The sequence below is a fragment of the Brassica napus genome, chromosome C3 (assembly GCF_020379485.1).
Source record: "Brassica napus cultivar Da-Ae chromosome C3, Da-Ae, whole genome shotgun sequence".
In the NCBI taxonomy this organism is placed as follows: domain Eukaryota; kingdom Viridiplantae; phylum Streptophyta; class Magnoliopsida; order Brassicales; family Brassicaceae; genus Brassica; species Brassica napus.
In genome coordinates, this window is record NC_063446.1 from 32,494,240 (window position 1) to 32,638,418 (window position 144,179).

The 144,179-nt window shown below is 33.3% G+C and overlaps 12 protein-coding genes, 2 long non-coding RNA genes, 1 other non-coding gene and 1 pseudogene across 17 annotated transcripts; 9 read left to right on the forward strand and 7 right to left on the reverse strand.

The window, feature by feature from the left end:
- The first annotated feature begins 14,197 nt into the window (after positions 1 to 14,197).
- LOC111213245 (UDP-glucuronate 4-epimerase 6) lies at positions 14,198 to 16,089 on the forward strand. The gene has a single exon (XM_022714948.2). The coding sequence runs from the start codon at positions 14,417 to 14,419 to the stop codon at positions 15,782 to 15,784; it is 1,368 nt and encodes a 455-aa protein (XP_022570669.1). The 5' UTR covers positions 14,198 to 14,416; the 3' UTR covers positions 15,785 to 16,089.
- A 486-nt stretch (positions 16,090 to 16,575) lies between these two features.
- LOC111207911 (U-box domain-containing protein 27-like) lies at positions 16,576 to 17,076 on the forward strand. Its single transcript, XM_048749550.1, has one exon. The coding sequence runs from the start codon at positions 16,576 to 16,578 to the stop codon at positions 17,074 to 17,076; it is 501 nt and encodes a 166-aa protein (XP_048605507.1).
- A 6,211-nt stretch (positions 17,077 to 23,287) lies between these two features.
- LOC111203072 lies at positions 23,288 to 25,528 on the forward strand. The gene is made up of 3 exons (XM_048749551.1): positions 23,288 to 23,386; positions 23,561 to 24,178; positions 24,299 to 25,528. The coding sequence occupies exons 1-3, from the start codon at positions 23,288 to 23,290 to the stop codon at positions 25,526 to 25,528; spliced, it is 1,947 nt and encodes a 648-aa protein (XP_048605508.1).
- Positions 23,753 to 23,859, reverse strand: LOC125584583. Its single transcript, XR_007321496.1, has one exon. It is a non-coding gene; the product is annotated as a small nucleolar RNA R71 (small nucleolar RNA).
- A 9,828-nt stretch (positions 25,529 to 35,356) lies between the features above and the next one.
- On the forward strand, positions 35,357 to 38,892 carry LOC106386043 (probable magnesium transporter NIPA1). 2 transcript variants are annotated; one of them, XM_022717679.2, is made up of 9 exons: positions 35,357 to 36,281; positions 36,920 to 37,163; positions 37,253 to 37,309; positions 37,412 to 37,502; positions 37,603 to 37,763; positions 37,841 to 37,968; positions 38,042 to 38,179; positions 38,252 to 38,344; positions 38,449 to 38,892. In XM_022717679.2, exons 2-9 carry the CDS (start codon positions 37,034 to 37,036, stop codon positions 38,653 to 38,655), a joined length of 1,005 nt encoding a protein of 334 aa, XP_022573400.1. In that variant the 5' UTR covers positions 35,357 to 36,281; positions 36,920 to 37,033; the 3' UTR covers positions 38,656 to 38,892. The 2 variants fall into 2 exon arrangements, with proteins under 2 accessions (XP_022573400.1, XP_013681393.1); XM_013825939.3 differs by lacking the exon at positions 35,357 to 36,281 and adding an exon at positions 36,367 to 36,828.
- Positions 38,893 to 42,812: 3,920 nt separating this feature from the next.
- On the forward strand, positions 42,813 to 44,096 carry LOC106413427. Its single transcript, XM_013854209.1, has one exon. It carries the CDS (start codon positions 42,813 to 42,815, stop codon positions 44,094 to 44,096), a length of 1,284 nt encoding a protein of 427 aa, XP_013709663.1.
- Positions 44,097 to 44,954: 858 nt separating this feature from the next.
- LOC125583940 lies at positions 44,955 to 45,564 on the reverse strand. Its single transcript, XR_007320949.1, has 2 exons — positions 45,431 to 45,564; positions 44,955 to 45,292 (listed from the first exon to the last, which is right to left on the reverse strand). It is a non-coding gene; the product is annotated as an uncharacterized LOC125583940 (long non-coding RNA).
- On the forward strand, positions 45,409 to 47,013 carry LOC106415968 (GATA transcription factor 1-like). The gene is made up of 2 exons (XM_013856781.3): positions 45,409 to 45,709; positions 46,193 to 47,013. Exons 1-2 carry the CDS (start codon positions 45,560 to 45,562, stop codon positions 46,856 to 46,858), a joined length of 816 nt encoding a protein of 271 aa, XP_013712235.1. The 5' UTR covers positions 45,409 to 45,559; the 3' UTR covers positions 46,859 to 47,013.
- Positions 47,014 to 53,078: 6,065 nt separating this feature from the next.
- On the reverse strand, positions 53,079 to 56,854 carry LOC106416280 (glutamine--fructose-6-phosphate aminotransferase [isomerizing] 1). Its single transcript, XM_013857138.3, has 10 exons — positions 56,512 to 56,854; positions 56,260 to 56,432; positions 56,071 to 56,179; positions 55,839 to 55,984; positions 55,412 to 55,576; positions 54,876 to 55,224; positions 54,048 to 54,298; positions 53,859 to 53,973; positions 53,361 to 53,785; positions 53,079 to 53,287 (listed from the first exon to the last, which is right to left on the reverse strand). The coding sequence occupies exons 1-10, from the start codon at positions 56,738 to 56,740 to the stop codon at positions 53,204 to 53,206; spliced, it is 2,046 nt and encodes a 681-aa protein (XP_013712592.1). The 5' UTR covers positions 56,741 to 56,854; the 3' UTR covers positions 53,079 to 53,203.
- Positions 56,855 to 57,442: 588 nt separating this feature from the next.
- On the reverse strand, positions 57,443 to 59,522 carry BNAC03G43430D (protein PHR1-LIKE 2). Of its 2 annotated transcripts, none has more exons than XM_013856821.3 (6): positions 59,263 to 59,522; positions 59,026 to 59,102; positions 58,761 to 58,818; positions 58,430 to 58,508; positions 58,265 to 58,334; positions 57,443 to 58,068 (listed from the first exon to the last, which is right to left on the reverse strand). In XM_013856821.3, exons 1-6 carry the CDS (start codon positions 59,444 to 59,446, stop codon positions 57,652 to 57,654), a joined length of 885 nt encoding a protein of 294 aa, XP_013712275.1. In that variant the 5' UTR covers positions 59,447 to 59,522; the 3' UTR covers positions 57,443 to 57,651. The 2 variants fall into 2 exon arrangements, with proteins under 2 accessions (XP_013712275.1, XP_013712274.1); XM_013856820.3 differs by having other exon boundaries at positions 57,443 to 58,077.
- A 6,842-nt stretch (positions 59,523 to 66,364) lies between these two features.
- Positions 66,365 to 67,750, forward strand: LOC125583022. Its single transcript, XM_048749552.1, has 2 exons — positions 66,365 to 67,003; positions 67,106 to 67,750. Exons 1-2 carry the CDS (start codon positions 66,365 to 66,367, stop codon positions 67,748 to 67,750), a joined length of 1,284 nt encoding a protein of 427 aa, XP_048605509.1.
- Positions 67,751 to 73,977: 6,227 nt separating this feature from the next.
- LOC125583023 lies at positions 73,978 to 74,654 on the reverse strand (annotated as a pseudogene).
- Positions 74,655 to 82,597: 7,943 nt separating this feature from the next.
- LOC106414782 (probable pectinesterase 29) lies at positions 82,598 to 86,799 on the reverse strand. Its single transcript, XM_013855363.3, has 4 exons — positions 85,881 to 86,799; positions 85,642 to 85,801; positions 85,322 to 85,540; positions 82,598 to 85,027 (listed from the first exon to the last, which is right to left on the reverse strand). The coding sequence occupies exons 1-4, from the start codon at positions 86,072 to 86,074 to the stop codon at positions 84,614 to 84,616; spliced, it is 987 nt and encodes a 328-aa protein (XP_013710817.1). The 5' UTR covers positions 86,075 to 86,799; the 3' UTR covers positions 82,598 to 84,613.
- Positions 86,800 to 102,058: 15,259 nt separating this feature from the next.
- LOC125583941 lies at positions 102,059 to 108,113 on the forward strand. The gene is made up of 4 exons (XR_007320950.1): positions 102,059 to 102,088; positions 102,164 to 102,262; positions 102,331 to 102,447; positions 102,551 to 108,113. It is a non-coding gene; the product is annotated as an uncharacterized LOC125583941 (long non-coding RNA).
- A 3,466-nt stretch (positions 108,114 to 111,579) lies between these two features.
- LOC106416142 (transcription factor FAMA) lies at positions 111,580 to 114,129 on the reverse strand. The gene is made up of 5 exons (XM_013856976.3): positions 113,889 to 114,129; positions 113,608 to 113,646; positions 112,860 to 113,516; positions 112,319 to 112,756; positions 111,580 to 111,832 (listed from the first exon to the last, which is right to left on the reverse strand). The coding sequence occupies exons 2-5, from the start codon at positions 113,623 to 113,625 to the stop codon at positions 111,743 to 111,745; spliced, it is 1,203 nt and encodes a 400-aa protein (XP_013712430.1). The 5' UTR covers positions 113,626 to 113,646; positions 113,889 to 114,129; the 3' UTR covers positions 111,580 to 111,742.
- Positions 114,130 to 137,003: 22,874 nt separating this feature from the next.
- On the forward strand, positions 137,004 to 142,927 carry LOC125583024. The gene is made up of 2 exons (XM_048749553.1): positions 137,004 to 137,808; positions 142,653 to 142,927. The coding sequence occupies exons 1-2, from the start codon at positions 137,004 to 137,006 to the stop codon at positions 142,925 to 142,927; spliced, it is 1,080 nt and encodes a 359-aa protein (XP_048605510.1).
- Positions 142,928 to 144,179: the final 1,252 nt, after the last annotated feature.

Sequence of the window (144,179 nt, forward strand, 5' to 3'; positions counted from 1 at the left end):
CATCTACCTGGTATATTCGGAATTATCGATGATACCGATAATCGGGTATGATCCATTCCTTGAGTCGGGGGGTTTTGTGCTTCCGCCCAAAGTATTGATTATGTTTCTGCCAATTTGAGCGTATCTCTCGGATTCATATCCAAATTACTAAAAACTTTATTGTTTCTTCATTTCCGTATATACCAGAGAATCCATGCAAAATTATGATCCTACGTATCCGGGGAGACTCTCCAAAACAAATAATCCATATTAGTAATAATTGATTGAATTAATTATTCTACATTGTTTTATTCTAAAAATGGTTAATCTAATTACAGCCAAAAACTATACTAAAAAGTAAAGTCTACGACGATGGCAAAGAAAAAAACAGTTACATAGAGGTAAGATGTTATCCACCTATGTACATAAACTACATATTATATATAAATATATAACTAAATTAAAAACAAACTAAAAATAAATTGTCAATTAATTTTTGTAAAACTCTCAATTTTCTTGTTAGGCACTAGGCCCAGTCAAAATGTATAAAAAGAGCAAAAAACAAACGAAAACAAAAAAAAAACATTTTTCCTCTTTACCAACTTCTGACCAAAAGAAGAACGTAACCCTAGATCTGCGGCGCCCCCGATGTCCGGTGCCCACTCCCGGAGTCGGAGGTCTCTCTCCTCCCTGCCTATGTTTTCCTCTTTGCCCTCTTGGGAGGATCCTCTTTTGCCGGCGAGATGCGCGGCGCTTCTGGTGTACGGCGAAATCCACTACCTCAGATCTGACTGCGGCGGAGACGAGGAAGGTCGGAGTAAGCCGGAAAGCTGGAATGACGGCGAGCCGTACGAAGGGGAATCTCCAAGAGGTTTGGCTTTTAGGGTTCATTTTGTGGAAGGCCGAAAATCGTTTTCTCCTTTTGATTTTTCGCTTTCAACAACGAGATGGTGGAACATGGCTTCGTCTTTGTCATCCATTCTTGTAGATCTGGACGTCGATGGTTCAGAGTTGAAAGGAATGTGGTGAGGTCTGGGTGCAGGGAACAACTCGGCGCGTGGGTGGTCCTCTCGCATAAAACCTCGCCATGTGAACGTTTGAAGGATCTTCACTTTGACGGCGTGACCGGAGTTCATAAGGCTAATGTGTGTTGGCTGGTTTGGCTTCAGTTTTCACGTGTTGCTGAGCTTCTCGCAATCGTATAGGGTCGTCTATGTCCCTGACGGAGGTTCAGAAGGAAAGCGCTTCATCTTGGACAAGCGAGGTCTCGACTAATGGCGTGAAGGCATCCTTCAGATGAAGTTGTACTCCGGTTCTCGGAAGAAGAACGTGTAAAGACTCAGGCTTTCTTCGCTTGGTCAACGAGGGAGTTCTGGTCTTGGCTGTGAACACGTTATGAAGTACATCATTCACAGTACCGATGTGATTGTCATATCTGGTAGATGTGCTTCTTCTTCAGTTTGAAGGTTCTCTGGATCGTGATTGAAGCCTCACTCTCAACCCGAGTTTCATTTGGGATTGGTGAGCTGGTAAAGCAGAACCCGAAAGCCTTGGTTACGGGTACCTTGCTTTGTTTGTCCGATCCCGAGCAAAATTGCAAAGCCTTAGTTTCTGGCCATCAGGAAACAACTGAGTGGGATATGCGCCAATTGGTGTTTTAGCGGTTGGTCTTGCACAACATTCTGATCATTCGGCATCAATCTCTCCGGGCTAATTTGGAGTCTCATATTCAGTTTATCTTGGTGGTTTAGAGATAGCTTTGTAATCTTGCTTTTTAATGGTAGAATTAGGTGGTTCAAGAGACGGTTCACTCTGAGTTTGTAGAGTGAATTTGTTCTCATTCTGGTTACAAGAGTACAATGGAGAGTTTGATTAGGTAGCGTAGGATCCATAGACGTGTTTCTAGGTGGTACTAAATCACTACATTGTCTTGTGGTTGAATCTCTGATGAGGTCTAATTTCATTGCAAGACTTTTTTGGATAATGAAAGTTGTAGTTGAGCCAAAAAAAAAGCGTATAAAAAGAGCTCTAGCGTAGACGAGTTTTTCTCTCGTCCATAGGTTAATTAATTGTTTTTCGTATCTAAGCCCGGCTATTCCATCTGGAAGCAGCTAGTCCACCTGGAAGGTTCCATCTGAAAGTGGCTAGTCCACTTTTGTAACGGTACTATTAAAAAATAATCAATGGCATAAATATTTTCTGAGTATATTATAGACCCAGTTGGTTACTTTTTTCGCTTTTTCCCACAGCTCGTAAAAAGATAAATATGTTAGAGCATCATTAACCCTGTCTCTTAAGTGGGTTTTTCAGAAGTGGGTCTTACAATTTTAATAAAAACCGCCTCTTAATGCTCTTCGGTAAGGGCGCCTCTAACTCGGTTTTTGCACTGTTCACGGGTCCCACTGACACGTGGCGGTTCGCGATTGGTTCATTTTTTTTGTCAAAAAAAAAAATCACCTAAGAACTCGTGTAAGGGTTAATCATGCTCTAAATTGGGGAGTTCTTAGGGTAGAATTCTTAGCGGAATATAAGAATCCGTCTCATAACTTTTAACTAAAAAAAACTAAAAACCGGTTCTTAAATAAGAGTTTTAAAAACCAGTTCTTAACTTTTATAGTTAAAAGTTAAAAAGCAGATTTTTATATTTCGAAAAGAACCTCGCTCTAAAAATCCTGGATAATCACGGTCTTATCTTCTTATAGATGGATACTTTCACTTTCTTTATGAAACTATGATTGGACGTGAATTCCCAAAACCTTCCAGCTTTTCTTCCTGACAAAGCATTAATTATATCATGTCTGCTTTTAATCCAGTCATTTTTTTCAAAAATGTTGTATCTAGAACTTACTAGCATCATATTTTCAAAAATAGATTTATAACAAATAAATAAATATTAAAATCGAATTTTAAAAAATCAAAAAAAATTTAAAAAGATTTTGAATTTTATTTAAATATTGTTTTATATATCCATAGAAAAAATAAATTATCATTTATCTTTTTAACGAATGTTAGTTAATCACTTTGGTATGTGCTATTTTAAGAATAATACATGTTATAGGGTGAATTGAAGTTATTTCTCAGTTTTATTTAAGTTTATAATAAGAATAAATATGTTTTGGTCTTGAAACATAGATATTGAAGTTTTTACTAAGAATTTATATTTCTCCTTTCTTGTATTTATCACTAGTTTGATAATTCATGTGTCAAATTTATTTGGAAAATATGACACTACTCCTTCTGTTTCTTTTAAATTTCGTTGTAGAGAAAAAAATTAGTTTCAAAATAAATATTATTTTAATGCAAATTTTATTAATTTTATACGTTATATAGTTTTTTATATTCTCCAGTATAGTTGAAATGTGTGGTTATGTGTATAGATAATACTAATATTTTATTTAAAAAGTATACAAAATTAAATATTTTTTTATTCTATATGCACAAATTAAATGAATGGAGTATTATCTAAGAGACTAACAATTTGTTTGTTTTTTATGTTCTTGTCATTTAGAATATTCTTCGAAGACAGTTGGGGTTTCTCAGGATATTTAATATAGTTTTGGTTGGATAAAATTCACATGCCGTATTCAATACTTCTAAAATCATATGAAAACGATGCAAAACATTCACACTGAATAACTGTACCGACAAGGAGTTCCGTTTTCAACTAAAAGCCTTGGAAGGGACAAAGATAGGCGACTCTACGGCTTTCCCAGATCGCTTTCAATTTTAACTATTGACTGAGACGACCGACACTTTTTTTACAACCAGTTTAGTACTTGGCTAAGCTAGAAGTGTAAGCGAACTATCACAGTTAAACCATGACATCTCTAAAAGGGTAGAAACATGTCCCCACTAACCTCTAACTGATCGTTCAGCCCGTCTGATACTTAGAAATATGTCTTCTACACACTCAAAAACCAATCGTTTCAACCAAACATTCATGAGTTTATTGAAGACCGATGTCCATTATAACTTTATAAGTATACTCTAGTAACTAAGCGAAATTAAGTTTTCAAGTTCTTTGAGAGACACATCCCATGCACAAACATAAATTCTACACATGCAGCTTATATAATTAATTAGCTTGAAATAAAGTTTATTTGAGCTGATCTTGGAGAATATATACACATAATTCTGGAAGCTTTGTCCGTGACATGCCACTAATATATGTTATTAAAAGAGAAGTACCCATTTGAAAATGCTCTTACTTCATTAATTAAACTTTCTATTTTTTTTGTTTGTCTTTTTCAGTTACATTAATGAAATATCCTTAAGTGAATTTAAATTACCTATTTTATTTCTTGTCTTTTTAGTTACATTAATGAAATATCTTTAAATGAATTTAAACTACCTATTTTATTGATTGTCTTTTTCAGTTACATTAATGAAATATCTTCAAATGAATTTGGACGTAATGTCATTTAATCAACAAAAAAACTCATAAGTTATCTTTACGTGCATAATTTTAATAATGGAGATTTTTCAAAACGTGCATCATTAAAATGTTATCTAAAACTTGCAGCACTAATATATAACATGCATCAATAAAACTAGATTTTAACCCACATAATCGTACAGGTATTATTTTTCACTTGATTAAATTTAAAAATTATTATTTATTCAAAAAATATTTAAGAATGGATATATTTTTTTATAAATTATATGGTATTTGCTCCTATTGGTAGTATAAATTTAAACAAAATTTTAGCATAATATAACTCATTTGCCGCTTGCTAAATTTATGGCTTTTATTTATAATTTTTATTATTTAATTATAATATTTTCATTTTATATTTGAAAGATGAATGAATATTTCTTTCTAACAATATTTTTTGTATATATATATATTTTTTTTTTAAATTCAATTAAATTGTTATTATCGTTGAATATAATTATTTTTGACATAGTTTTAGTTTTCGTTTACATCAAAACTAATCATATTTTAGGATAATTATAATTTAAAATGTTAATTTTCAGATTTTTCAAAAAACGTCTAAAAATATTGAGTTGCATTTCAAATAAAAAGGTAAATATATTTAAAAATATTCTAATTAAAATATGTACAATTTAATATATTTTTTACGAAATGATTCAAATAAAAAAAAATCACGCATGAAAGAAATCATGATTTCTGTTAACTGGACGGGTCATTGTTTATATGATATCGCACACGAAAGAAAAAATTATGTTTTTACAATTTTCTAACTAACTCTATATACTTAATTTTTTATATGATATCGCACATTCGTCAAAAAATAGATAGTTTAAGATGCAAAAAAATATTTATTTAGTGAACATAATATATGATCAAATATTACAAATAGATCATTTAATAAATTAAATAATCAAAAACCGAAAATTCATAACCGCGCTGGCGCGCGGATCAGGGTCTAGTCTATATTATAATGATTGAGTTTTTGCTCTCTCCTCAGCGTGCCACGTCAGTATTTTGTGGGTTCCACTTTTAAAAAGTGTGAAAAAGTGTCAAGTCCATGGCTCGAACCCGGGTAATTGAGATATAAACACCAACATTTATACCACTAAACTAAAGGATACTTTGTACATTGATGGCCGAAACTCTATATTATAATGATTGAGTTTTTGCTCTCTCCTCAGCGTGCCACGTCAGCATTTTGTGGGTCCCACTTTTAAAAAGTGTGAAAAAGTGTCAAGTCCATAACTCGAATCCGGGTTATTGAGATATAAACACCAACATTTATACCACTAAACTAAAGGATAATTTATACATTGATGGCCGAAACTAATATATATTTATGAAGGTCGGAAACCCTTGCTTCTTCGGTTTTCTCTGTGGGCCGGGCCTAGGGAAGGAAAATAATATAGATTGTTTTTAATTGATTTCCTGATTCTTTGTTAAATAATTTTATTTACAGATTTTGTGATTCATGAGTTTATTTCCGCCGGACGTGCTAATCATTACATGCCATCTTTGAAAGCCGGTTCCATTGTGTAAGTCGATCGTTTTGAGGTTGATAGGTGCTCAAGCATGTACAAGATAACTGATCATTCATTCCTCATTCGTTTCATCTCACCAACTATTATTGATGAAGTCATCACGGATGCTCCTAAGATCAATCTCCAGTCATAATTAGATTGTTTGACAATTTTCAAGTGATTGCGAACACAAACCTAGAACTCCCAGGTATATTATCATATTGCATCTGGGTTTATATTATGTTTCGATATCATAACTGATATTTAAACTCGCAGATGTGGTTGGGCAAATCCGTTCTGTCTAGGGCTCTGGCCTTACCAAAGAAACAACCCGAGTCGTTATCCGTCTCCTCATTGATCCGTAAGAAACAATCTACACACAATTCATTTTATATTATTATCTATATTGTGCTAACATAATAATCAAAATATTTTCTACCCAAAATATGTGGTCGCCTATTTATCTCCCTTACTTATCAAACTAATGTTACACAAACCTTTATTTTACAGCTTAAAAGAAACCACAACATCCCAAACAATTAAAACACCAAAAACTAGAATTCCAAAAAAGACAAATCATTAATGATCACCTCTCTTTTTTGTCTAATCTTAGAAATAAACTTCAAAACAAATATACCAAATCAATCACCTCAACTAAAACTCAACGACACATACATCGAGTCAGCTAAACAAATACAAACTACACGGCCAACTATTTTACAATTTACAAACTTACTTTCGCAAAGAAGAAGACGAAGACGACAACCAAGATCAGTGAAATTACCTAAACAAAAAAACAGAGTAAATTACGAACTCTGATAAATACAACTAACAATGATTTTTGTTTACATATTACCCATCAAATAAAAGAGAAACAAACACAACCAAACCAGAATATACAAGATAAAATCCCGACAGACACAAAGGCGGCAACAACATCTCAACCTGTTCACTCCTCTTATCTTATAAAAACAGCTTACATGCCCAATGTCAATAGGTCAATGTTATTGCCTTCTTATGAGAAATACATAAATTCGTTTAAAACCCATTAAGGCCCAAATACTCAGAACTGTTATAGTTATTTCTACAAGTCTTCATGTATTTGTTTTAAAAGTCCGTTAAGAGCAACAAGTTTAAAAATAAAAAAAGAAACATATAACAAACATAATAAGGATAATAAAAATTATTACTTAATACACAAAACTTACACAACTAAACTGGAGAAAAAATATCCAGAAACAAAAGGTACTCTCAACAACTTTAATATAATTTATGTACTCTTAATAGTACAAAAAACAAATTAAAAAGACAAACAAACAATAAGTCTCAGTGACACAGCAAACAACATCACGAACTATATCAATCACATTACTAACACTACAGTTTAGTACTCCATAAGTGGAGAACAATGCATACACAATTCATCATCACAACTCTAACCCTATAAAAATAAAAAAACCTTGAAAACAACTCAAAACGCAAAATTCACAACTACAATAACCCTAACAAATATTGAGATGAAACAAAAAATTTGTCCACAACTCCGCGCTTACGCGGGGTCAATGCTCCTAGTTGCTACAAATAGAATAGTACACTACATACCGATCTTTAACGTCCAAGAAATAACTTAGAACAAATAAAGTGATAAAAATACACTACAAGAAAACATCGGTATTCTGACGGACATTCCGACGGAAAATGAAATCCTCGGAATTTCCCGAGGAATTTCCGAGGAAATTCCGAGGAAACCCAAAATTTGGGTGTCCTCGGAATTTCCTCGGAATATACCGACGGAATTCCGAGGAAACATCAATCCGTCGGAATATTCCGAGGAAATTCCGACGAACTAGTGATCGATCGATGCGTTTTTGGACATATACCCATCGATCGATCACATTGTTACGCTTTGGTCCATCATAGTGATCGATCGATGCGTTTTTGGACATAAATACATCGATCGATCCGTTTATAAAAAAACATTCGAGATTTTGAAACCCCAAACACTAGTTCCTCAGAATTTCCTCGGAATATTCCGAGGAAATTCCGAGGAACACTTGATATCCTTGATCGATCGATGGGATAATCTCATCGATCGATCACATTGTTACGCTTTGGTCCATCATAGTGATCGATCGATGCGTTTTTGGACATAAATACATCGATCGATCCGTTTATAAAAAAACATTCGAGATTTTGAAACCCCAAACACTAGTTCCTCAGAATTTCCTCGGAATATTCCGAGGAAATTCCGAGGAACACTTGATATCCTTGATCGATCGATCACATTGTTACGCTTTGGTCCATCATAGTGATCGATCGATGCGTTTTTGGACATAAATACATCGATCGATCCGTTTATAAAAAAACATTCGAGATTTTGAAACCCCAAACACTAGTTCCTCAGAATTTCCTCGGAATATTCCGAGGAAATTCCGAGGAACACTTGAGATCCTTGATCGATCGATGGGATAATCTCATCGATCGATCACATTGTTACGCTTTGGTCCATCTTAGTGATCGATCAATGCGTTTTTGGACATAAATACATCGATCGATCCGTTTATAAAAAAACATTCAAGATTTTGAAACCCCAAACACTAGTTCCTCAGAATTTCCTCGGAATATTCCGAGGAAATTCTGAGGAAGAAAAGGGTTTCCTCAGAATTCCCTCGGAATATTCCGAGGAAATTCCGAGGAAATAGGGTTTTTAAACCGAAAACAACGTTTTGCGGTTTGAATAACACCTATATAACCCTTATTAAGTGTCTTACGTTCATTATAAAGTCAAAAATTTGTTCATTACCCTATAATAAACACTTTTCCGATTGTATGAACGAAATTCCCACAACATAAGAGAAACACTTATACACTTTAATGAACGGTAAAGGGAATACTTACAATTCGTTTTGAAATTTGTTATTTCATGGTTTATGCTCATCTATACAAAGAATCTTCAATGGTATGCATTACAATTGTATAAGAAATGAAATACGGCAAAAAAAATTGATGTTTTGAAACCCCAAACACTAGTTCCTCGGTATTTCCTCGAAATATTCCGAGGAAATTCCGAGGAACAATATAAATTAATAGAAATACATGCACATGATATTCTTTTTCCTCGAATTAATGAAAATATTCCGAGGAAATTCCGACGGATATTTAAGTGGCCGTCGGAATTTCCTCGGAATATTTTCATTTAACCGGGCAAACAAGCCGCCAAATATTTCGCGAAAATTGAAATTGAAAATACTGAGGGAATTCCGACGGAAAATATCCGTCAGAACCAAGGTTTTATAAACTCGAACCGCATCTTCTTCCCCATTTCTCTCTTCTTCCCCATTTCTCTCTTCTTCCTCTCCGGCGATCTCTCTCTCCTTCCGGCGTTCTCCACCTTCTCTCGCGACGATCTCTCCGGCGAATCCTTTCCATTCCTTTACAAATCATGTAAGGACCTTATCCCATTCTCTTAGGTCCTATTTGTTAGGTTTTTAAGTAGATTAGATGATTTTAGAAGTTTTTTGATAGATTTTTGTTAGGGTGATTGGGTAGGATTGTGATTTGTTGTGTAACAGGTTTAGAATTGTGATTTGGTTGTGTTGAATTGATTTAGAATTTTTTTTATAAATTGTTTATTATTTTTGTATTTACAAAACGTTTATATAAATTCGATTTTACAAAACTTTTTTGTATATAAATTCGATTTTTGGATTTATAAAAGATGATTTCATATTTATAAAAATATTTATATTTATTAAAACTAATTTTGTATTAATAAAACATTTTTTTGATTTATAAACACTATTTTTTTATTTTTGTATTTATAAAAACTATTTTTAAATATACAAAACGTTCTTTGTATATAAATTCGTTTTTTGGATTTATAAAAGATGATTTCATATTTTAAAATTAATTTTGTATTTATAAAACATTTTTTGATTTATAAACACTATTTTATTATTTTTTGTATTTATAAATACTATTTTGTATTTATAAAAATATGATTTCATATCTATAAAAATATTTATATTTATTAAAACTAATTTTGTATTTATAAAACATTTTTTTTATTTATAAACACTATTTTATTATTTTTTGTATTTATAAAAACTATTTTGTATTTATAAAAAGATGATTTATAAAAAGATGATTTCATATTTATAAAAATATTTATATTTATTAAAACTAATTTTGTATTTATAAAACATTTTTTTATTTATAAAAACTATTTTATTATTTTTTGTTTTTTAAATATGTTTTCTATTTCAATTTTAATTTATATTTTTGAATTTCAATTTAAAAAAATAAATTTATAATTTTTTTTTTGAATTTTGGAAATATTCCGAGGAAGTGTATCCCTCGGAATATTCCGACGACATATTCCTCGGAATATTCCGAGGAATTTCCGACGAAAAAAGTCCTCGGAATATTCCGAGGAAATTCATTTCCTCGGAATTCCGTCGGAAATTTCCGAGGAATTTCCGAGGAAAGATGAATTTCCGAGGAGTTATTTCCGAGGACTTTTTTCGTCGGTATATCGTCGGAATAGCGTTATTCCGACGACATACCGACGATTTTTTCCCTCAGTATGCCGCTGTTTTCTTGTAGTGATATACTTTATGGCTGCCCTTCCAAACAAAATAAAATTAACTAGCATGAGCTTCTGCAATAAATGAAGAACATGGTGAATCTACTAAGCAACAAACGAGGTTTTGAGCTTACTTTGAGAGACCAGTGCAAATCGAAGTCAGATTAAATTAAAACATCTTGCTTGACAATAACCTTAGAATCTCGAGAGATATACACATTTCCACGAATTTGTAGTTTATTAAGTACTAGTATTGCAAAGACTTGTTATCTAATTTATCAGCAAGTAGTATGCATCGTAATCAGAGAGAATATTGGCACTCAACCAAAATAAACGAAAATAAAAAGAAGTAATAACGGGGGACCTATACGATATCGCATCCAATGAAAGAAGTTTCAAATTAGACATTTTAAAGCAATTGATATGATTACAATAAAGAAACTACATGTTTATTCGCTAATAACTTTTTACAAGCCAAAAAGTTATCTTCTGATTTGAAATCTGACCCAGGTTTCTTCCAAGTTCCAACTTGTCCATACAACTCTTTTGTTTTCTTGTCTTTCATTCTATCTGTATGATCACATATAATCAAAATTATTTTACTTGGTTGGGGGATATCATCAGTCAAAGCGAACCACTGATCTGATTTTTGTTTTTGTTTTCCTGGATAGATTTCTACTTCTAAAGCACAGAGTTATCTATTTAATAGGACTGGACACGGATCCGATATCCGGATTTGTAAAGGTATTTGTGATTTGCTTCGTATATGTTACATATATCTAATTTTTTTATTTGTTTTGCTTCGGAAAAATACGGATATCCGGAAAAACGGATATCCGAAAAATAAATAGATATTTGCGGATATTTACGAATACTTACGGATATCTCATCCACTTTGATTAATACAAATAATCTTGAAAAAATAATACAAATTTTTTTTTAATATATTTTTTTTGCATGATATACAAAATAAAAACTAAAAGAAATAGTGAAACTACATATTTTGTAAATTTTAAACTTAGTTAACAATTATAATAACACAAAACTTAAGAAAAAAGTTATAATTGTTTTATAAATTTTTTTCTCTTATTTTTTATGTAATACTTTTATACAAGTAATAATGTGAATAGAATTTGTCAAATCGTATGTTATAATAATAATTATATAAACTTATACATTTAAAACATTAAGTATAATCAAAATGTATATATATTTATATATTTCTGGATCGGAGCAGATATCCGCTTCTCAAAATTTTGATATTTGTGATTTGCTTCGATTTTAACGGATATTGATTTTTAGTATTTGCTTTGCTTCGAAAGTTTACGGATATCTGGAAATTTCGGATCGAATCGAGACGAATAACGAATCGAATCAAATTTAACGGATAAAATGTCCAGCCCTACTATTTAATACATGTATTTTAATCTTGCAGTAGAATATTGGATAAAGAAAAGGTAAGTTTTGGCTCTACTGTTTTGTAATATGTTTAGAAGTTAGAACTAAAGCGGAGGTGTAGCTATATAACTTAATTTATCTTTTTTACTTAGATTATGATGTTTAACTTGTTCGATATTGTCCATTTCTCTCACCACTAAGTCTGGATCATACCTATATACTATGGTATATATCACCGAATAAATATTTTTAATAAAAGCTGCACTCTAGATTTTTGGATGAATTGCAAGTACCTGATTGCAATGATAGCAGACTCACAAACGTGGTCAAATTTCTCAGCCGAACAGGAAGTCATTCAAATTCTCCAAATATGTTTTTCGGATTTCAAAATCAACTACTTCCCAAAGTTGCAAAATGGAATTGCTGATTCGCTAACTAGGAATGCCCGTTCTTTTCATAAATCTTTTTGTTTTATTGGTTGTTCTATTCCGATCTGGTTATCCAAACCAAGTAATAGAATAGCCGTTTGCCGCAAAAAATAAAATAAATAAAAGCTGTACATTTTTTAATCTCGGGTAAAAGACTAAATAAACTTTATAAAAAGATTTAAATCTCAGGTTTTATAGAAAAACCTTTGCTAGGGAGTAGGGCCGGGATGAATATTGGTTCATGTATTCAAGACTGATATTGCATATCTTTAGTTTTGCTACATATATACGATCAACGAGTAGATATCTTTAGGAAATGTTTAAAATGACTTCAAAATAATATAAGCTAAGGGTACAATATTACTTGAAACGAATTGATTCTTTCGTACTCGTTTATATATACATATCTACTTGAAACTTTGCAAGTCCAGAAACAAGCTGCAGAAATAACTATGCCAGTCTTTAAATTTGATTTGAATTCATCGCTTTATTCATGTTACTGCAATAAGTCGATACTCATGGTGATCTGATCTGATACTCATGGTGATCTGATCAGATCTAGCTGTGACAAAAAAAAAGGTATACTATATACTTTTGATTTTTATTTTTTTGCGCAGAATTCAATCATCTTGTGAAAACGCGTGGACTAACTATTTTATAGCTTTTGTCCTAAAAGGGCTTCATTTATTTTCAACCTGTACTGTTTTAATATTTTTATAATAAGTTGATCACACCCCAATCTCACAATATATGATAATTTAGAACACAATGTAAAATTCAGCAAATAAAATTGCCTCGAATGTTCACAATACGAACATGCAGAGGGACTCACATGGGCACATTTTCCTGTCCCTTACACCACAAGACAAACAGAAGTGGGGTTGTCCTCTTGCTTAACCAGTTAACCAATGTGTTAAACTACCTTAATTATTTGAACCATTTGGTTATATACTTTGACAACGAAGGTCCATTACTTATTATTATTCTTCTTCTTATTAACAAAAAATAAAGTATGCACACTTACTGTTAAGTCTTAGAACAGCCGCTACTATTCTATTAAAAATCCAGTCGGTTAAGTTTTTTTTTTTTTTTTTTTTGAAAAAAAGGCTTTCTCCAGTTGGTTAAGTTCATGTTTTACAATCTCAAATGTTATCTTCGCTTATTTTTTACGTACCTCACATGCTTCTTCTTTTATTATATCGAAGAGTGCTGTTGATATACTCAACTTGACTAAGAAAACATTAAGTATAGTAAAATCTATTTACTTTAATATACCATTTATTAAAAAAGCTTAAACTTACATGTTATTAGATTTGACTAAGGTTGTTTATATATATATCTCTATATCTATCAATAAATTGTTTCAATTATAGTTAATATTTATATTTATCTATACCTCTTCTAATTTGTTATCTTTAAATATAAAATTGAGCAAAAATTTTAAAATGAGAATTTGATTGAATACAATTTGAAATCATCACCATAATGTATCTATAAAGATAAAGAACCCGACTTTAATATCTAGTGATAATGAAAAAACTAATAAACAGATATTGACTATAAATATAAGTAAATAACACAAAGACTTTTTGAAGATAACAAAAGAAAACTCTGTAAGAAATGGAGAACAATCTAACTTTATCCAATGTGGCATAAGCCTAACTAGCAAATCCTTCTTGTATTTCGGGTAAATTTACACTCGTGTTTACGAACCAAAGTCACACCATACACAAGTACAGCAATATTCTTTGTTTTTCTTGTGGGGTAAAATACAACCAAACTTATTTATTTATTTATTTTATTTTATATATTAACTCGTTATGTATATTATATATTTATATTTATTACAGAGAAAATGGGTTCCGACCAGCAAAATCTCTCTCTTTCTCTTTATAAAATCATCAGATCGTTCCTTCACTTTGGTTTTCAGGTCTCAAAAACTCTCTCAAACCCTCTAAGTCCTCCCTTAAAATAATAATTGTAACATTTTTCTTCTAGCCCCTTCTTGGATCCAGGGATAAGAATCCACATACAAATCTAGATCAGTAAGAGTTCCTATAAAAAGACGAAAATGCCCCCATCGGCGACGGCGGATACAAGCAAGACGGTGAAGCTGGAGAGGTACAACAGCTACCTCCGCAAGATCCACAGCACCAAAGTCCTCAATGCTTCTTCCAAAGTCCTCTTCCGAGCAACACTGCTCGTCGCTCTCTTCCTCCTCCTCCTCTTCGCATTCAACTACCACCCACTCTCCGACAGCCGCGCCGCCGCATCGCACCACCTCCACCGACGCAGCTTCTTATCCACCGGAATCTTCTCCTCCTCCTCCTCCTCTTCCGCTTGGGAGAAGCGCGTGAGGCAATCCTCGACAGCAAAACGACAGCACGGTCTCTCCGTCCTAGTCACCGGAGCAGCCGGGTTCGTCGGGTCCCACTGCTCCATCGCCCTAAGAAAACGCGGCGACGGAGTCTTAGGGTTCGACAACTTCAACGACTACTACGACACGTCACTCAAAAGAGCAAGACAAAACCTCTTAGAGAAGCAACAAGTGTTCATCGTCGAAGGCGACCTCAACGACGGGCCCCTCTTGCGCAAGCTCTTCGACATCGTCCCTTTCACTCACGTCCTCCACTTAGCGGCTCAAGCCGGAGTTCGCTACGCCATGAAGAACCCTCAGTCCTACATTAGCTCGAACATCGCCGGTCTCGTGAACCTCCTCGAAGTAGCCAAAGCGGCTAACCCTCAGCCCGCGATCGTATGGGCCTCGTCGAGCTCCGTGTACGGGCTCAACACCGAGAACCCCTTCTCCGAAGAGCACAGGACGGACCAGCCGGCGAGTCTTTACGCGGCCACGAAGAAAGCAGGGGAGGAGATTGCGCATACTTACAATCACATCTACGGTCTTTCGTTAACCGGACTCCGGTTCTTTACGGTTTACGGTCCTTGGGGAAGACCGGACATGGCTTACTTCTTCTTCACTAAAGCCATACTCCACGGGAAGTCGATAGATATTTATAGAACTCAGGACAATCAAGAAGTGGCGCGTGACTTCACCTACATCGACGATATCGTTAAAGGATGCGTCGGTGCGTTGGACACGGCGGAGAAAAGCACCGGAAGCGGCAGAAAGAAGCGAGGGCCGGCTCAGTTGCGTGTTTACAACCTCGGGAACACTTCTCCGGTTCCTGTCGGGAGATTGGTTTCGATATTGGAAGGTTTGTTGGGCACGAAAGCGAAGAAGCATCTGATCAAAATGCCTAGAAACGGTGACGTGCCGTACACGCATGCGAATGTGAGCTTAGCGTATAGAGACTTTGGGTATAAACCAACGACGGATCTTGCGACGGGGTTGAGGAAGTTCGTCAAGTGGTACGTTGGTTATTACGGGATACAGCCGAGGGTAAAAAAGGAAAACTCTCACGCCGATGATTCCGCTTAATAATCTCTCTCTCTCTGCTTCATTATCATCAACATGCTTGATTTTTCGTTTTACAAAAAAAAGATATTTACAGGGACAGATTTCTTTCTTTTTTTTCCTTTTTTTTTATTTTAAAATGCCAAAACTCATTAATGTGTGGGAATTTAATTGCCACAGGCTGTATGTTATAATAGACAGATATGTGGAAGGAGAAATGAAAAAAAGAGAAAGAAAAAGGGGTATAGTTGGATATATAATTAAGTGGGGTTTGTTATGTAATAAATGATGGGTTAATGATCTTGCTGGAAAGTGTTTATTAGAGAGCAGATCTTACCTGTTGGATCTATACTATACTAAAAGCAAGATATAGAGAGCAAAGAAGCTGTCCACATCACTAAAAATATTCCTCCAATCAGAACATTTCATTTGGACATGTCAGATGGGCTTCAGTCTATTGAGATACGTTTGGGCCTCAGGTGCATATGTTTTTTCGCTGGACTTTGTTTAGTAAAATCCACAAATAACAATCGTTCTTCCTGCCAAATTATATTATTCTGGTCATCTGCGGCCCAATTAAGTAAAAAAAACCCTATCGATTCTCTTTTTTTTTGACTCCATCTTCTCTGTTTCTTCTTCATTCAATCTCTGTTACTGAACCTCAACTGTTATCCATGTTCTTCAATACCCTCTTAAGGAATTCCTTCCACCTCTTCTCGAAAAAACGAAAAAGAAAATCCCTTTCCTCCACCTTATGGCCAGATGGTGAGTCAAAGGTCTTAATCGCCGAGAGAGACGGTTTAGTCGGCGAGCTAATGAAATCAATTAGAAGAGACTCCGATTCGAGCTTAATCAAAGCGACGCTATTCTGCTTGATCGCAATCAGCTCACCGAGGCGCGTGAAACTCAATCTAATCCGAGAGAAGCTCATCAAGGGTCTTACGAAGCTGTTAACGGATCCAACGACGGCGAGCGTTTCGATGACGGAGAAATCTTTGAAGCTTCTCGAGGGTTTAGCATCCACAAAGGAAGGCAGATCGGAAATCTGCGGAGGAGACGGCGAGTGTTTGAAGACGGTGGTTAAGAAGCTGATGAAAGTATCGACGGCGGCGACGGAGCACGCCGTGACGGTGCTTTGGAGCGTCTCTTATCTTTCACGGATCCAACGAGCGAGTGTTTCGGTGACGGAGAAATCTTTGAAGCTTCTCAAGAGTTTAGCATCCACAAAGGAAGGCAGATCGGAAATCTGCGGAGGAGACGGCGAGTGTTTGAAGACGGTGGTTAAGAAGCTGATGAAAGTATCGACAGCGCCGTGACGGTGCTTTGGAGCGTCTCTTATATTTTCAAAGAAGAGAAGGCGCTTGAAGCGGTTACGAGTACTAACGGCGTTACGAAGATCCTGTTACTATATATGAGTACTAGAACTATAAATTTTTTCTACTTGATGCTTTTTACCGTTTTGAGTTCTTGGTTTTAAGATTCATAAAATAACCGAAGGTATATGTTTTTTTGGTTCCCTTCTCTCTCTTTTGTTGTTGAGAATTCATGAATTACATATATTTCTGATGAGGACACAATGTTTCGTTTGGATTTTTTTTTTCACCCAGGTTTGGTGCAGAAGGATGTTTTAACCATCTAGGCGTTTTGCATGTTCAAGGTATAAGTTTCAGTTATGTGTAAAAAATTGTAATTTTCTTTTCAGCTGAATGATTGCATAGATAATTGTAATACTGTTCTAAGTTGTTAATGTAGTGATTTCATGCTTTTTTTTGTTCATTTCATGCTCTCTTTACAGGGATGATGATACTTGGAAAGCTTGGCTTAATGTTGATAACTCTATGCTCCAGCTCCACAACTACTATATTCTAATGCTGAAGTCACACATTTATATCATTATGCTTACGAGTTGAGAGCTGCTCTTCACTTTCTCTAAGGTGAAAAAAAAAGGATTGATTGTGGAGCACCAAAAGTTTTAATGTCTTTTAGTTTCCCAGAAAATAATTAACTATGCAGCCATTAAAAGTAGTAATTTGGACTAATCTTTGGAAACTAAATATAACAATTTATCTAACAGAAAAAAACATTTGAATATTAAAGTTTCGATTTTTGTCTATTAATGTTAGAACCAATACAAAATCACTGGCAAAAAAACAAGAAAAATCAACTTGATTAAAATATTAATTCCATGAAAAATTTAAAGACAATGGAAATCATGTAAATATTTCAACTAACAGAACAAGATGATGTCTTAAAAATAAAATTAATATCAATATAATGTGTATATAAATCATTATAAGAAGTAACTTGAAGGAGATGAACATTTTTTAGACACTATAAAAAATTATATCATTTAAAAAAAACAATCATAGAACAAAATGGAAAATAACAATAACTAAACAGTGAGTACATAACTGAACATATAAAAAAGGACTAGAAAAACATATAAATAGAAAAAATAACTGAAGACATAAATAACTAACAAACTTAATATAATTAAAACATATTGAAAAAATGTCTGAGAACATATAAATGGAAAATACATATAACACAAGAACCAAACCAAAAATGAATGAACGTTTTTTATCATAGGTCCACATTTGAACAACCAACTATTTAAGATGAAATATATATATATATTCACAAAACTATCGAACATCAAAGAGCGAAAAAATTATTTTGGTACGAAACGTTAGTCTTAAAATATATAATGATAAAAACCACATTAACTAACTATATATAATATATTATAAATTAATCAACACAATGCATGAAAATTAATACTCGCCATAAGATTTTTAACAATATTTTACTTTAACAATTCCATAATAAATATTTGAAGCTTCAAATGATAATTAACAAAAAAAAAACTAAAATACATAAACATCATACCACATATAAAGTCAATAAATATTAACGACTGAGAACAAGAAAATAACATCAAACTAATTTATTATACTCATTTGTAAATTTCATGAATTATAAATCTATTGTATAGTGTCAAAAATATGTGGTACAAAATAAAAAAGTTAAACAAGTCATACTCCGAATTTATTAAAAATAAAACAAAATAATGAAAATTATCTAACATATAAAAATTTATAAAATACAAACTTAAACAAACATCTTTCTTAATAAAAAATGATAAATTAATAAACTTAAAAATATAATTATAATTTTATGATTGTAAATTGTTAGTTATGAATTTCAATTACCATCTCAAAATAAAAAAACGCAAGTTTAATTTAATTTAATAATATTATAGGAAAAAATCCGGGCGTAGCCCGGAAAACCCTCTAGTTTTTATAATCAAGGAATGAAACATGTGATCTGTTATCAACTGTAATATAAAATATTTATTCTCCTTTTCTTTTTCTTTTTTTGCTTTTTCTCTCCTTCACTTCTATAGATTTGATTTTTTATTTCTTTACTATTTCATGCCAAAAAGGAGTATAAATGAATTGAACTAAACCGGAAGTAACCGGATTTGACTCGACAAAAAAAACTTTATTGTGCAATAACGAATTGCAATAAACCAAAAAGAGAAAGGAAGAGGACCATTGGCATTGGACCCATCAATCCATATTCCAGTTTTCGGTGTTGTTATCTTTCTTTTCTTTTTCTTATTGATTCATTTTGTGTTTACCAATTTTAGCCTTTATTTTCTGTATAATAAATCGATACAATATCTTACCATTTTTTATTTAACTCGAAGGAGAGCCTACAACTGGTTGATCGTTTACAACCAACATGCGTAAGGTACCAGTCCACACCTAGTTGCAATAGTAGTCCAAACAGAAAAATTGAAACCACATTCAAAAAATTAAATGGTTTCTTGATTCAGTAGTAGCATTGCATAAGATATAAGCCTAAGATTGTATAAGATCTCAATATAAAGAACTCTCTTTATTAATCTCTTTTAAGGAAACACTCAAAAATCTCAAGTTTCTCATACACAATCTTTAAGACTTTCAAATGTATGCAACACTCTTGCAACTCTTTATATAGAGATTATATTTTCTAAATTCATTCGGAAACTAACCATCCTAATCCTAACTCAATTATGATCGGTGTAACTTGGATCCCAAGTTAACTTTATGTTTATCTCCAACATAAGAAACAAGCCGGGCTCACTTACATACCTCAAGCAGTCATTATATCCCTTGCTGGGCACCTATTCAACATAAAAACCAAGTCAAAAAGTTGACTTGGAATTACATAGGAGGTCCAAACTAGTAATGACCAAGGCACCGTTGGCATAGATCCCCTGAGTTTGCTGTAAATTACCCATGTGGAGTAGCAGTTGCAGATTTTTCCATCCACCTCCCATTCATAATAATCGGGCTATTGAGTTATATAGTCAATGTTGTCAAGTGTATTTTTTATGGATAGTTGATTCTCTGATATATCAGGTGGAAGGCGTCACTGTCCTTCGCTAGATAGAAGAAAAGTGTTGGTGTGGATGCGATTCCTAGTGTTACCGAACCATTTGAAAGGAAACATTGAAGACTACCAAAATATGACCAATGGTCAGTCCAAAACCTACTGCCGACCCCTTAGTTTTATCCATGGAAACATCTCATGCCGCAACAAAAGTTTTATCCATGGAAACATCTCATGCCGCAACTAAAGTAACTTGTTCGCTAGCCAAGAATGAGACTTGTTTCCTTTCATGATCCAAAAGTTGTTGAGTCTACCTTGGTGATATCTTCTCAATTTGCATTGTTTTAACCATTCATTCTTGCACATGTTTATCATTTAGGATATCATTTAGATATGTTTAGGTTGCATTGCATTACATATGTCCTTATTAGGTGATGGAGATTTCAAAAGGTGACTTTGGAGCATCTAGAGATGGTTTGGAAGCAAAATTGGTGATTCTCGAAGAAGAGACGCAGAGGTTAAGTGTCCCAGCGGCCTCGTGACGTCCCAGCGGCCTTTTGGCCCATCGAGAAGCAGCTGCAAGCGCTTGAGAAACGGAGACAAAGTGTGGCAGCAGCCTTGTGCAGCGGTGTCCTGGAGCCGCTGGAGACGCTCGAGAGATGAAGACTCGAGAAATGGAGAGAAGTACGGGAGCGACCTAACGCAGCGGTGAACCGAAGCCGCTGGAAAAATAGCTCATCCCTTGCCGCATTTGTACTTGTCGCAGCGGTGTGATGCAAGGAAGTGAAGAAGCCGCTGCGAGTGCCCCAGCGGCTAGGTGGAGCGGTTTCATGTGGCCGCTGCGAGTCAAGAAAGTTAACATATTTCGTGTTTGATCAGATAATTACCAATTTGTGTTTTGGTTAACCTAGGTTTGTTGGGTTAAACCAGGTTCGACTTTAAGCTACTATAAAGGTCCTTCAGACCTAATTGTAGGATCTTATCTTGTTTTCTATCTAATCACAAAAGAACTTTTAGGTGAAAGATCCTATCTTGATCATTTCTCTCTTGTGATTGCTTGATTATCTTGATCACTAATCATGATTAGCAACAAATCATCTTTGATTCTTGGGCTCATCATGGAGAGTAGTGAGTAGTCATCTTTGGATTCATAGGTTAGGGAGATTAAGGGTGATTAAGCTAGATCTAAGGTGTTTAGGTATAGATCAATCTTATTCCTTGCTAGTAGAGGGATTTTAATGCAACTTTAGAGTTGGCCTCTCTAAAGTTGAGCTCTAGGCATTTCATACCCGGAAGGTGTTTGATGAAATGCCTGAACCAACTCTCCTAAGCTTTTAACATCCTTTACCAAAGGGATTTGTTGTTAAAGGTGTTAAGATGGCTAGTAGACTTGAGATTAATGATTACGTAGATAACATTCAACCAAAGGAATTTGATGCTTGAGTTATCTAGGTAAATGAGCATTCATCTAGGGATAGAGTTTGCTTAGGATTGTGTCTAGGCCTAAGGTAGATATAGATTGGTTAAAAGTTGACACCTTTAGATTGAATCTTGATCACCCAAGATCAATTCCCATAGCCCATGAGTTCTCCCTTCTTATAAGAAAGAAAGCTTTGTCCTTTATTGCATTTTATGTAGTAATCTAGTTTCAAATCATCTCAAAAACTGGTAGCACTTAGATTAAGCATGGTCTTGCATTCCCTTTGCATCATAATCACTTAGGACTGGTTTGACATCCTATATATTACAACAATTGATTTGGGGCCTTGAAACCCCTATCATCAAATTGATGGGAGCGGCCTAACGCAGCGGTGAACCGAAGCCGCTGGAAAATAGCTCATCCCTGCCGCATTTGTACTTGTCGCAGCGGTGTGATGCAAGGAAGTGAAGAAGCCGCTGCGAGTGCCCCAGCGGCTAGGTGGAGCGGTTTCATGTGGCCGCTGCGAGTCAAGAAAGTCAACATATTTCGTGTTTGACCAGATAATTACCAATTTGTGTTTTGATTAACCCATGTTTGTTGGGTTAAACCAGGTTCGAATTTAAGCTACTATAAAAGTCCTTCAGACCTAATTGTAGGATCTGATCTTGTTTTCTATCTAATCACAAAAGAACTTTTAGGTGAAAGATCCTATCTTGATCATTTCTCTCTTGTGATTGCTTGATTATCTTGATCACTAATCATGATTAGCACCAAATCATCTTTGATTCTTGGGCTCATCATGGAGAGTAGTGAGTAGTCATCTTTGGATTCATGGATTAGGGAGATTAAGGGTGATTAAGCTAGATCTAAGGTGTTTAGGTATAGATCAATCTTATTCCTTGCTAGTAGAGGGCTTTTAATGCAACTTTAGAGTTGGCATCTCTAGAGTTGAGCTCTAGGCATTTCATACCCGGAAGGTGTTTGATGAAATGCCTGAACCAACTCTCCTAAGCTTTTAACATCCTTTACCAAAGGGATTTGTTGTTAAAGGTGTTAAGATGGCTAGTAGACTTGAGATTAATGATTACTTAGATAACATTCAACCAAAGGAATTTGATGCTTGAGTTATCTAGGTAAATGAGCATTCATCTAGGGATAGAGTTTGCTTAGGATTGTGTCTAGGCCTAAGGTAGATATAGATTGGTTAAAAGTTGACACCTTTAGGTTGAATCTTGATCACCCAAGATCAATTCCCATAGCCCATGAGTTCTCCCTTCTTATAAGAAAGAAAGCTTTGTCCTTTATTGCATTTTAGGTAGTAATCTAGTTTCAAATCATCTCAAAAACTGGTAGCACTTAGATTAAGCATGGTCTTGCATTCCCTTTGCATCATAATCACTTAGGACTGGTTTGACATCCTATATATTACAACATTTGATTAGGGGCCTTGAAACCCCTATCATCAAATTGGCGCCGTTGCCAAATTCTAAGTTGATTGTGACATTGGGATTTAGTCATTTGCTTGAGACTAAGTCAATTTTTATTTAATTGTGTTATTGCTTCTCTTTGTTCTTCTCTCTTTGCATTTCAGGTGTATGAACACAAGGAGTAGAGGTCCAACAAACCTAGTTCCAAGAGTTGAAGACATTAGAGCACTTGAGAGGGAGATAGCAAGACAAAGAAGAGAAGTAGAGCAACAGGCTCACTTGCAAGGGTTGGGGTTTGATATGGAGAATCTGCCTCAAGATGGTGAAGCCCAAGGAGGCAATGGTCCAAGAGCTGATCCTTTTAGACCACAGCGCCAGCCACAACATCCACAGCGCCAAGTTCGTGCCATTGGAGCCTATGATCAACCTCACATTCATGGTCATAGGTTGGGAATCAGAGCACCAGCTGTGGAGAACAACAACTTCGAGATCAAGTCAGGGCTGCTCAACACTATAGAGAACAACAAGTATCATGGTCTTGCTGCTGAAGACCCTTTTGATCACTTGTACAAGTTTGATCAGTACTATGGCTTGTCTAAGACAAATGGTGTTTCTGAAGATGCTTTCAAGCTGAAGCTATTTCCTTTCTCTTTGGGAGACAAGGCACACCAATGGGAGAAGACTCAGCCAAGTGACACTGTCACTACTTGGGAAGATTGCAAGAGAGCTTTCCTAGAAAAGTTCTTCTATACTTCAAGGACAGCTAAGATCAGGAACGAAATCTCCGGGTTTCAACAAAAAGGTCTAGAGAGCTTCAGTGAAGCATGGGAGAGGTTCAAGGGTTATTGGTCTCAATGCCCTCATCATGGTTTCAGCAAGGAGAGCTTGCTTAGCACCTTCTATAGAGGAGCCTTACCACAGTGCAGAAATAGGCTTGATACTGCCATCAATGGTTTCTTCTTGGGGAGAACTGAAAAAGAAGCAAAGGAACTGGTGGAGAACATGGCTAAGAGCGACTCAGTCTACAGCGAGGAGCATGATAGGGTCAACAGAAATGATGATCAACAGACAAAGAAAGAGATCAAGTCCTTGCAGGAGAAGATGGACTTGCTTCTTTCTAACCAAGCTAAACAAGAGCAAGTCAACTTTGTGGGTGTTCCTATTCAAGAGATTCCTCCCAAGATTAATGAGGTTGATGGTTTGGAAGGACAAGAAGAGCTGTGCCTCATCAACAACAATGGTTCTTGGTACAGGAAGGAACCTAACTTTCAGTACAACAACTACCAGCAAAATTTCTACTTAAACAACCAGCAAGGAGGATACCAGCAGAGGCAAAACACTCAGCAAGGGAGCTATCAGCCTAGGCAAAACACCCTTCCTGGTTTCAACAATAACAACAATCAGTCTACTCAAGCTCAAGGAAGTTCTTCACAAGCTCCAGCTTCAGATACAAGTGTGGATGCAATGTTCAAGAAACTTTTGGATTTTCAGGCCAAGAATGAGAAGACAATGAGTGATGAGTTCACGAAAATTCACTCCAAGATTGATGGAAGTTACAATGAGCTCAACAACAAGATCCGCCATTTGGAGAATCAGTTTGCTTCAATGAACTCTCAGCCAAGTCGCCAACAAGGGGCATTACCTGGAAAGCCAGAGCAAAATCCCAAGGAGACCATGAAAGCCATCACCCTTAGGAGTGGAAAACAGCTACCACCAAGAACTCTCATTAGGGATAATGAGAAGCAAGATGGGGAGGTGGTCATCAATGTGGATGATGATGTGGTTATTATGGATGAGAAGACCAATGAAGAGATCTTGGAGAAAATAGTTGAAGCAAAAGGAAAGGGTAAAATTGGAGAAGAAAAGAAGGGGGAGAACAAGAATGAAGTTGCTACTTCATCAAAAGGAGCTCTATTCAATCCTCCTCCCTATGAACCAAAACTTCCTTTTCCCGGTAGATTCAAGAGACAGCTTTTGGAGCAATCCAAGGCTTTATTTGAGAAGCAAATGAGTGAAGTTCAGATTACTATGCCCATAATTGATGCCTTCATGCTAGTGCCTCAATACAGCAAGTTCCTCAAGGATGCTGTAACTAAGAAGAAGAAGGAGATGGAAGGCATGGTGGTTCTTACTCATGAGTGTAGTTATATTATCCAAAGGCTAACCATCCCTAAGAAACGTGAAGATCCAGGAAGCTTTACTTTACCTTGTGCCATTGGGCAATTTACTTTTGAGAGGTGTCTATGCGATTTGGGAGCAAGTGTGAGCCTTATGCCTCTCTCCATTGCTAAAAGGCTTGACTTTACACAATACAAGAAGTGTAGACTCTCTCTTGTGCTAGCTGATCGCTTAGTGAAGATTCTCATTGGTATCCTAGAAGATCTCCCTGTTATGGTTGGAAATTGTGAGATTCCTACAGATTTTGTGGTGTTAGAGATGGATGAAGAACCAACAGATCCTTTGATATTGGGGAGACCTTTCTTCCCTACAGCAGGAGCAGTTGTGAATGTTAAGAAAGGGAAGATTGATCTTCACCTTTGAAAGGGAAACATTCTTCAATTTGACATCAAGGAGGTGATGAAGAAGCCTATTACTCAAAGCCAAGCATTCTACATTGAGGAGATGGAGGTTTTAGCTGATGAACTTCTAGAGGAGTTGGCACTTGAAGACTCTCTACAACATGCCTTAACAATTGAGAGAGAGATCCAAATGGTTGAGAACAAGGAAAGTGATGCTTATGTGAAGATGATGGACTCTCACACGGAGATTAGTGATGAAGAACAGAATGAGGAGCTTTCATATGAGGATCACCATGCTTCCTCAGCTACTCAACAAGAGAATCTCCAAGAGGATGATTGGAGTGAACTCAAAGCACCAAAAGTGGAGTTTAAACCTCTTCCCCATGGTGTAAGGTATGCTTTCCTTGGCCCTAATGAGACTTACACTGTCATAGTGAGTAGTGAGCTTAGTGAAGATGAATTGTCTAAACTTTTGAATGAACTTAAAAAGTATAGAAAGGCAATAGGCTACTCACTAGATGATATTAAAGGGCTATCACCTTCTTTATGCATGCATAGGATACATCTAGAGGATGAATCTATGACTTCTATAGAACATCAAAGAAGGTTGAACCCCAACTTGAAGGATGTTGTTAAGAAAGAGATTCTAAAACTCTTAGATGCAGGAGTCATCTATCCTATTTCGGATAGCAAATGGGTGTCTCCTGTGCATGTTGTTCCAAAGAAAGGAGGAATGACTGTGGTTAAAAATGATAAGGATGAACTAATACCAACAAGAACAATAACAGGACATAGGATGTGCATAGATTATCGAAAACTTAACAAAGCATCTAGAAAGGATCATTTTCCATTGCCATTCATTGATCAAATGCTTGAGAGACTTGCAAATCATCCATATTATTGTTTTCTTGATGGGTATTCAGGGTTCTTCCAAATCCCCATACATCCAAATGATCAAGAGAAAACGACTTTCACATGCCCCTATGGTACCTTTGCTTATCGAAGGATGCCATTTGGGCTATGTAATGCTCCAGCCACTTTCCAAAGATGCATGATGTCTATTTTCTCTGATCTTATAGAGGATGTTGTGGAGGTGTTTATGGATGATTTCTCTGTCTACGGATCTTCGTTTTCTGCTTGTTTGTCAAATCTTAGCAGGGTCCTCAAGAGATGTGAAGAGACCAACCTTGTGCTGAACTGGGAGAAGTGTCACTTCATGGTTAAGGAAGGGATTGTGCTTGGACACAAGATTTCAGAGAGGGGGATTGAGGTAGACAAGGCCAAGATTGAAGTGATGGTTGGGTTAGCTGCACCAAAGACGGTTAAAGACATTAGAAGCTTCCTCGGTCATGCTGGATTCTATAGAAGATTCATCCAAGACTTCTCGATGATAGCAAGGCCAATGACTAAGCTTCTATGCAAGGAGGCTGCATTCGTCTTTGATTGGGAATGTCTACAAGCCTTCAAGAAGTTGAAGGAGAAGCTGGTTAGCGCCCCCATTGTGCAGCCACCAGATTGGGATCTCCCCTTTGAGATCATGTGTGATGCTAGTGACTATGCTGTGGGAGCTGTTCTTGGTCAAAAGAAGGACAAGAAGACTCATGTGATCTACTATGCGAGTAAAACTCTTGATGAAGCCCAAATGAAGTATGCTACAACTGAGAAGGAGTTGCTAGCCATTGTCTATGCCTTTGAGAAGTTCAGAAGCTACTTAGTTGGGTCAAAGGTCATAGTCTACACTGATCATGCTGCATTGAGACACCTCATGGCCAAGAAGGATGCTAAGCCAAGGCTGTTGAGGTGGATCTTGCTGCTACAAGAGTTTGACCTTGAGATTAGAGACAAGCCAGGAGTTGAGAATGGTGTAGCTGATCACTTATCTAGACTGAAGATTGAGAGTGGGATCCCTATTGATGAAGGGCTTCCAGAAGAGCAGATCATGGCAATTGGAGCGGTGGTAGCAGTTTGTGAAACTGGAAAGAAGCTTGAAGAAGTGAAGGCAACTGAAGAGAAAGGGCATTGGTATGCTGATTTGGTGAACTACTTAGCTTGTGGAAGAGAGCCACTTGATCTTGAGGGATATGTCAAGAAGAAGTTCTACAAATATGTGAAGAGATACTATTGGGATGAACCTTACCTCTACATCCTTTGTAGAGATCAACTCTATAGAAGAGCAGTAGCTGATGAAGAAGTTGAAGGGATCCTCACACACTGTCATGGATCATCCTATGGAGGGCACTTTGCTACTTTCAAGACTGTCTCAAAGGTGTTACAAGCTGGGTTTTGGTGGCCTCATATGTTCAAAGACACTCAAGACTTTGTCTCTAGGTGTGATTCATGCCAAAGGAGAGGGAACATCACCAAAAGGAATGAGATGCCTCAAAACCCAATTATGGAAGTGGAGGTGTTTGATGTGTGGGGTATTGACTTCATGGGACCATTTCCATCATCTTTTGGCAACAAATACATCCTTGTAGCTGTTGACTATGTCTCCAAGTGGGTAGAAGCTGTGGCAAGTCCCACCAATGATTCTAGAGTGGTGATAAAGATGTTCAAAAGCACCATCTTTCCAAGGTTTGGAGTTCCAAGAGTTGTCATCAGTGATGGAGGTTCTCACTTCATCAACAAGCTTTTTGAAAGTCTTCTCAAGAAGAATGGTGTGAAGCATAAGGTTGCAACTCCCTACCATCCTCAGACAAGTGGACAAGTTGAGATCTCCAACAGAGAAATCAAGTCTATTTTGGAGAAAACAGTGGGGACTACAAGGAAAGATTGGTCCATCAAGCTAGATGACGCACTATGGGCTTATAGGACTGCTTACAAGACTCCTTTAGGAACCACACCTTTCAACCTTGTGTATGGGAAGGCTTGTCATCTACCGGTTGAACTTGAGTACAAAGCATTGTGGGCTGTTAAGTTGCTGAACTTTGACATCAAGAGTGCCAAGGAGAAGAGACTTCTCCAACTCAATGAACTGGAGGAGATCCGACTTGATGCTTTTGAGAACTCAAGGATTTACAAGGAGAAAACCAAAGCTTTTCATGACAAGAAGATCTTGAAGAGAGAATTCAGTGCTGGAGATCAAGTGCTTCTCTACAACTCTAGACTGAAGTTGTTCCCCGGGAAGCTCAAGTCAAGATGGTCCGGTCCTTTCAAGATCAAGGAAGTTAGGCCATATGGGGCAATTGTGTTATGGAACAAGGATGGTGGAGACTTTACAGTCAATGGACAGAGGGTTAAGCTCTACATGGGAGCCACAACAGAGGATGAGAGAACCTCGGTTCCTCTCTCCGACCCCATTCCCGCCTAACCAAAAAGAAAGGAAGTCAAGCTAGAGACTTAAAACAAGCTCACTTGGGAGGAAGTCCCATGTCTATCCTTGTACATATTTTTATCTTTCAGTTTTTCTATTTCTAGTATGTCTTTGGCTATTTTTCTGTGTCTATCAGATCATCAGGTCCAAGAGGAGAGTTGTGGACATGAACAAGGTGTGGTGAGGTTCAAAACGCTCACAGCGGCCACGCACAGCGGCCCTCACACACCGCTGCGACCAAACGAGAAGATGAGAAATATGCTTCAAGTGTCACAGCGGTCTCTCGGAGCGGTCTACTCAAGCCGCTGTGAAAATACTCTACTCCCTGCCCGATTCGTACTTGTCGCAGTGGTCTGTGAGGTTTCGTGGCAAGAAGCCGTTGTGGGAGTTGCAGCGGCCTATTGGAGCGGTGTCGAGTGACCGCTGCGGGTTTAAATCACGCGAACCGACGTTGATTTCCGGTTCAATTCAACTGAAACGGATCAAAATCATCAACCAGTCGCGAGCTACTCCTTCTTCTTCTCCAAAATCGTATCTCTCTTTCTCCCTTATCACAAAACTTCATACTTTCATTCTCCAAAGCTTAAGAACTCATAACTCTCTCAATTCTACACCAAATTCGTTGATTCAAGTTGCTATCTCCGTGATTTCACTTCGACTTTTCATTTCTCTACCTTGTTTATCTGAAACAAGCTAAGGTATAGAGAAATCGCCATCTAATTTTCGCATTCAAAATTTCCAACTTTTTTCAAAGTGGTTGCATGGTTGATTTCTTGTTCAATACTCGTTAATTATGTCCTTTTAAGCTTGATTGATGAGTTGGGTAGGTGAAAAACGAGTCTAATTGAGCTGAATTAGGATTTGAAAAAGTTAGGGTTCATATTGGGGGTTTTCGAAAATTGACATGGGAGTGATTGTTTGATGTTAAAATTGGGTCTATTGAGTTATATAAGATTAATATGAACGCCCCATGTTGCTTCTGAAATTATTAACTCTTCACAAGCTTTAGTTTGTTTCTTATTGATCGTATCACTTATACATTTTCGAGCTTGTTGATAGCAGGACATGGGGAAAGATCGCGGACCCGGAACTGATCGCATTGTGGATGTAGGCACTTCGTCTCGAGCTGGGACAAGAACCAACCCACCACGAGCAGGCCGACCAACGCCAAACCCACCAGCTCAGGTTTACCGGCGCAAAGCTCCACAGCAAAAGAAAAGTCGCCAGCTGAAAGAGCGACATTGGAGGCAGAGATCGAAGAGATGATAGAAGAGGGTCTTAGAGCTGAGACTGAAGATGAGGAGGAGGAAACACCTGCTCCCAAGCCAGCTAAGAAGCGGAAGAGAGTACCCCCAACCAGCAAACCGACTTCAGCACAACTCTATGAGCGCCTTTGTGATGATGTCAAATGGAGCCCATGAGATTTCCAGATGTTGAGGCTCTTCGTGCGCTTGGGATCTATGAAGATGTAAGAATGATTCTCCGGAACATGGGCATGGAGTCACTACTTGGCATGAGCTACGGAGTTCATAAGGAGGTCTCTTGTGAGTTCATGTCTACATTCTCGTTCGATACCATTGCGATGCACATAGGACCGAGGGGTTTGGGCGCATCAGCTTTGAGATCAATGAGAAAACCTACAAGGTGGGTTTCAAGAAGCTAAGCTCCATTCTCGGTTTCTCGGACAACCGTGGGTCGTTTCTACCTGCTAGGTCGGCAATTGTGGATGACATATGGGCAGTGATTACGGGGTGGTCGCGTACAGCGGGAGAGGACAAGAGCAATGACATCTCTAACCCGGGAGTGAGATATGCCCACAAGGTTCTTACTCACACCTTTTACTCACGGAGGGAACTGGGCGGAGCAAACGATGATGAGCTCAAACTTCTGGCTCTTGGACTTCTCCCGATTCTTGAGGAAGGAACGCTACTCCACACCGATCCGGAAGATTTTGAGGACTTGGGACTTGTGGGATTGTTGATGAAGCGGTTTGAGTACTATCGAGATTGGGCTTGGACAACTCCGAATGAAAAACCGACGCTGTTTATCGGGAGCTTCATTACTCCGATCTTGGAAGCATTTGGGATAGATTTGGGACCTCGGGATCATGCTCCAGCCTCCATTGATCTTGCTTACTTGAAGAAAACCCATTTCCTTACCGGCCAATCTGGCGATCGGTATGGTTACCCCTTTTGGTCCACTGATCTCGAGCCTGAGCAGCTACAGATATTCCTCCCTTGTGAGAGGTTGACGACGCTATCTGATCCTCGGCATGTACTCTTCGCTCCAGCTGCTCATGAGCTCATTCCCGCAGATTTTGGTGTACTTGAGACCATCACCAAAGCGCGCAAGAAGAAGACCAAGGCCAGTTCTTCTCGGGCAGCTCGTCCTAGTGATGCTGATGACGAAGGACCGACCACACCAGCCCCGGTGTATGGGACAGAGAGATACCACTTTCAGCCTTATGGTGGAGTTACACCGAACGTTGCATTGCGCCAAGCTCTCTCTCAAAACGCCAAGTTGCTTCGGTGGAACAAGATGCAAGATTCCACCATCTACAAGCTGAAGAACTCAGTGAAAGCGCTTAAGAGACAGATGAAAAAGGTCACTGCACTTCTCTCTCAAGTGTCTATCGGTTCTGGTTGTCAACGGGATGACGTGTTGGCTGGTGCTGGTCCATCTACTCTCCCATACCCTGTCTTCTATGGACCTCCTCGTTCCCCGGAGTACCGACTCCGTCGTAGACGCAGGAACACAGCTCCTCCACCCCGAGCCTCCTCCAACGAGTCTCCTTCAGTCGCTACCGACGACGACGACGACACGGAGGGAGCATCCTCCTTTGCTTAGCCAGGTTTCATCATCACCCTTCCATTGTATATACCAGTTTTTCTTTGCATTTATTTCTCTTTTCGGTATCTCCTCCTACTTTCTAACACAGAGACTGTGTGAACAAAGTTTGGGGGAGGTATCAAGTATTTGATCATGTTTTCTTTGATGATTTGAGTCTCATGCATCGCATTGTACATATATATATGCATAGAAAAAACCAAAAAAAAAATTAATTAAAAAATTTGAAAAACACAAAAAGAAACATGTAGTTGCATCACTTGCACTTTTAAGATTGAGTCTAAAGCATATAGGTTGCATTCACTTGCATTGGGAACAATGATTTAAAATGCCTTGCAAAGAACCCTTGTCTAGAACTCAAAATGACACCCTAGTTAAACATATCAAGTAGCTTAAGCATCTCTTGAAAATCTTGTACGCTTCGAGCCTTGTAAACTCTTCTTGAAACTTGTTTGCTTGCTTGATGTTAGCATTGTTCTTAAGATCAGCTCCAATCTAAACTTGGCTTGAATGAACTTAATCTCTCTTGCATATGGGCATTTGCATACTTGATCATGGATCTCATACACATTTGGGTTATCTTATTCCTTCATACCTATCTTTGTTAACCCAAATGGCACTCCTTACCCTAAAACCCTAACCATTCTTTGAGACCAAACATTTAATTGCATGAGTGAGGCCTCTTTTGATAGCTTGTCATGTGCAAAATCTTGAGAGTATTGGAGGCGACATAGGTTTATTCTCATCTCTTGCTAGCACAATGAGTTAGCATTTGGGGATGGTGAGAGGGGTTTGTGTGTTTTAAATTTCAATATCTTGGGTTTGGAGAGTGAGAAAGATGAGAGATATGAAAATAAAGCTCCTAGGGATATATAAAAAAAAAAATAAAAAAAATAATAAGAAGCTCTTGATTATGTAACAAAGAACCTTCCCCCTAATAAAAAAAAAAGAGATCAAAAAGAAGTTGGGGAAGGAAATGAAAAAAGGTTAGAGCTTGTGGAAAGTGGATTAAAATCCCTAGTGAGTGGGTCAAATGAAAAAAAAAAGAGTTGTACATTGGGTGAGTGATGTGGGGGTTTAGATTGATTTTGAGATGATGATAAAGAGGGTAGAACTTGTGATCATTTATAACAAAATGGGGTAGAATGATGAGAATGAATCTATGTATGCATGAGTTGCTTCTAATCTTAGATAAATTTTGCATAATGATCAAGCTCCTTGTTTTGAGTGATAACCACCCTTAAATAAAAACATTTGAACCCATCTCTTCATTCATATTAGACCATTGCATACCTAGCCAAATGATTGAGATCATGTGCCCATTTGTGAGACTTCACCTTTTGTGTGTGTGTGTGAATCAATGTGAGAGCTGATTGAAGGGACTTGTTGGTAAAGAGTATTGCAACTTGAGTAAAAAAAAAGAGTATGGATAGGCCTAGAGAAGCTAGAGTATAATAAGGAGAATGCTCATGCTATTTGTTATGTTTCTTTAGGATGTTAAGTTGAGTGCTAGGAAGTGTTACTTTTGGCTATGAGTTCCCACCTTCAAACCTCTCTCTCTTATGAGTTCTTACAAGGTCACTTGAGGACAAGTAAGATACAAGTTTGGGAGAGTTGATATCTTCTCAATTTGCATTGTTTTAACCATTCATTCTTGCACATGTTGATCATTTAGGATAGCATTTAGATATGTTTAGGTTGCATTGCATTACATATGTCCTTATTAGGTGATGGAGATTTCAAATGGTGACTTTGGAGCATCTAGAGATGGTTTGGAAGCAAAATTGGTGATTCTTGAAGAAGAGACGCAGAGGTTAAGTGTCCCAGCGGCCTCGTGACGTCCCAGCGGCCTTTTGGCCCATCGAGAAGCCGCTGCAAGTGCTGGAGAAACGGAGACAAAGTGTGGCAGCGGCCTTGTGCAGCGGTGTCCTGGAGCCGCTGGAGACGCTCGAGAGATGAAGACTCGAGAAATGGAGAGAAGTATGGGAGCGGCCTAACGCAGCGGTGAACCGAAGCCGCTGGAAAAATAGCTCATCCCCTGCCGCATTTGTACTTGTCGCAGCGGTGTGATGCAAGGAAGTGAAGAAGCCGCTGCGAGTGCCCCAGCGACTAGGTGGAGCGGTTTCATGTGGCCGCTGCGAGTCAAGAAAGTCAACATATTTCGTGTTTGACCAGATAATTACCAATTTGTGTTTTGGTTAACCCAGGTTTGTTGGGTTAAACCAGGTTCGACTTTAAGCTACTATAAAGGTCCTTCAGACCTAATTGTAGGATCTTATCTTGTTTTCTATCTAATCACAAAAGAACTTTTAGGTGAAAGATCCTATCTTGATCATTTCTCTCTTGTGATTGCTTGATTATCTTGATCACTAATCATGATTAGCACCAAATCATCTTTGATTCTTGGGCTCATCATGGAGAGTAGTGAGTAGTCATCTTTGGATTCATGGGTTAGGGAGATTAAGGGTGATTAAGCTAGATCTAAGGTGTTTAGGTATAGATCAATCTTATTCCTTGCTAGTAGAGGGCTTTTAATGCAACTTTAGAGTTGGCCTCTCTAAAGTTGAGCTCTAGGCATTTCATACTCGGAAGGTGTTTGATGAAATGTCTGAACCAACTCTCTTAAGCTTTTAACATACTTTACCAAAGGGATTTGTTGTTAAAGGTGTTAAGATGGCTAGTAGACTTGAGATTAATGATTACTTAGATAACATTCAACCAAAGGAATTTGATGCTTGAGTTATCTAGCTAAATGAGCATTCATCTAGGGATAGAGTTTGCTTAGGATTGTGCCTAGGCCTAAGGTAGATATAGATTGGTTAAAAGTTGACACCTTTAGGTTGAATCTTGATCACCCAAAATCAATTCCCATAGCTCATGAGTTCTCCCTCCTTATAAGAAAGAAAGTTTTGTCCTTTATTGCATTTTAGGTAGTAATCTAGTTTCAAATCATCTCAAAAACTGGTAGCACTTAGATTAAGCATGGTCTTGCATTACCTTTGCATCATAATCACTTAGGACTGGTTTGACATCCTATATATTACAACATTTGATTAGGGACCTTGAAACCCCTATCATCACTTGGAGGACCACTTGCTTAGACCATGCTACCCATACCCTTCCCTGAAGAAGAGTAGACAAAGAGGCTTTAGACAACACACTTTATTCCAAATTTCCATTTTTTTATATTCCCAAACCACCTTGCTCCGCTGGCCGAGTTACTGATTCCCAGGAGGATCTCGTTGAATGGTGACTGTCAATATTACCTTTTCAAAAGGAACACAATACATAGAGAATTAATGCGTTTGATACAAGATTTTGGTATAGGATGAAAGAAGCACACTAGAACGTTGAGAGGCCCACAATCACTATTTTAATTAACAAAAGACGACTTGAGGATGGTAAGGTTTTGACACTTCAAGCACAGAACGGGATCTTGACTTTATGAAGTAAATGCTCACAATTAAATAAGCTCAGTTGTTATTATAAAGTGGGACTTCCACGTATAGAACCACAAGGCATGCCCGTAGATACCTGAATTACAGCTATTTCAGAGTCAGACAAATCAGAAGCAAAGAATCTTGAATTCTGCCTACTAAGCGCTATACCAGAGTGTAACTCAAATTCATGAAGGACAGTACGTACATTTTGCGCCGACGGCAATGAACGATCAACATTGTAGAAGATACCAAATAATAGCTCACTCTCTGTTGAGGTAGGTATGAATGAAAGATCAGCAGCAGCTGCCCATAAGTGATTCTCACTTTCAAATGGGTGTGACTTATATTTCCATTCAAACTAATGATTTAACAATTCAGAAATAAGAAAATAATTTTCAATACTAGCCACTCAGATCATTTGATTGATCCAATTATATGTATCAAATTGGTTTAGTCAACTAAAGGAAATAATAATTTAAGATTATGTAAACAAATGACATTACTGCATTCCAGACTCCAGTTTTATTAGAAAAAACATTCCATACTCCATTAATAACAAACACAAAGCAAGACTAACAAAACAATTGTGTCAACTTAAAAACACACAAGACTATTAGTTGAAACATTTGTTCGACTTTCTGAAACATTTTTTCTTAATTTTTTTTTAAAAAACCCTTTATAAAAAGATATACACATATAGAGATTATATTTATGAACAATTTCTCTTAGTATTTATATTTTATGGTTATAATTAAGATTCTGTTAAGATTTTTTTTCTTTTTGAAATTTTAAACCGCAATACGGAAGTTTCAAATTTTAGAAGCGTAAAAAATAAATAAAATTGATGAAAGAAAATATGAGAGAGAAATATAATTAAATAATTTAGAAAATTGACAAAGAAATAATAGAAAAGAAACAAATAAAGGTGGCAAGCATGTATATATAGTTAAGAGATTGATTGTTAAGTGGATTAGCAATTTAAGAGCTGTTGCTTCACCATTATCTGCTGGATTAGCTTGATTCTTAATTTTCTCTTCTCTCTGAATTAATTTATACCAAAACCCTAATTTTTAAAAATTGTTTCAACAGAAGAACAACTTATAAAACCAGTTGTCCCTTCCATGGCTTCTTCTTCTTCTTGAGTTTGGGAAGAGAACGTGTCAAAGTGAAAAGAGGTACCTTTCAAATTCGAATATTCTAAGAAATCCCACGTTCTTGCTCGCGATATTATTCCCCCAATTTAATTTATCGTTTGTTTCTTTTCGCCGTAATTGTTTTTGTTTGTTTGTTTGTTTGCAATCGTAATGTAAATAAATCTGAAATCACGTTTGGTTTAGTGTTTGGCGTGCTCTCTACGGAATTAATGTTGATTCTTGAGAAATAAGTTAATGTGGATTAAAAGGTAACGTATATGAGAGGGTTTTAGGTTTCATACGTTAGTTTTCTGCCAAATCAGAGGAACAAATCCATCAACGTTTCAAAAACACTACTTGTAAAACGTATGTTCTTTACAATTTGATTCTATTTTAGGAGTAAATATTTGTCCTTTGTTCTTCATTTTTTATTTCTCTTTTAAATCGGATATGCTTCTATTTTCTTCCCGTGTTTCTATATTTGTCTCTTCTGTGTTCTGCCATTGATTTAGGCACTGGGAATATTAATGCTTATCTTTGTTTTTGTTGATGAGCTAATCATTAACCTAATAAGTCATCATTTGAATTCGTATGAGACTAACCTTTGCTCTTTATCTTTCTAGTTTATCAAAAGAAAATCATGTTCATAATCTGTTTTGTGATTTCCTTTTTGTATCCAGGCTGAAAACAAAATTTTATTCTTCCCACAAAATTCTTCTGAGGAAGTCTTTGAAGTCTTTATATTTAGACTGATTCATCTTCTTTTATATATAAACAATTATATATAAGCCAAGATGGATCAGATGTCACCTGATAACATCAATGGACTCATTTTAGCAGTCTCTTCAAGTATTTTCATTGGATCTAGCTTCATCATCAAGAAGAAAGGTCTCAAGAAGGCCGGTGCAAGCGGTGTCCGAGCAGGTTTCTTTTTTCTTTTCTGAAATCATTCTTGAATTAAGACTTTCAATTTACATAACTCTTGCTGCTTTTTGTTGTTTATCAACGATCAGGTGAAGGAGGGCACGGTTACTTATCTGAACCATGGTGGTGGGCTGGAATGATAACAAGTAAGTCTTATCAAATGCTGCAAAAAATGTTCTTAAGAATTTCTTTGAATTTAAATGAGAGATATAATATAACAAGTGTGTGTTTTGGTTCTCTTGATTTAGTGATTGTTGGGGAAGTAGCCAACTTTGCAGCCTATGCATTTGCACCAGCTATTCTAGTAACACCTTTGGGAGCTCTAAGTATTATATTCAGGTATTCTTATAACTATTGCAAACATACATTAGTATCACTATAATACGTTATATAAACTATGGTGTTTCTTGAAAATGAAAATTACACTTGTTGTATGCAGCGCAGTGCTCGCGCATTTCATTTTGAAAGAGAAACTGCATATATTTGGAGTGCTTGGTTGTGTTCTTTGTGTTGTTGGGTCTGTAACGATAGTCTTACACGCCCCTCACGAGCAGGAAATAGAATCTGTCAAGCAAGTTTGGAAGCTTGCTATTGAACCAAGTATGTATATTTATGATTTATTCGTCCACAGCCATAATGAACACAAGATATGCAAGATTGATTTTCTGTTTAATCAGGTTTTCTTGTGTATGCTGCTGTGATTTTGTTTGCGGTGCTTGTACTGATCTTCTACTGTGAACCGCGCTATGGGAAGACTCATTTGATAGTATATGTTGGAATCTGTTCTTTAATGGGTTCTCTTACTGTAAGTTTTTCATCTTTTCTCTCTTCATTACTCCCTCTCTAGTTTCCTCAAGCTTTGTCTCTTATGTTGTTAGGTTATGAGTGTTAAAGCTGTGGCCATTGCCATAAAGCTGACATTCTCAGGGATGAATCAGTTCAAATACTTCCACGCTTGGATTTTCATTCTAGTAGTCGCTATTTGTTGCCTTTTGCAAATCAATTACTTGAACAAGGTAAAAAACAAAAGCTTCTAAAGTTTCCTTCATATTCATCCGTTCCTAAGTTTCTCTTTCGTATTGACCAAGGCATTGGATACATTCAACACAGCGGTCATTTCTCCGGTTTACTACGTCATGTTCACAACTTTCACCATTATAGCTAGTATGATCATGTTCAAGGTCAAATTCTCTCTCGACCCTTTTCTTGTCTCCCAAGTAAACTCTAACTAACAGCATAACAATTTTTCTTAACCCTCTCAACACTTTGTCTACGTGATTTATAGGATTGGGCTTCTCAGAGTGGATTAAAGATCGCGACAGAACTGTGCGGGTTTGTAACCATTTTGTCAGGGACGTTTCTGCTTCATAAGACAAAAGATATGGGAAACAGTGCAAGTGGTCGTGGATCTGTCACTCTGCCTAGTAACACTCCTGTTTTCACCAACTCAGGATCTGGTCGGAGCTCCAGCTCGGAAAAAATACCCTCCTGAGAGATTTTTTTGATCATCCAACGGTTTGATCTAACGGTCCAGATTCTTCCCTGTACGTAAACACGAGCACCTGAAAAAGAAATTAGCCTCAAAACACAAGGATGTGAGTGTTGGTATGGTGATGATTTTGTTAGGAATGTTTGACTGGTTGCTTTTCTTATTATTTTGTTTCACACATGGTGATAATGTAATTTTACGACTAAAGATAATTAACAACAAAAATATTCATACGGTCAAATATCACTTGGAGAAACCAATGTCTTGACGTAAACTTTGGTGTCGCGACGATTGAAACAAAACCACCAAACCGGTTGACATACAAAGCGGTCTAACAAACTCAGTCAAACCGGGAACGGTCAAGAGTTTAGACCAAGATTCTCCTTTCTCCAAACTCCTTCATCACCCCCAAAAATCTGCATTGTTTCTTCTGCAAGCGTCAGTGTAGAACATCCTCTATTGAAAAAAAACATCCTCTATTGAACACATCTCGTAACATATCAATATATCATCTTATATGATGGTGGATATTAATGATGATGAGTGAGTGGCTTCCCATTGATGTAGATGCCCGATCTTGATTTGTCAGCAAGAAAAACTCAAGATGGAAAACAAGAGTTGCTTTTTCTCCATAGCTTTCGAGTAAATCATTGCTCTGTATTGGTTCCTTTATTGCAACAAATTAACTATTTGATACTGCAAATGAAGTAGTACAAGAGGAAAAAAAAGGTAAGGGATCCGGCTTGGAAGTTTTAAGCTAAAAATCTATATATAGTAGTGATAATAAAGACGCAATGACTCAGAGAAGCACTTTAGAGTAGAGGTGTCGATTGGTTGGGCCACCCATGGGCTAACCCATTCCAAACAAACATGGGTGGGTGATGGTCATACCCAAATAATTAATGGTCCAATTGGGTTAAAGACCCACTTTGTCCATGGTTTAACTGGTCCAAACCAAATGGGTGTTGGACTGGCCCAAAAACTTAATTTCTAGGGTTTAGAGAATTTGGGAAAAAATCAATCAGAAATAATTTTTCCCGATTCTTTTCTTCTCTCTCGCGATTCTTTCTGCAACCAACGATTTTCTCCTCCCAGATTTTTCTTCGTCTACTGTTCTTGTGTTCATCAATCCATACGATTCTCTCTTCCCTCCCATCGATTCCCTTCTTCATTTCTCTACAATTTTAGGTATGATTCGATTTTAGCTCTGATCTCGCGATTTCTCTACTTTCTGTGTTGTGGATGTTGTGGGTTTTGTGGATGATAATCTCGTTTCCATTGTTTCCATTGTTTACTCTAGTTCTGATGATGATGATGAATCGTTTAGAATATTGTTTTGTTTTGGGTTCAGAAACGATGCACACTTGAGATTTGGTTTTGGGTTGACGTGTATTGTATTTCTCTTTAAATGCAGGTTTCGTTTCTGCTCGGAGTCATCCCTGTCTTCATAGCATGGATATACTCAGAGTTTCTGGAGTACAAGAGGTCTTCATTGCACTCTAAAGTGTATGTATTTGGGGAATATTCTTTGATTTGTGTACTTATTTATACAGCTCTCTTGTTATGTGTGTAACTTGACAATTATTCTTTACCTGTTACTTGCAGTCATTCAGATAATAATTTGGTTATGGCCTTTTAACTTTGCTTTGTGATTCTTTGCTGGTTGTTTGTGTAGGTTATTGAGTTAGACTGTAGCAAAGCAATACTCTGCTCGGCAAAGGATACCTCCACCTCCTGAAACTGCAGAAAAACCCTTCAGAGCCTTAATCTTTGACAGGTATCTACTAGCTTTAGGAACAAAACTCAGAGAAGAATCAAGCTTTGGTGATCTTTGTCATGTTCTCTGGTAGATTTAGTATGTATTTGCTTGTGTGTGGGATATTTTGGGAAATGAATCAGGAGGTGGAATGGGAAATAATTCGAGAATTTTGATAAAAATTTTGATAAAAATTTCAAAATCCTGTGCGGGTAACATTTTGATAAAAAATGAGGACCATTGCTTGCTCCACTTCAGACTTTGTATTCCAAATCTATAAAGTATGTATAGGTGTGGGAAATCACCTTGTAACCAGTCGTTTTGATTACCATATATAGGCCACTATTTGTTATTCATTTTAAGTGATTATGTTTTCTAATTCCAAAAAACTTACTATCAGATCAGAGATGGTCCTGGGCATAATCAAAGTGAAACATTGGCATAAAACCCTCAAATTTTTAAAAAAAATTATGGAAAAAAATTCTTTCTCTGAGTTGTGTCTTGCTCTTAAAGACTGCATTAATCAAAAGCTTTTATATGTTTACCCTCTTTGCTGCATCACGTTTTTGATTTTTATTATATAAAAAAAGTGGATAACTATATTTCTCTTAACGTGTAGGTTTTGTGTGTCGGTGACTTAGAAACACAATATATAAGTCTTTTAGTTTACTTGTACTCAGAAAATGGAAGCTATAGACTTGAACGATGATACTCAGAATGATGTGATGGATGAAGATATAGAGGATCATGAAGTTTTAGAGGATTCAGAGGCTAACAGAGGCACACAACCGAGACAAGTTCAGTCCCGCCGTAAAGTCTCAAGGTGCTGGAGAAAGTTTACTATACTTGGAGGAAGGCTGTCTGATGGTACAACTAAGATCAGATGCAACCTTTGTAGAAGGTTTTACTTCTTAAATCTTCGCAAGAATGGAACCTCAACTCTGACTCGTCATATGAAGGTATGTCCAAAAGCTGTTGGAACACCTAGAAGTAGTCCTAAGAATGTGGATATGATGGTGTTTCGTGAGATGATAGCTATGGCCATTATTGAGCATGATCTTCCTTACAAGTTTGTAGAGTATAAGAGGATTAGAATGACTTTTACTTATGCTAATTCCAGTATTGAGTATTGGAGTAGAAACACAGCAGCTTCTGATGTGTTGAAGATTTATGAGAATGAAAAGCAGAAACTTAGGAAAATCATTTTGCTTGAAATGGTAATGCTTGTGTTGATGTCTCTGCCCTTACATACAAGTTATGAGAATCATTGAATAACTCCAAGTTGCTATCTTTTTTCCTTCTTGCAGGCTGAAGACAAGTAAAGAAGCTGGAAGCTGGAGCAAAGTGAATCATGATATCAGAGTTATAACTTTTTTTTTACATAAAACAGAGAGTTATGAAAAACTGAAGTCTATTGAATTTAATTTACATCACATTTGTATTCAGAAATTTTCAATGACATTAAAATTGAGTTTAGATTGAGTTTATACAAATTTTCTATAATTTTTATTTTCTATAAGTATATAAGTTTGTAAATTGAGTTTACAATAATTGATTATGAACAAAATTGAGCTAATTGTTAAAAAGAATAATAATGGGTGGTCTTGGATTATTTCCAATGGGTATGGGCTAACTTGGGTGTGGGTGTTTTTGGGTATGGGTATTAAATGGGTGTGGGTGTTTTTGGGTATGGTGTTAAATGGCCCAACTGTACACACCCATTTGGGTGTGGACCGCCCAACTTGACATCCCTACTTGAGAGGTACTGATATTAAAATGTGATTTAGTAGGTTTTATAGACTAAAATTAATAAAAGAGATAACACATTAACAGCTAACATCATGAATTGCAATCTTCCTAACCATGTTCATGTTAGTTCCTTGTGAAGAAAACAAGAGCGAACTCACAGTTGAAATGCAAAATAGCAATCAGTAGTAAGTACAAAAACGAAAAAACGAAAAGTTGATAACATATATCCAAAACACACGTACGGGATCAGTCTCAGTGTCATTATCCACATGACACAGGGTGTGTCAACTGCAGACTTAGCCAAATAATATAGTAACAAAATATGAAATCCTGAGCTCCAGCATTTGATCCATGCGCTGAATATTTCCACGAGAGGGAACCAGACCTTGTTGAATGTCTACATCTTACTACAAGCTAGTTAGTACCTAACAAGTGAATTCGAGGAGGTTTAAAGATGAAGTCTATAATCCCCACAAACCCTAAACAACAATATGTACTAGTCGTTTCATCTCAGCTGTCACTGGAACTGGGGACCTCTAACACAATGGTCGAAAACCTTTTTCAGCTGAGCTAATGACACTCTTGAGCTTCTTAGACACAAGTCGACATATCAAATTACGAACAAAAGTTTCCGTCTTAAAAATAAAACTGATAAATGGCTTCTCCGCAACCAGTTTCATCACCCTCATGGATTCTCTCTTTCGAAGTGAAAGCGATTAAAACTGTAATATCTGGCGTCTCCACTTTCTGGTGCTCGAGCTTTATTCTGCCGAAATCCTGCATCAACAAAATAAATTCGTTGTGTGGTCAATTTTTGTGGAATGGGAACATTGAAGGACATCATACAGCTCGAGAGAGTTGGGAGACAGTAACTCTCACCAAGGATCAGGGTGGTTTGGGAATTAAGGACCTTCACAAATGGAATCTGGCGTGCATCTTAAAGCTAGTTTGGATTATCTTCTTTCGTCCTAACTCGGTCTGGGTCTACTGGTTTAAAGAGGTAATACTCAAAGGTGATGTCTCTAACTACTGGACAATAAGCACTAGTACTAGACATTCCTGGTTAGCGAACAAGATGATAAAGGCTAGGGAGTTGATTTACCCGTTGCTTAAAAGGCGAATAGGCAATGGTCAAAGTACTCGATTTTGGTTTGATAACTGGACTCCTCTTGGGAAGCTATACACGGCTCTAGATGCAGGAACTTCCCGACTAGGCATACCGAAGATGGCAACTGTTGCGTCTCTCTTCACTTCAGGATCCTGGAATTTGTCGTTCGCTAGGACTGATGCTCAGCTTGCTCTGCAGATTAATTTAACAACGGTAACTCTTTCAGATCAGGAGGATCAATATGAATGGATGATAGAGGGAAAAACAAGGATGAGATATAAGACAGGTGAGATGTATGATTACCTGAAAGGTGTTCAACAAATGGTACCATGGGCTAGAGTAATCTGGATCTCCTATGGAATCCCGAGGCATAGCTTCCTCTCTTGGTTAGTCATGCTGGATCGTTGCCCTACAGGAGATCGACTCAATAGATGGGGATTAAATGTGGATCCTCTCTGCTTACTATGTAATACTCATCCAGAGTCTAGGAATCACCTGTTTTTTGAGTGTGGATTTAGCGCCGATGTTTGGAGAAAGATAGCTCATCGTTGTCAGCTCCAACCTCTCACCGTGTGGGGAGATATTATCCTTCAACTTCAAAGACTACTGAGAGATCGAGACTCTCGCCGACTAACTCTACTGGCGTTTCAAGCTTCCGTTTACTGGATCTGGACTGAGCGTAACACAAGACTGCACCAACAACTCTTCAAAACTCCGGAGACTGTCTTCTCAATGATAGACAAGCAGATTAGGAACAGACTGCAGAGCTTTCGACATGCAAATCCAAGGGCATCATCGGCGATGACTCAACTGTGGTTTCTCCACTCGTGAAAAGAAAAGGGAAGAAGACAGATCGCGATCGCCTCAACTCTGTTCTTTCTCGACACTCCATTGCTCAATCGTAACCATCCAACTCTCTTCTTCTCACCACTGGACCTCTCTGTTTACTGAGGTTTGTAGTTCTGATGATATGTATTTTCTTTATGACTGGGTTCTGCCCATAACAAACTTAAACCTATAGGTTTGTATTATTTTATTTTCTTTTGTTGTTTAATATGAAAGCCTTTTTAAAAAAAAAAAAGAAGAAGTGAAAGCGATTAGAGCATGCAAGCCAAAACGGCATCGTTTCTTAGTCTTGTGACATGCCCAAGTTCGTCATATGATAGTCGTTACATATGAAATGATTTAGTTAATTAGAACTTCAATGAGTTGTAATTAGAATTATAGTTATTAATTCCTTAGCAAAAACAAATTTATTGACCGAATCAATTCAGTTAGACAAATAAAGAAGTCATGGATTTTTCAAGATCGTTTTGACTGTTCTTAAGATGTATTCAAATCTTATTTATTTACTAACTATAGTTACGAATTATAAAAAAAAATATCAAAATGATGTAATAAAATTTAGGAAGATTTGTTATTTAATTATTTAGAATCTTTGATTTCACAATATTTTTTTAAAAGATAAGAAAGAAAAAGTTATTCCTTAATTTAAACCATAATGGCGTAAATGTTACAATTCACTTGTCGCATTACAGTATATATTATTCACGCCTTTACTTTATATTTATATTTTGAATCAATAAATCGCTTTTTATTTGTTAAAGTAATATCATAGTTTGGTGCGTCTCCAATCTACCCCGCAACTTGCGGTGGTAAGTCAAAAAAAAAAATTAGACACGTGTTCGATTCTGATTGATCCAACACTCACAGCCTTCAAATCTTATTGGTTGATACACATCACCCGTTTGTTCTCAAATATAATTATCACCCCTAAACTTTACAAGTAATCACATGAATGCCATTATGGTAACAGTCCTCATTTTAAATATTTTTTTCTTTAATAAGGAACGATGACTAAAAGTGTATCAGATCAAAAAGTGCATCTATCATAAGTACGGTCAATCTTCCCCTTCCATTTAGCAGGGCCCACATGAGTAAACGACTGAAATTACATGAATGCCATTCAATCGCACCGTCAATCTTGGTTTCCACAATAACTTCAGTGGGCCGCGTGGTAGCTGATTCTGACATCAGTATGCGTTAAAAGGAAAGGTGATTTAAAAGGATTCATTTTAGTGTCATCCCCTTCCCCACTTCCAACCAAAACATAATCAAAATATTAAAAAAAAAACAATTATTAATTAAATATATATTTTTTTTACCTTTCTCGAAAAACAAAGCCGTGTTGATATTTGGAGAAGAAAGAGATTAAAAACTTCATATGTTTCTCCTTCTCAACTTATTTTCTCTCTCCTAAACCATAAACCAAAAAAAAAACTGCGAAAATTAAAATGGAATCATTCATGGAAGAACTTTTGAACTTCTCTGTACCAGAGGAAGAAGGAGGAGCGGTTGTTCGTTCGCCGAAGAATATTGCTCGCCGGAAAACTGGATTACGGCAGACGGAATCCTTCGGTTTATTAAATCCCGACGACGAACTTGTAAGTTCCTTTCGAAAGCAATTTAAAAAAATATCCCGACCGTTTCGTTACATACATGTTCGTTGGTGTGAAACGTTTTCCGGTGACTCGGCCGAGTCAAGTTGACTCGCCGCAGGAGAGGTTAGCCGAGTCACGGCGTTTGGGTTGTTGACTCAGTCGGTTTCGCCTTTATTAATTGTTCTCTATCCCTATTGGTTAAGTGAAACGTCATGTGTGGACGTTTCTTTTTGGCCGGTTTTGTAAAGACGAGAATACCCTTGGGTTTTTTGCTTTGGCTGAGGAGTTTGTTTGAGGGTGTTTTTGAGAATATACTTATTATGAGAGTCATTGTTTCGTGAGCTGTCACATTTAAATTTTCAACCATTTTTCGAATTTTGATAGCATGCCTTTTTTGTAAATATTTTTTTTTATTATTATTCGATGCATCTCAATTATTTTTATTGTAATAAACACGAAATGACGTAATTACCCTTCTATTTTCAGGGAGAGGGAGAGGTAGAGGAAGAAGATTTGGAGTGGATATCAAACAAAGATGCGTTCCCCGTCATCGAAACGTTCGTCGGCGTATTACCGTCGGAACATTTCAGTGTCTCGTCGCCGGAGCGAGAAGCGACTGAAGGAAAACAGCTGAGTCCGGTCTCGGTACTTGAGACGAGTAGTCAGAACATCTCTATAACTACGACGACGACCACCTCCAACAACAGTAGCGGCGGTAGTAACAGAAGTGTCCCGACCCCGACGATGATTAGTTGCTGTGCTAAGTTTAATGCGCCCGTTAAGACAAGAAGCAAGCGTAGGAGGAGGGAGGATTTGAGAATTTTGTGGACAGGGAACGACGAGCAAGGAGGAGGAGGAGGAGGATCGCAGAAGAGGAGGATGACGTCGGTTGCGGCGGCGGCTATGGGAAGGAAGTGTCAACACTGTGGAGCGGATAAGACGCCGCAGTGGAGGGCGGGACCATCGGGACCGAAGACGCTGTGTAACGCGTGTGGCGTGAGGTACAAGTCAGGGAGGCTTGTTCCAGAGTATCGCCCTGCTAATAGCCCGACTTTCTCGCCGGAGTTTCATTCGAATTCTCACCGGAAGATTGTAGAGATGAGGAAGCATGTTGTGTCCAGTGATGGTGGTGGTCGGCAAGATTGTGGTTAGAACTTGTTAGGATAATTTTCTTGTTCTTGAGTTTGTTTTAGGGTTTTGCAGTTGGAATTTAGTTTTTAAATTTTTTTTACCTTTTTAATTTGTGAAATTAGGGGTAATTATTCATTAGGAGATACTATGGTCAGTCAATGGAAGATTACTTTCTCCTTTTACTGTTTATTTTGTGCTAGTTAAAAATAGAAGAAAATATAAGTAAGTTAATGTTGGATAACTTCATAAATTGACCTTTTTCGATGTCTTCTTGGTCCCAACCAAAGATTATATTTTCTATGAGAGATATTGGAAATGCGAGGCAATTTTAGGAATTTTCTGTATGTCTTGATTGAGTGGTTCACTGATTCTACTTTTGTCTTTAATTACTGACAGATTCTCTAAAAATAACGTACAGATATGTTATTGGATAAATATGTATATGATATTTTACTATTTTGTACTTAAGAAGATTATGAAGGGTTATAAGGGCCAAATGTGATGTTATTCGTATTTTATCACAGATAGAGAAATTCAGATTATATATGGGTGAGAATAAAAAAGAAGAAATGAACAAATTATCAACCACTTATCAACTAACAGCCAAACCTATTAAAGTCCGAGAAGTTTTGGGCAAATAAACCGAATCCGAAAACCCGAACCAAATCTGATCCGATAAAAATGAATCTGAACAGATCCGAATCCGGCATAAATACCGAATGGATCTTGTTTTATGGTATTTTGGATTATGGATATTATCCGAACCAAATCCAAACCTAAATGGATATCCGATAGAACCCGAAACTTTCAAAATTCGCAAAAATAATTTGTGACAAACATGATTTCAATTCCCAATATGTATTGAAAATATATTGAACATCTAAAATAATTATCTATTATACGAAGATTGATGGTTGAAGGTGGTGGTTGAAGGTTGAAGTTTTTAGATTTTGGTTTTGTTTTCATTGAATAATGTTTTTTATTTCATGAGAATTTGGTTTTCGTTTTATACTTTCATTTATTTGGTTTTCTTTCGATCAATAACTATGTTTAACTTTCATTTGATTTTGAATTATCACATTTGATGTTCCTTTTTTTTGAACCGATTTTATTTATGTTTTGGTTACAAAATAGGTACAAATCAAGTATTTTAAAATCGAAGAACCGACTTTACTTATTTTTTTGTTACAAATTTGATATAAATCAGATACATTTAAACCGAAGAACCGATTGGGACCCGAAACCGAAAGTACATCGGGTTGTACCGGTTCTTTGAAGATTTACTAACCCGAACCCGAACCCGAACCCGAACCCGATAGAACCCGAACCGGTCCCGAACCAAATTTTCAGATAACCCGAATGGGGCTGATTTTGATAAACCCGAAAAATCGAAACCCGATTGGATTAAACCGAAACCCGATTGGGACCCTGAATGCCCATGCCTAAACAAAACAATAAAAAACTATTTTTGTTTCGGTCTCAAATATGTATTTGTACGGCTAACTCCGTTTCAAAATGATTCATACTTTTAATTTTTACATATATGTTGATAAAATATTAAATTTTAATATTAATATTAAATTTATATTTTTATGATTCTTTATTTTCCATAATTCTAGACCAATAAAAATTTAATTATATCTATTATTTTTTAAAATTTACATTGATAAAAATACATTAAAATAAAAAAAAATAGTTTTTAAAATAGTTTTTTTTAAAATATGTATTTTTTTGAAACAAATCAAATACATTGTATTACTCGATGCCATCGATAACTTGTCCACTAGCATAATTATGTTGCGGTGGCTCACTGCAAAATCGCATTAATCACAAATCATTGTATATTAACTTTGATATTGCTTATATGATAAACATAATCGTCAATTACATAGCTAATATCGTCATTATCACAAAGCCATTAGTCTATTATGTTTGATTTGCTTAAAGTCAGAAAGAAGATCGTCAATATTGTTTTCAGAAAAAAAAAAGATCGTCAATTACATAGTGAATATCGTCCCTTGTAATACAAGATTAAGTTACTTTAGATTACAATAGAATTAATTAACATCATCATCTCTTGAGACAAAACTTGATGATGTAACCACTTCCTGATTTTAATAATTTAATTTTAATGTGATAATAAGGGAATTAAAAAAGGGTTAGACAAGTAACGTATGATTGAGGAGTCAGCATGTGTGTGGAGTAGTAGTCACATGGGAGTTGATAATATCAGTGCACATGCCTTTACTCTTCTTCCTCCTAATTCCACCAACTCCATTGTCTCCATTCCACGCCATGAATTATATCATCATTTTTTCTATAACATTTTGTTTTTTTTTTTTTTTTTTGTAACTGTATAACATTTTGTTTGAGAAAGAGTTTTTTTTCTCTCTGTAATATCCAACAAATATATGTGTCTACCATATTTTATTTCATTCTATATATGTTATTGTATTTTTCTCCTTTTGTACCTTTTTGGCTTAAAATCTCTCTTTTTACATGTACACAGGGGAGAGGCAAAGCCAGACGTTTTATGATATGTGTAAATTACTAAGAAGAAAAACATAATAGGTAATCGACTTGAGAATATGTGAAGGCATGACATGATTTTTACCATTTTACCTAATAAATTCTAATGGGTTTAGGCCTAAAATTTTAAATATAATTATTTTTTATGGGTGCACATGCATCCACTACCCATAACCTACCTTCGCCCTTGTCTGTATACAAAACTTGCTAGAAATCAAGTGATTGTCGCATAATAGTTTTGTATTGTTGATCAAAATCGGACACATGATAGTTGATGAATAATGATATCTTTTCGTTTTGGCATGAATAATGATATCTTTTAAGCCATGAATTGATTTCGACATAGGATTAGGTAGATCAAAAATTAATTATTTTTATTGCATACTACATACATATCATCAGCCCGATAAATATGACTTGATTTATAAGTAAATATTTTTATCTAACAAGATATGCATCTAACTATCTTTATATAGGCAACCCAACTCGTTATTTCTATAACAAAAAACACTCAACTCGTAGCATAGTTATCATTTATATACTAAAACACAAGTTACCTAACAAATTAAAATTTGACATATGAAAAATACAAAATATTATAAAAAATTTCAGGACAATCCTAAATTTCTCAGTATATTGCATTCACGTTCAAAACCATTTGATGATCACCATTTTCAAACTGTTTTTTCCTCTTTCAATCTTTTCTGTCAAAGCAACATATTTTTATCTCTGTCAAATCAAAACATCAACATGTTTCTTCCTGTCTGTTTTTTTTCCTGCACCAATTCAAACGTCTTCTTTCTTTTCCTTTATACCAATTTAAAACTTTATTTATCATTGCTGACTCAATCGACAAGATATAAAATTACGAGAAGAAATTGACAATGGTATGGTATTTTTGAAGAGATTCAGTTTTAGATCACTGCCTGTATATAACTTAGAAACTTCCTATCTCAACTGATTTGCAGGCACATGCACAATGCACTGTAGGTCACGGTTTGAAGAGATGAGATGGAGCAAAATCAAAAATATTCTATTGAAAAGGGACTAAAGGGATAATCATCATGTTTTGGCCTCACAGAGAAGGTTTTGCATGTTTTCTACTATTTACTACTTTTCTTTAATTTGTTGATTAATATTTAATTTGTTGAATTAATTATTTTTCAGCATTCATTACAGCAGTTGAGTTCGACCCTAAAACTATTCTTGGATCGAGCTTAGATGCTCCAGACAGTCAAAATTTAGTCTAGAGCTATATATTTCAACCAATCGAGCTTTTCTTTCGTTAAAAAACGCACAGCAAAAAAATCTCTATACAATTAAAATATGGCTGCATGAAGCTTTATTTCCAAAGCAAAAAGATAGTACTTTACAAAGCTACAGCAAAATAATCTAACATAAAATAAATTTACAGGCTAAACTCTACAGCCAAAAACATAAAGCTACATAACTTGCATTTCCAAATCCAAAAGTAAGTTTACTTTACTTAATTATTGCTAGACAAGTCATTATAATTTAATAAAAAACAAACTAAAGGTGTAAAAAAAGTTATAATGTTAAAAAAAATCTTATAAATTTAACAAACTATCAAAATAAGTAATGTCAGTTAGTTTGAAATGTACATGTGCTCTTACAAAAAGATGTTAGGTGAATTAACATAAAAATAAATGCAACAGTTACTTAAAAGTGTAAAAAAAATAAACTAGCAAATTTGTTAGATTCATCTTATTTAAATTTACAGTAAATCATATTAAGTATATGTTATTATAAAATCATCAAACAAAATTAAGGGATCAAATAAATCATTTTAGTTATATTTTATATTTTGTTATTTTAAAAAGTTTTACAAACATATATCCATTTTACAATGATATTTGTTTTATCCCTTCAACTACTTTGTTTCAATGTAGGAACCTCTATTATTACGTGCTACTGTTTACTCCCTCCATTTCAATTTAAATGTCGTTCTGGAGAAAAATTTTCGTTTCAAAATAAGTGTCGTTTTATGATTTCAATGCAACATTTATTAATAAGATTCTTTTGTTTATTTTTTCATTGGTTGAAATATGGTTAGGTGTATGAGTAATGATGTCTTTATTTTGAAAATGTACAAAATTAAACGTTTTCTTAATCCGTGTGCATAAGTCTAAAACGACAAATAAAGTGAAATCTATTTCGGATACATTCGGGTACCCGAAATACTTCGGTTCGAGTTGGGTTCGGTTTCGGTTTTTTAGATACCAAAATTTTGAGCCCGTTCGAATATTTAATCAATTTCGGTTCGGGTTCAGTATTACTTTTTCGGATCGAGTTCGGTTCTTCGGATTCAGATTTTTTGCCCAGCCCTAATTATGACAATGATCAAATATTTTATTTTAAAAGTAAATTAAACTGTGCACAGCAAAGGCAGTAATACTAGTATTTTACTAACTAGCATAATCAAATTTTGGAGGAAACGAACCGAGACTATTCTGCAATTTGAAGAATCCTAGATCAACATAAATACGCTACTCTTTTCATCTTTTGACGAACTGTTGTATAGAAGATATTCAAGATAGTTGGTGATAATATAGGCAAAAATAAAAGAAAAAAGTTTTGTGATAAAAGAAGAAGAGAAGATAGTCAAGATAGTTGCTCAAAAACATTAAGAAACAATCGGGCCGAACTGGCAGTGCGTTCTTTGTCGTACGTAAGACCTTAACCAAAATAATGGGTCAAATATGTAGCCTACGTGCGAATATGCAAAATCTCAACCTAGTACTGTTTATACCCGTTTGATATTTTTGTACTGAAAAATGACCATGCTTACATATTATCAAATTTACAACGTAAACAAAAAGACACTCTATCTTGTCATTAATATAAGGGTTGGGCATTTTGTCCGTTAAATTCGATTCGTTATTCGTTTCGATCTGAAATTTTCGGATATCCGTAAACTTTCACAACAAAGCAAATACTAAAAATTAATATCCGCTAAAATAGAAATAAATCACAAATATTAAAATTTTGGGAAGAAGATATCCGCTCCGATCCGACAATATATAAATACATGTATATCTTGATTATATTTAGAGTTTTAAATGTATAAATTTATATAATTATTTTTCTAACATATGATTATGATTTGACAAATTCTATTCATATTATTACTTATACTAAAGTATTATATAAAAAAGAGAAAAAAACTTATGATAATTATAACTTTTTCTTAAGTTTCGTCTTATTCTAATTGTTAACTAAGTTTAAAATTTACAAAATATGTAGTTTCACTATTTCTTTTAATTTTTATTTTATATATCATGCGAAATAATATTTTATAAAACAAATTTGTATCAAATTTTCAAGATTATATGTATTAATCAAAATGCATGAGATATCCGTAAGTATTCGTAAATATCCACAAATATCTATTTATTTTCTCGATATCCGATTTTCCGGATATCTAAATTTTTTCGAAGCAAAGCAAATCGAAAAATTAGATATCCGATGTGTGCCCAGCACAAATTAATATACAAAATATTTCAAAATTCAAACTGAGAAACAAATGTTTGATCAACGTTGACTTATCAAACATGACAAATTGACAACGCTTAATTGTTTTTACTACTGTTGACAAGGCTTAATTTTTTTTCTTTATTTTAGCAAGTTAAACAAGCTGATCTTTTCCTACGGTTTATCACTAGTTTGGAGTTTGGACTTTATACTAGTCTTATTTCAAAAATGAAAAATGTATTCAAATTAAAAGAACTCAAAAGGTAATAATAATACGATGGCTTTAGCGAGACTAACATGAACATCCAAACGCATATACCTATACGGCTATACAAACTAAGCTCTCTATTGAGTGGTCACACTCTTAGCTAGATTCCTCGGCTGATCAACATTGTGACCTCTCAGAACAGTCAGATGATAAGCCAATAACTGTTCAAAAAACAGCACAAAGTTTAACTTACAAAAAAAACAGAACATACGATATAGATCAGATGGTTTTTACCTGTAATGGCACTATATTAACAACAGGCTGTAAACAATCTTCCACTTGTGGAACCTCTATAGCTCGACAAGATCCACTCGAGCTCACAGACGCTGCATCACCTTTTGAGCACATCACTATTAACCTCCCTTTGCGTGCGTGTAGTTGCTGAATCACGGACTGTTGTTTGCTGAAACAAGCATCCCGAGTGGCGATCACAGCGATGGGTAGATTCTCATCAACTAAAGCTAAAGGCCCATGTTTCATCTCCCCTGCAAGTATCCCTTCGCTGTGCATAAGCGATACTTCTTTTACTTTCAACGCTCCTTCTAATGCTGTTGCGTAGTTGTATCCTCTCCCAAACACAAGCAGTGACTGCTCGTCTATCAACAGTTGCGCTAGATCCTTCATTTCCTCGTCTAGCTTTAGTACTTCCCTGACCTTATCTGCATTCAAGTATTATATAAACTAAACACAAATTGCTTAAAAGACAGTCTTGAGAAGAAGCCCACAACTTACTTGGTAAATCAAGTAGCCCATCAACTATAGCTTCCCGTCTCGTTTGGCTGGAGATTGTGTCGCTTCCAATTGCTAAAGCTAGCATTACCATCACCACAATCTGACTTGTGTATGCCTAGTGAAAGCAAAAGTTGTTTAAAACTTCAAATCTTTGAAATATATTTATATTCAGACATTCAGGAATATTACCTTTGTACTTGCAACACCGGTCTCAGCTCCTGCGTTGATATGGACACCACAGTGTGTTTTCCTAGCTATGGAGCTCGCAACGGTGTTAGTTATGCCGACACATAACGCACCGTTTTCCCGAGCATACTCCAAAGCAAGTAATGTATCTGCGGTTTCACCAGACTGACTCACAAACACCGCGGTGTCCTCTCTGTATATGGGACCTTGCCGGTCCCAAAGATCACTAGCAATCTCCATGCTAACTGGTATACCTATGGAAAGAACTCGAGTTAAGCAAAGTAGTACTGACTACTGAGCATATTATCCGAAACCAGCTGGAACCAAATAGGAAAAACCAGACCGAAACTTACAAAATCCCGAACAGTTCCTATTTTTCTAAATCCAAAAAACCAAAACCAAAAACCAAAACCAAACTAGAACCGAATCGAGAACCAAACTGGTACCCCAGTATTCGAAATATAATAAAATATTAATTATTTTAATTTTTATATTATAATATAATTTATAAATAAAAATATCCAAAAACCCGAATTACTTCAATATTTTTTTCGTTTTTTCTATGTTTAACTTGGGTTTCAGGTTTTTCATTTTTTCTTCTTTAAATCCGAACTATTTCTAATTCGGTTCCACTTCGTATTTTATAAAAGAACAGAAACCTGACCCGAATCAGACATTACCTGAACCGACCCGACCCAAAAAATGTCCAGTTCCTAAACGGGTCTTAAACACCTCAACCCGAACAACCCGAACCGAAAATCCGAATGCTAGCACTAAAGCAGAGTGGAAACAAAAATCAAGAAAAAAACATATTATTGTAGTAGTAATTACCAGAGAGTTCTTCCAGGATAGGTCTAGATGCAAGAGCGGCGTTGTAACTTGTCCCGCACCCTATGAAAACTATACGCCGGCTGCGTCTTATGGTCTTTAAGTGATCTTTCAACCCACCAAGGAGGACTGTTTTCGGTTTGCGTGAACCACCGCCACGTATAAGCCGGCCTCTCATTGTAGTAGTTAAAGATTCCGGCTGCTCATGGATTTCTTTTTGCATGTAGTGATCATATTTTCCTTTGTTTATTTGCTCGACTTCCATCTCTAGTACAGATAAAGCACGTTCCACTGAAGCAGGCCTAGATGAACCGTTACGCCTTTCGAACTTGAGTATTGACACGCCTCCATCCTGTGGATAAAAGTGGAAGTGGTGAAGACATATCTAAAGAATGTGCATAGGTTGTATAATAAGGGAATAGCCTCATATCTACTGAAAGACGTGTCAAGATATTTATTTACATGTTTCAGTTGCTACTTAGTGATCAGACCCGTTAGTCATATGCTAGAATTCAACATTAATACTTGATGAGTAATACCTTGAGATGAACAACTTCGCCATCTTCAATCACCAAAACTTTCTTTGTATGCTCAACAAGAGCGTGCGGGTCACTTGATAGGAAAAACTCCTTGGGATGCTCATTCTTGGAAAGAAAGTGGGCATCTTTGAAAACATGATTATTGCTCTTGTCTTGATCTAGCTCCTAGGAAACCATGCAAAAAAAAAAAAAAAAAAAAAATGAAAATGTACCGCAGTTGCTTAGGTATGGAAGAACTCAGAAAGGTGCCGAAAAATATTCAAAACTATCACTAATAATATGTTCCAGATTGAGTCTTAAAAATGCAAAACTAGGACCTACTAAAAAGAATACCCTAGAAGTTGCTCTAATGTTACATTGCTTGATACATACTAACAAAGAAGAAATCTCAAGTTCGTGTGATATAGTGCGGCCGAGAATTGCTTACTTTAACGCCTAAAAGCAAAGGGCTACCACGCTTGCAGGCAACTAACTCATTGGGATAATGCCAGCTTTTAAAAATAAGAGCATAAGCTCCCTCGAGATGTCTCATCACTTCAAAGACAACTTCACAGAAAGTCACGGTCTGTTCCCCTAGAGAGCATAAGAAATAGAATGTACCCCGTCAAATGTGAAAAAGCTAATACAAATATAACTACTCAGTCTAGAGAAACACTTACCTTCTTCATTAGCTTTGTCGAAAACAAATTTAGCAAGCTTGGGAATGACTTCGGTGTCTGTGTCCGAATCAAAAGTAAAACCATGCCTGACTAATGTTTCTTTCAGTACCTGAAAGCAAGAACAATAACGAAGTCAATGAATTAAGAAGGGATTAACAAAAGCGAGTAAGGAAAGAAGAAGAGAGAGACCTCGTAGTTGGTGATGACGCCGTTGTGAACAACCAAGAAGTCATCACCAGGACCAGAGGACTGAGGATGACTGTTCCTCGGAGCTGGCTCACCGTGAGTAGCCCACCTCGTGTGTGCGATTCCCGCGTGGAAATAGAAAACCTCGTCCAAGTTCAAATCTGTATTCGTAATCTCTGCAAATCCAAGGCAAGAAAACACAATCAGATCACAAGAGAAGAAAGATTGGAAACGAAAATGAGAGAAGAGTGAAACCTTGGTTGACGGAATTGACGAGTGATTCGATGTTGCCAGCCTGGCGAAACACGAGAGGAGGAGGAGGAGAAGAGGTGGAGTGGAGAGGAGAGAGGGAATCGTCGATGGCGATGCCGGCGGAATCGTAGCCACGGTACTCGAGACGACGGAGGCCGTTGAAGAGGACCTCGAGAATGTGCTGTCTCTCTTTGTTCGCGTGGAAATTCAGATACGCGAATATTCCGCACATTCTTCTTCTATGATTTATTTCTCTTTGGCTCTTTCAAAAAAGTTTCTCTGAGGGGTGGAAAGAATGAGAGGGAAGATGAAGGAAAGGGAGGGACGGTGTGAGTGAGAGAATTTTCTAATTTTGACTCAGATTTGGGGCTTCACTTGTAAATATCTCCCAAGATTTTGGATATTTTGGTCTTCCCCACTTGTGTCAGAAACAGTGACGTGGCTTTATGTAATTGGATGGAGAGCGAGAACAGTCTACGCCTCCTCGCACGTGGACGATGATGGTGCGCGCCGCTGGTCACGTGGGATTTCTACTTTTATTTGGTCATGTTTTTTTCTTGTAAAGGCCCAACAACCCAATTCGTGCATATACACGCGTCGATAAAGCCCACTAAAGAGTGCTGCTATTTTTTTTTCTCTGGACAGAAAGCAGCCAATGTTCCAGCGAAGTCTTTACAAAACTTCTGCTAAATCTGATTGGTTTTACTCCCAAAAACACTGGCCAACTCCCCCAAAAATCTGAGAGTGGCGTCAGTGAGACAATTCACGAGGACGGTTAATAATAGTGAAACTGCTCAACTCAAGACCAAAAACAACAATGACCCGGTGATAATCTCCAGCTCTTCCCCATTTTCCTGTCCTTCTCAGCGTACTTCTTGTTGCAGAGAATGCTCAAAGTAAATATATAAATTATAAAGAGTCATGACGAAAGAGATTACGAGTAAAGGCTCAAACTTGATGACAAGTTTTGTATCAAATACAAGAAATAATAATTAAGGCAAGTTACAAAGCTTGAACATCAAATATATACATAAAGAGTAGGCTAAGATAAAACACTGATGACAAGTTTTGTATCGAATAATACAATCCCCCTCCAAAGCAAGTAAACATCTTTTCTCAAATTGATTTCTTCGTACCTAAACTCTATCCAATGGTACTACTAGGCACAGTCCAGCTCCCTTCATACCCGACATTGTTTCCTCCACGATGCCTCTTCTTCATCGATGCAGCAGAAACCGAGCTCCCATTGGTGTTGGAAGTCAGAGAGCTTTCAACAGAACAGTTGGTTGTTGTGATGTTGCTTTTGTGGTCTATTGCTGCTACTTCAAGCTCGGACAAAGACGGCATCATCATCATCATCTTTGTTGCATCAAAGTATGGGACTGTTGTTCCTTGAGAGTTATTAGAGACTTTGATGGCTAGCTCCGACAGCTCTTCCCTAGCTGTCTCAAGCCCAGTAAACATAGCAGCTTGCTCGTCAAAGGCCTTGCAAGCTTTCTCGAGAATCGTTTGTAGGTATTTCCCTTGGGCCTCTATCCTTACCTGGAGTCTCCGTTGCACCTGCCCATGCTAAAAATACTAATCAAAAGGTTTGCACTTTAACAGCATATCATATTAGCAGAAACTCCTATAAAAGTTATGACTGTTGATTCAGTCTTATTAGGTAGAAAGAGTCTTGGCTATGAACTTATGATAATCTTGCTAATGTAACTTCGTCTGTTCAAGAACAGCAGCAAGAGAAATGAAGAAAACTAACCTCCAATTGCTCGTGCAGTCTTCTTTGAACTTCCATTTGAGCGCGCAGAGCTTCAGTGACTTGGTAACTCCTGGTTTGGCAAACAAATAAAGAGGTTTATAAAATTGTAACTCGCTAACCAGTGGCAAAAAACAGTAAGGAAATAAAAGTGAACTGTAACCGTACTCGTTCTGTTCCTGCGCAGCTAGTTTCAATGATGACGGTGAAGAGGAACCTGTGTCCTGACTCTCCCCAACACAAGAAGCTGCAGCATCAAGTTCACAGAATCAATGGAAGTCAACGAGACATGGACACACAACTAAGATTCATCTAAACAGGGTTCCCAACCAGATTTTATCGGTTAGAATCAGTTTCAAGACAATGAGCAGTTTACTTATATAAATATATATTTTCTGACAACACCAGTGACAATTTAACAAAAGAGTCCGTTGAAGAGGGTCCAAACAGCCAAAGGGATGAAGGAGGCGTTGGCAAACAGAGATAGAGAATAAAATACCATCCTTGTTGGAGTTGTCAGTTGAGTCTTTACAAGCTTGCCTCCCTTGCCGAAATTTCTGTCAGAGCAAAACACATACAAAGGAGAGAAGCATTAGATTAATCAAACACACCCAAATGGAGCATTACTGTAACAATGACATAACTAAAGCTTAACTTAAGTCTACAGTTCTAGCAAATCTCAGAATCTAAGGTACTGCGTCTCAGTACCCAAATAGCTCAACCACATAAATCTAGAGATGAGCAAGTAAAGCAGAGAGAAAGACCTGAAGATGAGATTTGAGGTGGTAGAGGGTGAGACCTTTCACTCCCATTGTTCTCATCAGAGTTTTGGGCGTCGCTTCTGCAAAAGAATTAAACAACTGTCAGTAACAACAAGACCAAAACCCATTTCTAATCAAAATCACAAACCCTAGAAACGAGTCCACGAACTGAGCAACGAGAAGACTAAAAGGAGCCACCTTTCACCAAAATCTTAGGCTAATCAGTAAAAAGGTACTCACTTTCGGGACCACCGAGCTCCGTGACGGCTTCAACGAACCTCTCATGGAGCTCCGCCGTCCACCGGAGACGGGGTTTCGGGTCAGTGGTCAAGACCAAACAGGCGTCTCCGGGAAGATTGGTTCCGTCGAGAGGTCCATGGTACTCACCGCCGTCGAGAGGAAGGGAGCGAATCGCCGAGTACATTTTTTCCAATTGCGCCGCCTGTTTCCCGAGAAACTGAAGGAAGGAAAGTGTTTTTAGGGGAAAGAAAAGTTGGGTGGTTGTTGAGGAATTGGATCCGGGTCAAACCTCCGGGTTTTTTTTAGACAGCGACGAGACGGGTGGACAGATTTGGACGTACCCTCTCTCTCTCTACCATTATACGTGAACATTAATGATTACATTTCTTTTTTATTATTCTACGAACGAACGTTATTAACAATTAACCTTATGATTAACCAAAATGTCATTACTTATGTGTCATCATGAGAATTATTCTCACAACCTTTATTAAATAATCCTTCTTTGCTTAGACTAATTACATGTAATGCCATTATTTATTATTTGGATCTTTTCATACAATATACAATATGATTCTTTATTGCATTACTAAAAACCAATTGATAGTTGTAAATAATATATGAATTGTGATTACATTACTAAAATTATGGTGTACACTGACGGTTATTAACAATACACTTAGACAACTACGAAGGTTGTCTTTTCCAAATGTGGTGTGGCATAATATTAGTGTATTTTTTGATGTGTATACTGCATTATTTTACAAATTCGTAGTATAATATTAGTGGATTCTTCGATATATATGTTGTATTATTTTATAGAAGTTAGCATACATTTAGTGTATTTGTCTTAGCTATTATATCATGGCTATATAAAAAATTTCGATAGCTAAGACAAAAATCCATATTTTTATAATATATTGTTAATAATCATGTTCTTGAGTGATTGTAAAATACATTCAAGAACGAATTCCATATTAAATTGTTTGCAATCCCTTAACTTTTGCAACAAGTCATTTTTATTACAAAATTAACATAAATGCTGACAGACATCAATTTGGAAATTTATATAATTCTTTCTGGTTAAGTTTAAAGTCAAATATCATGTTCTTTACGATTCATAATGATACATGACATTTTTTAGGGACACTATTCATAATTATGTTCTACTATAAACATTGGTATGTGCCATTAATTTTGATTAATTTGTTTTGTATTTGATGGGATACGTGACATTTATTTTGGGATTGAGCAATAGAAACTCGATTATATTGTAAAATCAAAATATCGTATGTAAAAATTTTAAACGCAATCTCGAATGATTGTAAAATACATTCAAAAAGGAATGACATATTAAATTTCTTTCAATCCTTTAACTTTTGCAACAAGATTTTTTTTATTACGAAATTAACATAAATGACATATTAAAGGAATGACATATTAAATTAACATAAATGCTGACAGACATCAATTTGGAAATTATATAATTCTTTCCGGTTAAGTTTAAAGTCAAATATCATGTTCTTTACGATTCATAAATAATACATGACATTTTTTAGGGACACGATTCATAATTATGTTCTACTATAAACATTGGTATGTGCCATTAATTTTGATTAATTTTTTTTGTATTTGATGGGATACGTGACATTTATTTTGGGATTGAGCAATAGAAACTCGATTATATTGTAAAATCAAAATATCGTATGTAAAAATTTTAAACGCAATCTCGAGTGATTGTAAAATACATTAAAAAAGGAATGACATATTAAATTTCTTTCAATCCTTTAACTTTTGCAAAAAGATTTTTTTTATTACGAAATTAACATAAATGGTGATAGACATTAAATATGGAAATTTATATAATTCTTTCCGGTTAAGGTTAAAGTCAAATATCATTTTTAATATGGACTTCTTTTATTTTGGCTCCTTTCAAAAATCCATATTTTTATAATATATTGTTAATAATCATGTTCTTGAGTGATTGTAAAATACATTCAAACACGAATTCCATAATAAATTGTTTGCAATCCCTTAACTTTTGCAGCAAGATTTTTTTATTACAAAATTAACTTAAATGCTGACAGACATTAATTTGGAATTTTATATAATTGTTTCCAGTTAAGTTTAAAGTCAAATATCATGTTCTTTACAATTCATAAATGATACATGACATTTTTTAGGGACACGATTCATAATTATGTTCTACTATAAACATTGGTACGTGACATTAATTTTGATTAATTGTTTTCGTATTTTATGGGATACGTGACATTTATTTTGGGATTGAGCAATAGAAACTCGATTATATTGTAAAATCAAAATGTCGTGTATAAAAAATTTAAACGCAATCTCGAGTGATTGTAAAATACATTAAAAAAGGAATGACATATTAAATTTCTTTCAATCCTTTAATTTTTGCAACAAGATTTTTTTATTACGAAATTAACATAAACGGTGATAGACATTAAATATGGAAATTTATATAATTCTTTCCGGTTAAGGTTAAAGTCAAATATCATTTTTAATATGGACTTCTTTTATTTTAGCTCCTTGCATATAATACTTTCTATAATTGTATGGAAATGTACGAACAATTAGGGATTTGCAACATTCCTTTGTGGCAATGGGATATTCATTTTTTTTTCAAATCTCCTGGGTCAGAACTTTATTAGTTGTGTATATATATCATACTATCCTAATATCTACGGTATTACAACATAAACGTTTCAAAACTAGCAAAGAAAATAAGTGGCATGAATTTCATCTCTGACTTGAGCCAAAGAAGTCTTTGTGGAAGATGGGTGAAAGTCATAAAACTTTGGAATCAGTATTCGGCTGCTGGTGAAGAGACCAGTGAAATGGTTTTCATATGCTATATATTCTTTAAATCTTAAAAAAAATCAAATGTTACTTCTGCTAATCCATATAGGGGTGTTCAATTTTGATGTCGGTTCGGTTTCTTCGGTTTTTTCGGTTTTTCGGTATTCCAGTTTATAAAAAATAGCTACCATATTAAAGACCATATATATTTTGGTTTGGTCCGGTTTATATACAGCCAGTTTCCGATTTATTTGGTTTTATACCAAAATACCATAAATATAATCTTTTATAACATTTTGTCTTTAATAACATTTTGTTTCAAAAAAAAAAATGATCTTTTATAATTTTGTAAATTTTACTTTATATAATTAAATATTGGCTTTAATAAAACACGAAGATACTTTCATTTTTAAATAGACTATTTTATTTTACAATTTAAAATAATTAGTAAACATATTAAGTTGATAACAATAATATTTTCTATTTTTTTTTTTTTTTTTTGACAGCAAGAAAATTTACAGACTCATATAGACTCTGTAAACCAATGTGGTAACTCCGCATCCATGTGTACGACGAAAGACGGTTGTGTCCGAGCACTACGTGCCAAGCGATCCGCCTTTATGTTTTCCGTCCTTGGAACATGAACAATCTCTGAGTTGGTAAAGCTTCTTCTCAAAAACTTAATGTCATCCAGGTAGCTTTCAAATGCCGGCCATTCTTCTGGTTCAGAAACCATCTTCACCAATTGAGAACAATCCGTTGCAAACGTGACCCGGTACTGTCGTAAGTTCTTCATACACTCCATTGCCCAAATTAGAGCCTCCAACTCCGCATGAAGAGGTGAAAGACTTGCCCTTACATTTCTTGCCCCTAACAAACCCTCAAACTCCGGAAGCGTGCTGAACCAGCCTTGTCCTGAGAAATAATCCTTGTCTTTCCAAGAACCGTCAATGAAACACCATCTTCCTGTAGTCTGTGAGTTAACTCTGAACTGCGCTTCAGGGGCCATCCTGGAATCATTAACAATTTGTGCCTCCGCCCAAAGTGTTGATTCCAATTCAGCTAAGTTTAGCGTTTCTCTCGGGTCAACATCAATATTACTAAAAACTTTATTATTCCGACCCTTCCAAATGTACCATAGAATCCATGCAAACTGATGATCCTCCATTTTTGGATTAACTCTCCAAAACAGATGATCCATATTAGCAAATATCGAGCCCAAAGGGAAAATATTTGGGTTCGATGGAATCTTAGATAGTGCCCACACTTGTCGTGCCGGAGGACATTCAAAAAACACATGATTTATTGATTCTTCCGGATCACCACACCTTGCACATCTTGTATCTCCTTGTATTCCACGTGATTTTAAATTTTTGGTCACTGCTATACAACCTGTCAACAACTGCCATAGAAAATGCCTTAACTTTGGAGGACACTTCACTTTCCAGCAGAATGCCTTAAGAATATCCACGTTGGGTCCATAAAATTCTGGTTGTTTCTCCTTATCAGGATATATCCTTTCAATTTGATACCCTGATTGTACCGTGTATCTTCCATTTTCAGTGAAATGCCATCCATTTCTATCATCCAACAGATTTCTACTCAGAGGAAGACTTTCAATCATTTTTGCATCATTGGGTTCCACCAAAGTCCTAATTGCCTGTAAATTCCATGTTCGGGATTCCTGATGAATGAGGGAATCCACTGTGAGGTCCGGGTAGCTATCGTGAAAATTTTTGTTTGCTGGTCTCGGGCGAGTGGATGGGAGCCAGGGATCATTCCATACTGAGATAGATGACCCTGTTCCAACCCTTTTAATTAGTCCTTTACAAACCAGAGATCTAGCAGAGATAATACTCCTCCAGCCATACGACGGGGAATATGAGCGAATCGGTTCCAGGGGTGAAGCATTCCTGTAGTACCGTCCTTTGAAGATTCGCGAGAAAAGAGAATTTGGCTTCTCAATCAGCCTCCACAGCTGCTTTCCCAACATTGCTGTATTAAAATCCGTCAAATCCTTGAAACCTAGCCCACCATGATCCTTATGGGCACATAATTTATCCCATGATTTCCAATGCATACCCCTTGTACTTCCTCCTGGGCTCCACCAAAACTGAGCTACTGCACTCGTTAACTTCTTCACTATAGCTTTCGGTAGTCGATACACCGACATCACATGATTTGGCAGAGCCGTGATAACCGACTTAATAATCACCTCTTTTCCCCCTTTTGTAAAAAATCGAAGAGTCCAGCCATTCACCCTATTATTCAGACGATCTTGTACAAAACCAAACACTTGAACCTTAGATCCCCCTAAACTTTCTGGCAAACCTAAATAAGAACCCATACCTCCTAGGTTCTGAATCCCCAAAATATCTCTCAACTCTTGCCTATTGGATTCCTCAATTTTATGTCCAAATTGAATTGAGGATTTCTGAAAGTTGATTTGTTGTCCTGATACAGTCTCATACTCCTTTAGTATCCTAAGAATAGTCTGACACTCTTCTTTGTTTGCCTTACAGAAGAACAAACTATCATCTGCAAATAGCAAATGAGAAACTGGTGGACACGCTCTTGCTACCTTCATACCAGTTAAATGTTTCTCCCGCTCCGCTTTTTTTATATTCGTGATTAAAGCCTCAGTACACATAATAAATAAATAAGGAGATAATGGATCTCCTTGACGTAATCCCCGCTGAGGTAACAATAATATTTTCTATAGAATAGAAAAATTAGCAATCCATAATATTATTAACTAAATATTAGTGTACATATATGTCAGCGTAAAAAAAATAAAATTTTTTTTTTTTATTTGATAAAGATGAAATATATCTTTTGACTTAAAACAAAATATTAAATTAGTAAAATAAAAATTTTAAGTATGAAGACCATATCAATAAATAAATTATGTATATGTTACTAATTATATTATAGAATTTACATATAATTATACAACATATTTTCATTTTATTCGCTTTGATCAGTATAATTAGTTTATATGCCAAACCATATCCATATAGCGCATTTAAAAAAAAGATAACATCCATTCGGTATATTCGGTATTACCAAATTCAAAACATTTTTTCTATTTCGGTTCGGTTTTGCCGGATTGAACTCCTAAATCTAAACCATGTATAATATCTCACTATTGCTTTAACCTATTCAATATCTATTGATTAAATTTATAATTTTTTTTAGTCTACTCATCCCGCGCAGGGCGCGGATCATCACCTAGTTATTGATTAATCATCATCATTTCTTATGTCATTTTAGATCCTTTGTTTAATTTTATTAAAAGATGATATGATTATTTTGGCTTTTATTAAATGGAGTAATAGATAACCCAAGATTATGAAAGCATTAAGAGTGGTTTAACTGGTAACAAAAAAAAAACAAGTATGAACAGTGAATTCCTCTTTATTCTTTGAATTTAACACTATTTATAAGATTTTCGTTTTTCAATATTCCTTTTCATGACCGGGTGATTGTGGTCGAGAGGTAAATAGACGAGACTGACATGCCAACATGTTTCAGGTTCGATCCACCTACTGTGCAAAATTAAGTCACAATTATCCTGGTCACCTAACATAGATATGAGCATATGCTTTAAAGCCCATTTGAATACCCGAAAAAAGTCTATCCGTGAGCTGCTTCTCCCCTTGGAGATTAGTCTGGGTCTCTTCCTCCATGGACCTTGGTTAATCAAAAAAAGAGAAAAATATTCCTTCTCATTTTTTTTAATTTTAAGAATAGTAAATTTTTTTTTATTACATCCGGAAATGAAAAATAAAGAACACGGTTTCCTACTATTTGTTCCTCTTCATTTATTTTTTCTATGTTTATATTGTTTTTAGTTGTCCCTAACTAAAGAATAGAAGAAACGAGTAAAGGTAATATAATGGTATTGTTGGGATGTCACTATATATATGTGTGTGTGTATTTAACCTTTTTTGAAATTAAATTTTATTCTTTAAACTTCCCAAGGATCTGTGTGAGAAGTTAACTAGTGTGATGATTGAATTCTGGTGGGGTGGAAGTGCTGAGAAAAGGAAGATCTCTTGGGTGGCTTGGAAAAAGCTATCTAAACCGAAGGAACTCAAAGGAATGGGGTTACGTGACATTGCATGGTTCAATCAGGCTCTGCTGTGCAAACAAGCATGGAGAATATGGTCTCAACCTCACTCCCTACTAGCTCGTGTTATGAAAACCAGGTACTTTCAATGGGTCTTTCCTAGAGTGTGGCATTGGTACTCGACCCTCATATGCTTGGCGTAGCATCATGTATGGTCGTGAATTACTAGTGCAAAGTCTGATGAAGCGAACTGGGGATGGTCATAGCACACACGTATGGTATGACAACTGGATCTTGCTCGACGTTGCTCACCTCCCGAGATACAGAACTGATGAGGTGAATCTGTCTCTCACAGTATCTGAACTAATTGACACGAGATATGGTACGTGGAACGTACAGCGAGTGAGACACCTCTTTGTTGAAGAAGATGCAAACCACATTTTGGGCTTGAAGATTGATATGAGCCGAGTTGATGCAGTGGTGTGGGGGTTAGAGAGAAGCGGTGTGTACAATACAAAAGGTGGCTATAAGCTACTTGAAACGATGCAGGAAGATAATACCGATCTTCAGGTCACGCTACCACCAATGGAGAGGCGCCTTTGGTCCAATCTATGGAAGGTGAAAACCTTGCTGAAGATAAGACATTTTCTCTGGAAGGCGCTTGCAGGAGCTCTAGCTGTAGCTGATCGACTGCGGACTCGGGGCCTACATATTGATCATGAGTGTAGAGGCTGTCAGGCAGCGCCCGAAACCATATGCCATGTCCTCTTCCACTGTCCTACCGCTCAAGAAATCTGGCATTTGTCAGGTTTTCCTCAGCCTCTGGCGGGTTTCTCTACCAACTCTGTAATGCTAAACCTCCAGTATCTCCTGCAGTGTAGCACAAAGAAATCGATCCCACAACATCTCCGACTTTTGTTCCCATGGATTTTATGACATATCTGGAAGGGGAGGAATGAGCTCATCTTTGCTAATACTCGTCTTGGCGCAGCAACAATTATGGACAAGGCTTGGAATGATTATGATGCATGGGCAGAGGTTAATATTGTGAATTCTTCTCAAGTGTACGACGACAATGTTGATGGGGCTCCGATCGTGAAATGGGAGAAACCATGCCAAAGCTTTGTGAAATGTAACATTGATTCATCGTGGATCAATGGGACTGTCAACACTGGAGTCTCTTGGATCCTTCGTAATAACTCAGGTGAACTTATGATGCAAAGTCGCAGATCCTTCTCTTCAGTCCCTACTAAGCTTGAGGCAGAGCTTTTAAGTTTTACTTGGGCTATTGATTGTCTCTCAGACTTACGCTTTGACAAAATTGTGTTTGAATCATCTTCCTACCTTGCGGGCGAAGCAATCCTTAGACCTGAAAAGTTCCTTGGTTGTCAAGACTTGCTGGGATATATCTGCTTCAAGTTGACTAACTTTAGTCTGTGGAACAGCTCCTATGCCCACCTTGAAGGTAATAGATGTGCTCATGAAATAGCTCTCAGTGTCACTAGAGACCACCGGTATCAATCATACATAGCTCGAGGTGGACCATTTTGGCTTAGAGCGTTGACACTAGAGGAGGCAAAAGACGATACATGAAGTCACTGTGATGAAGAAACCTTCTTCTTGACTGTTCTGGTCTTTCTCTTCCTCGTCCCATACGATCTCGCCTGCGTGGTGTTTTTCCTTTTTGCGTTATTTCGGGTCCTATTGGTTCCCGCTGTCTTTTGGTTTTTATTTTTTTTGTTGATGCTCCAAAACTCTGTTGGATTGAGCCTTAAACTCTTTTTCTTCTAATGAAATGCTACTTAGAATTAAAAAAAAATTATTCTTTCAACCCAAACTCGGGAATAAGTTTCGAATGCATATATGATTTACACAAAATAACCCAAATCCAAATTTTCCTAGCTATCTTCGTTCAACCCAACACTCCGGCATGTTCCCCTAGCTCGGATCTTAATTCTTCGGGAATCAGTTACTGTTCTCAATCTTTGACGCGAATCATAGGAATGTGAGATTCACCTTGTTTCTTCGAATGCTGGAACTTCTCGTGACGTCTCCAGAGTAGTAAGTAACCAATGAGCTCGTCGATGCGAAACCAGACACTGAAGCGCAGAACTGAATAATAGGAGGGCCAAAACACTAACCGTAGGAGATAGCTTTGTTGTATTTTAACCCGTTTGTTGTATGTGTTAATTTGTCATTTATCATATTGTGTATTCACTTTGTCTTTGGCCAACAAAGTCGTGTAGCATTTTGAGAGTAAGCCAACGCTGTTTTCCTATAATATAAAACTAGATGATAACATGTACGGGTGAATTTTTTATAGTAATGTATGTTTATTAAATGGTTTTAATATTTTGCAATACTATAATCTTTATCGATTGTAAAATGACGAATACAAATGTTAGTATGTTAAATGTATCATTGTTGTTGAAGAGTTAACATATTACATCTCATTTTAATTATTTTTAAGATTTCATATGCACAAAAAAATTAAGTTTTGCGGTTGACACAAATCACAAAAACCAGATAAGCAACATTGATTGTAAAATGACGAAAGGGGTTAGGTTTTCTGCTCTCAATTTGTTTACTATTGACTCTCCATAAGTAATTTCATTTTTTACTTCTATAAAATTCTGCTTTCGTTCTCGTTTCTGTTTCACTGATATGAGTTTTTTTTAACTTCTTCTGTGAATTACATAAATGTCAATTTTAAAAGATGGGCATCTGTAAAAATTAATTCCACTGCAGATACAAATCTAAGAATCAAAATTTTGAAGAAAATCACCGGCAAACTCTTTTCACAGGTTCGTGTTCAAATCTAATATATCAAGTTGTTATAGAAATATAAGTGAATACTCGAAATATAAATGCATGTCTAGTTTATATTCACAAGTTCGATCTAAAAATCATCTAACTCTAGAAAAACAAAATAAATTGCTTATTTTATTAACTTACACTTTTGAGGTTTAGTTACTTAAGGGTATACCGATAAAAAATATATAATACTTTACTATTCTAGTATATGTAAGCTATCTATAAGGTAATAACTGTTTGATATATTAAATGATAAACCATAAAACTTATAATAAATAGTTCAAATCTCTGATTCATACAATTATAATATCTAGATAGGGTATTAGGGAGAAACAAATATTAGACGAATGATTAAATCTCTCATTCTTGGAATAAACTCAAAAGGATGTGATTAGAAACTTGTCATGATATTTCATTAAAAGATTTTAAGAATAAAAATCAAGACTAAAATATTTAATCTGAATGAAATATTTTATATATAGTGATTTCAATATTAAAAATCACTTCAATTTGAAGAAATATATTTCTGGGATTGCCAAGATCAAATAAAATATTAGAAACCACCTATTTTAAAATAATTTGTATGCGTAAAAGTATATACATTAGAGTAAGCACATAAATCAAAACAAATATCTTTTGTTTATTTACAATCATATTTTTGGTAAATAAATCAAAACAATCATTTTATTTACTTTATACGGTATATAATTAAGCTTTAGTGATATATATATATAAGCTATCTATAAGGTAATAACTGTTTGATATATTAAATGATAAACCATAAAACTTATAATAAATAGTTCAAATCTCTAATTCATACAATTATAATATCTAGATAGGGTATTAGGGAGAAACAAATATTAGACGAATGATTAAATCTCTCATTCTTGGAATAAACTCAAAAGGATGTGATTAGAAACTTGTCATGATATTTCATTAAAAGATTTTAAGAATAAAAATCAAGACTAAAATATTTAATCTGAATGAAATATTTTATATATAGTGATTTCAATATTAAAAATCACTTCAATTTGAAGAAATATATTTCTGGGATTGCCAAGATCAAATAAAATATTAGAAACCACCTATTTTAAAATAATTTGTATGCGTAAAAGTATATACATTAGAGTAAGCACATAAATCAAAACAAATATCTTTTGTTTATTTACAATCATATTTTTGGTAAATAAATCAAAACAATCATTTTATTTACTTTATACGGTATATAATTAAGCTTTAGTGATATATATATATATATAGTATATTTTAATATAAATATTTATTATTGACACTTCTAATTCATATAATTTTATTAACATTTGTATATTTGCTGTAACAAAAATTTAAACCGTTAATCACAAAACTTTTAATGTAAAATTTCTCAATATAAATTTCAAAATTAAATATTAAGATCTCAATAAATTTTCAATGAAAATTTTGAAATTAACATATGCATATATTTTATATAGTATATAATTTAATTTAAATGATATTAATATATATATATATATATATGAATATCTATTAGTGAGACTTTATATTCATAGATTTATGATCATATGTATCTTGATTAAACAAAAAAAAAATTAAACCAGTGATCACAAAATTTTCAATATGAAACTTTTACTATTTTTAGTAATTTATACTCGTTTTAAAAAATTAAAATTAAAAATGTAAGAAAATTTAATTTTTTTATTATATGCTTAATGTGATTTTTTTAGTTTCTTCTAATAATATAAAATTCTACATATAATGCACTAATTTTTGACTATAATAATATTAAATTAGACATAAAATTCACTTATTTTCGGTTACACGTCCAAGAAAAATTTAAGGTGGAGTAGTAGAGGATGATTTATCTATCGGGAATTGATTGGCGTCACAGTACAAGGAAGAGCCACATGATTGTTGCATAATCAGTAAACAAGATTTTCAAACTTCAGAATATTGACACATTGCCCATCGTAAATATTGTATGATCATATGTATATATATATATAAAATATTTTTTACTTGAAAAACATATATAAAAAATATTGTACCATCCATTAATTGTAAATAACTAATAATTGATTGTGGTGTAGTGGTAGGAACAACTTATATCATGGAGAGGGAATAGGAGCAGTGGATTCCATCCTTACTTGTTTCATATAAACACTAAATTTATAGGTTTCTTTAAAAAAAATCCATTAATTGTAAATAACAAGTTCATTCAACAAAACAGCGGTAAAGATTTTTGGCAAATAAATTAATAATTAATTTACAGTCAAAGATTTTTATGGAAACACATTGCATAATACAAAAGAGTCGATATACAGTAGAACCTCTATAAATTAATACTCGATAAATTAATAATCTCTATAAATTAATAAATTTCCTCGATCCCAACTTGGACCGGTGTAAAATATGACACAAATCGATAAAATAATAAGATAAAATAACCACGTGTTAGTGGTCTAATGGTAAAACTCAACTTGGGAAGTCATGGGTTCGAGTACTACTGGGAGGTGATTATCTTGAGGAACCTTCGGACCCAATACGGAGAAGTCTGCTAACGTTTGGCCACTGGTGGGATTTACATGGGGTGATCACCAGCCCTCCTGGATGTCTCGGCGGGCTCTCCGGCTAAGCTACGGTGGACGGTCATTGGCGCTAGTCGGATCCTCTCGAGGCTTCGGATACCAGGGTCATAAAAAAAAAGATAATAATATTTTTAAAACTCCCATGTAAATATATAGTCCCATAAAAATTATAAATTAATAATCTATTTCTATATATATTTTATATAAGTACAAACTAAACATTAAATACTTCTATTTTTCTTAATATTTTAATATATTTTGATAATATTTAGTAACATTATATCGAAAACCACGTAACAATTCTATGAAACATAAAAATATACACCAAATAAGATAATAAAATAATATGAAAATCAAATTTATAAAATTTAAATAATTTATATACGGTAAAATCAAATATTTTCTTATTTTATTAATAAAAATGTAAAATCTCTAAAATAATCTAAAATGGAAACTTTTATAAATTAATATCTTTATAAATTAATAAACTTTTGAAGTCCCAATATTATTAATTTATAGAGGTTCCACTGTATCTGTTTATTGACAAAAGATCCTACCATTCATTCATTGGAAATTATAAACCTATTGACCACTATTCGAATATGCGAAATAAAATAACTATGAATATTAATTACATAATGTGTGTTACCAAATATGGAATTTGTGAATATATATATAAACACGATTAGACATACGATCAGTTCACAGTAAGCAGCAAATACATAATATCGAAAGGTGAATCATATATTAGGAATATATATACTGATATACATGTTAACGTTAGAAGTTTTCTATTGAGGAAGACTAAATTTATTTCACTGAAAATAAATAGCATTTTCTTCAAATATTTCTTAATATACAAAATTTTAGTTTGTGTAATTATATATATTTATATTATAAAGTATATATTGCACCATAATTTTGTTTAATGATAGTTTTCAAATCTGTATATTTTTTACTTCGAAGGATATTCAGGCAAAACCGGGCTTCGTAGTCTGGTGGTAAATGAACCTCGGCTGAGGTGCCCGCCATCCGAGTTCGAGCCCCGGCCACGAGGGGTATTTACATGGGCTGCCTCTCGCCCTCCAGATCACTTCGCGTAACCAGGGGCCCTTAAGTGGACGCTTAAAAATCCTGTAATGGCATGGGCTTAGGTCCGGTGGGCTAGTCGATCACGCAAAGTGGTCGGATACTGGATTATCAAAAAAAAAAAAAAAAAAAAAAAAAAAAAAAGGATATTCAGGCAAAGAGTTTTGTAACATATATATATACATGGCAACCAAGAAAAGGTTATCCTTTATTTTGTCCATGTTGGTGGTCTTTACTCTTACGAGCCTTGTTCCTACAATTTCAGGTAAGACATTTATTTGTTTATGTTTATGTTTTCTCAAAAGCAAAATAAGAAGTGTTATCAATCCGAAGTTCTTTCAAATCAAGAACTTTTAACTAATTGATTTATTCAAAAGAAATGTAATAATGTTTTCTTTAAATCCTTAATATTCTGAATCTGTCAGTTTCTAATTTAAAACCAATGCTCTACTTACTATTATGAGCTAAATAGGGATAGGCAAAAATGGGATATTTACAGACTGTGGACAATGTGTGGGCGAAACGCCGGAAAAGACATGCTATGAAAAATGCATCTCTCTGAATTTCAACCTTGGGGGAGTTTGCTTACCTCGGGAGAATGCAAATGTAAATGTAAATGCAAATTCAAATGAAAATCATTATTGTTGCTGCTTAAAATTGAAACCAAATAATTCTTAATCTAATATGTATCCTATACTTTGAATCAAAAAATAGTATCTTCAATTATGTAAATAAATTAATGTATTTGGTATTCAAATATGATAAATTTATTTCTAAAAAGCCAAACATTCAATTATTAATTTTTATTTTGAGAGAGCACCAAAATAAAATATTGAAATTTCTTTCAACGAAATAAAACATTTTAAATGCAGAAATCCCGTTTGATGAAAAAAGTTCACAAATTTACGGTGTGGAATGGTGTGATACATGTTAGATTTTTTCATATTGCCTCTAATATGAAACTATCTTATGTAAATTAATAATAAAAACACAGAATACAAATTTTTCTAAATTTAATATAAACCGCACAATCAGTTATTTCAATATAAAACATATTTTAAATAAAAGAATCTAAAAAGGATTTTTTTTGGTAAATTAGTAACTCTATAAATTAATAAAATATGACAGTCTCAATTTTATTAGTTTATAAAGTTTATTGTATATTATTATTCTTTTGCTACGCACAAAGATTATATTTTAATATTATTATTATTATTATTTTACTTTGTTGTATGTATTCTATCAATGTAAATAGACTGTCCGAGAAAGACTTTATACAAAGTGGGGACTCTCAAATCAAACACTCGACTTCAAAACAAAAAATGCCCTGCCAATTTATCCGTTGTCCTCCTTACCACAGCGAGTTTTGAAGCTAATGTAGAAGATTGCATTATACGCCTTGACTTTATTCTACTACTCCACATCTTCTCTGGTTCTTACAATTATCTTCCTCATCTCAACTGGCAGTAAAGACACAATTTATTCCTGAAAGACAAGACAAGACAAAAAAAGAAGTTTAATGAACATAAGAAACCATCCAGTTTCACTCAAGTTTGTTTCCTCACCGGTTGCAATCGCTTGGAGTACAGCACGAATTCCGCGTATAGATGAAGCCATTCAGCGTCTTCTTCCATCTGTAGATGAAAAAGATATTGACATGATGCAGATGAAAGAAGATAAAAAATGGGCAAACAATATATATATTTCCCTTTAGCTTTTGACAACCTCATAGTATTGCAGCTTATCACTTCCCGTGAGTTCATCTTCTGTCATCCAATCGGGCATATCATCTTTGAAAAAATCATCCACAACTTTTTCGTCCCACCATCCGCGTTCGTCTTCCTCCTCTAACCCTTTGATACAGAAAGTAGACATAGCAATATATTTTATTTAAAAAAAGAAAGAAGTAGACATAGCAAATAATACCTTGTGCAGACAGAGCCCGGCCCCGAGAGTACGTGGCTGTGTATATGTAAATTTCATTTTTTTTATAAATTTGGAGGTCTAAAATTTTTTTTGAGCCGATTTGTATGTAATTTTTTTCAAAAAATTTAGAGTCATGTGGTAAATGTTTCACTTAGCTTGGTTCAGAGCCGGCCTTGTGTACAGATTGTAGTAGTGGAGTTTTTAATTTATACATTTTGCATATAATACATTTTAAAATTTATTTATATATATATTTTGTGTTTAAAATAATTTATATTTACATGTTGTGTTTAAAAAATATACTTTAACATCTATCATTTTAGTATTTATGGGATTTATAGGTAAAAAAAAATTTGTTGAATAATATAACCTTATTATCTATCATATTATTTTAGTAAATTTTATTGATATAGGATATGTTTTGGATATCATGATGTTAAGTTTTTTTTAATTAAGATTTCAAAATTTTAGATTACTCTAATTTTTATAACATATATAGTTTGTTTTTTTTATGGTGCATTTGAAAAAGTTATTCTTTATTATCTATGATTTTATTTTTTAAAAAATTTGAAATATTATCATTTTGAGTTTTAATATTTATTTTCAAAATTGTATTTTTTCAAGAAAAATTTGGAAAATTACACAAATTTTTTTGAGTTTCGAAAATTACATGATTTTGATTTTTTTTCTTACTACATTAATACGTTATAATATAAAAATATTTTAATTTTTGATAATATTATCTAAATTTTTCTCAATGGATTTTGTTATAACAAAAATAAAAAATAAATTTATTATTAAAATTGAATTTGCCATTAATATTTTAAATTAGTTATTAAAATTTCATAGTTTTCTAATAACATATTTCTCAAATAGTATATGAACTAAAGGTTATTATATATTATTATATTTTTGTATATAAACATATTAAAACAATATATTGATGAGAGTTTCAAAATAAATAAAAATATAATATATAGTTGTAGATATAAAAACTTAACTTATGTTAACAAATTTAGTTTTGTATAAAAATATTATATATTTTACAAATTACTGCCAGTTTTAATGATAAGTGATAATTTATTTAAATGAAACAATTTTAAAATAAAATTTGTTAATTTACCTATTTAATATAATTTTCATATTTAATTCATAAATCACTTCTATTTTATATAATTATAAAATTTATAAAAAAATATTATAGAAATTTGTTTTTAGAATAAAATCTTAGTTAACATTGATCTATAATAATATTATATTACTAATTACGATATTAAATTAATGTGTTATTTTATAAAATTATTTAAATTTTAGTAAGATTTTGTTAGATTCTTTCACAACCGATTTTTTTATAATTAAAAAATAAAATTTATGGTTAGTTTATTATTAATGTAAATAATCAAATATATCATATTAACTAATTCTTTAAACGGTTTTATTATGACTTGTTAATAGTACATAAATTATTACCCTAAATTATTAGATTAGATAGTTTATTTATGGTCAAACTACACTTTAATTAAGGAGATATCTAAATTAAGGAGCTATCTAAATAGCAAACCATTTTGTTTTTCATTTATATATAAGTTTTTTTTATAAATGATATAAATTTGAGAAAAAATATAATTTTTATATAGGGTTGTGAATTGGTTATACAAAATCTGCAGTTTATTCATGAGAATCAGAAAAAGGTTTACTGCAAAAAATCTGGTTTAAAAGATTTTACCAAAAAAGCTTTAAAAGGCTAATTTATCCTCTCACACAATATTTCTTCTCCGGTCAACCATGGTGGAGGAGGATCCACAACTGTTTTTTCCCATGTAAATGCTTGAGTGTTTCTCCTGTAAGGATGATCTTCATCTAAAAACCTTATGTGGCAATCAAACCAACTATGTTTCCGTCCATTACGTAACCAGAACGCACCTGTCTCATCTTGACAATATGGACACGATAACCGACCATGTGTCGTCCAACCTGAAAGCATCCCATACGCTGGAAAATCGCTTATCGTCCACATCAACACTGCTCGCATTATGAATCTTTCTTTCCTTGAAATATCATATTCTTCCACACCATCTTTCCATAAACTCTGTAACTCTTCAATCAGCGGCTGAAGGTAAATATCTAAGCTTTTTCTTGGATGTTTGGGCCCGAGAATTAGCACCGAAAGGTATAAGAATTCTCTTTTCATACACATTCCCGGAGACAAATTGTATGGAGTTACAATAACTGGCCAAAGGGAATGTGCTTCGCCATTCATACCAATCGGATTAAACCCATCCGTTGATAAGCATAGATAAATGTTCCGGCTTTCAGCAGCAAATCCAGGATATAACTCACTGAAGTGTTTCCACGCTATGGCATCAGATGGATGATGTATTTCTCCTTCCGGAGTTACATGTTCCTTATGCCACCGCATATTGGAAGCTGTCGCCTCAAGTTGGTATAGACGTTTCAGACGATCTGCTATTAGTAGGTAAAACATTCTCTGTTTCGGTTTGTTTTTACCTTTTCCGTTCTTCGGGTAGTAGCGATCTTCTCCACAAAACCAACAACTGACCAACTTCGCATCATCTCCTTCCAAAGTAACATACAGTTCTTCACACATACGTCAATCTTCTGTAAGGGTAACCCAAGCGACCGTATCAGTTTCTGCGTCTCGTAATATGTTGCTGGAGCTTTATTTGGCTGCGGAAGTATGTTTTTAAATACTTCAGATATCTCATCTACACAAGCTTCTGGTAGATTATAATCTGTCTTCACTTTCATCATCCGCGAAGCAAGAGACAACTGAGAAATTCCTTCTACACATCCTTCGTAGAGAGGTTGAGTGGCTGCTTCAAATGCTTCAAAAACACTATCATGATAGGGATCTGCTATGTCCGTCTCTTCTATAGCTTCCGGCATGTAAGCTGGCGCAATGTCTGCGGGTACCTCTGGAATATTCTGGTGGTGATCTTCATAAGCATTCCAAATAGGAGTCTCTAACATTTCTTCTTCACCCGTCGAATGATTCGCCCCGGAACTCTCACCAACATCGTAGAATTTCTCTCCATGACTCGTCCAAACATAATAATTTCCCTTGAAACCGTACAAGAATAGATGTCGTGCGACAACTCTTGCTTCGCGTTGGTTCACATTTTTTCATCGAGCACACGGACACAACAAAGTTTCTCTTTCTTTGTAATCTTCTTGATTACACGCAAATTGAATAAATGCATCAACACCTCCAAGAAATATTTCTGAAACCTGATTACTCTCAGGATCAATCCTTTGATTCATCCATTCTCTAGATTGAAAGTAGAAAGACATTTTGTTCTAAAAATTTGAGAGAAGAACAAAAGTTCTAAATGTTACGGTTATGAAGCATATATATAATACAAAATAGCCACGACATAGCCACGAAAAATTCGTGGCTCCGTTAAAATATCTGCAAACGAATATTTCTCTGCCATAGACCGAATAAAGACTGAAAAAGCATGTATAGCCACGAAACAGCCATGAAACAACCGTGGCTATATCCCATTTCGTCAAACGATTGGACGTAACACTTCCTTTTCGATGTCGGCACAAAAAAACAAAACATTGCCACGTTTTATTAGTGACATACTCTTGGCTATATTCTTTAACCACGAAAATTTCGTAGCGTTCTGTGGCTAAGCCTAGCCACGCTTTGTTTTGTGACTCCATCGTGGCTATTTTAATTTTACCGTGGCTTTTTACGTTTCGTGGCTTTGACGTGGCGTTGTCGTGGCCTCTTTTAAATAACCACGGTTTTTAAGTGGCAATACAGTGGCTATGCGATAGATTTTTACTAGTGTAATAATCCTAATAATCTCTTTGTATTTACTGCATTGATTATTTTGTTTTATATGTATACTTTATCATTATTTTCAACAAATTTTTGCATTTAAAATAATCAACTAATACATATTAAAGCTGGAAAAGTTGAACCAAGTCAAGATATCAGAATCTTAAAACAAAACAAGAAATAAATAATTTTTATTTGGATATTCATTGACGTTCAAACAAATTAGAAGGAAAAAAGAAAAATTATGACAAAAAAAGGAAAAAAAAAGAAATTTAAAGATGAAACAGAATCTGCTTTTTTGAAGCTGAAATAATTAAACCAAAAACTTTTTCCTTAATACTTAGTTACAAATCACTCTATTGTTTTCATTATTTATTGAACATTTTAGGTTATTTTCAAATTTTCATAAGCTTTAAACAGACAACTAATTAAACTTGGTCATTTACAAATTTTCTTCATTGTTTTGTTGTCCAAGATCAGGTATGTCTCGCTTTTTTTCTCTATTGTATATTGTTAACTTACAACTGAGTTTTAAACATGTAATCGATCAAGCAGGTGTCTCTATATCGCAAATCCTTTTGCTTATCTGCGTTTTTAGTAATTAGTAAGTATCGCTTTCAAGCTGAAATCACATGCATATATGTCAGTTATTCTTCTTTAGCTTAACAAAACATTTCCTAACTACTTTTACATGATATATTAATGTGTTTTTATGAAGTCTTTAATCCAAATTCACAATTATAGATATATACATCCTTAGTTTATTTTAATATTTAATGTTTTAGAGGGAAAATATTTTGCTCCAAAATCGATGATGTTTTCAATTTTAATGCAAAAATTATTAGCCTTTATATTATATTATCTTTTGTATTCTGTAATGTGTTTTATCACTGATCGAATTACAATTAGATGAATAATTTTTGATTTTTTTTTTTGTTTAAAATGCAAGATATGTACAATCTTAAAAAATTACCCATTAAAAAAGGATGGAGTATTAGAAATTTAGAACCTTTATCGGATGCTAGAAAAGTTCCATTATATCATTTTCCATTATTTTCAATAAGATTTGTATTTTTGAGAAATAATTTTTTGATAAGCTTTCAAATAAGGCTTTAATAATTATTTTATTAAAAATCACATGATTTCTTACAGCAGCTTACAATAATAATAAAACTTCTTTGAAAATTGTATCGGGACTTAGTACCAGAAAGGAGAGAAAAAAACAAAAACAATGTTTTATGACATTTAGTATTTTGAAATTTAATTTTAATAAAATAGTTAATTTTATTTAAATATATTTTGAAATACCTTTTTATCCTATCTAGGAGTTTTAATTTCAATCCAGGGTTTGGTCCGATTTTTATTCTGTTTGGTTTTTGTTCTTTAGCCGATAAAGTTTTTCTGGATTAATGAAGTCTACTATATCTTGTATAGAATACTCTATCGTCACCCTAGCATGTCTTTTGATGTATTTTAAAATACTCACAAGTTAATCTATGACTAATGCCCAACATACCTCTGTGAAAAAAAACAAGTCATATATGGTTCACCAATTCTACTATTAAGATAGCAAATATAAAACTACTTGTATAAATTTATAGACTTAATAACCACGATTTCCTTGGTTTTTCACAAGCTCCATAATTTTTACCCACTGTCTTTCTTCAGTGATTTTGGCACAGTCTACATCTATATTATTAAAAGAGAAGTACTCATTTGAAAATGTTTGTACTTCATTAATTAAATTCTCTATTTTTTAACTTGTCTTTTTCAGTTGCATTTATGAAATATTCTAAAACAAATAAAATAGTCTAATTTATTACTTGTCTTTTTAGTTACATTAATGAAATATGCTTAAATAAATTTAACCTTCTCATTTTATTGTTTGTCTTTTTCAGTTACCTTAATGAAATATTCTTAAATAAATTTGGACATAATGTCATTTAATCAACCAAAAAAACTCATGAGTTATCTTTAGATGCATAATTTTAATAAGGAGATTTTAAAAAACGTGCATCATTAAAATGTTACCTAAAACATGCAATACTAATATATAACATGCATCAATAAAACTAGAATTTGACTCACACAACTGTACGGATATTATTTTCAGTTGATTAAATTTAAAAATAATTATTTATTCAAAAAATATTTAAGAATGGCTATGTTTTAAAAAATTATATGGTATTAGTTGCTCATAACTCATTTGTCATTTGCTAAATTTATGGTTTTTATTTATATTTTTTATTATTTAATTATAATATTTTCATTTTATATTTGAAAGATAAATGAATTTTCTTTCAAACAATATTTTTTTAAATGTATTTTTGTAAAAATAATCAAATTAAATTGTTATTATCATTGAATATACTTATTTTTGACATAATTTGAGTTTTCGTTTACATCAAAACTTATCATATTTTAGGATAATTTTAATTTAAAATGTAATTTTCATATTTTTCAAACAAATTCAAAAAATATTTTTTAAATATTTTGTTATAATTTTTTTAAAAATATTGAGTTACATTTCAAATAAAAAGGTAAAGATATTAAAATTATTCTAATTAAAATATGTAAAATTTAATATAGTTTTAAAGAAATAGTCAATATAAAAAAATTACACATAAAAAAAATCATGATTTTTGTTAACTGGGTGGATATGATATCGCAAACAAAAGAAAAATTTCTGTTTTTACAATTATCTAATTAACTCTATATACTCATTTTTTAAATATATTTTATATGATATCACACATTCGTAAAAAAATAGATAGTTTAAGATGCAAAAAAATATTTACTTAATAAATATAATATGAACGAATATTACAAATACATCATTTAATAAAATAAATAATTAAAAACTGAAAATTCATATCCGCGCGCTATATCAGCGCGCGGATCAGGTTCTAGTTTGGGATTAAAATACAGTTTACGTTTGAAAAAATAATAAATCAATATAAATATGCATTTAAAGCACATAAGTTACACACATACCCTTTTTTTTTCCACCACGCGTAGACTTGCTCTTGCGTTTTTGGATGCAAACATTTGACGATAGGAATATCCGATTCCGGTTTGGTTGCGAATATCTTCAACGAAATAAGGAGTGTACTCAAGAATGACGAATGGAAATTTTTATAACATTTCGTAAATATGTCAACGTTTATCAGTTCGAGAAGATATTAGCAACTAAACCGGAATCAGATATTACTATCATCAAATGTTAGCATAAGAAAATACAAGAGCCAAGAGTCTACGTCTAGTGGAGAAAAAAAGAAGGTATGTGTCTAACTTATGTACTTTAAATGCATATCTATATTGATTTATTATTTTTTAAACGTTAATTGTATTTCAATCCCAAACTTAGACTGTCCAACATCACTGAAGAAAGATCAATAGGTAAAAACTATGAGACGTGTGAAAACCAAGGAAATCATGGTAATTAAGTCTATAAACTTATACAACTAGTTTTCTATTATTTATTCTATATTGTAAAATTGGTTAAACCTTTGTATTATTTTTTCACGGAGGTATATATATATATATATATGTTGGGCTCTGGCCGCAGCTGAATTTTTGAGTGTTGTAAGATACAACAAAAGATATGATAGGGTGAAGATGTAGTATTCTATACAAGATATAGTGGACTTTACTAATCCGGAAGAACGCTCTTGGCTAAAAAAGGATACCAAGCACTATTGCTATCCATGGTATACATTTAGGGATAGAGTATGTGAAGAAATTTGCGGTTCAACGAGAGGAAGATCGACCATTTCAGGTCGACTGGTGTACCAAAAATGTAGCTCCACGCCTCCACATGATCCCTTATCAAAACTTGGTTACATAAGTAAGGTGATACAAGTTCTTTGTCTAAATGTGTTGTTCATTGTTTCAACTTCTTGTAACTATAATTATTGTCTTCATTGTAGATCATTTATTAAGACAAAGGTTGTGCAACTTAAAAGGGAAACCTATGCGTTGGTGTAAAAAAGAAAAAAGGGAGATTATGTGATGTCTCTCTATTAATTTTGTATAATTTGGATGATAATGATGATAACAAGTGATATTTATTACACACTAAGTTATAATAAAATAATATTTGACACAAGTTCAAAATAGCAAAGTTCAAACATATCACAACTTTAATATCACATAAATTCAGAAAATACATAAGTTTAAGCATTTGACATCCAAATTTTAACAAAATATTTATGCAACAAAATTATATAGTAATCTTTTGTAACTGAGCCAATCTGTAAAATTGACATTAAAGCACATCAGCAAAACATAAAACATCATCTTAAAAAAAAGTTATCAAAGAAAAGCCTGTTCTCATTAGCTAGACATATAAATAAACAAGAATATTGTTAACCTCATCATTATATACAATAAATTTATAAAATTCATTCAAGAGTTCAAAAATTGATAAATATACATGAACGAACAAAAAATCTTCAAATTTCATTTTTAATTTGGATAAAATATAAATTTATTGAAATTAGCAAAGAATACTTCTTGAGAAGTCTACTCAATTAGTAGAATTCTTGAGAATTCATCATTTATAAATTATTGAGTTACTTTTGTAATTGGATAAATTTTTGATTTTACCAGAGAAGACATTTACTATCAGAATCAGGTTCATTTTGCAATTGAACAAAATTTTACAGAAATTAACTTTTTAATAAAAGATTTTTAGAGAAGTTTGTTGTGAGTAAACTTCCGGAGAAATCTTCTTATTGTCACATGAAGTCTTCAAAGTGTCGCAAGAAGTCTTCAAAGTGTCGCAAGAAGTTTTCAAAGTGTCGCAAACGTATCTTAATTTTCAATTGATCATGTTTGACTTTATAAGAGAAATATTTGTTAGAGGTCTTATATGGCAAGACTTTTTTGATTAAAATCTCGGAATAAAAATAAAGTATACTTATGGAAACGTCTCTTATGAGAAAACTACTCCAGAAGTATGCTAAATAATTAATTTTAAAATTAAATATTTTATTATTTTTATCAATTGTAAAACTGATCTTAAAAGACTTTTTGCAATATTTTAGTGACTTTATGTGACATTTAGAAGACTTCTCAATAATTCTACTCACATTAGACTTTTTTAGAAGTCTTCCATAAAAAGTCAAATTTCTTAAAAAAATTTGGTCAATTACAAAATTAATCTCGCTTTTTGGAAACTTCTCGAGAAGTCTATTTAATTTTTTTTTTGTTACAAAGAAAAGCTTGTAGACTTCTAGAAAAGTCTTCTATGAAAATTTCTTAAAATAGTCAATTGCAAAACCAACTTATGTATTGACCATAAGACTTCCCAAAAAACTTCTCTAGATATGTTTTTCAGTTTTGCAATTGACCAAAAAAATAATAAAACATTTAATTTTATAGTTTATCAATTAGCAAACTTCTTAAAAACTCACAATTTTTTTTTCAAATATGTTTCCAGTAGAAATCATACCTAGATCCAGTGAGAGTTCATGCTTAGTTTCTCCAAACACCCAAGATTTCCTAATGAAAGATACACACTCGTTATTGACCAAAACTCACTAAACTCGGGCAACTTTAATGAAAATATAATCTTGAAATCCAAAATTTTGAGTTTTAAAAATGAAATAAGAGACAATTTGCAAGATAAATGATTTATGTATGTAATTAAAAGATGAATAAATTGATTTCTAACACATTTAAAACTTGTTTTTGGTTGTTAATGGTAGTTGGTGATATTGAAGACAATTGTAAATAAGTGATGAAGATGAAGATGTTTAAGTATGATGCGAAAAAGATAGGTAGTAGCATTTTGCGTGAATTAGTTAAACTTTTAGGATGAATTATAGCAAGAAAAATATTATAATATAGGGTTAATTTTGTGTTTAAACATAAATTTTAGGATATTTTTAAAGAACCAGAAAAAATGTCAAAGGAACGTTCGGAGGTTGGAGTGACAACAATCTCAACTTCATTACTATTGCTTGTGTTTGCTATGGGAATATATCCTACCTTCAAAGTATAAGTCCAGGTTTAATGTTACATACTTACAACGAACCATCGTCGTTCTTTTGATATTTAGTATGTAATAATATGTAAAATTAATCCTTAAAACCGATCGTAAGTCTTGCTTATCCTTACTTACTTTTTATGCATAACTAGATAAACTCTAAATCCATTTAAGCAAACTAAAACCTGGAAAATGATAAAAACAAATCTAAAAAAAAACAACTTAAACATAAAAATGTTAAATCAAACAGGAATGGGCAAAGCTTGAACCCATCCACCACTGTTAATGAAGTCGAGATTAATCAAACTTTGAACACTGAATCCACTCAGCTTCTTAACCCAGCTCACACGTCTCCCCGTATTTGATCCACTCCCATAGCATCCAATCTCTGCAAACGTCAGCTGAGATACATGGCCCCTAAAGTGCCATGAGTCCCAACCTTGGGGAACAACCACGTCGGTCAGGTCTGTGTTGTAAAAGATCACTCGAGCGTAACTGCGCCACGGTCTGCCCAAGAAAGCCTTCCCCGATCTGTAAACGAGGCTGTCCGTGAACACAAATCCGCTAGCGTCATACGGGTTGATCCGTCCTTGAGCCGTTATGTAACCAGCTACCCCCGGTTTTAGCGTCGCTCCTAGCACGTTTATCACGCATTTCTAAAACCCACCAATCACACAATTTTATTTAATAAAAATAAACAAAAGATCGCGGTTACTTAGGAGTTAGGACTACTATGTGTATTCATTCAAAAATATATACTATGTGATTATTAGTTTTTTACCTTTTCGTTGTTTGGATATAGATATGTAAACATTGTTTAATTGTAGTTATCAATTTGATTTATCTAGATTTAATATATCTGCTATACACGGATCTTTTACTGGTATTATTAAAACTAAAAAATATAATAAAACTCACAAGGTTATGTGAATAGTCAGAATGTAACGAACCTTGTAAATAGATTGGCCGTTACCAAATATGAAATCAACGGCGCCTTGGATAGTGCAGCGGTGGAAGAAGTGTCGGCCATCAGCATCCCACAAGGTGTCTTGAACTCCAGAAAACCCTACCGAGTAAAAAGCACATTTATCACCGTTGATCAACGCCGCCACGGCAGGGATCCTAGGGTTTCTGTTCACTTTCCCTTTATTCGGGAAATTGTACGTATTCTGTAAATAATGCAAAAAGGAAAAAAAGAACAGTCATCTACAGTAAAAAAATCAAATAAATAGAAGAAAAAGACAGAAGAAAAAAACAAAAGTCACCGTACCACGAATGTCAGGCTTTTAATGACGGTGTTATCGGCGACAGTAGCAAAGGTAGGGCTTTGTGCAACCGAGTCATGATCGTCCCATTCAACTCTAGTGTTCCTCTTTCCAGCTCCAACTATTACTATGAACGGTTTATCATAGGGTATCTTTATTTTCTCCCTACAGCATAACATTAATCGTTACTAAGCTCTCTTTTTTTTGCATATATGTCAAGTTAGTTACATGTGGCTATACTGACCTGTAAAGGCCGGCTGCAACGTTGATGAAGAACCAATGGCGGTTGTTGACTGGGACCGAATCAATAGCCTTTTGTATTTTCGTGAAATTTGAATGACCCGATTGATCTACGAACACTTGTTGGTGGTACGCTTCGATGATATGTTGTAAGCAAAAACAACAGAAAAGAGCGATGAAAAGTCGACGATTTCCCATTAGATGATGTCAAAACGTAATAGACTGTGGAGTAGGGCGAAAGACAAATGAGAATAGTGGAGGTTAATGTATTATTTAATAAAGGCTCTGCGATTAATGCTTTTTATTTTGTTAAATATTTTGATCAAGATTTATTATTTTGTTTCCTTTTGATTATGTATGGAATCAAAGTTTGAATTTACATGAAACTGGCAAGTTTAGCTTTGTTTTGCGATTTGGTGATCAATTTTACTTTGTGTGAGATGCCATAAACCAAAAAAAAAGGAAGTTGTGATCTTTGTGATTGTGGCAACTATAAAGTTTGTGGTCGAGACTTTGTATTTATTGGAAAATTATTACATAAATATAGTATTGAATTTTGTGTAGTAGAAACTACATTAGATTAACAGAAAATTACACACATGAAATCAGGAATTAGTCTTACACAAGATATTTGACAGAAATTTGGAGAATATTTGTTAAATCTACAAAATTTAAAAAAATCTGTCAATTTTTAAAATAACTAAACTCTTTCCAAATTCTAGTTCCAATAACTAGGCATGGGCATTTGGGGTCCCAATCGGATTTTCGGTTTAGTCCAATCGGGTTTCGGTTTTTCGGGTTTATCAAAATCAGCCTCATTCGGGTTATATGAAAATTCGGTTCGGGTTCTATTGGGTTCGAGTCGGGGTTAGTAAATCTTCAAAGAACCGGTACAACCCAATGTACTTTCGGGTTTGGGTCTCAATCGGTTCTTCGGTTTAAATGTACCTGATTTATATCTATTTTGTAATAAAAAAATAAGTAAAATAGGTTCTTCGGTTTTAAAATACTTGATTTGTACCTATTTTGTAACCAAAATATAAATAAAACCGGTTCAAAAAAAAGAAAGGAACATCAAATGTGATCATTCAAAATCAAATGAAAGTTAAACATAGTTATTGATCGAAAGAAAACCAAATAAATGAAAGCATAAAACGAAAACCAAGTTCTCATGAAATAAAAACATTATTCAATGAAAACAAAACCAAAATCTAAAAACTTCAACCTTCAACCGCCACATTCAACCATCAATTTTCGTATAATAGATAATTATTTTAGATGTTTAATATATTTTGAATACATATTAGGAATTGAGATCATGTTTGGTACAAGTTATTTTTGAGAATTTTGAATATTTCGGATTCTATCGGATATCCATTTAGGTTCGGTGGGTTCGGTTCGGATAATACCCATAACCCGAAATACCATAAAACAAGATTCATTCGGTATTTATGCCGGGTTAGGATTCATTTTTATCGGATCAGATTCGGTTTATTTGCCCAGCCCTACCAACAACCCCCTAGTAGAACAAAAAGGAAGTTGTAATCGTTGTACTGCGGTAACTGTAAAACTAGTGATCGACACTTTACATTCACTTTGGAAATTATTATAAGAGTTTTTAGTAATTAAACCTCTCATCTAAAAATGAATTTTAAAAATACCCTCAACTAAAAATCCTGTGAAATAAACTCTCAACTTTAATTCCGCTAAAACGTGGCGGAGGTTGACATACGTTAACAGTTTATAAGTTGATGATTTATAATGTTGAAAATTTAGTTGAGGTTTTTCTTTATGATATAAAAATAGTTGAGGGGTTTTATCACTAAAAGTAATTAAATGTTTTAAAACATTTATTATCATTTATAAATTATTTTAGATTGATTTATAAATTTAAAACTAATTTATAAATTTTAATACATTAATTTATACATCCTAATTTAATAATTTTCAACACTACTTACAGCTTAATATAACTTCAAATATTAAATTATTTGATGTTTGGCAATAGTGATATAAGAAAATTTGTGTTTTTATAACGTCATTGTTAAATATCAAATAATTTAAATTTGCTAAGTTATATTAAGTCTTAAGTCGTGCTGAGGATAATTCATCCATGAAGTCAATCTTTCTATTTAGAGTATGAAGCATTTTTTTCTAGTTTCATGATTTCCGTCTTCTGACTCATACTTTCCCCTAAATATAATGCATGATTATTTTTATTTTCATTGATTTATGAACCAATACGTTATATTTTTTTTTTCTTGATTAATAAAATAATATATTTGATATTTTATTTTTGATTTATTGTATTACTTTATGTTTCAGTAGTATCACGAATAATGTTAGATTATTTTATCCTAACAAGTAGCAGAAATTGTAAACACTTATAAAATCATTGTGAAACCGTATTAATCATATGTAAAAGTATTAAAATATTTATGAAGCTTTATAAATCGTTATAAAGTAACGTATTAATATTTATAAATTAGTTTTAAAGGTTTATATCAATCTAAAACAATGTATAAATGATAATAAAGATTTCAAAACATTTAATGACTTTTAGTGATAAAACCCCTTAATTATTTTTGAATTGTAAAAAACCCCATCAACTTAAGTTTTCAACAATATAAACCCTCAACTTATAAACAACGTATGTCACATTCCGTCATGGTTTTTTAGACGGAGAGTAACATACGTTAATGGAATTAAAGTCGAGGGTTTCTTTCACATGATGTTTAGTTAAGATTTTTTTTACGATTCATCTTTAGTTGAGGGGTTTAATTACTAAAAATAACAATGATTTTTCTAAAAGAGATTACATCAGATTACTAGGAGTTTTGGAATTAGCCATACACTAGTAGGCAACTCTACCCAATTCTTTTACTCATTCGGTTCAAGAAAAGATAATATATATATTATATCTTGGGGATCTCTAAGTTAGGTGCTATATTATCACACCGAGGACTACTTGAATGCCTCTAAGGCTCTAAGAGTAAGGTTTCCGCCTTTGTAAAAGAACCGTTATAAGATCGGATAAATGGTTGATCGGCTAAGTGTCTCTACTAAGGTTGTTGAAAACGTTTTTATCGAACCATGTGAACAACTTTGCCTCATATTTTAGATATCAAGTTATCGACTACCCAAAACAGTAACCCTGAATCTTATGAGTACGGTGATGAGGTTATGGTGGAGTTCGAGAGGCCAAAGAAACGACTTCAACATATGTCCACAATACAAAACATAGTCTTGTCGATGCATCATTTCATTAGTACGTGTGAGACAGATAAGTTTCTCAGAGAAACTGCATATGTGAGATATCATTTCATTAATACATATGTTAACAAGTTTGCCTCATATGTGAGTTATCAAGTTGTAGACTACCCAAAACATTAACCATAAAGCTGTACGATGAGGTTATGGTGGAGTTCAAGAGGCAACCAAAACTACTTGAACATATATGTCCTCAATACAATACATAGTCTGATCGATGCATCATGTCATTAGTTCGTGTAAGACAGATAAGCTACTTGAAAATAAGTGAATATTTAAATTAGTGTATGTTACCCATTCCGCTCTGACGGAGTCCAAACATTTGAAACTTTAATTTTCATCACTTCTTCCTTCCAACTTTCTTGTGTTCTTCATTTCTGTTTCTTTCTTAGAATTTGATTTTTCATCCCGACTGCTAAGTTATTACTTCCGACAGAGGTAAGACCTGAAAGAAACAGCCTGGTATGAGTAGCCCCGAGTAAAAATCATCGACAAAACAGATCAATGATTTTTTTGGATAAATCAAATATATATTTAAAAAGACGATTTGATTACTCTTTACGGCACATTTTGAGTTTCATTTACACTTATAGACACTTTCCACATGCACTGGTGTCAATTGGTTTTCTGGACAATAATGTCCTTTCATTTGGGAAGTATAGGATATTTTGTTTTTTATTATTTTATGTTACCATTTTTCTTATTTCACTTTATGTTTTCATTTACTTTTATCTCAAATTTTAAAATATATTAAACAAAAATAGTTGTCTTAATAAATTATATATAATTTTTTTTATCTTTAAGACCTATTTTCTGATATATATATATATATATATATATATTATCATGTAAACAAAATTAAATGTGGATGTGGACACCAAAGCGTGTATAATAGAATTATAAATTAGTCGTGGACATGAACATCTTAACACGAAGGTCATTGGTTAATTACCTATAAAAACTTGTTCTTCGTCATAGTCTCCGGAAAGTAGAAACTCACGTAACCACATTTCTATCATTACTCCTACGGTCACCGGCATCGCCGACGCCACCACCACGATCGAGTTCTGGTTCCAACTCGCTAAAGGTTTCATCTTTCGATCTCTGTACACCAATCTGCTGGAGACTTCCCCCGTGACCACATCTGATCCAACGCAATTAGCTCTCGATCTCCGATAAGACATCTCTGATCGAGCTCTAATGGATAAGACATCTATGAATCGAGCTGTTTTATCGGAGATCGAGAGCTAGTTGCATTGGATTGGATGTGGTCACGGGGGAAGTCTCCGGCATACTGTTTACAGCAGTTCGAAAGGTGAGACCTTTAGTAAGTTAAAGCCGAAACTCGATCGTGGTGGTGGCATCGTGGGACTAACGGTGGAAATGTGGTTATGTGGTTTTCTCCTTCGTGGAGACTATGGCGAAGAACAAGCTTTTAAAAGTATCAACCAAAGACTTCCATGTCAAAATATCCACGTTCACAACTAGTCTATAATTCTATTATCCACGCTTTGGTATCCACGTCCACATTTAATTTTATTTACACATTAATATATATATATATATAATATAATATAATATAAATGGGTCTTAAAAGATAAAAAAACTTATATATAGTTTATTGTGACAATTATTTTTGTTTAATATATTTTAGAACTTGAGATAAAAATAAATGAAAACATAAGGCGAAATAAGAAAAATAATAAAATAAAATAAGAAGAAGAGAAATTCTCTTTAGTTTAGGCTCATAAGAGTCTTTTATGCAAAAGAAAGTGTGTCTCAAGTGAAAAGTGTTTTGTAGTGTAATTGGAACGTGAGAAAATGTCTCTAGATGTAAAAAATTCTTAAAAGACAAGATGTGGTTTTCAAAGCGTCAATGCATTTGTGTGGCAGCATTTAAGAATCTAAATAAGCTTCTTAGGATATTTTGTGGGCAGCAAGTCTTGAGGATGGTGATCTACACTTATGTTACAATGTCATCTATATATTTTGTGTATATTTTATAAGAGTTACATTTTTTGAGTTGATTGGACATAAGATTTACTTGACATAATTTAAACTAATTTAATAGTATATATTTATATCTGTCAATAGTTTTAGCAGTGTTTTTGTACCCGACCCACACATGTGGTCAAACTTGTAGATCCTGTGATATGTATATAATTAGGTTCGGTTTTACTTAAACATGCAAAGTAAAAATCTGATAAAATTTGATAAAAACTCAAAAACCAAAACTTACCCGCGATCCGATACTGGTTGACCCGATAAAAACCTATATAATCTGATGATATTTTTTTAAAAAAATATATGTACTTTTACAATTATATAATTTTAATAAACTATTTGATTTCCGATTCTTATATTTTTGATAAAACTTTTACTATATAATTTAAAGCAAATCTGATATAAAACTAAAATTTATAGTTATACTTAAAAATTATTTTATTTTTGTTATTGATAGTCTATTATAAATGTTCTATTTTATTTTATTCTAGATTTAAAGGCTAATTTATAATAATTTTTATTTACTTATTTATTAATTTTTAGCCAAAGTCATAATTTGGTAGAAAATTAGTTAAATAATTGGTTTTTCATGGAAAATATATATTGAATTAAAATCTAAAAATTTACATAAAAAAATTAGGTTTTAGAATTATATAGAGTTTGTAATGGGTGTCTTATACTTTTAAATATTTTAAAATTATATTTCAAAATACTTTAAATTATATGTTTAATATATTTGATTTTTATTTTTTTCCTTTATATAGTATAATGTGGATTAAAATTCTAAAACACAAAAATTGTTATGAATATTCTCTCTATTCACAACACAGTTATCAGCACGAAATCTTAGCCGCCGAGTAAAAACCCTAACTACCTTAATAAAAAAAAAGAGCCCGTATCGAATCAAAAGTAGCATCGTGACTACAAATGATCCTCTATTCTTCATTGATTTCCAATCTCTCTGATTATTAGCGTTGAGCTGAGTATCTCTTTATTGTATTGTTTGATCGACTCGTAGTTATGCAATTATATGCCAATAGTTTCTGACTCTAAATTATTGCTTATTATTTCATTAGTTACAACTGTCTAGACATGCAAGCATATAAATTTGTGCTATATTATTTAATCTACTTGTCATGTGTGTTGCTTTTGATGAACCATTGGTTTGAGTTTGCATATTTAACGATGGGTTGATATAATTATATTGAATCACCTGTTGAAAATATGATGAATATAGTTTATTCAAAATTATATATACTCTTACTTGTTCGTATGCTTGATAATGAATCTTAAAGTGTGGTGAAAGACAATTCATTGATCTGGTTATTGTATTATTTTGCAAACCTGCATGATCTATGATATAGAATATATTAATCGGAAATTGTTTAGTTATTGGATTACTGGTTTGATATCGGCGAGATCGAGCAAAGGACGTCTCCGTTGAAACTCATCTCCAATCATCGAGCCAACAACACTGAGATAAGTAATCTCATGATTTAGTATTTGGTTAATTGCTTTTGGTCCATGCTTTATATTTTCGTTTGATGTATGATTTAGTTAGTATAACTCTTCTATTGATAAAATCTTCTTACATTCTTTTGTACTTTGAGTTATTGATTGATGTCCTAAAATTACTAATCACATGTTTTTATGCCGTATTGGAATAATGTTTGATATGGTATCGAACTAGCTATATATTCTACATATATGAATGCATTCATGGTTGCTGTATGCTTTACTAATTAGTGGGTTCATCTATCTTATTTCGCTATTATTCAATTGCTACTAGATGATACAGTTATGGTATCCACTCGTGTATAAATAAGTTCTTTCACGAGCATGATTTTATATGTTATATTTGTATAATTTCTTACATATGATGTTTACTAGTATGATCGATGGCCATGTTTCCATGAGCAAAATTTTAAAGTTTCAGAGTTATGTATATTTTTATATACGAGGCGAGATTTTTGCAAAGCGGTTTGACCATCATCTTGTTAGATCTCCTCCACTACATCCCCTTCTTATCGAGATAAGTATTATTTTGTCATGCTTTTTGTCATGTTTGATAAGGTAAAATACTTTACATGAAAGTAAGTTAATACATGCAGTATTAGTAAATCAATTGATTGAATTAAAACCTTTTAAATAGCATGAAAATAGGAAACTAGTACATATAATGATTACTATAGGAGTATTATTTACAATGTTTATGAGAATATATATCTCTATAATTTGAAATATTTTATTATTATATTTCATTACCATTATATATATTTGAGAGTTTTAAGCTTAAAATCTTGATCTTAAAAGATCCATAAGTTTTGGAGAACAATCTGAAGAAAGGTATGATCACCTGAATGTGATTATCTAAAGCTCATTATTTATTTTTCATCTAAAGATTACAAGACCTTAAATCTATAAATACATCTCAACTATATTGGATGTCAAGTTTAAAAGTAAAATTTCTCGGAAAATATATAATGATGCAAAGGTGAGCATACATTTTTTTTACAAGTAATGTTGTCCAGCGGACACATGGTTGAAAAAAAGAAGATTAAATTTATATTTGTATCTTGTCTCTTTGAGACTCAGAAAAATAATGAGCTATTGATGCAAGATGATAAACTACGTCTAGTTGATTATGATCATTTTTTTCAAGAGAATCTGACATTTTATATTAAGAAAAAAAATCAACATTGGTCAAGAAAATGGACATAAAAATGATTGTAGACGTGAACGTGGATATAAATAAAGTCAAAATCCAAAGATTTTTTCTTAGAACTCATACTCTCACTTGAAGTTGAGAAAATAAAGATGGTAATAAAGAAAAGATATGATTCATTCATCTAAAGATGAAAGAAAATTATTGTCAGCACAATGTCTTTATGGTATCAAGATTATTGGAAGCTCCAGAGGAGCAGAGATACATGCTTGTTTATGGGAACACAACTTAAAATCATTAATGCGTTATACTTTTCCAAGTCTCAAAGATAAAAAAGATCAAAAATATAACACATGACCTTAAGTTGGGAATGTTGTTGATTATAAAGTGGGATTCAATTCAAGATATATAAACTTAGAGTATCATTATCTCGAGGAGGAGAATTAGATAATCCCACGTCCCTAGTAAGTGGAACATCCAGAAGTATGTTCACTCTGGAAATAGAGTTAAGGAGTCATTTATAAAATAAAACCACGAGATTTATAATCTAATAATGTTGACTACCTTCAATCACAAGTATTACCCAAGGCACTATTGTATTGTACTACTTAATGATTAGAAAATAGAGATAAATATAATAGTAAACCAGAAGTTTACTGAATGTGTAATGTTTGGCAAGCCGATTATGCCATCCCGATTTAGTAATGATGCGAAAGATAATCATATAGATATTCGTTGAAGAACCAAAAGATTCTTACGAATGATTTGCTATATGCTGCTTTCTTACAAGGCAATGCAAGAATACAGTTTTCACCAGTCAAATAGATTTAGATTCTATTTATACAAGGAGCTGTTTGTGGGCTTGATCACCCACTGGTGGACTGATCATCCACCATATGCATCGACAAGAAGGATGTATGTATCCTTGTCATAGATCTGCAACCTGATGTTTGTGAGACTAATTGGTAATACTGGTAAAATCACAAGCATTTGATGATTATTTTATGCATGTATGGATACATGATGAACATCTTGTAGCTAATGTTCATATTTAAGATGCAGCAGCATTGATTCGCATAATGCCAAAGAGTAATTAAGAACTCTCCCCATCAAACTGGTTTTAGGTCAGGAACCAAAGATCCCCATCAAGAAAATTTGCACAAGTTGTTGTTTCTCCACACCGCTAAAGATGGGACCTTAAAAGATGTTATGAATATGTTGGATATGATCTCCATTGATGATAAAATCTAGAAGGTTTTATAAGATTTATTTAAAGACTCAAAGTTAGTCTATCCAACATTAGAGAGAGAAAATAAGCAGCTGGAGAATGAATGAGTTGAATGAATTATCATTGATCCTCGGACTAAAGAGTGTAAATAAAAGTCCAAAATGAATGTATGGAGATAATTATATTACAAAGATTAGCATATGAGTTGCCAGGCTCATATACTGACCTTAAGAAAGTGATTAAGTCAGAAGTACCAGCTGTAAATGTTCCAGTTAAAATGAATATCCCAAAAGGACAATTTCAAACTGCTAATGAGTCTAAAGAACGCCTGAAGAGTGATAGACCAATAGGTTCCAAATATAATAATAGTCGAAAAAAGGAGCAAGAATAAGAATTGCAGAATCGAGGAATGAAATATTAAAGATCTCGAGAAGAGATAGAAAACATGACAATAAGGAATTAAGGTATCTGAGAATAAAGGAAACTCAAATAGCTATGTCATGTCTTGAACAATATGGAACAAATATCAAATCGACGTCGTGAATACTTATGCATGCAATGTAGCAGTTGATGAGAATGAGGATCATAAACCATCTATTGAAAAGTGTACATAATATGATAAATGGTCGAAAAGGAAATGAAAAAATAAATGCAGATCTCTTGGAAAGAGAGAGTATTTGGACAAGTACTCCATACACCAGAAGGTGTAAACCAGTGGCACATAAATGGGTATTTATGTGAAAGAATGAATGGGGTGATGAAAAACAATTGTGAGATGCAAAGGGTTAGTTGCACAAGGGCTTTCACAAAGACCTGAAACTGTTATAAGAAACACATCATCATGTGGTGGAAGCATCAACTTTCAAGTTTCTTTTGTCTGGCAACAAAGAAAAAGAATTGAGAGCCACAGGAATAATGAAATTTATGTGAAAGATTCAAAAGAATATAAACTGTAAAAAGCAGTAAACCCCATAAGGATTTGGACTGCTAGAAGCAGTAAGTGCTAGTTCTCGAGAACATGAAGTACCATGATATTGAAAATTTACTGATCTCTTTCATGATTGAAAGATGTGATTTCGTATGACAAGAGGGATAGTCATACTTGTAACTTTCACAAGAAGCAAAATAATAACTCGTATGTATTAATATGCATAATGTGAAGGTTTAGAAGATTGTCTATAAAAGGAAATTTGGACGAGGAGACCAAATAGACCAAGATATGATCTTTTGTGTAAAAATAATTCTATGGATAAGAAGTCCAATGGTCTAAGATATTATCTGACAATCAAACGAGTTTATTACTAAGGATATGCTTATATCAATTCTTAAAAGGAAGATATATATGATGAGAAAACATCTCCCTAAGATGATGCTTCCAGGGAGAGAAATATGATGGTGTTCGTAGTTGTACTCTTTTTCTTTATCATGGTTTTTTGTTCCATTGGGTTTTCCATGTCAAGGTTTTAACGAGGCAACAAAGAACACGTAAATGATAGATACCTAAAGAGAAATGTTAACACTTAAGTGATGAAGATATATCAATCTTCCAATGTATTTTTGAGACTAAAAGAAGCAGAAGATAATGATCAAAGATCAATCATACTTGAACAAGAATCAAGGTATGGACACATTTCATTCGCTAGACAGAAATGAAGGTCGAAATTTTTTGAATTAAAGGAGACATTCTAGATGGAATTAAAATATGAAATTGGTTTCCGGAGAAAGATCTTTGAGTCTATTTTCATCTCCAATTTGAATCAAGTCATTCTCCGTGATAGAACTCGAGATATGGATGTTTTCGTGGGACATGTACAAGCTCTCTCAGAATACCTAATATCGTATGATATTCAAAATACCGCTCGATTTTTTCATCTTAACAGAGCCAGATTGGTGCCTAAAGTTATATGGATGTTAGCTTCGATTTCCAAGTGGTTTGAAGTTATATCCTACGGTCACAAGGATATTCAAGTTTTAGTGAGGAGAGTAAAATCTGCCAAGAGAAGTAAACCGGTCCAACCCCATGACGAAGTTACTTCATCACATTGGATCGTGTCCTATCAGATATATCAAGTTATGTTCTCATCAGGGGGAGTAGATGCGCGTTGCCCTCTTTTTCCCTTAACCATGGTTTTTTCCACTGGTTTTCCTGGTAAAGTTTTTAACGAGGCAACATCATACGCGCTTTAGGACTTATTTTATATAATGGACATCCAAGGGGTGGTGTTATGAATATTAATGTGGATGTCCATCATAGGCCCATAAGCCCATGTTATAGAAGGTTCTAAACCATAATTTTGTATTCCTATATAAGGTGTCGTCGTCTACGGACTAATAAGAATAATTGATTTCCTCTTTCTCCCTATTCACAACAAAAATAATATTAACTTGGGTTTTATTTTGTTAATTCTAATCTGAATGTTTTCTATAATTTGTTAATAAATGGTCCAACGAAATTGAGATTTATTTTATTATGTGAATCAGAAATAGGGTAAATTAGTTGGAAAAAATAAAGGTAACCAAAAAAAATAAATAGTTAATAAATATGTGCAATAATATTTTGTAAATAGATTTTTAGAATTATTATTTTTAGGGTCTGACTGGTTTTCCCACTACGACCCGCAAAAGCAGCTTTTTCGGTTGGTAGCGGTTGACAGTGTTTCGAAACAATCATACAAACCGCTACAAATCGCTCCAAACTGCTCTGTACCTCTTAAAATCAAAAGCTAGTTCCAGCTAGTATTTGCGGTTGGAAAAATAAATATAAAATTATTGTCAAAAATATTTAAAATTTTAAAATTTAAAATTTAAAATGGAAATATTATAATATATATATATACATATTTTTTATATTAATTAAAATTCACAAACAATATCATAATTTGTTTTATGAGAACTTTAAACTAATTATTTATTAGAATTTTTAAACATTTATATACACACATATATAAAGATATACATATATAAAACGAAATAAAATATTATTTAAAAAGTTTTAATATAAATCTTCAAAACAAATTTTATTAAAATTATAACTTTCAACTAATTTAATTTTTTTTATAAATAAACATAATATTTCTTATTAATCATATTATATCGATAATTATTATATTTTATTACAATAGTATGTTTTTATATTTTTATAATGTTATAATATGTTTATATGGGTAATTTATTATTAAACTGCTGCAATATCTTATAATCAACCAGTCACAAATATCCCGCAAACGCAACAATTTTCAAACCTTGTATCAGTCATACAAAACGCTTAATAGCACTTGAAAACTGTAATAATCCGCAACCGCAACCGCTGCGTTTAAACCGATCGGGCCCTTAATAGTATAGATTGTAATACAATATTTTTTGGGAAATTTTGGAAAATAACTTTAGATGAGATTATATTTTGAAAACTACACCATGTCTAATTTTTTTTTGAAAACTAAACCTATTTATAAGTGAAATGACTAAAGTATCCAATTTTAATGTTTATACTTATCTGATATCTTAACTAATAAATTTAATTTTAAACATAAAACAGTACGTTTAAAATTTTATCAACAATTAATTTCTTATTTTTTTCCTTTTTAGAAAATACTCGTATATCTAATATATTACAACAGTATAAAGTAGATAATCTTCATTCACCATTTCTTAAACAAACGTTACAGCATATATCATCACAATTTAACCATATCCCTTTCCATAGGATCCTTTAATTAACAAAAACAATTAGTTAATGATGCATACAACTTATTTACTAAATAGCTAAATGATCTTTTCTTTTGCCCAGAAGAGTGTTTTTGTTTTGTTATACTCACATACGATATACACATATGAAACGACCCAGATAAAAAACAAAAGTCTGAGAATCAAATAGTGCATGGGTGTATTTCTTCTCTCTTTATCACAATTTATTATTTACTATAAACTTCAGCTTGGATTAGGACAAGACAAATTTTTAGAAGAAATGATCTTTTGCGAACTTAAAGCACAGGGAGCGCATAGGAATCCTTATCGTAATTTTTGACCGGTCTTATAACGTGAAATTGTGTACTTTAATGATGTAAAAATGGATGAACAGACAGAGAAAAGAGATTCAATTCATTTATCATCCTCTGTCATAAAAATACTAAGTGGCAGTAACTTCAACAATGGAAATACCAGCAAAGGTCACGAATAAGAGTTGAAAACAATAAAACTATTAATATAATAACTTTATTTCTATTAGTTTAATTATAATACTATTTTCAAATTTTGAATTAATGAATAAATTTATAAACTAGAACTTAAATTAGGGTAAAAAAGTCTTATCATATACAAGAAAGTGTACTTTTCAAAAATAGAAAGGAAATGTATTTTTCAAAATTTAAAACATAATTAGAGTATTTTTTAAATTATCCCATATTTTTTTGTTATTTATCACTTACTATTATAGATTTCATAAACAGTGTTCATATCAATGAACAAAACTTTGTGTGGATCTGCGAATGTTACTCTGTTTTCTGTCTTTATGGACCAAACTATGAGCAGATTTGTGCCTAGAGTAGACCAGAGACAAATACAAAATGTCTTAATTCATATAAAACAAAAGCGTTGACAATAATAAATATATCATCGACTGATAAGAAGAGGAGAGAAATATTAAACTAGAAAATAAAATATTAGTTCTAAACTTCTAATATCCCTATTATATAAAAGAGGCTAAATTTGAGCTTCCTAAGCCATGCCACAAGGCAAAAATATTCAGAACCAACCAAAATGCCATGTCAACCCGGACTGGGCTTGAAATTTAAAAAAATTCTGTCACCTTCGCGGCCCGTTAGACCCATCTCGCAGCCCAATCCCAAACCTCTCTTCATATTGTATTCGTCGCAGCCCATTACCCATCTCGCAGCCCAATCCACAGCTCTTGATACGGTGTGGGTTATATCGCTGTCCTCTCTGAAATCTCAAAATCACTAACCCTAATCGCCGTCTCGATCTCTTTGTCGATTCTCTTCCTCCCCCAAACTCATCCCAATCTCTTTGTCGATTCTCTTCCTCTCCCCCAACTCATCCCGCATAACGTCCCCGATGAGAGTGCTGGTACTTCAATGTGCTCTCATAAATCCTCCATTGAAGATCCCTACGGCCCCTCAACATCGCCCCTCCGGCTCGATGATATCTAGATCCCTATTTATACCCTTATCCTTCTTACCTCAGACCTCTTACATGAGATCGTCAAATCCATACCTTTATCATGGCAAAAAAGACTGTGATCCTTACCGGCGAAGCTTCTTCTCCTCTCCTCTTCCGACATGTTACACCAGGATCAGGAGATTTCACCTTGCAGTTCAGGCTTATTCATTTCTGGGATGCTCGCAAGAATGTGAAAGGAAGACCAGCCATCATTCTTGGGATCGAGCTGCTTATGATCGATGCGGAGGTTTGTGTTCATGTCTCATTGTGCATGTGTTGTTAACTTATGAAATACACTAACGGATAATTAGATTAGCGTCTCTTGAAAAAAATAACTAGATTGGTTGGTTTGAAATTATATTAGCGTATTTCTGATTGGTCTTCCTGTCTCATTATTCATGTATCTATTATATTAGTGTGTCTTGATCATACCTATTTAAACTGTACTTGATTTATTGGGTTGAGATGAAATTAGATGAGCATATCTTGAAAAAAAAACCTGATTGATTGGTTTGAAATTATATTAGCGTATCTATTTAAACTGTTATATCATTGCCGTTTTGTTGTTTTGCTAATCACCACATCCATCTCGAGAAAAAAACTTGATTAATTGGTTTGAAATTAGATTAATATCATTGCAGGTTTGTTGTTTTGCTAATCACCGCATATCTGTTAAGCTTTTGCATTGTTTACTTGAGAGTGCTTTGATAGCTTTTATATTGTTTACTTGAGAGTGCTGTGATAGAGTAATACCAGAACTAGAAATTGTTTTGTTTGCCCTGAACGTTAGAATTTGTAAACACTCTACTTTTAGATATTCAACTTAATCGATATTGTCTCCCTGTTCTGTAGGGTACTGTGGCTCAGGGGTTCATCGGTCAGAACCGTCGCAACCAATATGAAAAAGAGCTCCGGCGTGGGAGGATATACACACTGACAAACTTTTATGCTTCCAACAGCAAGGTGATGTACCATGTTGCTGATCAGAGGCCGGTGATTTGCATCTCACATGCCTCAGAGCTGTCGAAGTTTGATGACAACATTGAAGGCATTTTAAAAGAGCGCTTCAGAATCCATTCCTCTTCACGGTAAGGTTTAGGTAATTTCTTATCATGTTTGACTGTGTCCGCGCTGATTATTCGTGTGGCTGTGTGTTGTAGATGTTGTTGGCCACCTTAAGCTGGTTGAAGGCCAGACTCTCCATCAGCGTCCGGTGTTGTGCACCAAGGATGACTCGACTTCTCGGAAAGTTATGGTTCATCTGCTGCTTAAAGAGTAAGCTGTTATAGTTTTCTATTATATGATACTTATTTAAGCATCTACTTTTTTAAACATCTACTCTATGATCCTTATTTAACCATTTACTCTTTTTTAACCCGCAGTGGTACAGTGATTAACGTCTATCTATGGGACGAGGCTGCTGAAAATTTCCGCATGAAGTTTGACGCATGTGCAGTGACTCCAACGGTTCTATTGGTCACAACGGTCAATCCTAAAAGATTCGGAGGTAATCTCTCTCTGACTCCATATAAGACCTCCTAATCACTCGCATTTAGTTACATAAACCTACCATTAACTGCTTCTGTTATTGGCAGGGAAATTGTGCCTATGTTCAATGTCCTCATCAAGAGTGTTTTTGGACGAAGAGGTTGATCCCACCAAGGAATACTTGACCTGGTTAGTATTTTAGATTTCTAAATTTAAAGTTTTCTATATTTAACAACCTTGATGTTCGCCTGATTTTAAATTTTTTAAAAGGTTGAGCACGAACCCTTCTGCAACTTCTTCGGTCAACCCTGTTGAGGTGGTTAAATATGAGACGCTCACAATAAGTGAGATTGCTGCCTTCATCAAGCGTCAGCCTGCTAAGGTAATCCCATTTGGTTATTACAATGAAACACTTTTCTGAGTTTAGTTGCTGACAAACTTTGGCATGTGATTTCAGATTGCCTACTTTGACTGCATTGCCACCATTGATGATGTCAAGCTTGGCAACAATGCTTTGTCCAAAATGCGGCAATGAAAATGCTACTGCAGGAGCCAAGTAAGATTCTCCATTCAAACATGTTTTCATTCTACAATGTGTATACTAATTACTTGCCTTTGACACAGCTACCGCGTAGAAATGTTTGTCTATGATAATGAGGAGCAGTGCACTTTCATCATTCTCGGAAATGCTGGTAAAGATCTCACTGGCAGAAAAGCAACAGAGTTGATCGACATGTTGAGGTACGTGTTATTCTGTTGAAAATTGATAATCATGATAAGACTTGACACGTATTTTATTGAATTTTCAAAGCTACCAATTTGATAAATGATTCTGTTATAATAGGAAAATGGTGGAGATGGGGCTGAGCTTGAGATTCCACTGCCACAATGTTTTATCGACACAATAGGACAGACAAAGAAATTCAGGATCAAGGTGGCTCACTACAACTTCACATCTACCCGCCTATCCTTGACAGCTACCAAAATTGTCTCATCAGCAGTTTTGCCACCAAAGAATCCTCCACTCAAGACGCCACCAGGAAATGAAGTGGAAATGTCCGAGTTAGCTGAGAGCAGTGGTGGTGGTACTTCAGCCAGTGACGACAAGAAGAAAGCAAAGCGTGCCAAGCTTAGTGGCTAGATCACATGCAGTATAGTCACTCCATCAGTGGCTGGTACAGACTGCCCAATCATAATGCTTCTCCGGTAACAGTCTTCTTATCTCTCTTTAATCAGTTTGCTTTCTTCTTCTTGCAAAGACAGTTTATTATTTGAAAAATCTTATGGTTTTGTTTTCTTATTAAAGTTGTTTGGTTTTCATTCTTATCTTGGTTATGAAACTAAGATAATTTATGCCTACTTGTTCATTGTCACTACTATACTCATGCATATATGAAGGACATCAAACGGGCCATGCGTTTAGTTTATGTAATTATCCAAGTGATTAATTTGTCCTATTGGTTGGAGTCAGTGATGGAGAAAAACAAAATTTCACAATTCATGTTTGTTATGTATATGAATCTGATCATTGTATATGTAGTGGAACATGAAAAAAAAAATGGCAAATGGACTACGTACTTAAGAATTCACATTGTTATAAATCCAATGCATGCATGGATTTGTTAAGTCCAGCTGTTAATGGCAAAAGATATTCATGCCAAAAATTGAAGAAAATATATTCAACCATTAATACAAATAACAAGAGATATGGAAACAAAACAATACGTATTCCAAAAGAGATTCGGTCTCTGACTCGAAGCTCAACACGGCATATTCATTACCGCACTGCAGTCTCCACCGATTCTCCTTCTACCTTCCCAGAGAGGTCTTCGACGCCTGAATAGAAAACCGGCTGACGTCTCATCACGTAAGCAATAGTATACCATCAAACGGCTTTGCCAATTAGCTTCATTAGGTTTTTGTGGTGGATCTGACCAGGGTCAAACCAACCTCCAAACACCACATGCTTGCATCAATATCATCCCTTTATTTATCACAGTTTGGTTCATCATATCTTACTTATTTCTCTTTTGTGTGTTTGTTTAAGGAACTGCTGTCCCTCAACACTATGGTGAAACAAACCTCCGAAGATCCTCTGCATCTAAGAGGTATTTTGAATTTACAAGTTATTTTTTTTATCAAAGATTAATTATTTACATCTTATTTAAATAAAGTTAATTTCCATTGTGGTGAGCTATCAATTTCCGTAAGAGAAAAAAGTATATGACTGTGCCTTTTAAATTGACGCAGGAAGCGGTAATGTAAATTTTATAAATTTAGACTTACTTTCTATTGTAAAACTAAAAATTTAAACTGATTTTTTTAATGAAAATTCTCATATATTACAACAAGGAAAGTGACAATGACAAATTAATTTTCAAAAATCCCAAAAAAACCTTAAAACCCTATACAACCGGAATTTTAACTCTGCCTTATTATCAATCTTGAATCAAAAACAATTTTATTATTCAAATATTAATTTAATACTTTAATCCAAAACTTTAATAAAACAAATATACAAGTTGTAAATGCACTCCATTGTTTCATCATTACAGGAGTTTGCACCTGTCTAAAATGCAATTTGTTTTTTTTACTTTTACAAAAATTGTTGTTCTTTCTTTGAAAATTCTTAAAACCGGAAAAGACTTCGTTTTGGATTTTATGATTCTTTGAAAATTCTTTAAAAATATGTTTAAAAAAAGAAGGCTTTGTTTTGTTAGAACCAAAGGTAGGTCAATTTCCAGCCCCCAAACTGTTAAAAAACGAAAATCAATTTTATCTCCTTTTGTTTTTATTTAGCCGAGCCTTCTGAGATGATTGAAATTTATATTTATGCCAAAGTTTAAGATAAAACGGAAATATGATTTTTATCTGTATATTGCCAAAACCTATATTTCATTTTAATATATTTTTCATTAGTCACATCTTATTAACCTATATTTCGTTTTAATATATTTTTCATTAGTCACATCTTATTGAATTTTATTTGTTTATAATATGTTTTAAAACGTACCAAAATAAAGGAAAATATTTTAATAAATAAGGAAATTATTAACTTACTTAACAATTAAAAACAAAAAAATGAAACTGATATATTTTAATCAAAATTCACATAACAAGGAAATTGACAAAGACAAATTATTTTCGGTAATTTAAGCTAGTTACCCGGTTTAAACTCTATGATTGACAAATATTAATTATTTGTAAACAAGGAAATGGAAGAGGGTACTTTCTTTGTTCCAATTTAATATAACTGTAACATATTTTGATGACAGTTTCTTCAGGCTTAACTAAAACTGAATTAAAATTTAATTGCAGCGTAAACTTCTGATAGATAAATTAAATAACCAATTTTTGGAAATCTGTTTTCCAGAAAAGGAATCCAAAGATTTGAAGAAGATTTGTTATTGTTTACTTATTAATATTTGTACCTTGAATAAAATAAAATAAAGATATGATGCTAATATTATAAATCCATTTCATATAAAAGTTGCTATATTTGAAATCACATGTCCCATTGCAACAGCTACATAAAATAAATAGAACAATGCTATATATATTTTGATGTAAATTTAGTTTAATTACTTAATTTAATAAATAAATTTTGTTATGTACTTTTATCTTATAATATTGTTTGTGTGGATAAATATATTTTCGTCCAAAATTGTGTAAAATTGTATTTCTTAAAAAAACTAGAAAATATTAGCAATTCAATTTGGCATTTCATTAGAGGTGTAATTTTGGATATATAATATCTCTACTATTTGGTTATTATTTGAATATATTAGATAACATTTACTTTTTCAATTCAACTAAGATATTTTTATTATACATATTAAAATTTTGATTACTTTTGTTATTTTCATATCGTTTGATTTTTGCCTTAGATTTGTATATATTTAGTAAGATTATGTATAATTTAATATATGTTTTAAGAGAATCAAACAGTAAAACTAAACTAAAGTGTTAATACCAGAAGATAGTTTCTTTTGTAAAGTTCTAAAAAATGTATGCCCTTAATTAAAATTGCATGTTTTACAGTGACATCTCACATGCAACACATTCTTCAAAGAATCCACCAACTTCAGGAAGGGATTTCAGTGCGCCATATCACGGTATGTATAAGAAGTGTTTGGGACATCCGAAAACACCAAACAGATAATACTCAAATTTACATCGGCTTCATGTGCTATGACCACCACGTAAGCCTTTATTAAAACTTTAACATATACATATATATGTATTTGGTTTAAACTACTCACTATTTACTTAATTGGTTCGGCACAACAAATTTTGTTCACATTCAGGGACAACTATTAGAAGGTTGACTCACCGGAAACATTCAGCCAAATGACCCAAAAAATTTAACCGAGGGAGATATATATGAATTTTCAGGATTTTCTGTCATACATAATTCACGACATCGAAAACTCACTCAGCTGCCGTATTACATTCAGATCGACCAAAACACAATTACATCGAAAGTTACAGACATCGGTCCAATATTTCCAGTTCACAATTTCTCTCCTCAGAATTACAAAAATCTATTGCGCTTAGCCACTACCCCTACCTACTTACCAGATAAGTAAGTCAGCTCAATATCAATTAAACAAACATGGATTTTTGTTCTAACTCAAAATCAATGTGTAGATGTCGTCGGGCAGATACTCATAATACAAAAAAGAAATCCATACCACCCAAAAGTCAATATTGATGCCACGATTGGTCTACGGCTGAACAGGTAAGTCTAACACAATAGGTAAACACGAAATCATAATTCTCCTCATACATACACCTCTATCTCAGGTCGACAATGGTTAAACTCATACTGTACGACAAGCAAGCAGCAGATTTTATCATCCTATAAAACAAGAAGAATAGAAAATTTAAAGTTGTCATCATCACAAGCATAATTCCTAAACTTTTCCAAAGTAAATAATTTTTTTAAACACATCAAAAAATAATACAGATCTAAATTTTTTTTTCCAACAGAACAATAATATCCAATATTTTCCGGGCAAACTACTACTCAGTTCATCACCAGCAACAAATTTCTACTTCAACAAATCAATTGATTACATAAAATATTTCAAAGGGCGATTAAGAGATCATGCAAAAGCATGCAGCAAAGAGTGACTTTAATTCATGCATCATTAGGATTATTATTCTCTTTCCCACACAATTTGATACCTAGGTTTATTTATATTTTTAACTATTTTATCATTGTTTTTTTTTTAATTTCTACTTCTCTACAAAAACTAAAACTAAACTTCTGTCTTTCAAACTTTTCTAATCAATTTAAATATATAGAGAATAAATTAAAAAACATAATCCGCGCGTACCGCGAACAACGGATCTAGTATAACATAACACGTGTTGCCATACGTTGCGCAGTTGCCCTCCGTAATATTTTTTAATTAGTGTAAATTTGTATTGAATTTTGAAAATGCCCTTGTTAAAAATTTAATTTTGAAATGTCGTAATAATGTTTTTTAGTTTTGTCCCGGATAACTATTGTTGCAGATCGGCCATTGTCTTTTTTTTTTGGTAAAAAAACTCTTTTACCTGTTCAAATCCGCCATTGTTTTTTTTTTTTTTTTTTTTTTTGGTAACTCTGGTATCTGGGCATTCCCAACTATCCCCGTAGGGGGTCCAGCGCTCCAACAGAAGGGATGTTAAATCCGCTGTGGCCGGGGCTCGAAGTCGTGATGGCGGACACCTCAGCCGAGGTTCCTTTACCACCAGACCACGAGGCCCGGTTCAGATCTGCCATTGTTGCATGCGCAATGCTAACCAAGCTTTCAAAGATGGTCTGAGAAATTTTAACTTTGAACAAAAATTTCCTAAAAACTAAAATACTTGTCAATTTTCAATAATGTTTGGATAACACTCATCAGCTTCTTCTCTTTTTAACCTCCTTTTCTTTCTTGTTTGCTCAAATGATTGTTCTTTTTTTATTCGGTGACATCTTTATATTATTGTAAAAAGTGATGTTACAACAATTAATTTCATTTGCGTACAAATAAATAACAACTACTTGCATTTTATAACAAAACTTGAATATAAAATATTTGGAAAAGGTAAAAGAACAAGAATAAAAAGGGGTTAGTTGTCTCATTGCTCCAAATTGGTTCATTATTTCACTAACCGTGTAGAGAATATATATCTAAAATATGTAATCTATACTATTAAAAAGAGAAGTCATGACTTGTTTCATGTATGATATTTTAAATGGACCATCCCTAGAAAGTTGCTTACATTATTTTTTTGTATTTTCATAACAATATCCTAACGAGATATTTAATTATCATTTTATTTCATCAAAATATTATTAATAATGGATCATTCCTTAAAATTTTATCAAATTTTACATGAATTAATTATAATATTTATATTTTTAATTGAATAACAATAAATATTTTTTAAGAAAGTTCTGAAAATCTTTTTAAAATATTTTCGGAATAAATTTAAATTCTATATCCAAAAGTAATTAATTTTAATTTTAGTTATAATAAACTATAATTAGAAATTAAAATTTATTTTATTTTTTATTTATATATGAAATGTAAAATTATATAAAGTATTATAATTATATATTCACTGATAATAACAATCTAAACTGATTAATTTTCAAAAATAAAATTTACAAAGACTTTGTTAGAAATATTCATTTCTATTTCAAATTAAAAGAAGATATTTTATCCAACTTAATGTATTTCTCAAATATGATATTTACTACAAACATATTTTGAAGTACAATGTATTATAGGTTTTTTTTAAAAGAAATTCTTTACAGTATCTCATAAAATATATTTTCTACTGTATAGATCCAATTTAATTTGCTTTCATATAAATTTAAAATAAAAAAGTATGTAAAGTAATATTGTTACATAATAAAGTTTCCAAAATAATTTTTGTTACAAAAATATAAAATTTATAATAATAATATATAAGCCACGTAAACATAGCTATTATAAAATTACATAATATATAACACTAAATTACGTTAAGTTATTGATAAATTTTGTTATATAAACTAAAACATTTTAGTATATAAATAAAAAAAACTTGCACGGTTGCGCGGATCAAGATCTAGTCTTTTATTAAAAGAAAATAAGAAAGGGAGCAGGAATACTTTGATGGCTACGATTTGATGGCTCAATAGAAAAAAAATGCGTACGTACAATATAATTTTTATGAAATAATATTTGAGATATTTTAGAAAATTAATTTTAAACTTAAATTTTGTTACAGTTAATTTTTAATAAAATAATATTTTATTAAATTCATACATCTTATAAAATCATAATATAAATTAATATTATTAATTTATAGAGATTTTAGGTTCTATGAACCAAACTAATCAATATACTTTTAAATTCTAATAGTTATTTAAGCAAATATACTTTATAAAATGGGCCCTTAATTAATTCTTCAAAAAGTACGCCGTTGGCCTTTTTCGTCAACTACAGACGGCCCTGGTTACAGTCATGTGGAAACCTTTGTTTAATTGAAAAAGGCTTAGTGCGGAACCCTTTGTTCGTCTCTATCTTCTTAATTACGCAGCTTCTTGTGTACTGTGTACAGTATGAAGTTTGAAACACTGTCATCATCACGACTGTTGGTTGCATCTTATTAACCTCAGAATCAGTCAAACATACTCTTTCTTGGACAATAAGATAATAACAAGGTCAGAAACAGTTCTTCGGGTAACAAATTGTTGGACCGTGTTCGATCACAAGTTTATGAAAGATCCACTGCACACGTACCGCATCTAGTTGGAAGAAGTGTGATTCACGAAATACCATGCCACGTAACATTAGACCATGATTATCGCGGGTTCTTAAGTTTTATATTTTTATTTTTTTTTCTAAAAAAAAAAAAAACCAATCGCATGGGCCCGCAAACAGTGTCAAAACCTTCCAATTACTGATCCTTATTTGGTGATTTTGGAAGTGATTTTGGAAGTGATTTTTAAATTTTTATGGGATCTACACCGTCAGTGGAACCCACATTTTGTCAAAAAAATATTCCTAAGAACTTTGGGATGTTCATGTTCTTAGTCATGGGAACAAAACTAACGGGTTTACCAACTCTATTGATAGCATGGATGCACCGGAGAGTTTTGTCAGAGTAATGAGGATTATTACAACACAAAGGACGTAGAATTGTATGGATCACCAGACGAAAGAAGTATATACTGATCTGGACATCATGTAGTTCTATAGAAACCCTTCTTTGAACATTTGACGAGAGGACGATAAATTTTAAAGACAAATTTCAATCTTTAGTTTTCGCTCTTAAGCAGCTACCGTATAATCAAATTCATTGGATACCCTTTTAGTCAATAAAGCTTGACTTTATGATACTTTTGCTCTCCATCCAGTCTCGTGTTTATACTGACTAAAACGTCATAGAAGAAACGAGAAAGTCACCTCCTCTTGTCTTATCGCATATTTCATCGTTATTTATTTCGGATTGTATTATCTCCTAGAACCTACTCTCTGAAGTCAGTACATTGAAGCTCATTCCTAGGGCTGGGCAAATAAACTGAACCCGAAAATCCGAACCGAACCCGATCCGATAAAAATGAATCTGAACCGATCCGAACCCGACATAAATACCGAATGGATCTTGTTTTATGGTATTTCGGATTATGGATATTATCCGAACCGAACCCGAAATTAAATGGATATCCGATAGAACCCGAAACATTCAAAATGCCAAAAAAGAACTTGTACCAAACATGATCTTAATTCCTGATATGTAGCTAAAATACACTAAGATATTATTAAACATCTACAATAACTATCTACTACTTGAAGGTTGATGGTTGAAAGTGGCGGTTGAGGCATGAAATTTTTAGATTTTGGTTTTATTTTCATTGAATAATTTTTTATTTCATGAGAACTTAATTTTTCGTTTTATGATTTCATTTATTTGTTTTCTTTCTATAGATAACAACGTATACCTTTCGTTTGACTTTGAATGATCATGTTTGATGTTTTTTTCTTATTTCTGAATCGATTTTACTTATGTTTTGGTTACAAAATAGGTACAAATCAAGTACTTTAAACCCGAAGAACCGATTTTACTTATGTTTTGGTTACAAAATATGTATAAATCAAGTACTTTAAAATCGAAGAACCGGTTGGAACCCAAAACCCGAAAGTACACCGGGTTGTACCGGTTCTTTGAAGATTTACTAACCCCGATCCGAACCCGATAAAACCCGAACCGGTCCCGAACCGAATTTTTATATAATCCGAATGGGGCTGATTTTTGATAAACCCGAAAAACCGAGACCCGATTGGATAAAACCGAAATCCGATTGGGACCCCGAATGCCCAGGCCTACTCATTCCACATAAACATCTGTAAATTACTTTCAAACACAAATTAATCACATTATTAATATAAGGAAACTTCATAAATCATATTAATTATCATAAAGCTATTTAAATCTTAAAAGTTCAGAAACCAGAATCTGGCTTTTAAAATGAGTATTAAAACTTTTTTAGGGGAAATAGCAAACTCTAAAAATCGTCTACTTTTTTTTGACAAAATTAGTTAAAGTTCTAGTGATATGTCAAACTATACAAATTTGGGTACAGAATAACCTTTTTAATTGTTGACAAAAATCTATTGTAATTTTGTGACTTAGGAAAGCTAATTGAAATAATGTCATATCAGTCAACTTTAAGAAATATGATCTTAATTTTTGTTGAAAAGGATAATTGTTTTTCATGCCATCATGACATCATTCATGCATTTATAAGTAGTTGTTTCCAACCTTTAGCACTTTAAAATAATTGAATTGAAATGTGAGAATATGTTAGATATGTTAATGATGCCTTGATGATTAGATGTACCATAGCAAACGAAAAAATAATTGCATCTAAAAGGTAAAAATAAATAAACAAAACAAAAGGACATGTAAAATCTAAAATGGAACAAACATAGACTTATTTTTAAGACACCAACATAAACTTATGGAAAGTACCTTTAACGGAAACGACAGGAGAAATATAAAATTATTACATGGTAGTATTTGCATGAATAAAACTAAATATCTCTTGGATGGAACTTGCAATGTCTTCTGCAGTAAACCTCGTCTCACTTGTAATCTGCACGTGTTTATACTTACCTGATGTTAGCTTTTTGCGGTTACTATATACTTTATAACAATACCGATTCGTAATACATACGTATCTTCTTTGTAACGATCCTTTATGATTTTCTCTTTTCTGTGTAGAGGGAAACCAAACCTGTAGCTAGGTGTTGCTGTAAAGTTTTTCCTTTTAAACTTTGTACTACCTTAATTTTTATTTAATAAAATTTGGAATTATACCATAAATTTAAATAAAGCATGCTTATAATGACAAAGCTATATGTAATACATATTATCTAATTGTAATTGTGTTATGTATATATGGCTCTTGCCTATTTAGTAAACCCATGCTAATCACTAGACTATTACTTTTTATCTCATAGCTTACTAGAATATGCATATTTATATTAAATCTATCCAAACATATGGGTAAAAAAACTTTATATGTACGATGTACTATATATAAACTCCTATAATTATAATGTAAGAAAGTAAAACTTGCCTTGACATTGAAGGAATAGAGGACAGTTTGTTCCATGGTAGTGATGTTAGTGTGAAGGATAGAGAGATGAAGATCCTCCAAAGCAGCGATAGTCTTAATGAGTTGTCCTGGTCTTCTTCTTGAAAGTATCTTGATCATAGCGTCAAACCCTAGCAGCTTCACCTCCACATCAGCCAAGCACGACTTGTTCTCCGCTGTTTCTTCCCGGATCCCTCCTCCTCCACCCTCTAGTTCAGTTACATTTCCGGTACTAATTAGCGGGTTAGCAACCGAAGTTATTGGTGAAGAAGAAGTCATTGTCGTGGTCATGTCCCCAATTTGCCTATTACCGGTTTCTCCGAGGATTCTCCGACGCTTTTGTGACTCCAGGCATTGTAGGAGTTGCTCCAGCTCTCTCACAAACTCTATTGCTCCACCTATGATCGACGCTTGATCTCCCTATTAAATACATGCATAGTAAAAAAGAATGTTTTCAGACAGTCCTAATTATATATATACACATGAATATAGTCACATAAAAGAATTATATGCGTAATCATACCCTTTGAACGTAGGATCCAGGCATAAGAGACCTAAGGACACGAAGATGCTCGTTCATTTGCTTCCGACGGTTCCTCTCGACCGCTATGTGAGTCATTCTTTGGCTTTCTACTTCTTCGCTGGTCTTGCTTGTTCTTGCTCTCTTCTTCTTGCTCTTCACCTCCTTTGTCGTATCATTCTTGTTTTCTCTATCTCCTTCTTCTTCTCCTCCAATAAAACGGAGTTGCACCGAATTGTTATCGTTTTCCTCGTCTTGATTCCCCTTTTCTTCAAGAAACACGTTGCCTATGTTTTCTTCACAGTCACCTCCTTCTTGAGACATGAGATTATGGGTTTGGTTATGGTTATGGTCCTTTATCTTATCATTCAAGACTGGAAACTTCAAGAAATAAACAGGGTCCATCCCGGTTTCTTGATCGTCTTGGTTTCTGGTCTGGTTTAACGCCAGTTTCGGACCAAAGTCTGCAAACTGCATCACTTCTGCGAAGCTCATTTTATCAAAAGTAGGTGTCGTTGCGCCAAAGCCTGAAGGAGACAGTTGATGCTGCTGCGGCATCGATTGCTTTTGTTGTTGAAGGTTTCTGTTGAACATATAGTCTATCATACCGGAGTTGTTATCGTCGTTACCGCCTGAGGATTCACCTAAGAAGTTCGGTGCCTGCAAGAAACCGTATAATTATTATTTATATATACACACATATATAGTCGAAGAAATAAATTATTAAGATATGGAGAGAAAACGTACGTACCGAGTAATCTTTATCCATTTGATCACAGAGCTTCTTGGCCTGATAACAACAATCCATGAGCGTCACAGTCAGTTGTAAACATATATGTGAATCAAAATCCCGCGTAGTTATGCATATATATACATGTATGTCTCCATAGCTGTTTTTGGAATTGGAGACATACAAAAAAACCTAGGCAAAATACATATTCCACCACATGCATATATGTCTTATCCACAGTATTTTATCAAGCTGAGTTATGAAAAATAAATAAGCGAATGATGAAATATAAGAGGGCTTACCTTGTATGATTTACTAGGGTTTACGAGAGATGTATAAAAGACATGCAAAAGTAGCAGAAGATGGACAAGAAATATGTATATTGAGCCGTCACGGTTGAGCAACCCCTACCAAGCTCTCATATATATATATATACACACGCATATATATATACATAATACAAAGAGAGAGGACCAACATATGCGTACATATGGTATATATAGCAAGAGGTATTAAGAAATCCTAACTGTACGTATATCCTCATTACTTTGTTTGTATAAGAGTAACTTAGGAATCATTAATGCATATTTAATAGAGGGTGGATCTTCACACAAATCATTTGACAATAATTAAGTCCACTTAATTAGATACATAAAAGTCTGTACTATCGTTGTCCGTTATCTTCAAAGATGCGATGTACCGAAGAATGTACATGTATTAGTCCTAAGTAATATTATAGCATGAGGTAAATCATCGTTCTTAAAAAAAAACATATTACATTACATTATATATTTTCCCCCTAACAAACCTATTTTTTGAAAAAAACTAACAGAATTCTGGATCTTGGCTTTTTTTTTGTTATGTATAAAGAAATTAAAATTGACCACTATTAAAAAGCTCTGGTATGGTTACAGATTTATCAATTGTTTCGTATATTTTAAAAAAATTAGTTCTGAAAACCTAAAAATAAATGTATTATGAATTTTTTGTGTTTTTTCGTGTGCTTATTTTAAGTTTGGAGACCTATTCAAATATAGTTTTCTATCAAAACCAAATTCAAAATTGGGATTGAGTTCAATTAACTACAGAAAATGAGAATTAGTCAAATGATAAATTATTGAGTATTCCAAATCATATCTTGTTTTTGTAATAAATACTATTTATATATTTGTTTTTTTATTTTTTTCTTAAATGTAAGAATGAGAGGAGCCATAGAATAGAGAAAAGTAGTAATGTGAAACACACGTGTATCACCTCTCTATCTTTTGAACCGTTAAAGAGTAGGATAAGCTCCAGAGTTCACAAGCAAGCCAAACCATTCCTCTTTTCTACCGCTTTTTCGTGAACTTAATCAAATCTCCATACGCGTCTCCTCTTTTATTTATATCAGTTCAGATTGAATTACTCATGTTATCTGTGTCCAGTACATTAATTTTTCCTTTTTATTTTCACGAAAATGACATATGCTATTATTGTGTGTGTGTTTTTGACGACATGTGAATTTTGTTTATTTTATTTTCTGTCGTCACCAGACATGTGAATTTTAATAAGGACAAGGTTGGATTAATAATACGTAAGATTAAGAACATGGTTCAAATAGTAATTTAATCACTGAAATTTTATTTTTCTTGGATGCCATTACACGTCCAATAAATAACTAAGCGCCATGCGTAGGAAAAATTGGTAACCATTGAGAAGACATTGTGAATGAAAAATAAAACTATAATATAAATGAAGAAAAATATTTGTAACTTATTTTTCATTCCCACATTTGATAAAAATGATTTTGTTCTATAAATCCTTATAACTAGAAAATGCGAAAGAAATTACTTTTTTTTTTTATAAATAGAGAAAATTTTATAAAAAAAGAATAAATCTTGTAAAGTTGTTAATATAAAACTTGTAAGAGCAACCTTATTGGTTGATTCTTGAATTTGGATATTTCTAACCAAAAATATTACTAGTTTAATTTGTTTTTATTTAAAATTTAATTTTTGTTTTATTTTTTTTAAAGTAAATCTAATGGGAGAAAGACAAGTGGCAATATCGACTTCTAATAAATGTGTCAGAATTTCTCGCAGACAAACTTCTTCCATTTCTTTCTCGTTTTCTTTTTATTTTTTTATTTTTCTTTTAACCCTAGATATCCACTACCATACTTCATTGGATCTGCTCTAACATCTATATTTTTCTTCTAAAAGTTCTCATTTATAATTTATTCTTACCAGAAATTATATCTTTGTAACATAGGCAGGTATTTAAAAAGAATTCATTTTTAATATTCACTTATTGTATTATTTTTTAGAATATTATCTGAAATCCAACTTTTTTTCTTGAATACCAACTTTTAAAAATTCCACTTTATTGGAAAATAAGAATTTTGTCAATAAAAGCTATCAAATCAGATTTGTGAGTTTTGAAAGATAATTTATAGTTAAAATATTGAATTAAATTGCCACCTCCTAAGATGAAACTGAAAAAAAAAATCTTTATTCACTTTTAAAAGAATAAAATAAAAAAATGAAACAAAAGAATAAAATCATTATTTGAAAATCATTTTAAATTTTATATATTTTCTATAAATTTTATCATTTATTTTTTTAACTAAACAAATATTTTCAGATACCCTAACACTACAAGAAAACAGCGGTATTCTAACGGACATTCCGACGGAAAATGAAATCCTCGGAATATCCCGAGGAATTTCCGAGGATATTCCGAGGAAACACAAAATTTGGTTTCCTCGGAATTTCCTCGGAATATACCGACGGAATTCCGAGGAAATATTAATCCGTCGGAATATTCTTATGGAATACCGAGGAAAAACGTATTCCTCGGAAAAAACCGATGAATTCCGAGGATATATTATAGCCGTTAGAAAGCCGTTGGGGGATTTTAAAAATTCCGAGGAAATTCCGACGAACTAGCTGTTTCCGTCGGAATTCCGTCGGAATTTCCTCGGTCTGTCGGCAAGATTTCAACTATAAATAGAAGCACCCCTCTTCCTCTTCATTCACTTCGTACCTTCATATCTTCATACAAGCACCCCTTTTACACACGAATTTGATTCATAAAAAACATGTCTTCTTCAAATTATTTTCGTTCTTGGATCGATCGACCTCATTTGGATCCGAACACGAGATTGCTTACGGAAGAATACCAACGAGATATAACCGAATTCATGGGGTTAGTTCACCGAAAATCGGAAGCAAAAACAGGTATGTTAAGATGTCCTTGCTCTAATTGTAAAAATAGAAAGGTTATTAAAGAGTGGGATGTTTGGACTCATCTATATTTGAGTGGGTTTACACGAAGTTACAAAATTTGGTATCATCATGGGGAAACTGATTATGAATACGGTAGTACTAGCGAACCTCAGCCAGCGGTTAGATTAGAAGAACCAATTAGAACGGATGTAGATTATGGTGTAGGTACTGAGCAGATGGTAAATGATCATTTTAGAGGGGAAGATTTACCCAATGCACAAGCTAGGAGATTTTATGATATGTTGGATGCTGGAAAGCAACCATTGTACGAAGGTTGCAGAGATGGTCATTCAGCTTTATCATCTGCTACAAGATTGATGGGCATTAAAACAGATTATAATTTGGCTGAAGACTGTGTGGATGCGATTGCTGATTTTGTAAAAGGTATTCTACCCGAGGATAATGTAGCTCCTGGTTCATACTACGAAGTTCAGAAACTCGTAGCTGGTCTTGGTTTATCGTGTCAGGTAATAGATGTAAGCAGCGACAACTGCATGATTTATTGGATGGCAGATGAACAGCGGGTTATATGCAAATTTTGTGGAAAGCCTCGTTATAAAGATACGAGTGGAAGAGTTCCACTGCCATATAAAAGGATGTGGTATTTGCCTTTGACGGAAAGGTTGCAGAGGTTGTATCTGTCTGAACGCACAGCGCAACCAATGAGATGGCATGCGGAGCACTCAACAGATGGTGAGATCAGACATCCTTCAGATGCAAAAGCGTGGAAGCATTTCCAATCAAAGTATCCCGACTTTGCGTATGGGAGAAGAAATGTCTACCTTGGATTATGTACTGATGGTTTCAGCCCGTTTGGCAAGAGTGGAAGACAGTATTCTCTATGGCCAGTCATTCTTACACCATACAACCTACCCCCAAACTTGTGCTTGCGACGAGAGTTTTTGTTTCTCTCGATTCTCGTTCCCGGACCAGAGCATCCTAAGAGATCACTTGATGTGTTTCTTCAGCCACTAATATATGAGTTGCAACAACTATGGGCTCAAGGTGCTGAAACATACGATGTTTCGTTTAAAGAAAACTTTCAAATGCGGGCAGAACTAATGTGGACGATAAGTGATTTTCCAGCATATGGTATGTTATCTGGATGGACAACGCATGGAAGGCTATCATGTCCATATTGTCAAGATAACACTGATGCTTTCCAACTAAAACACGGAAGGAAAACGTGTTGGTTTGACTGTCACAGGAGATTCCTACCACCTGATCATCCATATCGTAGGAGTAGGAATTTGTTTACGAAGAACAAGAGAGTGTTTGACAGTCCACCTCCGGAAATTTGTGGAAAAGATTTAAAGACACAACTAAGAGATTTTGGTGCAGAAAGGACGCCAGACGTCGGAGGACATGAGCGTTTTCCGGTAGATGTTGTTGGAGACCTACATATTTTGGTGCATATGTGGTTTCGTCAGTTTGCGGTAAGTATTCTAATTTTTTACTTATATTTTTAATCTTTAATATAAATTTTCTACTAATTGTGTTTTTTTTTCAGCAAGAATTCAACTGGAATTCCGATGAGACGCTCTTTATCTATCACAACTTCGTCCATAAAGTCATGGACAACTATGGGAAGCAGATCCACGAGTGGAAGAAGAAGTGGGAAATCAACAAGGTTTGTTTTTAATTTATTAAACAATTTTTTAATTTATTAAACTATTTTTTTATTTATTAAACTATTTTCTTTTTTTTATTAAAATGTCCCAAAGTCGATAAACAACACGGTCTGGACAGAGTTGTGTGCGCATTGGGATAAGGAAGAGACGAAAGAAACTTCTTCCACCAACTCCACCAACCGCAGGAGCGACCGTAAAGGGAAGGGCGTCTTCAAGCATAACTTGGGTGCTCAATCTATTGCCTCTCTGGGAGATCGCATGGTAAGTTCTGTCGCTTTTTCTTCAATTATTTAAGTTTTGAAATTTTATTTTTTGTGCATTTCTTCTAATTTCTAATGTTTCTTTAATTTATGTTTTTTTCAAGGCAGAAAAAAATGATGGCGAGCCAGTTGATGATCTCGCCCTAATGAAGAGGGCGTATACCAACAAGAAGACCGGCCAGATTGATGACGGTCTTGTGAGGGAAGTGGTGAGCCTGGTCCAAACTCAGGTGCAAGACGAAGTGTCTCAGCTTCAAACCGAGGATGACGATTCGACGGCTTCGACCAACTTGTCCCGGTTTCGAATCAACGAAATCGTTGAATCCGTAAGTTCTTTTTTTTTTAAGTTCAATTCATTTATTTCTTGATTTAAATTTGGCTATTTTCTATTTCAGTCGGTTCCAAAGAAGAAGGGACGTTTGGTCGGTTTGGGTCGTCGCACCCGGTCGGTTCCTCCTTCTTCTGCACTACCGCCCTTTGTTGATCCAGAAGTACTAACGGCTCAGTTGAAGGACAAGGATGATCGCATATCTTTGTTGGAGACCCAGATGGCGGCTCAACAGGCGGGCTATGAGGCACAGAGGAGGCTGAACCAGCAAATGATGGAGATGATGCAGAGGATGTACCCGAACGAAGTGTTTCCGAACGTGCCAGACCCGTAGTTTTTTTTTTCTCAAAAACTCGGAATGTTTTATTTTTATTTGTACAACTTTGAATATTACCTAATATGTTTTCAATTTTAATTTTAATTTTATATTTTCGAATTTAAATTTCAAAAATTTTATTTTTTAAAATTTTTTTTTTTTTTAAATTCCGAGGAAATGAACTCTCGGAATATACCGAGGGACATGTTCCTTGGAATATATACCGAGGGACTCATTCCTCGGAATATTCCGAGGGAATCGTTCCTTGGAAATTCTCGATGAAAATTCCGAGGAACATTTCGTCGGAACTTCCGAGGATTGGACTATCGGAAAGTCCATCGAAATATCCCGAGGAAGTTCTCCCTCGGTATTCTCCGAGGAGCTTTCCGACGAACTGGTGGTCCTCAGAGTTTCTTCGGAAATTTGTTTCCTCGGAATTTCGTCAGAAATTTGTTTCCTCGGAATTCCGTCGGAAATTTCCGAGGAAATTGCGAAGAAAAATGAATTTCCGAGGAGTTATTTCCGAGGATTTGTTTCGTCGGTATGTCGTCGGAATAACGTTATTCCGATGACATACCGACGATTTTTTTCCCTCAGTATGTCGCTGTTTTCTTGTAGTGTAATTGTTTTTTTCAAATAACCTTAAAAGTTGTAACAATAATTATAAAAATTTCACTTGAATCTCAGATTTCTTTTCTTGAACTTTCTTTATTGTATACTTTATATTACCTTTCCGTATTAAAATTCCAAATGCTCAAATTAGTAATATAGCAATGTATGTATATCATGCATATAAAACCAGAAATAACTTATTCTCAGAAAAAAACCCAGAAATTATATATATTTATGAATGTTTAAATATGTATTTTTGGGAAACATATGTTTAAATAATTATATTATGATGTAAGGTGCAAAACAATATTCTCATCATATTGTGTTTCTGTGGTAATTTTTATATTTTATTTTTACCTTCAAATAATTCAAAGTATATATTGTTTGAGTGGAATTTAATCCCTTTTCACCTGAAATCATGTAAACGTTTTCATTGCCAACATAACACGTACGCGCTTTAATTTTATGTATATTAAATTTTGACTGTAGATTTGAATTATAAACAAACAACTCAAAATAATTTTTACTTAATTTTTATGAACCGAAACATACATAAAACATATAATTTATATAAAAATATGTAAATTGTCATATATATACGATGATAGATATACGGTAATATATTTATAGAGTGGAAAATGTTACCGACATATATTAACTACGCATCACTCTTTTGCTTTAAGATAGTTATAAAATGTTATAAACAAAAAGTTTTATATTCTCTTTTATTTCCTTTTATTTTTTTTTTCAATGACGACTTTTTCTGTCACCTTTCCTCCCTTTTCTACTTTTGTTACTTTCACTTTCTTTCTTTTATTCTGTATGCATAATATACACCTAAATAATATTGTTCCAATACATATAACGTATGGTTGGTGTAATAACAACAAATATTTTGGGTTAGTCCCCCCGTTAGTCACTCTTTACTTCTTTAGAAATTACATATACTTTGGTTAATAACCGACATTTACATTAATATGGAAAGGTTCCTCAGCTACTTTAGTACTAAATAAATAAACTTATAATATATAATTTGAAATACAAAGACAGTGACAAATTAATTTGGATATGAAACTAAAGAATTTTTTTATCTGTATATCTTTATAAACTAAAAGTTATATCATTTACAAATTTAAGGATTTCTAGATAATTTCTATTAAAAATTATAAGCTTTTATCTATAAGGCATCTCATATCACCTAGTAAAATTATGTTTTCTGAGGTATATAAATAAAACTAAAGCTAAAAATATTATCAACGTACCAATCATATATCTATCAATTTTTTCTTTTACGTTTTATATCAATACCTACTATTTTCTTGTGTATATATTCATTAGATTAAGATTCATAACAAATAAAAATATAAATGTTTATAATAGATAAGAAAGTATAAGAACTACTAGATATGATTTAGTTAACCAAATTATTGACAAATAACATGAAAAATTAAAATAAAATAATATGTATCGCAAATCAGATTTTTTTAAATAATCACAAAAGTAAGAAAATTAACATTATTACGAGAGTGTATAAATTGTTTATAAGAGTATACAAATTGTATTACACAGAACTTAACAAAATTTTACTTCTTCGAAAATTATAAAAGTTTTAAAATCATTTCTTAATATTTATAAATCATTATTAAAATTATAAAATTGTCAACCATTTTATTAATTATCACGTAAGTAACATTATTACAGGGTTTATAAATTATTTCTAAGAGTAAATAAAATCCTAGTACACCTAACTTAATGAATATTTATTATAAATAAAACTATAAAATTAATCCTTATAAATTTTTATAAATAATTTATAAGAGTTTATAAAATATCATCTATAAGAGTTAATAAATCACTTAAGAGAGTTTTTGTCAACATTTAAGAGAGTTTAAATTCAAATAAATGTACATTTGTTAGATTTTATAAATCATATAAACTATATTACATATAGCTTAATAACTCCACACATGTGTAGAATTTATAAGTGCGTATAATTATTTATAGAAGTTCATAAATCATATATAAATTTTAATAAATCATTTTTAAAAGTATATATATATATATATAGTTACGTAAATATGTATTTATATGAATTTATAAATTAGATAAAACTGTAGTACACAGCTTAATATCCCATGTAAAATTAAAATTGTTCAAAAGAACAATCTCAAATGTCTCTATCAAATATTTTAATACTCCAATTCTTTCTCAATTATCCAAGAATCAGAGAAAAATACAGAGACAAGAATTTCATGGCACACAAGAATACTCCAATTTCCGACTTCAGTGAAAAATCAACTAATGTCGAAGTTTGGGTAAAGATAGTACGAGTATGGTAAACTACAAGTCAGCTTAATCTGAAAGAAAAACATCTTATTCTTGGTGAACCAAATGTAAATTCTAAGTTATATTTATTTGTTGTTTTATCGTACTAGAAATTTTGTTTAAGTTCCATGGAAAAATTAGGGTTGTAAAATCGAAGTAAGAATTTTTTATAATTTAGTGGAGAATCACTACTTTGACTATTTAGATGAAGACGGATGGAGGACTTTCCGGCGATTTGAAGTTACACCAAGTGTTGGATTGAGAATGAATACTCCTCGCCGATTCCACATCGATTTAGTCAAACGTAGTCAAATATTTTATAGATTTTCACTTATTGAAAACCTATGTTTGAACGTTTTCCATTCCAACGAGTTCTCTAAAGGAATGTTGACAACACTTATACGTCTGGTATGTATTCTCAGTTTATTTACAAGGAATGAATATGTTATGTTTAAGTAATTTAACATCCCAAGTTGCTCAAATTTTGTAGACGTCGTTGGATGGGTTACTACGTTAGGATATTTAACTCTCTCTCTTTGGATGATTCTTATGAGAAGATATTTCGTGAACATGTGTCTAAAATTGATTTTAAGATGAAACTCATATGTTCATAAAACTTGGATTTAAAATTCAAAGTCATCCTCTATGTATGTCACCAACACTACTATTTAGGTTCTGATCGGTAAGAGCTGTAGCTTTAAAATTTTTGCTGTAGAAAAAAATCTGTAAACTTTTTGTTGTGGTTTTAGATTTTATTGCTGTAGAATTTTATGGAAAGCACTAAAAAATTGCTTTGGATATTTGGCTCTGCAGAGCACTTGTACAACTGTAGGTTATTTCAAAAGCTGTGGTTTCAAAAAAAAATTTAAAGCTTGATTGCTTTGAATTTGGTGCTTTAAAAATAAATAGGACTGTGGACAGCACTTACAGCAACTACCAATCACCCTCTTAGTGGGTGTGAATTGGAATGCGAAGCTTCATGAGAGATTTTCCAAGATTTTGATCTGAAAAGTTGGAGGTTGACTAAGTACCATAAAATGTTCTTAGCTTTGCGTTTTTGGCGAATCAATTACATGGAGCAAGGCGAAATTTTTATGCATTTTAATATTAATGACTTCATTTGTGGCTATACTTTAACAGATTTACATTGTTGGCAATTTTCAAGAAAAGTCAAGATCACAAACTAAAGACTGTGTGTTAAATTCATCTTCGATCCACTATAGATTTAATAGTGATGTTATAATTATATTTTACAAACAAGGCGCAGAATAAACATTATATATAAAAATTATTTAATATATTAAAGGTCAGCAACTATTAAATATATAATTAAATTGATGCGTACATATAAATCAATTTTTTAATCTAAAAATATTTTTTTTAATATTTGATAGGATATGTAATTAAATTTAAATGATACTAACATACATAGTATATTTTAGTATATTTTTAATATTAATGTCTATTAAATGATGATTTGTACTCATATAGTTTTTTTGATCATTTGTATCTTTTATAGAAAAATAAATAAATTACTGATAACAAAATTTTCATTGTGAGATTAATAGTTTTAATAATTTATAATTTAAAAAAAAAATAAGTTGTCAATGTTAGTTCAAAACTTTCACCAAAAAAATGTTCAAATAAATTTTGAAACTAAAAGATTTATGTACTTTATATGGTTTATAGTTTAATTTAAAAGGATATATATATATATATATATATATTAATCTTAATAATTAATTAAATTATACTTTTTACTTATATAATTTTGTAATCATTTGAATGTGAGACTTTTAACAGTTTTAGTAATTTATAGTCGTTTTTAAAAATTCAAAATATAACATATACAGAAAAATCTAATTTTTTTATTATATGGTTATTGTGGTTGTTTAATTTATTTAATAGTTTAATATTAAACAAATATGATAGAAGATACAATAATTTTTATCAAATCTTTATTATTCAAAATCATTAATTGCCATATATACTTTAGCCACATTAGACAATTACGTAAATTTTATTTAAGGAAATAATAAATTACATTAATAATGAATTTATTGTTAGTTTAATAAAAAATTTATTATATAATTAGATGGACCAACATATTTCTCTAATGATTCTAAGAATCATTCTAGTGATGACTACAAAAAGAAATTGTAATGTTTCTCAAATAATATATATGTGATATTATTAGAAGTATTAATATACATAATATTTTAGATAAATATATTGATGCTTCTGATATTTTCGAATACGAGTAAAATTTTGATTCAGTTTGGTTCAGATCTGGTTCATCAAATACAGGAAATAAGGTGTCGTTCTGATATTTATGTCAGATTGGATTCGGTTTAACACCTTAAAATTTGTATCGGACCCGGCTTAGAACTTTGATCTAGGTAGTTTGCTCAGACTTATCATTGAACATAGAAGAGTACGTTGTTTAATAAATCATAAGAGATAATGTTGTCAATCAAAGGTTTTCTTTTGAGAGTTTTTTTATAGAAAATAATAAGAGTGTATATGTCATTTCCCATTAAAATTGTATTTCAAACTATTTTTGTAGTTGCAGTTTTGTAAACTTCTAAAGAAAAGGTCATATCTTACTAAACTTTCAAAAAAAAAAAAAATATATATATATTCTTATTCTAAAAATGGAAAACATTTATATTTCAAAAAGGAAAACCTACAAACTATCTTATATTTGAGACAGAGGAGTACTATTTTCTCAGAAAATAGAATTTACTATATAAAATTTACTAAGGAAGGTAATCATGCCATAAATCATTGTAATACTACATTTTTTTTCTAAAGTTGAAAAGAAATCAATTAAAGCTCCAATATATTGCTAACTTTAGTTCACATCTAAGGGCATGATTGCTTTTGCTGCTACCACCTGAAAATGCAGTTTTTGCGGTTGGTAACGGGTGTTGATGTTTTGCAACAATATCATAAAACACTATAAATCGTTTCAAACCGCTCTAAACCTCTTAAATTCAAAAAAATGGTTTAATCTAACGTTTGCGGGAGAGCAAAATATTGTTTTTAAAACTACATAAATATAAAAAGAAAAATATTCAATTAAAATGTTAAATTGAAGTGATAGAAATACTAAATTTTATATATTATATTTTAATTCGTAGTGTAAAAATTTAAAACAAAACTATTTTCTATATTTTAAAAAAAAATAATAGTATAATTTTATAAATATATTTTCTATATTTATTATAGTAATATTTTTTTTGATATTTTATAATTTTATAATATAAATATTGTTACTTATTATTTAACCATTGTTGCATTTGGGAGTTAACCAGTCATAAATATTTCGTAAATGCAACAATTTTTAACTGTCGTATCCGTCGTACAAATCTCTTAATAATGCTTAAAATCACAACCATCCGCATCCGCAAACACCCGCAACCGCTACGGTTACACTATCCAGGCCCTAAGTAAAGATTGGTTATTTATATTTCAGTGATACTTATAGCTTTAAATCCATTCATTTGATAATTCAAAGAAATAAATATTATAATCAAGCATGGGTTTTCATTGTTGTACTGATATGAAAAGGGAAACTCTAATAAGATTTTTGTATTAACTGGCAGTTCAGAAATCCCAAAACTTCTTGGTTCAAAAATAGAAATATATTTTTTCAACATGTAAAATTCTTTTTAACAAAGAAAATATTCACGCTTAGTTAAGATCCACAAAATAAACCAAATAATTGAAGTCTGGTGGCAAGGGCTAATTCGGGGCATGACGTAAATTCATCTGTTTTGAATTTGATTCCAACTGAGAACAAAGTTGTTCTTATTTCATCAGTTTGGGTTTGTCTTTCGGTCCAAATAGTTTCTACGGTAATACAGTAATAAACGATTAAAACGATTTGGTTATTCTCTGGTATTAATTGAAAAATATTTCAAATAGTGGAGGTAATTGTAATCAACTATTTCTAGAACCTACCGGATCACTTGATAGGACATATAAAATTACAGAAAATAAAATAACAATGGAGGAAGAAAGTTGAGGCTTGATTGTGATAGGAGTCACGGTAATCTTACGGTCAGTGGGTACGTAGCATCTCCAAAAAAGCATGCATTCTGGAGTTTTTAGATTTATAATTAAGCTCCTTTTAACTTATTGCATATTCATGCCCTTTTTCAAAAAAAAAAAAAAACTTATTGCATATTCACGAGAATGCAATGCTACTTTTTCGTTTAAGGATAGTTTCGGTTTTATTTATACAGGAAAATGTTTTGTAGAACTGGTATAAATGTTTTCACATCAACCAAAATTTACAAATTATTTACTGAAGCTACGGTGAACGATGAAAGTGCTATTAGGATGGGTAGGATAGATCAATATCCAATTTACGTTGGTATAAATTAGAAGACATAATAATAGGTACAACAATTAGAACATTTGTATTGGGCCCATACCTAAACCACCAAAGTCGTCATATATGTTTTTTGGGTCTGAACTGACCCAATTAACACTTGTGCATAACGAGGAGGCCTACGCATAATATTAGTAACCCGAAATCCAAACCGAACCCGAACCAAAAAATCCGATCTGTATCCGGTTCGAAATATAAAAAAATATCTGAATGGGTCTTGTAAGGTGGTACAAAACATATCCGAACCCGAAGTGTTATTAACCGAACCCGAACGGGTAACCCGAAAAACCGAAAAAACGAAAAAATCCGAAAAAATATCCGAAGAAACCGATCCGAATGTCCAAAATAATATACAATATAATTATATGAAACATGAATATATACTTCAAATATTCAATTTCATATTTATTTTGATATGTTGTCTAACAATAAGTATTTAAAATTTAAATAACTATCTTAAATACTTAATTATATATAAATAAATATTTATATTTCTTATATTTTACTTTTAAATTTTAGATTTTATTTCGGGTATATCCGAACCGATCCGATATAACCCAAATCCGAATGATATATGATTACTTTATGAGTTCTATGATGTGATACAAAACCGATCCGAACCCGATGTGTTATATCCGAACCCGACCCGTACTTGCAAATTTACTAGAATGAGACCTGGGAGGTGTTATAAAAAAAACCGAAATCCGAAAAACCCGATCCGAACGCCAGCGGGTACCCGAACGTCCATGCCTAATAACGAGACACTGAACATGTGGATGAAAGACAAAATCTTGGTTCATGAGTAAAACAACTGAAGGACCATTATAGATGGCGGAAGTGGGCGACGTTAACAGTGTGGCACCACGCTGCAATGACAAGAATTTGTGCTTTTTTCTAAAGAAAAATCGGTTTTATTCAGATGAAGCCAAAGGTTTTTCAGTATAGGAGAAATGCGATGTTAGATTTATATTTCACGTTTCATTTGGTTACGAAGATTACCAACCAAACTAATTGGAATGTGGAACTTAGATTAGCTCGTCGTTTGTCATGGTTTAGTCGAAATTTATCGCAATATACGACCTTTTGCAACAATCTACGCAGTAAAAACTCTATGAAATAATAATGTTGGGACTATAGTATTTTATTAAAATTTATAGAGTTATTAATGTACAAAAAGTTTTTTTAGATGTTTTTCTATTTTTGAATACTTTTATTTATAAAATAAAAAATAGTTCATTTTACTGATATACATAAAATAAATTTTAGAAATTAGACTTTAATATTGTTTTATTCTATTATTTAGTTTATATTTTATGTTTCATAAAATTTAAATGTGGTTTTATATATAATTTTACTAAATATTATCAAAATATATTGAAATTTTAAGAAAAAATAGAGATAATTTCATTGTGGATATAAAACCAACAATATAATGTTTAGTTTGTACTTATAATGTGTATATATATATATATATATATATATATATATTAATTTATAATTTTAACTGGACCATATATTTACATAGAATTTTCTATAAAAAATATTATTTTATTATTTTATCTATTTATATCATATTTTAAATTGATGCAACTCGAGACCAAAAAATTTTATTAATTTATAGTGTTTATTAATTTACTGAATATTAATTTATAGAGTCTATACTGTACTATTTTTTTACAGTACAATAAACCGATTCACGTCTTTTGTTTTGTAGAATTGCAGCATCAGTGCAAAGTTTCTTTCATGATCTTTTTTTTTCAAAAAGAGTATAAGTTTGTTTAGGATTTAAGATCAATGAGGGCTCTTCAACTTAGAGCATTCGATTTTTGGTTTATTTTTTATTTTTTGGTTCTTTTGGATAGAGATATAGGAACCATTCATATATTATCAGACTTTTTTTTTTTTATTAACCTGGGGGTATCCCGAATCTATGGAGAGCCCCAGACTAATCCCCAAGAAAAGGTGCAGCCCAGAGATAGATCCTCTCTCCGGGTATTCAAATGGACCCTAAAGCATAGACCCATATCTGTGTTAGGTAACCAATATAATTGTGACTTAGTTTCGCGCAGCAGGTGGATCGAACCTGAAACGTGTTGGCGTCTCAGTCCCGTCTCCTTACCACTCGACCACAATCACCCGGTCATATATCATAAGACCTGGTTCGGTTTTGTTTGATTTCTGTTTTTGTATAATTTTGGGTAAAATATTTGATAGTTCGAATTATTTGACTTAATTATCAGATATTCGATTTTGAGATGATAAATTTATTCGGATAATTCTACTATTAAATATTTTTGAATATAAATATTAAGTTTATATATGGTAATTATAAGTATTTGGTTATTTCTAAACTAAACATAATTAATATTTTTAAATATATAAATCATATTTCATATTTTTTGGTCTAGATTCGGTTCTCGGTTTTTCAAGTATAAAAAAGTAAAAACAATTTAGATATGTGTGAATTCGATTTTGGTTTTGGTTTCAACCTTTTTTCAGTTCTTCGGTTTTTGGGTAAATACCAGTCGTACTCCAACTTATGGTAATGACACATTGATAGCAGAATCTAATATATTAATTAAGGGTCCTATTTATATCTACTATTAAGTATTAACAAGTTATAGTAAGACTACATAAATAATTAGTTAATATAACATAGTTGATTCTTTATATTAATTATAAACCAACTATAAATTTATTTTTTTTTAATTATAACTAGATCTTGATCCGCGCGCCAGCGCGGATATGAATTTTCAGTTTTTAATTATTTATTTTATTAAACGATGTATTTGTAAAATTCATTCATATTATATTCATTAAGTAAATTTTTTTTTTGCATCTTAAACTATCTATTTTTTTTACGAATGTGTGATATCATATAAAACATATAGAAAAATGAGTATACATAGTTAATTAGATAATTGAAAAAACATAAATTTTTCTTTCGCTTTCGATATCATATAAATAATGATCCGCCGAGTTAACAAAAATCAATATTTTTTTATGTGTAATTTTGTTTTGACTATTTCCTTAAAACTAAACTAAATTTTATATATTTTAATTAGAATATTTTTAATATCTTTACCTTTTTATTTGAAATGCAACTCAATATTTTTTAAAAAATTATAACAAAATATTTAAAAAATATTTTTAGAATTTGTTTGAAAAATATGAAAATTACATTTTAAATTAAAATTATCCTAAATAATGATAAGTTTTGATGTAAACGAAAACTCAAATTATGTCAAAAATAATTATATTCAATGATAATAACAATTTAAATTGATTATTTTTAAAAAAATACATTTACAAAAAAATTGTTTGAAAGAAAATTCAATTCTCTTTCAAATATAAAATGAAAATATTATAATTAAATAATAAAAAATATAAATAAAAACCATAAATTTAGTAAATGACAAATGAGTTATATTAAGCTAAAATTTTATTTCTAACAATTTAGCGAATGACAAATGAGTTATGAGCAAATAATACCATATAATTTTTAAAAACATAGTCTTTCTTAAATATTTTTTGAATAAATAAATATTTTTTAATTTAATCAATTGAAAATAATATCCGTACAATTGTGTGAGTCAAATTCTAGTTTTATTGATGCATTTTATATATTAGTGTTGTATGTATTAGGTAACATTTTAATGATGCATGTTTTTTAAAATCTCCATTATTAAAATTATACACGTAAGGATAACTCATTACTTTTTTTTGTTGAATAAATGACATTATGTCCAAATTTATTTAAGGATATTTCATTAAGGTAACTCAAAAAGACAAACAATAAAATAGGAAGTTTAAATTCATTTAAGCATATTTCATTAATGTTACTCAAAAGACAAGTAATAAATTAGGCAGTTTTATTCGTTTTAGGATATTTCATAAATGCAACAGAAAAAAACAAGGAAAAAATAGGGAGTTTAATTAATGAAGTAAGAACATTTTCAAATGGGTACTTCTCTTTTAATAATATAGACAAGATCTATTGAAAAAGAATCTAACAATATCTTACTTAAAAATTTAAACATTTTATAAATAACACATTAGTTAATTTCGTAATTAGTAATATAATATTATTGTAAATTAATGTTAACTAAATTTTTATTATAAGACAAGAAAATAAAAATTCTATGCTATTTTCTTTTTAAAAATTATAATTATATTCTGTATTATATAAAAATAAAGTGCTATATGAATTAAATATGGCAAAATTAAATTAAATAAGTAAATTAGCAAATTTTATTTTTAAAAATTTTTTATTAAAAAAATTATTACTCATCAATAAAATGGTTTAAAATTCGTAAACTATATAACATTTTATACAAAAATAAGTGTATTAACATAGGTTAAACTTTTATATCTACAACTATATATTTTATTTTATTTATTTTGAAACTATCAACAATATATTGTTAAAAGAATTTATCTACAAAAATATAATAGTATATAATAACTTTTATAAATATACTATTTAAAAATATCTTATTAGAAAACTATGAAATATAATAATTCATTTAAAATATCAATGACAAATAAGTTTTTTATTAAAACTATAACAAAATATGTTTAGAAATATTTTAGAAAATATTACCAAAAATTTAAATATTTTTATAAAATAATATATTAATGTAGTAAAAAATAAATTAAAATTCATGTAATATTCCAGACTCAAAAATAGTTGTGTAATTTTCCAAAAAACTTTTGACAAAATATAAAATCTTGAAAATAAATATTAAAAATATACTTCAAATTTTACAAAAGATAAAATCATAGATAATAAAGAATAAATAATAAATTTTGAAATGCACCACGAAAAAACAAACTATATATGTTGTAAAAATTAATGCAATCTAATATTTTGAAATTTTAATTAAAAAAGAAGAAAATTTAATATCATAACACCCAAAAATATCCTAAATCAATGTTTTACTAAAAGAATATTATAAATGATACTATGTATACAACTTACTACAATAATAGGGCTATATTATTTAAAGAAAACAGTGTTTTTACTTATAAATCCCTAAAATACTAAAATGATATATGTAAAAGTATATTTTTTTAACGCAGCATGTAAATATAAATTATCTTAAACATATTTTTTTCTTTAATATAAGCAAATAAATTTTAAAAATGTATTATATGTAAAATGTATAACTTAAAGAAAAAACTATTTTGAAAGAGGTTCTCTATTGGATTATTTCAGATTGTTATTTTATTGTACCTACTCGAAATTATATTAATAAGTGATAAAAATTAATAACAAAGTAAATTGTATTAAATAAATTACTATATATTAATAATGCTGAATATGAAATATAAACAATAATATTATAGAGTTACACAATATATAATACTAAAATGAAAATTTTATATTTAAAACATTTGTAATAATATAAAATATATTTATAAATAAAAATAATTTATGCACATACGTGCGGGTAAAATCTAATATTTTCTTAAATACAAGATTTTCTTCGTAGATTAAAAAAAGACAAGAATTTTTTCAGTAATCGAAGACACTTAATTTATAGGCTATATAAGAGACTGTAGTTTTAGTAAAAAACACAAAATGAAAACAGTAATCTCTTGTCGAGAATTTGAACACCTACTTAAACTATCTACGCTGGTTTATGGTTGTTTATGTTTATCAGCTATTAAGAGACTATAGTTTTTCAAAAATAAAAATAAAATAATAATCAAGTGTCAAGAACCTGAACACCTATTTTCAATAGGTGACGACGTTGATGAAAAAAATTTATGGTAAATTCTTGATTCCTCAGATTTTATATCAAGTAGATTAATTTTTTAGTCAACTAATTAAACATGTCTGTCTCATTTTTTTCTTCTATTTCTCATTGATGAATTCATTTATAAAGAAAATTTTTCCTCTTCAATTATGATAAAGAATAAATGAAAAAAAAAATTATTTTTAAAATTTCGAAAATGAATTTTTATTTATTTTTTGTTATTTTTTTTGTCATTCATGGAGCCGTTACCAGTCAAAGCCTACTATCTACGTTAGACTTTTTTATTTTCCTTCTTTTAAATATGATAATGGAGAATATCTTCAATAGTATATTTCTATTTTAAAAATAAATGAATGAAATTGTTCCTTTTACTATTAAAATATTTAATGGTGATGTTTAACGCGTTAGCTGAGCCCCATATCAGAATAGACCGAGGGGTGAACCACACTCGAGCCTCTATCTCATCCCTTCGCTCTTTTATCGACTTCAGATGCCTCTTATTCCCTATGTCTCTTACTCTTGAGGGAGTGGTCGTAATTAAGTTGAATTAAATTTAAGTTGAATTAATGAAAACCTAAAATGCAATATAACATATATATACTCTTTTCAAAAAAAAAAATAACATATATTAAATAAAAATAAAACGACATAAGAACAATAAAAATTAAAATACCATGTTGTCAGGAATGAATATCATAAAAAGTGTTACGAACTAAATTACGTAAATTCATTTTTTTTATTTTGAACTCACTCAATACATACGAACAGAAAATACATTCACCTTACCGCTATATGTATTCAACAAAACCATCATATACAGATATTCGATCTTAGATACCTAAAGCTATACGTTAAAACACAAGGACTAATTCACAAAATTAGATAATAACTCTAATACCTACAAAAATATATGATTTGACAATTCAATGACAAAGTAACCTCTAGATTCTCAAATTTCTCCATGTGTCATGACAACAGCACAATGTCAAATTAATTCCAAAAATTTCACATATCTCAACACAAGGACACATAAACTTCCAAGATTCTCAAGCCTCTATATCAGCATTTCTATAAATACCATTAGAATCTCCATGTTTTACTTTCCTATATGTGCTATGTGATGTAATCTTACATATATCATCCAGATTTATTTCAGTAACTATTCCAACTATTATCTCCATATTTCTTTTGATTTTTATGTATAGTTGGGATGCTTATGAGCCTTGCTTTATGGGTTTTTAGTGTGAACTCTCTCGGATCTGTTGAATGATCTCATGATTTATGTTTAATGTTTCTCTTCTTAGATTTTTTTTCACGAGATAAGTTTACACGTATGTTTCAGATGAGGTTGGAGATCTCTGGTGTTGGACGTTAGTTTGGGCCTAATGCATGCTTATCGAACAAGTTTCTGATGAGAATTTGGACTTTATGTAAATGGTCTGATGAATTGGTTTTAGGACTTTGGGCTAACGGTTTCTTTATTCATTCTCTTGATTGATCGTATAAAACATATTATATTTCTTTTACTCTAAGACCATGATTAATCCGGATTAAATAAGAGATATAAAATCGGTTTTTAGACGAAAAATATATAAAAAAAATATCAAAAATATCAAATCATGAGTTAATAACTCCAAATTAAGAGCTCGGACTAATCACGCTCTAATCAACTCATGCATGCATGCAATAACTTGGTGACGTTTGGTGATTTGTTCTTAATGCTTGCTAAAACAATGGCACCTCTATTCCCAGCCGTCTATGGAAACGCTACCATGGGTCTCGAGCTTTTACCGTCTTTATTCACTTTTAGGGCCCAGTTTCTTGAGAAAAATATATAATAGGATTTGCATCTGAAACGAAACTTTTTTTAATGCTGAAGAAATTCTATAGAGTGTCAAAGAATACAAAACAAAAGTTTAGGAACCTAAACCATGATAAACAGAACCCAAATTAAAGACCATTAAGACAACAAACAAATGAAAATCACAGCTGCTGATCACACTGGTGACTGGCCACTTGATAGTCAACAAATTCTTGAACCAAAACCGGTCCAACAAATTCAATAAAGGCAAATGCTCTTCTACTGTGTAGGAAAACCTCTCCCTCTAACAATCCATGCGGATTGCAGCGCCTGCTAACTTCTGTTTCTTGGACCATGATATAATCCTATGTTACATTCCCTCGTAGTCTGTTCATTGATACGACACTCCAGAGCGGTGAACCATTGGTTACTATCTTCTCAACACTATGCAACTGTCTTGATTGCTAAGAAACTCCCTCTTTCTAACAAAAACAGGTTCATATTCTTCTTAATCATTTATAAGATCCACGGAAAAGCATTGTCCTATCTCCACTAAGACAAAAACCCAAAAGGTAGTTAAAATTACCATGGAGTCAATAATAATATTAAGGGAAATTTACTAGAATGACTCTAATTGATCTAAGAATTACTAGAATGAATGTTTTTTCAAAATTAATAGAATATTTTTTCTGGTCAAACTTGCCCTTTCACACAGTTATACAAAAAAAATATTACCAAAGTACCCTCGACGAAAAATTATATTTTTTAAAACAAAATCTATCGAGTAATAAATATATTTATAAAATCTGAGAAGAAATAAAAATCTACCGTTAAAGTGGTGCCAGAATTTCTTAGAAACGATAGATTTGTTCACACGGCAGATTTAATTGTCCGATTTGATTATAAAACAGATTTTTAAGCATATATATGTGGAATGATTAGCAGATTTGTTAGAGGTGATAGATTTACGTGGTCAACTTATTTTCTCATGGATCAATTTTTTTTTGTTCGAATTATTTTTTACGGAGATTTATATATCCGATTTAAAATATAACTTTCGCAAACCAAATATAATGCAACTCTTTCAGCTTCACAATAATTCTAATAGCTGATTCCCTCAACTCAGACCAAACATCTTCCCCAAGTTCTTCTCTCACGATTTGAATGTTGGAGAGATAACAACTATGGTTCATGCTTCTACTCTGAACTAGGGTTTTTCCAACCTCATACTGACGATGAGGATACTTTCTCATACCTGAAGAAGAAACCATACCTGAAAAAGAAAGCACTTAACAAGTTACTTTCTTCTCTAGGAGCAAAATTTCTTACTAGTCTCATAATCGAAGTTCTGAAGAAAAAAAGCAGAAACAAAATTATGAATAATTAAGGCTACTGGATTTTTTTCACAATTTAAGAAAAATTGTGAGTAATCTTGGTATCTATGACCATGGGTTCAACTGAATTTTCATCAAGCGGTAAACGAACTAGGAATTAGAGTCTACAAATTTTCACAATCAATAAACAATAGTGAAAGAGTCTGTCATAACCAAACTTTAATTACAGAAAAAAAAAAGTCGAGAGATTTCAAAGTGAAAGAATGTTGAAATTGAGATTTAGGGTTTTCGAAATTAAACATCTCAATCAAATAATATATGTTAAAAAAGTGTAATAACTACTGGGAATTGGATGATTTAGCACTTACAGTTGAAATTGGGATCTAGGTTTACACAAAAGAAAGACGATGGCGACTTGAGGGGGAGGTGTCGATGGCGGCTGTGACGTAGGAGTTGTCGACGGCGGCTATGACGTAGGAGATGTTGTCGGAGTGGGATAGGGACGACAGCGACTCTTGATTGGAGATTGTTCATGTCCTATGTTGATGTCGTCATGAGAGAGAGACCCGTCAAAACCAAGGTTTGTTTCTAGTTCTTGTTTTTGTCGATTTTGTTTTTTCAAATTTAACATATATTTTCCAATTTTTTAATTTATTTATGTGGCAGTTTTGCAGTTCATCAAATTAGTAATGGGCTTTTAGTAAATTTGCTTATACCTCATTTTAGTCTAGTAATTTAAATTTAATATGAGTTATTCTAGTAATTTTTAGATGAATGAGAGTTAGTCTAGGTAATTTCTCTAATATCTATATATATATATATATAAAGTTGGTTTTTTTCCTTCTTATGACATGTGGAAAGGGGTTTGTTGACATGTGTCCTCATATTTTTTTTTTAAAATCCTTCTTCATTTAAATTATTGTGATTTGCTCCATCAATTTTTAATTATGTACTATCTAATCTTTCTCATATTTGTTGGTCCCTAAAATTCAAGGAATAAATAAAAGAATATAAATATATTTTAAATATTTAATTTATTCACAGTTAAATCTATATATATCTATATATATAAAGTTGGTTTTTTCTCTTCTAATGACATGTGGAAGGGGGGTTTGTTGACATGTGTCCTCGTGTTTTTTTTTTAAATCCTTCTTCATTTAAATTATTGCAATTTGCTCCATCAATTTCTAATTATGTACTATCTAATCTTTCTCATATTTATTGTTCCCTAAAATTCAAGAAATAAATAAAAGAATATAAATATATTTTAAATATTTAATTTATTCACAATTAAATATATATATATATATATAAAGTTGACTTTTTTCCTTCTTATGACATGTGGAAGGGGGGTTTCGTCCTCTTGCAAAAGGTTTCATTCGTATGAAGATCCAGGACGGTTGTAGTGTGAGATTCTGGACAGATTTGTGGCACCCTAAGGGCCGACTGATTGACCTAGCGGGTGAAATAGGGACTCAGAAACTGGGTATTGGAAGGAGTGCTAGGATCTGTGACGTGTTCGTAGATGGTGAGTGGAGATTTCGTAGATGTCGTGACCATTTCCTTCAAGATCTTGTTCATGACATTCGAGAGCTCCCACTAATTTTGACTGCAAACGTGTCTGACGGGGTGTTATGGAGAGATGGAGACGACACCTATAGCAGCAGGTTTAACTCCAAGAACACTTGGAGTAATATTAGAAAGAAGAAGGATCAAGTAATGTGGAGTAGGCTGATTTGGTTTCAGCAAGGAGTGCCGAGATTTGCTTTCATCACGTGGTTGGCTGTAAGAGACAGGCTATCAACTGGACATCGCACTGCGCAGTGGGGTCAAGCACAATATTGTCTCTACTGTGGGGAGCCAGACGAAACCCGAGATCATCTATTCTTTGCTTGTCCGTACACATTCACACTTTGGCTCAAAGTTGCAGGAAACTTATTTGGCAAGGACCCAGATCCTGATTGGGATACTACCATCACGAGGCTCTTGACAGGTCACTATGATCGGCTTACATTTATTCTGCTCAGACTTGTGCTGCAGGTTACTATCTACTACATTTGGAGAGAACGGAATGAGAGACTCCACAACAATGTTTCAAAGCCGGTTGAGCACATTGCTAGATTGGTGGACAAGACAATTCGTAACCGCATCATGTCTACGCGTTATTACTTAAGGCCAAGGTTGCAAGGTCTGATGCAAAGGTGGTTTGGAGCTCATGATACTTAATTTGGTTGTTTGCTCTTATTATTCAATTGTAACCACATAGGCTTGTACATATATTCTTTCTTGTATGATCAATAAATTTGAAATTTCATCAAAAAAAAAAAAAAAGGGGGGGGGGGGTTTGTTGACACGTGTCCTCATGTTTTTTTTTAAATCCTTCTTCATTTAAATTATTACAATTTGCTCCATCAATTTCTAATTATGTACTATCTAATATTTCTCATATTTATTGGTCCCTAAAATTCAAGAAATAAATAAAAGAATAAAAATATATTTTAAATATTTAATTTATTCACAATTAAAAATGGCATAAACTTTCACCATTTTATTATTTTTACTAATTTTTATTATTTCATTTACAAATTATATATTTATTTCACTATTAATATCATAAGATAATCAAACTAAGAATAAGAAATTAGAGCATCAACGCAAATAACTAAGAAAGCAGGCCAAAGAAAGAATAATAATTGAAAGGCCAAAGCCACCAAGAAGCAGGAAGATATATGGCTAAAACACTAGAATCACAACCAGTAGCTAAAAGGTAAGAAACACCTCACAAACTAAACAAGAACATACAAGACGGCCATGCAAGTGCAAAACCACAAAGTTCTGGATAGAAGGGACCAAAGCTCCAAGAGACTAACTCCGCACACCTATACCAAGAGAAATATAGAAAGAAAGGAAACAATTTGAGAGAGGGAGAATGAAAGACAACCACTGAGAAATTAGAGACTAAACTTGAGACAAGAAATAACCTTCCAAGCCCACATAGCATACACGAACGAAAACATTATACAAACCTGAAGTGGCAAACATGGTGAAAAGGAGAGCCACCAGAGATGCGATGAAAGCTGCAAAGAGATACGAGAATAGAGAGGGAAAGGGAGACGAAACGAAATCAGAAAACTATGGAGCCGTCCTCGAGCCATAAAAGAGAGCATATAAACCAGAACACCAAAAAATAGATCTTAAAAACCAAGACGAACAGAGACACTATTGACGATAAGCCAACAACGATGAATACAACATCAAAGACGACTAAACTCTGGCTCAACCAAAGAGACGCAGTTCCAAACATCAGCTGAAATCTAAGGAAGAAGAAGACCTGTCAATATTGACTGGAACAGCCTACAATGACGTGAGAATCAACCGAACAACTGAAAACTCATAAACTTTATCTACAACAAATACCATATAATCTCACAGGTGAAGAAAGTAAGGAAGAACAAGAGAAAGAGGTGAATCTTTTTCCAGTGATGGTGAGAAGTATCGCACACCAGAAAGGTAACGAAATACATAGACGGTGACAGCTCAAGGTCAAAATATGGGGAGAGGGCAAAAAACACAGTTATAATTTTCAAAAAAAAATAAAATACAATAAAAACATAGTTATACTTATTTATATATAATTAAGTATTTAAAGTAGTTATTTAAATTTTAAATACTTATTGTTAGATACCATATCAAAATAAATATGAAATTGGATATTTGAAGTATATATTCATGTTTCATATAATTACATTGTATATTAGTTTGGATATTCGGACCGGTTTCTTCGGTTATCTTTTCGGATTTTTTTGGGTTTTTCAAATTTTCGGGTTACCCGTTTGGGTTTGGTTAATAACACTTTGGGTTCGGATATATTTTGTACAACCTTACAAGATCCATTCGGGTATTTTTTATATTTTGGACCGGGTACAGATCGGATTTTCCGGTTCGGGTTCGGTTCAGATTTCGGATTATGGATTTTATGCCCAGACCTAGTTTTAGGTCTTCTCCATGTGTGTTTATTTACATTTTCAGTTGTATATTTACTCTACAAAATTTGGTAACATTATATAAGAAAATAAAAATAGATGTCTATGTAACTCCGAAAGTAAACAAAAATAATATCTCTGTACAGTTATTAAAACATATACTAATGTTAATGTAAAGAAAACCAACCTGAGATTATGTCATGATCTAGATAGTAAATATGAAAGTCCCTAGCGTTTCTCCACCTTTTTTATTACGGAGGGGGCCTTGTAAATCTTTAACGTGAGCTTCGTACTTTCCTTTCTCGAATTCAAACAAACAGAGAAATAATTTAGTCAATTTCAGAAATGGTATTGACATAATTTGACGTTTACCTTATCATCACATATTCACAATACTGCATATAAATATATAGCTTTTGCCAATATCTAAAAGAGCAGCAGAAATGAAAACATTCATACGTAAGTTAGAAGAGAAAAAGGTTCATGAAAACTCAATATGATTATGTCTCACTAACCTGGATTTTAACCTTTATCTGCTAACCAGTTGACCGGAGACTGTGTCCATCTAAATTTAGAATAGTAGACTTAGTGATGTTGATACGACTGTCAGATGTCATCGATATGTCTTTGTTAGTGATAATTGAAATTTTATTACTCTCGTAAAGAGAAAGAGAGACAGTCAATGAAATCATAGCATGTCGAGAAGAATTCATGTCAAATTTTATAGGGAGAAAGGTTAGCGGTTTCAAAGATTGTGGGATCATGATATAGTGGGAGTGGGAAAGATAATAGAGATTATAAATCAGCTATTTGTTTTCGTGTAAAAGAATCTTTCTACATTTACTTTTTCTATAATTTTTTAATAAATTTCATGTGTCATTATTTTATTTGTTAGGTGATTTGCGATTTAGCATATAAGGGATATTTATTATTGCCCCCGATAAAAATGATTTCTAGAAGAGAAACTTAGTTTCAGTATTGTAAGAGCATCAGTATTGGTTTAATCTCTCAAGTCCAATTTCATAAATATTTATATTAATATTTCATCACCAATGATTTATGTGGGAACCGGAATTCACACCGTCGAGATTTGTTAATCGGAGGAAAGCCAAGCTAACTTAGCCTTCCCTGAAGGTCCCGGTTATCTGCTGGGCTACGCACAACACAATCAATATGAAAGAGTTGAAAGTAATAAATCGTAAAAGAGCGAAAAGAGAACAAAAAGGTCTTATTTCCGAATTCGCGTTTGAGCGTGAACAACATGTAAGATCCTAGGCCACGAGAGCTGTCGGTACGTTCGCTAGTCTAGCCACCTAAGTTCTAACCTAGTCGAGTCGCAGCTCGATAGTAAAAACGGAAAAATGCCTAAATTGCTCTAAGTATTAAGTTTGCTCTGAGAAAGCTCTCTGTTGCTCCTCGCCTTAAGCCCTCCTTATAAACTCTCTCTAGGTCGGTTTGCACCTTTTCCTGGGCCAAATTCGTCGCGAGACGGGCTTTTCCATTTTTCATCACCCTTCATGATTATTTTCGGAAACTTGACATTTATCTTTTCCTGCGAATACAAAATAGACCGTCATATCAGCCTTAGGCTCAATCATGTTCTAAAATCGTAAGTGGGCCGTTTAGCCGCTGTTCAGGTCCCTTTTGGGCCGTTTTGGGACTTGGACGTTTTTACGATTTTTCCTAAGAAACAGCCGTTGGTTTTTCCGAAAGGATTCCAATTCCCCGTATAGTTAAGGCAACTGGTGTTCAAGCTAATCGTAGCCGTTTTATACGGCAAGCAGGAATCCATTTCGACGACCAAGTTTTTGTAACTTTTCCCGAAATCTTTCTTTGATAATCCTAAGCGAGACGAGACATGGGTATTGCGTCCAAGGGTCCGAGGATTGTGTTATGGGAACTTAGACGAGGATGCACGGTTTCGGGACGGGAGGTCGGTACTCGCCCATGGGCGAGGTGACCTCGGCGCGGGTCGTCCTCGCCCATGGGCGAGGTGACCTCGGCGCGGGTCGTCCTCGCCCATGGGCGAGGTGACCTCGGCGCGGGTCGTCCTCGCCCATGGGCGAGGTGACCTCGGCGCGGGTCGTCCTCGCCCATGGGCGAGGTGACTTCGGTTTGGGTCGTCCTCGCCCATGGGCGAGGTGACCTCGGTGCGGGTCGTCCTTGCCCAGGGGCGAGGTGACCTCGGTTGAGACGGTCCTCGCTTGCGATCGAGACCTCATCCAGACTGATCCTCTTCTCGATATTCCTCGGTTCGCATCCGCGAAAAACTGTCTTTTACTTGATTAACCGTTTTCTGGGAATGTCTAGTTTTCAAGGATCGATCGAGAGTTGGTTTTCCGGGAACTTTCAGGCATTGATTCCGTCGTGACCGATTTTAACCCCAACAGTTAGCCCCCCAGCTAGCTAGGATCTGTGGACATGGGTGTGAGGTCCTAGCTTGCGGTATGACTTATTTTGATGGAATTAGACGTAGTCGTTTGTCGAAAGTCCGAGAATGAATAGTAAACTTTTTTCATATATATAGGTGGAGTAGGTTTTTTTTTTTTTTTTTGCAGCGAACAGTATCCTCCCCGCTATCCCCAGAGACCTGTTTGCTAAGCGCGATCTTCTCTGCAACGGTCCGTTCTTTTGGGATTCCTTCACCCTAGACAGGATCCAGAATGCAGTGAGGATCCCCTTCTGAACGACTTCTTTGCCAACCTTCCTCTCAGTTTTACTATTGCAGTGTCACTGGATGAAGCGCCGAGGAGAGAAGTGGTCGCGGAAGGGTTCTCGGTTAATCAACGAGGTTTAGTCTCTGAAAAATTATTTTTTTGGCGATTCTTCGTTTTTCGCTTCAATGTTTGACCCTTGATTCGTGTAGGGAATGCGGGTCTTTAATTCAACACTTGACTGAAGTTTCAGAGAGGCGCGTCTGCGCGTCTTTCGCACTTCAAGGCCGAAGAGATCGCGAGGAAGTTCATCCGCTTTGAGAATGAGGTTGCGGAGAGAGAGCACAAACAGGCTGAGTCCCATTCCTGAGCTCTCATTCGTGCGGAGAGGATAGGGAGGAGGACGATTGCTGCTGAGTTAGTGAGGAGAGCTACATTGTTTTATGCTGAGTTCAAGAGTTTCAAGGACGCTCAAGACTACGTGGGTGACTTCCGCGAAATCCGCGGTTCGGTTGGTACCCTTTGGAAGTCGCAGAACGCTGATTTCTATTTTCTCTCCGAGGTTGCTGAGATGCCGGGCCTCATGGATGGGTGCGCCCAGGCCGAGTCGATGGTTCCTCCAATCGAGGGGAGAGTCCGAGAGCTTTGGGAACCCATCGAGGTTTCGTAAGACACGACGGAAGCGGGAGCTGATGCTGCGGATGAGGGAGGAGAAGTGGATCAGCCTGTGGACTCATTTGGAGCCTCGATTTCCGGGTATCTTGACCTTGATCTCTGAAGGTCGTCGGGATTGTTTTCCCTTTGCCTTTATCTCAAGATTTCGTGTAGTGTTTTAGGCCGAGTGTGGCCGTTCGTTATTTGAGTGTGCTATGGCCTTTCGAGGTCATTTGACTATGTATGCGGGACTGGCCGTTGGTGGCTTCGAATCCCAGCCGCTCTGCGGCCTTTTTATATATAACGAATGTTTTTTTAGCATTCTATGGGTTTTAGTTTATACTTCTGCCAAGTGTCGAGGGAAAGACAACGAGTAGTCACTTCGTATCTTAACTCTTAATTTGTCATTCCGTTCGTTTGCTCTTTCGAGGGTATTCGAAAACGTTTAAGAGTTTTACGAAGTTTCGTGAGCGTTTTAGATGTGGACGATGAGACATGTCTTAAGATCTCATATCAGTTTCGATATCATGCCTTGAGATGTTAGTGGACAAGTAGGACTGAGTTTAGGGAAAGACCTAGGTTTACTTTCGGCTCTAAGGCTATGCGACGACTAATCGGCTTTCGTTTTGCCCGTTGGCGATTTCTACCTGATTCTTTCCGATTAAAGTCTGCGACTGGGCGCCGGCTTATATGACTTGTGTGGGAAGAATCGGGCACTCTCCAGAGAACGTCTGGTGTGATGACCAAAATCTTGGATTTTCTTGTATAGCGCGCTATGGTATCCTTGTCGGATGTAAGAGAACCTTTAGTTTTTATGAAAGGTTTGACTACGAGTTCTTTTTTAGAGAACGTTTTGGACTTGTCCGTTGGGGCCAATCGACGGGCATTTTGTATTTTAGAGTCACAGACAGACTCTGTATTTGGATAATATCTTTTGAGAAATATTTGCGACGTCTCGCTTACTCGAAGATATGTCTTTTGATGTGAGATGGCTACGATCTTCGTCTTTATAGAAGATGCGTTTTTCCGGTCTTGCTTGACCATGAGTATGTGTGAATTATGTAGGAATTAATTTTCGTTCAAGGACTGCTTGGACGGTATGCCCTTATATTGAGCGTTTCTTAGGCCAACCTTAGATTACTGTGACTTATTGCAAGTGAATCGTAAGATCGGAAGAAGGTAGAATTTATTGAAAAAGTTTCAAAAATATCGAGTACATTCATGGATATTTCGGACTTTGTGGGAGTATACGAGTATACGTACCCCCC

What these genes read in the sequence shown, in the direction of transcription:
- LOC111207911 (XM_048749550.1), top strand. Translation starts at nt 16,576, where the DNA reads ATGAAATCAATTAGAAGAGACTCCGATTCGAGCTTAATCAAAGCGACG.
- LOC111213245 (XM_022714948.2), top strand. Translation starts at nt 14,417, where the DNA reads ATGCCCCCATCGGCGACGGCGGATACAAGCAAGACGGTGAAGCTGGAG.
- LOC106386043 (XM_022717679.2), top strand. Translation starts at nt 37,034, where the DNA reads ATGGATCAGATGTCACCTGATAACATCAATGGACTCATTTTAGCAGTC. An exon ending in TGCAAGCGGTGTCCGAGCAG is followed by an intron (nt 37,164 to 37,252) that starts GTTTCTTTTTTC and finishes ATCAACGATCAG; the next exon opens with GTGAAGGAGGGCACGGTTAC. An exon ending in AAATCAATTACTTGAACAAG is followed by an intron (nt 38,180 to 38,251) that starts GTAAAAAACAAA and finishes GTATTGACCAAG; the next exon opens with GCATTGGATACATTCAACAC.
- LOC106414782 (XM_013855363.3), bottom strand. Translation starts at nt 86,074, where the DNA reads ATGGGAAATCGTCGACTTTTCATCGCTCTTTTCTGTTGTTTTTGCTTA. An exon ending in TTAAAAGCCTGACATTCGTG is followed by an intron (nt 85,541 to 85,641) that starts GTACGGTGACTT and finishes CATTATTTACAG; the next exon opens with AATACGTACAATTTCCCGAA. An exon ending in ACGGCCAATCTATTTACAAG is followed by an intron (nt 85,028 to 85,321) that starts GTTCGTTACATT and finishes GGTGGGTTTTAG; the next exon opens with AAATGCGTGATAAACGTGCT.
- LOC125583024 (XM_048749553.1), top strand. Translation starts at nt 137,004, where the DNA reads ATGAAGATCCAGGACGGTTGTAGTGTGAGATTCTGGACAGATTTGTGG. An exon ending in CTTAAGGCCAAGGTTGCAAG is followed by an intron (nt 137,809 to 142,652) that starts GTCTGATGCAAA and finishes CGGAGAGGATAG; the next exon opens with GGAGGAGGACGATTGCTGCT.
- LOC106415968 (XM_013856781.3), top strand. Translation starts at nt 45,560, where the DNA reads ATGGAATCATTCATGGAAGAACTTTTGAACTTCTCTGTACCAGAGGAA. An exon ending in TAAATCCCGACGACGAACTT is followed by an intron (nt 45,710 to 46,192) that starts GTAAGTTCCTTT and finishes TTCTATTTTCAG; the next exon opens with GGAGAGGGAGAGGTAGAGGA.
- LOC125583022 (XM_048749552.1), top strand. Translation starts at nt 66,365, where the DNA reads ATGTATGGTCGTGAATTACTAGTGCAAAGTCTGATGAAGCGAACTGGG. An exon ending in CGGGTTTCTCTACCAACTCT is followed by an intron (nt 67,004 to 67,105) that starts GTAATGCTAAAC and finishes CATATCTGGAAG; the next exon opens with GGGAGGAATGAGCTCATCTT.
- BNAC03G43430D (XM_013856820.3), bottom strand. Translation starts at nt 59,446, where the DNA reads ATGTACTCGGCGATTCGCTCCCTTCCTCTCGACGGCGGTGAGTACCAT. An exon ending in ACCTCAAATCTCATCTTCAG is followed by an intron (nt 58,819 to 59,025) that starts GTCTTTCTCTCT and finishes TTGCTCTGACAG; the next exon opens with AAATTTCGGCAAGGGAGGCA. An exon ending in GCTGCGCAGGAACAGAACGA is followed by an intron (nt 58,335 to 58,429) that starts GTACGGTTACAG and finishes TTGCCAAACCAG; the next exon opens with GAGTTACCAAGTCACTGAAG.
- LOC111203072 (XM_048749551.1), top strand. Translation starts at nt 23,288, where the DNA reads ATGGAGAATCTGCCTCAAGATGGTGAAGCCCAAGGAGGCAATGGTCCA. An exon ending in CACAACATCCACAGCGCCAA is followed by an intron (nt 23,387 to 23,560) that starts GTTCGTGCCATT and finishes CACTTGTACAAG; the next exon opens with TTTGATCAGTACTATGGCTT. An exon ending in TTCCTCCCAAGATTAATGAG is followed by an intron (nt 24,179 to 24,298) that starts GTTGATGGTTTG and finishes TTAAACAACCAG; the next exon opens with CAAGGAGGATACCAGCAGAG.
- LOC106416280 (XM_013857138.3), bottom strand. Translation starts at nt 56,740, where the DNA reads ATGTGCGGAATATTCGCGTATCTGAATTTCCACGCGAACAAAGAGAGA. An exon ending in CCGGTGTTGCAAGTACAAAG is followed by an intron (nt 53,974 to 54,047) that starts GTAATATTCCTG and finishes TGCTTTCACTAG; the next exon opens with GCATACACAAGTCAGATTGT. An exon ending in TGGGCTACTTGATTTACCAA is followed by an intron (nt 53,786 to 53,858) that starts GTAAGTTGTGGG and finishes ACTTGAATGCAG; the next exon opens with ATAAGGTCAGGGAAGTACTA.
- LOC106413427 (XM_013854209.1), top strand. Translation starts at nt 42,813, where the DNA reads ATGGCTTCTCCGCAACCAGTTTCATCACCCTCATGGATTCTCTCTTTC.
- LOC106416142 (XM_013856976.3), bottom strand. An exon ending in CTGGATCCTACGTTCAAAGG is followed by an intron (nt 112,757 to 112,859) that starts GTATGATTACGC and finishes TGTATTTAATAG; the next exon opens with GGAGATCAAGCGTCGATCAT. An exon ending in TCTATTCCTTCAATGTCAAG is followed by an intron (nt 111,833 to 112,318) that starts GCAAGTTTTACT and finishes AAACACGTGCAG; the next exon opens with ATTACAAGTGAGACGAGGTT.